This window comes from Sceloporus occidentalis, unplaced genomic scaffold (assembly GCF_023333645.1).
Source record: "Sceloporus occidentalis isolate IW3139 unplaced genomic scaffold, rSceOcc1.0.p SCAF_87, whole genome shotgun sequence".
Lineage (NCBI taxonomy): Eukaryota > Metazoa > Chordata > Lepidosauria > Squamata > Phrynosomatidae > Sceloporus > Sceloporus occidentalis.
This window is the reverse complement of record NW_028317067.1, coordinates 2,666,931-2,811,109: the sequence shown is the minus strand read 5'-3', so window position 1 is coordinate 2,811,109 and position 144,179 is coordinate 2,666,931. Positions and strand designations below refer to the sequence as shown.

Sequence of the window (144,179 nt, the reverse complement as noted above, 5' to 3'; positions counted from 1 at the left end):
TTTTGATAAACAATTTAACTTAATAAACACCTTATACCTCTCCTTTCACCACCCATCTGTATATCATAAATTGTGAGCTTAAGCTTGAAAGCTCAGGTATGCATGGCTGAGGTATGCAGTGATTTAACTATTTAGTTGCCACAGGAGCAGCAAAGAAAAGGAAGGGTTGAAGGACGGAGATAAATAATCGGGGCATATTCACTAGACCTTGAGACTGTAGATGAGTAACTGTAACTCGTCTCATTTTGCATTATAAAGGGCCAGCTGGGGAAAGGTTCTTCTGCATAATGTACTTTGAAGTCGGGGACTTCAATCAGAGTCCTAATCAACAGGCTAAAAATCTTGATGATGTTACTGTTGTGGTCATTTACAGTTTTAAGATGTATTGTTTGTGTAATAACACAATTGCTAGCAGTTAAGGGCTGGCTAATTTTATTCATGTGGCCCTAACACTCCTATCCAACACACATTCATTACACGTGCTTCACAGAAAAGCCAGCCAATGATCACAGGAGATATCGAATCAGGGCGGAATCACTGCCTTAAGACCTTGTGACTTTGGACACCCTACAGGTTATGTGTGGAATTGCAATTAAAATGCAGAAAAAAGAAATGAAAACTTGGCAGTGGCCCAAAAGTTTGGAAGCCAAGTAGCCCTGGGGTAATTACTACCCTATACTACTTGCCAGCCATCCTGACATGGCTATTCTACTTTAAAGGGAACTTATCATAAACATGATCCAATTTCACTATAACGTTTTTCATTTAACTCTTTCAGGGCCTTAGGCATAAGCACAGCTTAAATCAGTGTGGGGTACTGTAGGTGTCTGATTGATTAACATTTTGTGCTTTTACAGCTGTAGTCTTGGAATCAAGTTCTTTATTTGGCTAAGATTACAACTTATATTTCCCCGGCCAACTTCAACAAGTTTAGATTGAATTTCATTTGACTTTTTACTACAAAATACGGTATAAGTAGGTATGACGGCAGAAAAGAGTCAGAGAAAAGAGTGTTTTTTGGATTACTTTAGAGCAGTTAACAAGCGCAGAAATAGTTTGGCAATATGAGATTGCATACAGACAATCTCCAATGGATGTCACAATCCTTTTTAATAGAAAAAAATCAGTAGTCAGATTACCTATAACTATTCCAGCATTACTTTTGTAAATATAAACTTTATTGTGCTAATTTCATGATGGAGACACATAACGCTGTGGTAGGGATTCCAGATAAATTAACAAGCATGATGTTGAAACTTGCTGTAGGTCTGTTCTAGACAGCACCTACCTAAGCGGTACAGATATCCACAAGTATGGCTGGGACACTGGGATTCTGAGAGTCGTTTCATAAAGTATTTATGAACATAATTAATTATGGTGACATGTGACGTATTTTGTAATCGTGTAGTGCTCTACTGTTGTGCTACATACTTCTTGTTTGTGAAGTGTCGCTGAATCTTGCATTAGAACATCTAAGAAGTCTACCTACTGAGTTAATAGTTGAGATGAGTATAGCAGTCGATAGCAAGGTGGAGCAAGTGGCTGGTACTGTCAGGGTCCTACCTCACTCCCCCGTCGGCAGCACAGTTCTCCACCCGATGGTGGAGTCGCGGGACGCCCGGGACTTCGTCCGCGCACCACGATGGCGGAGAGGCGTGGCCGGCGTCTCCAATAATGAATTACTCCTGGTCAGGGGCGGGACGAGTAGTGATGGACAGTCACTACTCCATTGTACATACTGAGGAGGGGAGGGGTCTCTGTTATTGGTGGGGAGGAGCGGATTTCTAGAGGGCTATTTAAACCCACAGCTTCTAGGCCTCATTACTTGATTGTTCAAGTCTCTACCTACCCGTTTTGCTGATACCTGTGGTGAAACCTGTATGCTGTTACCTCTTTACTGGATTTACTGGACTTTTGACCTCGGCTTGTTTTTGGACTTTTATATACCTCTCCTACCCTTGATCTCGGCTTGCTTAATGGACTTTGCTACACTTCACCTACCCTTGACCTCAGGATTGCTACACGGTACAGTTTATGCCTTTTTCAATTCTGTGGAATAAACTTGCTGATATTCCTGATATTGCCTGTTTTGACTCTATCACATATCTGGTGTCTCACTGCGCTACGCTCCAAACCCTGCATACCCTACAGGTACTTTCTAATGGACATTCATAATAGGATGATGTCCCCAACCTAGGTATCTGCCTTCTGATCATGGTAAGAGTTTCTGGGTGAGAAGAACAACTACATTATTTGTAGAAAGAAAAATACATGACACTTTTCATGTGTCTTATATAATTTTTTTGCGTTCCGGAAACTCTTGTCGCAGTTATATATACATTTTTTTGCAGCTGTTTCAAAATCAACCTTTATAAATCAAAACTCAATACATGATTTTAGTATCAGACATATTACAATAAGGTATAGAAGTCACATCAGATTGTATGTTTGCAAAGCCCACCGTTTCTTTACATATACCATATAGATGAGGGGGGCTATTTCTTGTATAATGACTGTTTATGGGCACTAACTTTAGGGGATATAAAGATTGAGTTAATCCAAGCACAGTGTGAGGGTAAACGTTTTGGACAAAAGTATTGGGACACCTGGTCATTACACACACAGGGACTTTTATGACGTTACATTCTAAATACAAAGACATTAATATGTATTTGGTTCCCCCTTTGCAGCTATAACAGCTTCCTCTCTTCTGGGAAGGCTTTCCACAAGATTTTGGGGTGTTTTCTGTGGATATTTTTTTTGCATTCATCTAGTAGAGCGTTTGTGAGGTCAGGCACTCAGGCCGGAAGAGAAAGCCTGGCTCGCAATCTCCGTTCCAGTTCATCCCATAGGTGTTCGATGGTTTTGAGGTCAAGGCTCTGTGCCCTCAATATGGAGGACATTGAAAATTATCAATAACATTTACATCAACAGTTCATCATATGTTGAAAACAACTGGTACAACAGGAAGAGAGGCTGTGGACAGAGAGGGTTAATATAAGCATGCATAGGAGGCTGTGTACAAGGAGTTACTGTGACAATGAACTGGAGACAGTATATACAGAGGGTTAATATAAACAGGGACTGGAAGTTGTACCCAAAGGGTTAATATAAGCATGCACTAGACATTATAAACAAAGAGTTAATATAAGCATAGACTGGGGGTATACATAAAGAGGGTTAATACAAGTATGGACAGGAGGGAGTATACATAGGGTTAACATCGGCATAGCCAAGTAGAACAATTACATTTTATGATATTGTATCCAGCTCTAGAAACCTGTCTTGGCCCCTTATGCCTCATCCCCTTATCTTCCTAAAAATGACATATTTCCAGGAGGTTACATGAGACTAGAAAACACTGTACTATACAGATATGTCCCAGACTAAACAAAGCAGGACATGGAATGCATGTTTCATTGATAAAGCCAACATGCTCTATGGTGAAAACCATTGTACAGATCTCTAAAGTGACTGTTACATGAAAAGGATCTCATTTACTAATTCTCAGTGGACGGAATGAACAGATTCTATGTTTATGATTACTTGTTAAAGGGAATCCATCAATCTCTCAATTCCAGCAATAGTAATGTATACCTCCATACAGTCCCAGTTTTCAGTCCTGTCCTGGGTAGCTGTTCCACCGTCGCACTTTTTCAGGCTGCGGAGATCGTGGGTAAGTTGGGGAGATCCTCTCATCTCCCATGACTGGCCAAGGGAGCTGTAACATTTATGGAGGTCTCTGCTGATGCAGGACAGACCTTCTTTCCAGGACAGACTTCTTTCCAGCTCCCACATGGCCTTATTGCATCACTCTATAGCCACAAGGGGCTCCTCTGGGCCTACCACCCTCCCTCACCAGCCACATACCCCAACACAAATGTGGGGGGTATTCGCATGGTGTATTCTCGCCTAGGCTGACTAGGTCTAGGGTGGCCGTAGCACCTTTGCCGCATGCCCGCATGTGGATCATCCTATTGGAGATCAGGCTCCCTGGTGTATCACTTCTCTTTGGGCTGTTGGGGAGATCAGAGGTCTTGCTTGTAAGTGGCGCAAATACAGTACGAAGTGCTATGCGGCACAGCCTCCATAATGACCTTACTCTGTGACTCACATGTATCGTACATGGCCGTAGCAGCGGGAAAGCAAGAAGTAGAGGGCGGCTGGAGTGCTGCCTAACTTACTTAGATTTGGGATTTTATGTCATATTCAGGGGGTTAGCATGGTAGACGGCAGCCGTGGAGTTAAGTAGTATTGGGTGATTGGGGTGTACTGTATATATTTCTTATTGACCGCTAACATGTTTACTTACCGCTTTACCCTTTACGCTATACTAAAAGAGAGACAAAAACACACCTTTACAAGAAGCTGCAGCTCCAGAGCTCCGGCATACCTCATTCTCCAATTTTCACTGCTTAAAGCAGGCAATCTCTGGCATATGCTGCCATTGAAATAAATAGAAGAACTTTCTTTGTATGCATGCAAGGGATCTCGTTAGACTCCTTGAAACCCTTGACACAGTGCTGGAGCTGTCGCCGAGTATAATGCATGCACCAATTGACAAGCTGAAGATGTGTTTGGGTGAATGCACCTCCAGCAAGCCAAACAGCCGGAGGTGGGAAAGAGATCAAAATGTCTAATGAACAGGTGGAAAAACATCCATTTAACATGCAAACATGCATAGCTACTTAAATGTACATGATGGCTGGAGGGTAGCTCTAAATACGTAATATTGTGTGAAAGAACTGGAAAATATGCAGTATTTCTACAACAATTTTCTTTGCATAGTTGGCACCACGGCTATAGACATATCTCAAGAGTGTCTTGCTTCAGAAGAGACATTCCCTGCATCCCTCTTTGGTCTCCTGACATCCATCTTTTCTAGGAGCTCAGAATGTTTGCTGGGTATAAGGGTCTCACAGGGTTCTACAGCCCTAAAAGTCGCAATAAGTTGTACAGAAACAGCAGATAGCATGTTTATGAATTAAAACAAAAAGTTTCTAAATGCTCTGATCAATTACCCGATAACTACGCCTCCGACTTCTACAACAATTAGAAATGTTGGGTGGTAATAAAATGTGAGGATTACACATATAGATGTTTTAGCATTTGATCTTGATAACACCCAAGGCCTACATGTATAGATGCTGGATATATTTTCACCATCCAACATACCATGATCAATCAGGCCTGGGCTAGAAATGTAACATGGGGCCTTACATATAGGTCATTTGGTCCTCAAGTGCCAGCATTGCCTCGCTAATACGCCATGTATGCTGTTTCTCGCTTTCTATTAGTTTGGTATTTCCTGTGAACGCCAAATAAGATGTTTGTTTGACTGATGAATAACTATTTGCTATTCCCCCCTTAACAGGTTTATCACTTCTGTAGGCATTTTTATTACCAAGAGCTGTGGGAGGTTTTGCTATACTGCAAAAACATGAGCTACAAATTCCATTGAGCGAATGTACATTTTCCAAAGCACGTCGGGATGTGTTAAACTTAAAATATCAATAGTTGTATCACGTCCAACCAATCTGTCTGTCTCCATATGTCCTTTTAAGGCTTGTTATAAAACACGGAGCGTGACTTCTCTTAATTACCCAAACATGAAATATTTTTCTGAGAAGAAGAAAAAAAATCTGATCTATGTTTCTTTGTGGTTTTTCAAGATCTTTTCCAAACACAACACTGTGTGATATACATTATTCGTCTGAGCATGGCGGTCTGCAGTGTTTTCACTTGGGGCCCAGGATATGTCATTAGGAGAAGTCGGATCTCTGTATTGTTGGGTTTTAGACTTAAATGCGCTAGCAAAAAACAAATATGTTTTTACTCCTTTTTTATGACACTGAAAGCCATAAATGAGAAATGGAGGCAAAATATATTCTTATATCCAGAAGTGTGAGAAGTGAAAAGCTAAATTTGACACTGTACCTCCACTTCTTTGATGGCCAGACATTTACGTATTTAAGTATCAGGCTGGACTAGGTTTAGCGCCGTCTTTCACCTTACCCACTCTTATCCTCCACATCTCTACTCCTTATCCTTCACCTTAAACAGGGTGCAGCTCCAACAGAGCTCCATTTCCTAGCTGTATTGAACCCACTGCCAATCTTGGTGGAGTAGATATCTTTCTCCTGCTCCCCATGCATCGGATTATGACGATAAAGAATATCTATCTCCATGTACCAGTTGAGGTAAAAAAAACTTCTGTTGTTCTATCTGCAACAATTATTACATCGGAGCAGTTATAATGGGGGACACAATATTTTTCAGAGCATTGTAATCTTCCCATAGATTGCCCCTGTTCACCTTCCCCACCAACCCCCCCATCTATCACCCCTTTTCTAGGTCTTTGTTCTAGTGATCAGTTTGTGGAAGCTCAAGTATGGCGCCACCATAAATGCAGATTAAAAAGCTGCGTTGGGCCTACGGTGTCCCTTAGGAGAAAAATAGGACAGACCTGGAGGTGGTAAAAAGTTGCGACTATATCAATCAGAAAGTCAGAATGAAGCACTTTCTGTCCCGTGCAACATTCTGCCGAAACAATTGTGTTTTTGCCGCCATTTGCATTATGAGCAATGAAACATTTTCATCGCCCATTGTCCCCAAGCATCTGGATTCCTGCATCTTTTTGCCTACTAGAGATAGAGACAAAAGTAAGTTGACTATTGTGAAGTCTTTCCCATGACGTTGAGTTTATTTTTCGTTGGCCAACTCATCTTTGCCTCAACGTTTCAGTAAGAACTTAGGATATATTTTCCATTCTTTAAAGAAATTTACCAGCCAACACAGAAACAGACCTGTTTTGGAAGAGTTTGGCTTACGAATTAAGAGAAAACATGTTGTGGGAAATGTTTTATAATAAGCAAGACAGAACAGTCAAACACATACCAGATGTTGAGGCTTGTCTGGATAACTTTGGCTATGCTTTCAAGAAAGTAGATTGGAGCATAGTTGGTTAGAAACAATTTGGAATTCTGGAGATAATGGAAACATGCATTAGCAGAACCTCAGATATGGTTGTTCCTATGTAAAACTATGTATACCACAAAAAGTCACATTCATATCCTTTACATCCCATTTTCAACACTGTAAACCGTGTTTTCACAATAGTTTTGTTTCACAGAGCCTTGCCTGGTTATTTATGAATCTCTCTATTGTTGATATGCAGTTTCTTTAGGCTTTGGTTTGCATCTGACTGTATGAAAGAAGTATAAGCCTCTAATTCAATCCAGATTTTACCAGTTAGTATGTCCAGTCAGCCTGCCATTTTGCTCAACAGTTTGTAACGACACAATGTGGTGGTGGGGGGGGTGGAGTAAAGGAGATGCATCTGTAGTGGTGTAAATGTGTGCAGGGAGATCTTTGCCTTGGCATGTCAGATGAGTGAGATCAGTGTCAAACAAGATCCTCTAGACCTCCTTCTGAAACCCATATAGTTATAATAGTCACATACACAGCAATGTATTATGGTCTAAGCAGACGAGTTCAGCAAATCCAGGGGCTTAGCAATTCCCCAGCACATTTTCCCAAGGGCTAGACAGGTCTGCGTTTCTCCCTATTTTCAGTGATGGCCATTTACAATGATGGAAACAGACAGCTTGTGATAATTAAGTTCCACTATTTAAAGCCAACAGTCAGTAGGTAAAACAACCTTTTCAGACGCCATTGAAAATGTCTGGGTAGTGCTTCTCATGTGTATCACATTTTCCATGGGTTCAACTACAGACAGTAGAATTATTCCATAAGGAATTGTGCATGTGTTGCTAATGGGAATTTAGTTCCAATGCCTTTTAAGTTGTGGGCAAATCTAAGAAATGAGGAATGAAGAGAAGGGAAACAAAATAGGTAGTGAACTGGATGGCATGGACTGTGTAAGGGAAAAGTGAGGAAACGGAAAGACCTTTATCCTGTCTTTGTTTTACCTCTTTGGAAAAACATCTGCAAAGGCAAAGGAATGATGGTTTCATTCATAGGAAGTCATGGTCCAATGATGAAGCTATAGTGTTGGTTCCATTAACCCGAGACAGTTAATAGCCAAAAAAAAGGTGCGAGATGTTACTAACCCCTTAATATAAGATTTAGATTTTTTGGGGTCTTACTGTCTCTTTAACATAAGGATTAGTTAATGTAAGAAATACTGGCCTTTAGAACATAGTCATGATTCTGCTCACTATAAGACATGATTCATTTGCTATTTTTTGCCTGTAATTGTGAGGACAAGAGTTTGGATTAGGCTATAATTTTGTTGCTATTTTCGCTGGACATTCAGTTAAAGAATTGTCATTTAATGCAGGGGTCAGACCGCAGAATATTTCTCGATCTCCAAAGAACAATTTCGTAAGCTTTTATCCCTGGCTTTCCTTCTTACTCTTTATAACCCAATGATGTTATCCCTTAACTGTATAATTAATTCTGCTCACTTTCTATGCTAAGGAACAGCAAATGGTAACTGCGAGAAGGTTATATATAAATACAGTCTATGTAATCATGTACTACAAAGTACCATTTACCCTACTGGTCATGGTAAAAGACACGCTGTCGATAATTTGGGATACGTTCTTGGGCAGCAATGTAAGTTTTTTTACTGAATTTAATGAAGACGAATGTGCCCTTCCACAAAAAAACCTTAGTGTTTTCAATTTGTCAGAAAACCCAATTACCATACAAAAAAAGTTTCATGGTTTTTTTTTTCTGCTTCAGTGGCAACGCACTCATTGAACCAATCAGTGTCAATTGCCGGTGTCACATGACTCCAAGCTAGAATTAATCTAACACAACTTTTAAAAATGTAATATGGTTTCTAGACTGGGGTCAAGTACTCACTGGTCATAGGGGTAAGGGCCCTAGTGATACTTTATTGTTTTAATGTATATATTTAACAAAATTAGGTGGAACAGCAGTTCTAACCAAGAAATGTATATTATGGATGACCTGTATTTTTACATCACTGGAAGTTAAGTTACTGCCTGGACGTTTTTGAGATTTTTTATGTAAAAACAATTAAACAAAACTGCTACTACAATCAAGTCAACTTAATTTCAAGAAGTCACCCTCATCTGACCACATTAAGTATCCACTATGAAGGTTCTCTTGAGTTCTTAGATCCCTAGGAGTATCAACAGGGTTCTATCCAGAGGGACAGAGGTTATTAAATTGACTCCATAATGTAGTTAAAGCAAATACGTTCCAAGTATGGTTTGATGATGTGTACAAATACATGTCACTGGGATTGACGTTTCCAGAAGCTTTAGAATCCAGGGAACTAATGAAAGTTAGTATATCTATATTGTTATTTGTTTCTAAGACACACAAGCCCAGGCTTATCTATATATTTCTATTACAGATTTATTAACTCGTGTTCATTTCTTTTTAGGTTTCCTCTCCCATAATGAAGGGCTTGCTCCCCCTGTGCCTATGTGTGATCCTCTGTAATGCCCTGCCATTTGAGCAGAAGGGATTCTGGGACTTCTCCATGGACGATGGACTTAATATGATGCAAGATGAGGGTTCAGGGATTTTCCCTACACCTGCAGTAGATCCTCCAGATCATGACATGCCATCTATGGATTTATGCCCTTTTGGCTGTCACTGCCACTTGCGTGTGGTGCAGTGCTCTGATTTGGGTGAGTTAATTTTGGTGTGAAATTCCACAGATAGACCTGAAGTATAATATGCCTGAAGAACAGACCTAGATAGTCTCGAAAGCTTACAATCCATTATATGTTAGTTAGCCAAAAAAGGTATCATCGATAACAAGTAAACTTTAGAAACATAGAATTTGACACCAGATAAGAACCATTCGGTCAATCTAGTCTGCTTATTTTCCTGATGTAAAGACTTAGACCTTGATCAGTCGTTGGTCTTGTCTTAGATACAGAATAGCTACTATGTGCAAGTTCTCACAAGTACTGTCTTGAGATGATGAAGTCCCTTTAAATTGTTGGTCATCATTTCAGTTTGACAAAGATAAATTCTATTGCCATATGTCCATTATCAGAGCTTAACTACACTAAAATATTCCATGCGAGTCACGGAAGACAGCTGTCCAGATCCAACAACATAAAACATCTTTTGCCTGGATGTATTGATTTCCATCATTCAACTAAAACCTTTGGAAATCAGCGAGTATGCCTGGGGTCCCATTAGTGAAAGTATCTCGGCTCACTTGTAAATGGGAAACACACAATGATTTACGGCTCTGCAATGTTTATGATAGTTATGAGTGGCTGGTGAAAGGTTGGAATGTTAAAATGCTCTGGTTAAAAAAAATCCTTTCCTGTCTCACAATCCCCTTGGCAATCAGATAACAAAATGTTTGCGCCATCCGGAGCAGGAATTGCCTGCCGTATCTGCAATAGAAGCCGTCTTACGCATTAATATTCATGACAGTTCTAGATTCCTGACCAATAATTGGATGGATCGCAGACCTAGCTAGGAGAAGGGTTTTTGTTATGAGATACATTCTTTTTTCCCCCAAAGTCAAGCCATAACAACTTTGTAGATCGCTTTTCAGACAGGGAGCATCATGTTCCAAGTATTTTGAGGCCCATCACTTCTGCTTGCCCTCCCATGCCTGTGAGTTTGATGGGTTGCGAAGAGGAATTGCCTTGACCTGTGCCTCGGTCAGGGCATATCTCCCTTTTCTTGACCCCCGCATGTGGTAAAAGACTTTGGAGCCCAGTAATGATGCCATACCCCAGCACACAAAGTCATCAGCACCACTGGCAATAACGAGGGGGTCCTGGCACTTTATGGCTAGCGGCCGCCTGCTGATGTAAGTGTGACTGACAGATGGATATTGTGGCCGCGCGCTATGTTTTTTAGCATGTAAGTGCAGTTCGGGTGAGTGTGGGGTACCGATCGCCATTTGCCCAGTGTGCCAGGTGGCCAGTCTGGGTCTGACTAGCAGCGCTCTTACTAGCAGGGGACGAGAGAATAAAGCTCTGTGTCCAGCGAGGCCCAGCTCTCCACTGTATCCTGCTATACCAGCTCTGCTTATAAAGTGATTATACAGATTGCAGCACACTTTCCTAGTACTGTTACATGATCAAACCCTTCCCTGAAATAACCCTTTCATGTAATTGTCTGTCTAATTCATAATTTTGTTCCAGGAACAGTTGTCATGTGACACAAAAGAATACACTGATAGGCCATTACCTCTGAAACTGAAAAGGTTCTTTTTATGTAATTAATTTTTTATGATTATTTTATGGACAAAAATGCCGGATCCCAAATCAAATGATCTAAAACATGGAAAGAAAAATCAGACAAAATTTCTAGATGTCATTTATTTTGCATAGTTAAGTTTAATAGAACAGTTAGTCCGTCTGAACCGTTTGCAGCATCGATGATCTGTTTCAGGGAATAGCCCACTGCGAGACTGCAGAAAGTTTACGAGTCGTGAGATATGACTGTCTCTTTATGGTTACCACCAGTAAACTATGACGGCTCCACATGCAGAATAGGTTCTCTGTGGATCGCCATGCTGGCAGTCACTGACGAATCACTTCCTATGATCTGTTTATAAGATCAGAAAAGGGTCAGAGGACTTCCTCTGAGTGTGATTCTTCCTGTGGGATTTGCCAATACGCAGACCATCAACCATCTGCAGACTTGTCCAGGACACACACAAGCTGTCATAATATTAATTTTTTATGTAGTTCCACATCTGACCACAGGAGGCATCGTTTCGCCCACTAATGAATCCTTTTTATGCTCTCCATTCTCTGTGGACGTTGTCCAATTTACAGTGTATGTGTGGGTGTTGCACAAGGTTATTGAGTATGTCGGATGTCTACATACCAATAGACTTTTGGACCAAAGAATTACAAGGCCGTTTACCTTTTGCTCTCTCATGTCAGTCATCTATGGTTTTTTTACGGAGCCTTAGGTCAATAAGGAACAACCAAGTGTGGGTAATACTCCCTCTGGACAGATGGTAGAAGAACTGTTGTATCCTTGAAGGATAACAACCTGTTCCCATATTTCAATATAATAATATTCTCATATGGATATGGGGTTGGACTTGATCAATCCGCATCCTTCATTTGGGAAACAAAATGTTTCTAAGAACTTGATACTTGATCAGCCAAACAATATCAAATTTTTCTACTACAAATTTATCAACAAACCTATAGGTGTCGTGCTTTTAAATTGAACAAAATGTATTATTGTCATGTTGATTATGTGGAAGTTTTGTCATGACAGCAAAATTTGCAATGTTTCTTAATTACAGCGTTTGTGGGTGCTCCTCAGCCCAAAATGCACTTATTTTGGTTTAGTTTTTATGTTTTTAAAAATATTGTATTTTTTTCTGTTATAAAACAATTCTTGTTTTTATGTACATATTTACAATATAATACTTTTAGACAGCCGTGTCGGGTACGTGTCCCAGCTGTGAATTCTAACACCCTGACTAATCTAATACCCGTTTTATAAAATACAAAGTCGCGTTCAAACATCCAGAGGGATGAAAATCTATGGAGAAAAAAGCTTCATTATCATTACCATAAACTCTCAGCTCAGTGTGGTATCTCAGCAGGGTATATCACCCAAATACTACTACCTACAATGGTGACCTAAAGGAAAGTGATGCCAACTTCAACAACCAACTAGCCAGGCTGTGCATCATGTATCATGAAAGCAGGTGGAAGGTACGAGGAAGCCTGTGTGTTGAATCTCAGTGAATGTGTCTTGAGGATATGACCCGATATAACTTTTCCAACATGCACCTGATCATTAACAGGATTTTCCCTATGGTATTTCACACATATACTGATGCCTTGAAGCTGTTATTTATGTCAGAGTACCATCACCATGGAGGCTATTGCAAAAAATTGGCATTGCATCACTTACTTCTTCACATGGTCAGGCCATATGGATATATTTATTTATATATAACTATATATATATATATATATATATATATATATATATATATATATATATATATATATCCTTCTTTGTCATAAGAGATTGGCACAGCCCTGGCTATGATAACCTCATCTGGAGCCTCTGGACCCAGTGGATTAGTTCAGAACTTCTGAGTTTTGTTCTCCTTATTCTTGGACCTCTAACACTTTGAGGGTTGCAGCTGCTTTACTTTTTCCCAGAGACCCATGTATAATTTCCTCAGCCCTAAAAAAATAACTGGCTCATTAACTTACCTAACATTTGCACAACATTGATGATCCATATCTTCATGAATGTGAGTGTGTGGTTTCATGCAGGTTAGTTTCATCGACTGTGAAAATAATTTAGATTAATATAGATGATGCGAAGTTTAAGTCTGCAGTGCCACTTTAACGGCTACCGTGCCATGCTGTACAGTAACAGGTCAATCCTATGGTTCTGTACCCATAACTGGAGAATTGGTTAGAATCCAAGTGTATGATGTCAAACAAACTTGACTGTTATTTTTAAGTAAAATATTAACAGACTAATACGAGAAATTAGAAAGGTAGGTGAAAATATTAGTTACCAGATTCTGGTTTGATAGTTGGGGGGTTACAGTCCCATTTTGCAATTTCTTTAGTTGCCCCAGTTTTCCATGCCCCCCCATTGGAATAACAGAAGATGAATGTATAGTTGGCGTAGTTTCAAACAGTCTGTTTGCTGAAGTATCAGGTAAAGCATCAGCTATGTATCTATTACCAGTGAAACATGAAACTCTTATTCATAGCGTAGTTATATGAAGCTGTAAAGAGAAGGACGAGGTTGATTTAACAAATACAGATGTGGTATCAAGCTTGTATGAAATGCAGTTGCTTCCAATTCGGTTTGCCATGCAAAAAAATCTAAATTTATATTCCGTGATATGAAACTTATGGTTATATGGTAAAAAATGCCTTCACAAACACAGTTTGATAGAAGTTGAAGGCTTTCTTATTAGGCAGGTTACTTCCTTGCATATAACACCCTCTTTCGGAGGATCAGCAGGAGGCAGAAGAAGCCATGCTGACCTCTGTCCATTTTCTACCCATACCCCACTTATGACCACCCACAAAGCCAACTTAACATATTGGGCCACCTCTATGCCTGGCGTTATTAATGATCCAGTCCTTTATGCATTTAAAGACAAAACATTATGAAAAAAAAAGATTACCCACTCCAGGAGAGAACTGAGAAGAAACTGAAATTCTACAGATTAAAGCTAAAATAAGATGTAGGCAGGTGCCCAATCTAGAGTTTCCACCCATGATTGGCCCCCTTGAAGGTTATTATATAATTATTTATCTAAATTAAAACATGTTGTATCAAATCAGAGAAACCATAAAATCTGAGATACTCCTACTTTTTTGTTCAGCTGGCCCCTGAGAAACTGGCTTTATGTTTGTAGACGTGATATGTGACATCATATTTTTGTGAACCGTTGGTATATAACATACCAAGACGCTGCAGAAAGAAGCTAGTTGTTCTATAAGGTCGCGTCTTATTATTATATATTGTTTTATATAGCACCATCATATCCCGCAGTGCTGTGCAGCTTCTTACTGGTGGCTCCATCTCAACTTTTCCCATGATCCAGCAAACTCACCCACCATTAATCCTCACTGCAGATTTACCTACGATTAACGTATCAAAAAACAACCCCATTTACAATTCATCAAATATCACGTGAAAAAAAAAAGTTCTCACTAATGACCACAAGTTTTTATTGGCATACAGTTAAAATTTCCATCTAGATGGCAATTCTACCCACAAAACTGGCTGGATTGTTTTACGCCAGAAACATTTATAATCCATGTCAAAATAATGCTAGTTTAAGAGGACTGGGAGTGGATCCACATGGCAGAAAATGTTGTAACATTGAGGTGTCGACCAAACTATGTAAAAAACAGTTGTGCTATGTTGTAGTTTTTTTGAAAGTTAAATTTTAAGATATTTCTTGTAAATTAAAAATACTATTTTTTAGGACTTACAAGTGTGCCCAAAAACATTCCAAAAGACACAACCCTCCTGGATCTGCAGAACAACAAAATCACGGAAATAAAAAAAGATGATTTCAAGGGACTAACCAAATTATATGTAAGCATTGCTATCATTCTGTTTTTTTATATATATTATTTGTCCTGAGTAACATATTTATTCATTTATTTTTAGAGTGTCGTCATAGTAATTTTATCCATTTTCCTTTAAATATACACACAGCTGGTTTCGCATACAGGGTCATACCTGGCATAAATATCCAGCACCCCATCCCTTAAAAAAAGCAAACAATGCAATATGATGTTAGATTTTGATAGACAGTCATTGTTATAAATAAATATCCTTATGACACAGAAATTATGTGATTACATTGAAATACAATTTACTTCATCCTTCGTATGTAGGGTCTTATGGCTTACCCTCACAACATTTCAAATACACTACAAGGGACATTAATTTAAGTGTAGTTCATGTATTGCCAAGACACCGGGTCTTTATCAAAAAAATACACCGTATTTGCTGGATTATAAAACGACCCTGATTATAAGACGACCCCCCAAATCTGAATATCAATTTAGGAAAAAAAGAAAAAGCCTGAATATAAAACGACCCTATAGGAAAAAAGTTTTACCAGTAAATGTTAATTCATGTAAACTATTTTTTTTAATAAAAGCTATGATTGAGAAAAATATTTTGGTTTTATTTCCTTCTATTTTCCAACCTGCCCCCCCAGTTATGCACATCTGCCCCAGAAATGCCTTATACCCCATATATGCCACTGTGCCCCATGATATGACTTTTAACCCTCTAAATGCCACTGTGCCCCATGATATGCCTTTTAACCCTCTAAATGCCACTGTGCCCCATGATATGCCTTTTAACCCTATATGCCACTGTGCCCCATGATATGCCTTTTGACCCCCTATGTGCCACTCTGCCTCCAGAAATGCCTTATACCCCTATATGCCACTCTGGCATTAAGGGGGTTAAAAGGCATATTATGGGGCAGAGTGGCATATAGGGAGGTTTAAGGCATTTCAGGAGGCAGAGTGGCATATAGAGAGTTAAAAAGGCATTTCTGGAGGTAGAGTGGTGTATAGAGAGTTAAAAAGGCATTTCTGGAGGCAGAGTGGCATTAAGGGGGTTAAAAGGCATTTCATAGAACACTCTGCCTCCAGAAATGCCTTATGCCGCCATTTAACATTCCCTCCTCCTCCCTCCTCCAAACTTACCCGTGCCTCTGACTCCCCTGTCATGTAGCCGGGGCAGCGTGTAGAGCTCCACCTGATTCGCGTAGAGAACTTACGCTGCAGCCGGAAGGAGGCATGCGTCCATCGCGCAGACCTTCCCCGACTGTCAGAGAGAATTCCCTGCACCGGTGCCGGGAACTCTGATCTCTGACAGCCAGGGAAGGTCTGCGCGATGGACGCAGACAACCCCCGCTGCTAGCCACAACTCCCTCCGCTGCCCCGGCTGCACACCGGGGACTCAGAAGCACCGGTAAGTGGGGCGGGGGAGGGGGGGAGACACAGGAGGATCCAGATCCCCTGCAGCTGCGGGGGATCTGGATCTTAGTCGTCTCATAGTCAGACCTATTTGAGGTCTGATTATAAGGCGACCCCGATTATAAGACGAGGGGTATTTTTCAGAGCATTTGCTCTGAAAAAAACCTCGTCTTATAGTCGAGCAAATACGGTAATTTATGACCTTGTTTAACCAGGTCGAGTTGGTACAAAAGCCTTCTCTTGTAGAGCAGCGGCGCATTTTGTTCAAAATATGTGATGGATACCTTGTGTCCATAATTACTCAACAGCCAACAGAACACCCAGTTCTTACCATTCATCCAGATCATGTCCCATGTGTTTGAAACACCTCCATTTCTAAAATCATTATACTAATTGTGTAGTATGACCCACCATGTGCATACATTTACTTAGATGGCTCTCTGATCAAAGAAACAATAGTCCCTGACTAGGACCAGGTATTTAATTGTAGGCATGCCTAGGAAATTCCAAGGGCTGGACCCTGGGCGCTCTCCTTCTCCTTCTGATAAGTGGTCAAGATGACGAGCTAGGGCTAGCCATAGAAATTGGAGAAGCTAGCCCCGAATTGCCTGGAAAGGGATAGGTAGTGGGCATGATAAAACTCTGATATCTGGATCTTATCGTGTATAATTATAGGTGGTATTCGTTTGCAGATTATCTGGTGGTGACTTTATTTTAGAGAAATAGAACTAGAAAAGGTTTCTGCAATCAGTATATTATATTGCATATTTTTTGTCTTTTTAGGCCTTGGTTTTAGTAAACAACAAAATCTCCAAGATAAACGAGAAGGCCTTTGAACCACTGCAAAACCTGCACAAGTTGTATATCTCTAAAAACAACTTGGAGGAGATACCTAGGAACCTGCCAAACTCCCTGGTGGAGTTGCGCATTCACGAAAATAAGATCAAGAAGGTTCCTAAGGATGTCTTCAATGGACTCAAGAATATGAACTGCATTGGTAAGACCTTTTGAGAAACTTTTGAAACTGCGGAAATCTGGGGACATTACCAAGTATTAGACAAGGACCTCATTCCAGTGATGGTCAAATCATATGGACCTGGCATTTATTGGAATGGGATCAGTGCCAGGTTGGTAAAGATGGGAGCGCAATGCTACGGGAGAGGGACGAGCATAATTAGGCAGGCTTTTAGTCAAAGTGGACAGATTCTTATTTCAATCTAGTCATTGCATTGGCTGGGAAAAATTATTCCAGCAGATACTTTTTGCAGGGCATGTCTGTAGGTTTCTTCAGTATTTACAGCAGTAATAGCCATTACTAAATAACGTATAGATATACAGTATTCTATATGGTTGCCTATTGACTTACCAACCGCTGTCTAATGAATGATAAAAAGCTGTATTATTTTCAGAAAGTAAACAATACGACGTTGACCTTTATATTATTATTCATGAAATTGTCCACATCTTGCTGTTTATATTGTTTTGACAATCAATGTATTATTAAAACTACAATTACATTTTATAAATAACTAATTTTGGTAACAATATTTTGCTTTAATTTTATTAAGAAATGGGAGGTAATCCTTTGGAAAATGGAGGCATCGAGCCTGGAGCGTTTGATGGCTTGAAGCTAAATTACCTGCGTATCTCAGAGGCCAAGCTCTCCGGCATTCCTAAAGGTAACAGCACAGGATAAGGTGTTATTCTTATTTAATTCAGTGGACAATTCCAAGGACTAGGGGATTATCCTTTGAAAACAGGTCACTTTAGACACTAAGATGATCACACCAAGAAGACAACATGGCAATATGCTTGTTATTGCACACCAGTATGGTCCAGCGGGAGATTACATGTCGGATCCTCAGCATATAGTTGCCAGCATTGTGCCAAAAGAGCATTACTGTTTCCTATTTTTACAATATACATATAATAAGTTAATTATTAATATGAGATGCCCTGTTTTTCTAGTAGGCCAGATTTAAGCCAACATGACAGCAGCTGTAAGAGGCATTAGCATTCTATGTAGATAACAGGTATGTTATACAAGTATATAGGCTTTAGGCAATATTTAAATATAATATTTATTATTTATTTATCATATATTTTTTTAAGCAGCATGGTAGCTTTTAGTTCAGCTTGTTTTCTGCAATTAATTATCTGAGAAAAGTCACCAACAGGGGTTAGGCACCAACATTGCTCAGGAAGGACATTTTTAGGGGTCTGTGGTGGACAATTTGCTGATGTTCCATAGCTCTTCACAAGCCTTGCTACGGACACTGGTATCCTTGTACGGACACTTTGTGTATCCCTGGGCATCTATAGTTTTGTGTGTCTGAAATGACAAGTTTTGTAACTAAAGGAGTAATTTGGTAAAAGATTGTTCTGCTTTTGCCATGATTCACCAGAATTGCTCTGTAGGCATAACCCCTTCTCTTCTTATATGTGTTGTCTATTTTTTTTCTGTGCACAGATCTTCCAAACAGTCTTAATGAGCTTCACCTGGACAATAACAAAATCCAGGCCATTGAAATGGAGGATCTTATTCGATATTCCAATTTATACAGGTAAGTACTTGGCATATACCAACACTTTATAATACCTCCCAACAGGGCCACCTTTACTTATAGCTATCAGGATCCCTGGGAACTCTCCAAGTTTGACCCAGAGTCTAGAATCTCATCTTCACCCTCTCTCTAGGTCAGTTTCTTATTTCTCCAGGCTGGGCACCTTTCTGCTCCAATGGACCCATCCAGACCTATGTTAGGACCGGCCCTGTTACCAGTATGGATGCATATAAACTACACCTCTTAGTTGGGTTATGACACATATTTTAAACCCTTCATTATCTGTGGTTTAGGCAGCAGCTGTTTAGGAAGCAGACCGAGGACCAGGCAGCTGGCCATCCAAATCTGCTCTGGTCCCCATTATTGTAATGTATATCAGTAGAGTAGACAGGCCCCACAGGAATTTTACATGTCTCACCTTCCTTCCCAGTGAGTGATCTCTGAAACTAGAACCTACTGTCAAGGCTGACCTCTCAAACAAACTACATATTTATTGCGTGAAGGGAAAATATCTTATACTGTACATATCCCAAGTGTTTGCATGTATTTCATGGATTTTTTAATTCCACCCTCTTGTAAAAATAGAGAGGATGATATTTGTAATGCTGCATTTAGTTAGAGTAGGTGAAACAGCAACCTTAACCTTTTGAGATATTACATTTCATAAAAAAATCTCTGGTGTCCTTAGACTGAAAGTACCGCCGTTCCTCAATGAGCTTTAAATGCTTGGTGTGTCGTATATGTAAGAGTATCAATAACTCTTAAATTCATCAGAAAATTGTTATTCCCTATTTGCCATACATGCTCCCAACTACCTCCCCACTTAAAGACAAATTGTCCACATGAAATGTTAGGAGGTATGTAACCATTATATTTTATTTGTATTTTTGGGATGTTTTAGGCTGGGACTAGGACACAACAATATCCGAGTGATAGAAAATGGGAGTCTCACCTTCATGCCATCTCTAAGGGAACTACACTTGGACAATAACAAGCTCTCTAAGGTGCCTCCAGGCCTTCCAGACCTGAAGTTCTTGCAGGTAGGACCACCTCCTAAAGCTCCAGCTCATTTCAATATAAATTTGAGGAAAACATGCTTACATATTAATAGAAAACAGAAAACGGTTACAGTGATGATTGACCTTGGTAGCGGCTTGTGTATTGCTTCTAGAATTTGACGTGACAACTGAGACACCTGTTAATGTGGGGCCTTTGGCAATTCTTACCTTTCCTATTTGGTAAACCTGCTATGCTTAGTGGAGGGAGGTAAAAGTCCTAAAAGTCCTTCACCATCTGTGAGCTTTACATAGTTAAAAAAATATCTTCAGAGAAAGTTGGCCCCACTAGATACTAATTATGGTTCGTAAGGTTCATCTAAAAGTATCCGCATTCTTCAAGTGGTCATCAATTACTCAATTATTAAAAATCCTAAAATTTAGTTTTTACTCAAATGCAATGTAAAGCCAGCTGACAACAGATGAACACAAGGAGACCCCAAGCAAAGGGTTTGCTTAAGAATAAGCACACTTGTGTGCGAAACGCGTCAAGCATCTACCCTGGGGTTTGTGTTGACTGTCTGTCCCTCGTTGCATTATACTTGGTCTATAGACTGTAATAAAATGTGTTACTTTTTTAAATTGGACATCCCCTTGTGTTCATCAGGTGTCAGCTGGCACTACATCACATTTGAGTGAAGTCTTTGGGGCCTGCGACCGAGTCCTATTGGTGCTGCCGTATTGGATTTCATTCCTAAAAATTGGTTATTTACTTTTTCTTTTGTTCTTTTTCAGGTTGTATACTTACACTCCAACAATATTACCCAAGTAGGAGTCAACGACTTTTGCCCAATAGGCTTTGGGGTGAAACGCATCAACTACCATGGAATAAGCCTCTTTAACAACCCAGTTCCATACTGGGAGGTGCAGCCAGCCACCTTCCGCTGCGTTACCGACCGTTTGGCCATTCAATTCGGAAACTACAGGAAGTAAAATAGGAGGAGTATTCTTTCAGGAATCAAAGAAAGCCACAGATTGAATGAGAAAAAGACAGAGAACAGATGATCCAACCAAAACCACACACGATACAAAATAAATCAAATTATGCAACAAATCATGGGCTGTGTGTGTAAGACTTTACAAAAATGATTATAAAAACACAAATCCCACACTTTTATTATCAATGTCCCGCATATCGTCTGGCGCCTCTTTATACAGTAATAAGGATAGATTTCCTTAAAGGCAGTAGCTGCGCTAAGCCTATATTACAACACTCCATTAGATTGTAACCGGCTTGTGAATACTGTATCCCAGCTCTTTAAAGGGACATACAACTTTTTGTATTTCAGGTGTTCCATTAACCTTTGGCTGCCTGGGGGAAAAATGGTATCCACAGGGATGTAAGTTCTGTCTACATGCCTAAATGTAACAAGAACTCACAATAGTCATAGTGCAAGATGTGGCCTTTTCCAAGCCTTTAATTTAACATTTACTGCAGAGCATAGTAATATTAATAATCCATCCATACATTAAAGCCCTACTTGTAACTTTTTGAAGCTATGTATAGGTAAGCTTGGCAATGGTGCCGCCATCATTAGAAATATGTTTGCTGAGAATACATAATGGTGACTGTTTTCAAATAGAGTCCTTTTTAGATTGCTTATCTGCCCTAATCTACTCTTATTTTAAGAAACACACATATACACATGTATATTAGCTCATTCACATGCTTTATGTTGTCATTAAGCATCCCTCTTTATCCTATTGTAGTCTCTTATAACAAGCTCTCTATATGCATTTTTTATTTTAATTATCTGATTAAGAAAAAAAAAAATGTTAGAATCTCAAGCTTAAGTCATACTACCTGTCTTTTGTAATGTAACGTTCCAACAAACCAAAAACTTCCTACCATAGTCCTAAAAATCCAGTAAATGGCAGTGGACCCTTAAAAATGAAAGTTACTATTAGAAGCTGGATTTTCCTGTTGTACAAATGAAGGTGAAAGGTCTACCTTTGAATTGCTTACAGGCTCGGTTAGGCTCTCTGGCACACTGGGCAAATGTCCGATGGGCCTCTGGCTGACAGCGCCACACACTGCCACTCCAGCAGCAGATTGGGTGTTGCAGTGTGTGGCTACCAGCTGGATATGCCCGGCCACACCCTATGTGAGCATAAAAATGTACCGCATGGCTGCATATAGCCAGCCATCAGCTGCACTTATGTCATCAGGCGGCCACTGACCTTTAAGTGCCAGGGCCGCCTTGTCATCCCCAGTCTGGCTGTGATTGCTTATGTATGATATATGTATGCTTCCAGTTGTGCTATATTATGTCACGTTGCTTTCAAATATTTTTAGGAACTGGTTAATTTTAAATAATTTTTCTAGCTATTTACCCCTTAAGCTACCTGTTTTTTTTCTAGCTGGAAATGTATTAAGAGGCTTATAATAGTGGCACAGCACTTTATCCCAAATCTGCATTCACTATATGTAAAATGGCTCACAAGCAGCAACTATATTTGCTTTGCCCTGCCATGTGCTTTTAATAAACGGCTCTAGGGCGAATATGATAGGTCAACATTGCCACCTAGTGGAAACAAAGGGCATTGCTGGAAACATGTTTTCAAAAGCCAAATTGCATCTGTGGTAGGGACCAAGAATATTATGTTTTGTTTTCTATCTATGAAGCAGGATAATACGTGACTTAGTGGGGACCATCCATACATATATTTTTTGTATACGCTAAGAAAATTTGTTGAACAATGTAGACATTGTAGATGTGGAAATATATAAAAAAATAATATAAAAATATTAAAGATGGCAGTGTGAATTTGGACAAAAATAATTTTTCATTTAGAAACTGTACACAGATAATAAAATGTAAACAGATCATCACAGCTTATTAGTATTGATGCGTTCAATGGGTATATATAGTGATATATGTTTCATGTATTGTTAAAATAACCATTGCAGTGTCTGGAATGCAGTTTTTAAAGCAATAGTTGAGTATTTCTGAGAATCACATTTGAAAGCATTAAACAATTGTCTTGTTCTCTCTTTTTTACATTGTTTTTTTGCCAGAAATACATAATCATAGGCATAAAATGTATTTAAGTTTAATCCCCTGCCACTCATTAATGGGAAAAACATATATGGGAAGTTTACTTTCCAAGATGTATTCTGCTGGAGAAATGTAAGTTAATACTTTGAAGACTTTTGAGACCCCTCTCCTTTGGGGTTTCATGGGGCCGCTGCCCAACCTGCTGCATGGAAGGTAAGGCCCTGGAACTCAGAGTAAACTAGCTCTAGGACAAAGTCTCTAGTTTCAGATCTTTTAGAACCTAGCAGCAGCCCTGCTTTTAAGTTATTGTCATGAACATTTTCTACCATGTTTTTCTACCAACTGGTCACATTGACCACAATATATATGTCTGAAGTGGTTCTAACTAGACTTGTGCATTCGTCTTCGGGCGAACATGAAAACGAACACGAAGAGTGCGTTTTCGCGTTCGTTCCGAAGACACGCCGAAGAGAAGACAGCGGCGGTAAAACGTAGGCGAAGACGAAGACACACACCACGAAGATCTTCATGATCGTCTTCGTCTAACATTCTCCCCCCTTCTAACTTACCTTGGCATCGCGGCAGTTCACGGAAGTGGAAATCCGCAGGTTCGCCGTCAGGGGTTACAGGGCAGTGCGAATGAGCCTATTGGTCGCCTGCAGGGACCTCCTCTGGCATCAACCAATAGGTTCAATCGCACGGCCTTTGAAACCCCTGACAGCGAACCTATGGTTAAAGGGCACAGCCTTTGTAACCCCTGACAGCGAACCGTAGGTTAAAGGGCCATGCAAGCGACCAATAGGCTCACTCGCAGTGCACCAGGAGCCTAAAAGTCTTTTAAAACCCCAATGCTGCAACTTACCCTGCAGATCCCACTGGTCTCCCTGTTCTATCAGCTAAATGTCCATACGAGCGACTTTATTGGTCGTTCGTACGGACATTTAACTGATAGAACAGAGAGGCCAGTGGCATCTGCAGGGTAAGTTGCAGCATTGGGGTTTTAAAAGTCTGTACGAGCGACCAACAGAGAGCCCCTGGTGCCCATGTCTAGTTCTAACCCCTTGTACATCCACAGGCTAACATACTGTGATTGGAAGAAATACATCCGAACAAAATCTAATAAAACTGGTAATGCATCAAGTGAAAGCAGACATGACAAAATTATAGAAATGTTAATAAATGTGCTTTCCTGCTCTCATGAAAATGAAAAACAGGTAAACCAGATTTTATTCCCACACACAAACAAAAATCAGCTATATGTTTTGCTGATTTCTGTGCGTCAGGGGATGGCGGGCTCAGGAGGCAGTGGGGCATTTGCCCTCCACGCCAGTCCAAAATTCTTAAAAAATGGCGGGTCTGTCTTGAACTGGCCCTCTTGTGGAGGCAGAAACATTGTGGACTCACATTTCACAATGTAACAGCGATGCTGCTCACTCAGCGTTTCCGAAAAGCGAAAAAAAAGTGTGAGAGTGTGTATATGTGTTTCTCTAGTTAGGAATGTATTAAAAGGTCTTCAATAGTGGCACAGCTCATTATCCCAAGTTTATGCATTTAGTATATGTAAAATGGTCCCTAATCACAAGCAGCAAATCTGTGCATTGCCGTCTCTGCTTTTATTTACGTGCTCTGGGGCTAAAATTATAGGTCAATTTTGCCACCAAGTGGGAAAAAAGGGCATTACTGAAAACATGTTTTAAAAGCTACATTATATCTGTGGTGGGGACCAAGCTTATTATGTTTTTTTAAAAACTATGAAGCTTGATAATACATGACCTAGTGGAGACCATTCATACATATATATATATATCTTTTTTTGCATACATTAAGAAAATTTGTTGAGGAAGGAAGTATATTTGTACGCGAGTGTGTGTAAGTGTGTGCCCCTACTGAAACCTGGAAGCATTAGTATGTAGGCATCTTGCGCATGCTCAGTAGTCACTTCCATTGAGCCGTTGAAGCAGCAGCCAATCACATGTTTGCTATCAAAACATTTACTTTAATGGGAGCCAGGAGTTCTACTGAGCATGTGCAAATGTTCTTCTACTGAGCCAATTGTGGTATGATCCCTGCTTTCAGAAGATGTAGCTGGGGAGGAACTAAATGAGATTGAGGAACTACAATAACTAAAAAAGGCCTGCATGCCGTAAAATGCACTGGTATTCATGCAAAATCGACCCTAGCATGTATGCAAATAAGACTGTGTGTTCCTTTAAGATCTGGGGAGCTTTCTATAATTGGAAATAAAATGAAGGAATTGTTAAAAACTATACTTCAAAGTGAACTGTATCACTCTACATCAAGCGTTTTCTGGTTCGTTAGTACATTTTATTAAATCTATAAAAGCATTTTTTACTTTCATCTAGCGTATACTTATCAAGCCCAAATAAAAGCTCTCTGTCAGACATTATATATGTCGCTTGTGTATATGTGTCCTGATCCTACAGGTCAATTCAGTAATGTCTCATGTTATGCATTTACAAAATAAAAACATGATGTTTTACGTTTTAAACCATAACAGACGTTTAAAGTGGAGACCCTCAAGGGCTGCAGTCAGGTTCCACTTTGTTAATTGACCAGTGAAAAAAGCTATGTTTGGCTTTACTGACCTTAAGAGAAAATCTGGTTAAAACCCAGCCAGCAACTCCGATATCCCTTTGTGGTTTTCTATTCCAGCTCCTCATGGGAGGAAATACAGTGGTAAACAACGGTGGGGCTAGCCATGTCCTGCCCACCCCTAGCCTATCTACCTAATAGAAAATAAAGGGTCCAGGAGTGGGTGGAGATACAGCAGGAAGTCGGCAAATCCAAAAAGGATTCCGCTTACCAGAGATTAAAGGCAGCGACAGATGAGCAATGGAATGAAAATTTAGTACGGGAACCCATATTTTAAATCTGCAGGAGCCTCCAGCACCTATAATTTCCCACATTCAGAGTGTAGATGGGGTTGGGGGATGTCCGAGGGCCTTTGTTCCTGATGGTCTATTATGGAATAAAATTCTTTATGGTTATATTTGCGTAATTTCTCTTATGTCACTCCCTTTTGTTCAGTATGTTATTATTAACTTCAACCCACCCCTGAGAACAATCATCTTGCAAACCAATATAATGGGAAACATGATTGCATGCTTCTCTGCTTGTAAAGCATGTATTTTTTAAAGAACATAATAAATCAATCATAGAGCCATAATATTTCACCTTTATCGGCACATCATACAGCCTGCTGTAATGAAACTTACTCTTTTGTTGTAATTAGAAAGTATAACACAGCATTCCCATAGCACACAACACTATAGTCCAAGTGTTATTATTGTGAAATGTAGTTGAATTAAAATGACTATAGGTCTTAGCTAGCAGGACACTCTAAATATCCAAATAAATACATTTACATTTTCATAGTTTCCCCCCTTACAAAAGCAGTGATGGATTGTGAAGGTTATTGTAATGTTTATCGCTGCTTGCTACTTTTATCCAGTACACAAAACACATTAACAGGTGTTTATTTATTTATATAAGCAGAGAAACAATATAGCATGTTAACAAAATATCAATACCACTCTAACTGACTAAAACATTTCTAACTGTACTAAAACTAAGAAGTGCCTACACACCTACTATCAACTGATTGGCTAGAAGAACTGATTGGCTGACAGGTTTGGCAGAAGACATCTCGCTTATACTTAGCTCTTATCAGTTCCAATGCTGGTTGCAGAGAAAGCACTCAAATACTTATTAATGTATTCCCCAAGGGGCTTTCAGGGACAGTAAATGTCCTTCTATTAATGAGGCTATTCTTATACCTACCATCATTTCAAACAACCATGGTGGGACCCTTTTTCATCACAAAGCTGGCTTAGATGTGAGCATGGAATCGCTGACCAATTTTAATAGACATTTAAATCTAGCCATATTTATTTACAAATGCCAGATTATACTCAAACCAAGTTATTATATATTTTCAACTAAGCTTTAACATAAAAAATAATGATGGACCTGAATAAAACCTGTTTGGATGAATGAGTGAGTAAATGGGTGAATGAATGAATAAGTATTTGGGGGCAAAGATGGCACAGGCTGGCCGTTTAGGTGGAAGAGATTGGTCAAATGGTTGGCACTATATAAATCAAATATTATAATAATAATAATAATAATAATAACAATAATAATGTTAGACAGCTGCATGGATAGGAGCTGATTGACTGCCACCAGGTGGCGATCTCCTCCACTCACAATATAAGCTAAACTGTCAAGGAAAGCACATAGAGTCAGAAAGGTATCTCTACAGCATTCCTTAAACAGCAATTAACTCAATGGGTTATATAGCACTTCCCAATAACATTGTTTGTACATCGAAGGTTTGTTAGGTTTCTTTTACATTAACTGCTAACATTAGGTGTTAGATGGCTAGTGCTGGATTCTCTGATGAATGGACCAGTTGCCAGCAAGTTCTCTGATGAGTGGACGAGTTGCCAGCCAACATGTGCAGCATGTTGTTAATCTAACCACATATCTGTAGTGTCAGGCAGTATCACTAATGCTAGCTTGACACACCTTCCATAGGTTTCCAGCCACTGTTTCCATTTTGTTGCGCTAAATGCAGATTGCGTATTTTATAATGCAGATTATTGTTATTATGGTACTCATAGTGCAGATTAATTATAGTGCTTATAGTGGAGATTACTTATAGTATAGTAATATATAGTATCATAGACTGTATAAGCTTTTGCATTATACGTCCATCCATTAATAAAATGGAGGTCTGTACGTCAACTGAAACCAGGCACACCTAAGAAGGCTTACTGCTCCAACAACCCATTTATAGCATCGGGGTATGATATCCGTATATGAGATCTCAACTTTTATACCTATAGTTCTTAGTAGTGGTGAACTACTGCATGGAGTACACAGACCACAGAATTAGATGGAGAAGTCTGAGTGAGAAGCATATTTATTTTATCCATGGGCCACACAAACTGCCTCAATCCATGGCTACTATGTGTAAAGACCCAGGCACAGCATGCAGGCCCAGGAGCTAGCCTGGGTTGGTCATAGGATGCACAGGCCAAATGCCCAGTGGGCCACTAGATCTGGTCATATTTTTCTATGGCAAAATGTTATAATCACATAACACGCTGGCTGATGTTGTGCTTTAAATGACTGGTCTTGTTTTTGATCCCAGACCAGCTCAGCCCAGAGTCCCCATTGCCTTCCATATCAATGTCGGAAGAGGGCAATCAGGTGCCATACCTGGAGCCTCCAGAAAGATCCAGACAGGCCTCTGATACCTACACGCATACACATATGTGGTTGTGCGATTGATGTTGGCTTCATAAAATTTAGGAACCAGTATATTTACTGTTAATTGCATCGCAAAGCATTATAGGATCTGCAAGGCATGGGTAGTCTAAAGGGTTAAATCTGAAGGAACCAGCTCTCCATCACAAAGCTTTCAGGCCCAAAATGCATCTAAAAGCAGACTTCCCATCCTCTTGCTCCCACACAGCACTGCATGATTCCCTACTACACCCTTCAGCTCTGTTCTCTTTGGAAGCCCTCAAGGTGAGCAACAGCTTTTATGTTTCCTTGACAGCAAATGGCAGGCTGATGACATAATAATATTATGAGGGATGGGGAGGTGCGGGAGAGGGCTGCGTAGCTGTGTGCAGTGATGGAGTGTGTCAGGGTTATCGCCTCGCAGGTTACCATGGTGATACAGTAATGCTTACGTAACCTGGGAGACCAGTGAAAAACTCGTGCCAGCAATTGATGCAACATTCCAAAAACATCTCAGTGGAAATTGTGATGGGGAATTATCATTTTCAGCCCCTCATTTAATTATATGCAGTCACTTTCTTTTTCATTATTTTTTATTATATTTTTCCATTGCTTTGTCCTAATAGAGACATCATGCAGTTGTACCCTTGTGAGTTGCTTGAGTATAATACTCATACCCGGATGCATATATATATATATATATATATATATATATTGCGCATATTTAAAGTCCAAAGTAATCATAAATTTGATGGGTCTCGGGACTTCTGTAGGCTTTAGGAGTTTGGTACTTTTAAAAACTTGCCTGTGTAATTTAATTTTACTACAATTAAAGGAGAATTTGAACACACCACGCTACAAATGTTGTTGCTTTTGTAACACTGGATAAACATACAGTACCTACACATTCCCAAACACACACACACACATATATGAGGTGTCTATATTATCAGGACACAATGAGCATGTTTTCTATAATCATGTACTGTATACTTTTGTTTTATATTATTCTTCAGTGCCTTCGTTTTAAGTATTGTTCATGGGTGGGGCGTAGGCAGGATGGGGCGGGGCTTGGGTGGGGCTAATATGCCCCAACTAATCAGATGAGGCGTGGTATCATTAGAATGATATGGAGCGTTGCCAACATCATTGATCATCACAGTTGATGCGGTGGTACTCTCGCCTGTACAGTGCATGTCTATATATTGATTACGCCTGCCCAGGCTAGCCTTGTGTGGGAATCCAGCGCTGCTCCGCGTTGATCTCCTGGAGAGGGACGTGCGCAGTGATGTAGTGTGTGTGTGTGTGATGTCTAGGGGCACACTGTGGATCCTCACTGATATTCAGCCCAATGGTGAGATTTTTAAATGAAATTAGAGGCAGGAGAGCTTTGACTAGATTTATCCCTGCCATTGTGCAGGTTGTCTAGAACAATCCCTGGTTGGTAGAATAGGCAATTGATTTATTCAAAATGTCCCTGTCTTTTTTCAATCGATGGACAAAATTTAAGTCAGAAAAAGCTCGGTTCCCCCTTTTGCCCCCCCCCAAAGATACCCATGGTATCGTTAAACATGCGTGCAATATGCATATGGATATTCTAAATCTTGATTAAAGTTTTAGTTGTCACATCAGAAAAAAAGGGCAGACTTGATGGGTCAAATGGCTCTTATCTGCCATCAAATTGTATTTTAAGTAGCTTTCATAATTTACCTGTCTCTCTCTCTATTTACTTTTGTCAAAGCAAAGTTGAATTTATTCCAAGACAGAAAATACATATTATACAGTGTATATAAGGCATACTGGGACGCAACTGAAAACAAAGTATAATAATAAAAATAGTATACATAAAGAGCACTTGTATTATACTCAGCACCAACTATCAAGCAAATATTGACACACAAGACATATCTTGGAGAATCTTAACCAGTTAAATGGACGCAAAGAACTGGGGTTGTATCTGGAACGATACCTTGTGAGGAGAACAGAGGGGTAGATGGAAAAAGTGTTACGACCAAAGTCCAAGCTCTGAGGAGGCCATTGATGGGGCTGGTGATTAGTCCTCCTCAATACTATAAATTGCAGAATGTTCTTTAAGCAAGCTGAGGATTAGCCAGCAACAGGGATTCGCTCATTAAATAGAGAGTTGCAGGTACATTGAGATTCAAGTTTTCATCTGACCTATTTGTAGCGTGTATCCTGCATGATGTATAGCTAAAATGAACAAATGGAATCTCACCAGAATTCACTGTTTAGTAAAGAGATACCAAAGATTATTTAGACAGAGGACACGTGGGTCCCATAGCTGGCTATCCTCCCAGCACCAACAATGTCTTCTGGCATGCCCTACCAGTGCCCCAGTCATAGTGGTGGCAGAAACACATATTCAGAGCCCTCTACCTGGAAATCCAACACTGTACATGTTCCTCACAGATATAGTAGGTGGTAGGGGTTACCACCAACTTTTCGTTACAATGTTTTAATGCCCCAAACCAGGTAGCAATTTCGCTTCCGTGTCTATTTTTTGTGTTGTATGCTACAGCCCATATATTAAAGCCTTTTTAAGGACACCATGGAAACTGAGATAGATAAGAATACAAGCATTGTGTATTATGGCCACACTCTGTCCCGTGTCAGATGCTAGCAAAATCTCCAAGCAAAATATGTTGTATTCATTAACATAAAGATGCTTTGCCAATAGCCTGGTGGATCTAAGTTGTGAACCCCTGTCATACGCACCCCCCATCTCGGCAGCTCTTTCCTTTTGTTATGCTGAAATATAGTCTTTAGCTGCACATTACCGGTAACACTTTAAGAGTCATTTGCATGTCAAATTGCTAATGTCATTCAATGTTAAGCAAACCTGGTGACATCTCAATTGCTGGCATATTCATAGCCAAGGCATAAAAAGAAGACAGAGATCCTTCATATGGTTTTCCAATGGGGTAGTTTGTTTTAGGGCAGGGAAAGCTGCCATAGGAATAAAGAATTTAAGGTATATATAAAACACCATATTAAAAGATCAACGAGGAAAAGAGATTATCTCTCAAAGAACAAAATCCTGGGTTTACAGAAATTCTAAGTCTGTAAATTCAGTATTGTTATTTTAGGGTTTTTTTGAGAAATCTATCAGGTGAAATCTCAGACTGAAACAATTATTTGAGTTGAAAAATGTTTAAAATCTTAGCTTGGTCTCCATTTAAGCTGCAGACCAGGCTTAAAGTAAGAGGGGGTCAGTTTAGTGTAGGTTGGTAAAATGGCCTTAGTCTGTGTCCTCACAGCTGAGCCTGGCATCTAACTTATGACACGGTTGAATAAATACTATACCTGGGAACTCTCCAGGTTTGAGACAGAGTCTCAGATGAAGCACCGCTCCCTCGGTCACTTTCCTCTTTATCCGGTCAGGAGAACGGCATTTGATCATGTCTACTCTGACCCACTACTCAAGATCTCGGACATGACAAGCCCTGCTGCCTCAGATATCTACCTGCTCCCTTGCCAAGCCATTTCCCTAGTAGAGGGTAGCTCAGGGGGCCTTTAGTTTAGATGCATCCCAAAACATATGGGTTTCAAAACTTTTATTATTGAAAATACATCATTAGGGACCCTATTTACAAAAAGTGTGCCTTCACATATCCTAGAAAGGAAAAGAAAAAAACTACAACATAATGACAAGTTATTTGAGGAACATGACTAAAATGAGTTAAGTAAAGATTGGTTGAAGGTGCCACCATTAGCCTTCACCCCTGTTCCTCTAGTGGCTTCTTTGAGAAGGTAGCTGTATAGGGATAGGTGTTGTCTCTCCTAGTTGTGCCCAAGGATCACTTGGTTTTCCCCTGGTATTTCAGAACCTAACCCAGTAGCTACAATCTAGGACAAACTGTGTAGGAAGTCTTGCTGAACAGGAACAGATCATGAAAATCAGATTGAATGTTCCTTCTGTTTCTCGTGCTGTGAAATGGGATTGACATACGTAGCACTGCAAAATATCAAGGGTTAATGGAAGAACATTTTTGAGGAAAACCACATGCACATAACACAATATTTGAACATTAGTGAGAAGCAGATATGCTGATATTCTAAAGAAAGTAAACTAGAAGGTTCTGCGCCAGCTGCAGCCACAGATAATTGCCATTTCCAGAAAACCAGAGGCATTGTTTCTGTCATTTAGTGAAGACAGGTCGCCAAGAATGAAACAACTAAAGTCTGGTTAGCACAAGGATAACCAGACTACAAGCTTCCCAGAGGCTCATATAAAACTGTACTTAAGTAAAGTGTATTGTATTTTTATCTGTTGTACGCTGGTGCCAATATAGGCTTAATAGGCAAAGTTAACAGGCAAAACAAGTACAATTAGAGGAGGGGAACACTAGAAGAAGAGAGAGTGTTGGGCTGTATCACAGGGTTTATAATGTCCAAGAGAATGGATTACTAGGAAGGAGATCGGTATATGAGTAAAGGTATTAAATAGAGGGAATAGTTAAAAATGTTCTCTGTTCAGGCTGATGTCCTACACAGCCACCCACCTTCTCCTTATGACAGCAGAGATCCTGCAGAGAAGGATGAAAAGTAGAAATGGAATGCAGTACATGTAAAGTAGCAAAACAATTAGAGATGTGGATGTACAAGTAAGGAGTGGAGGTAGTTCAAGCAAGAATAGGAGAAGTATCAAATAAAGTACGCAATGGACAGGGAGGAGATTTGGAAGAGAAAGGAATACAAGTAGAGAGAGAATGCAAAACAATTTGAGTTAGTATTACAGGGAAAGGAGGACTTTTAAAAGTAAGCCTTTCCTTCTACAGCCTCAGAAGTAGGGACCAGATCAATAATTACAGAAGAAACCTCCAGATACTATAAGTAACATCTGCAAGAACCGACACGAAAAAAACGTAAGGAAATAGACAGTGAATGGACCATGGAGACTGAGCATGTCTTTACCCACATCTGGACTTAACCAGGAACTGAGCGGGATTAATTTAAAGTTCTAAATTATATTTGAAAGAGACAAACCAATAATTTGGTTACCAAGCTCCCTATTCATAGGCTTGCAAACTGTAATTACAAGCAACTTCCTCCGACTTGCATTGAGTCTTGTTTATTAGGCCGGACATGGTGCAGAAAGTCATATATACGTTTATGTATCAGAGTTCCTCAACCCTTTTTATAGCCAAGTTCCTAATTTCTCCGCATTTGAAGCACCCCTTGGATGTATTAGATGTACCCCAATGTGTGCATGTACCCTGGTTGGAAAACACTATTGTTCATAAGCTCCAGGTTGTTGCGTGTGGGAAGGCTGCCGGGTCTTCGAGACGAGAACATCTCTGTACGGCAAGGTCTATACTGAGTGCTTCGGTGCTGCACCGCAGGCAGATTAGTCACAAAGCACTTGTAAGATTAAAGAGCAGAGGGAAGTTCACAGTGCGGCCATACACTGATCATAACGTTCCTGAAAAAAAGTGTGGGACTAAGAACCGTGTTCTGTATCAGGACTAGAGGCACTTAACCCATTATAAATTGTTATAGTCATAAATACCAAAATGTGCCTCAAAACCCACGTAAAATAAAACCCTTTCAAAACACTCAATATATATATATATATATATATATATATATATATATATATATATATATATATTGCTCACTCACTTTATATATTTTTATTTAACCCATTAACCAGGCTAATTTATCGCTCTACCTTGGGTACTTTGACGTAGTAGCGGATTATGCAATATATGACCATTTGGTGTGACGGAATCCCCAATGTTTATGCCTTGGATAGGTGGGTTTTTTTTTATATTCGCTGGGTATGCACTGAATTCTGGCTTTGTTTTGTATATTTATTGGTCATTATTATTCTAGCAGAAACTCGGGAATCTGGATATGTAGCCCTTTCATGCTTTTTAGTTTGTGCCTTCCCCTTTCTGTATCATTTTTAGGTCTAGAAGCTTTTGGAGAACTACAACTGTAAAGGTACTGACAGTAATGAGCCTGTCATAGGCTAGCAGGGATAGGCAAAGTGTCCGTGGAAGGACACCAGAGTCCACAGCGTGGTTTTTGAAGGTGCAAAGAACATCATTAAATTGTCCACCACTGACCCCAATAAATGTCCATGGTGAACAATGGTGGTACCTAACCCTGAAGTATTATGGAACCTCTCTAGGGTGGTACGATTAAGCCCACGGTGCAATTGTGACATATTGCAGGGTTATAGTATCCCGAAACATATTTGGTGACAGCACACTCAATGAGCAGAACTCACAGAGTTCTGTCTAACACTCAATGACCGAAAAGCCCAGCGAAGGAGACCTAGCATACCTGGAACTTTCTAAATACAGCAACCTTCCTTTTTCCATACCCACATAGGGTCTTGGTCTGTCTCACACTCCAGCTCCCCGAGCTGGTCCGGGCTTTACAGATGTGCGGCAGCCAGTTCCAGGCCACTGATAGCCCTGCAGGTCAATGCCTAGGCAGTTGCAGCCATTATGCCTTGGTGTTTCCCCCAAATAACCAGATACTGTCTTCTGGGGAGACAATCGAGCTTCCATGCAGATGCATATTTTGTATTGCTATTTCTAGGCATATCACTTTGTCAAGTTAGACATCTCCACTAAAGACTGGATCTAATCACCAGCAAAATTGTGCATTCATAACTCTAATTTCACACTTGCATCACAGAGTGCCTCCTAATTGCTGACTGCACTGTTAAGGTTATACTTACATAGCTTTTAATAATTCATTTGCTTTGCTAAGGTTACATTATAGCGACAGAAGGCATGCTGCTGCTCACCCAAGGACACCCTGGACCTTCACGACCACCACTAAATATAGCCATTAACCATTTAAGTGCTGAAAGCTCACTCAATTTCTTTACCCAGCAAGAAAAAAAATAAAATATAAAAAAGAACCTGTGTGCGCTTTTATTTAAAATCTGCACCAATTATTGTCAAACCTGTTTTCACTATCGATAGTAACAACCCCGTCAGGGCTAAATCCCACCTTTTAGGGGCATTCCTCTGTCTTAGTGAGCCAGCAGACCCTGCTGATTCCACATACCCCCTAGTTACAATGACCAGGGGTGCTCCCACACGTTAAAAATCTTACATCTTTCAGGGGTACATAGGCATAAAAAGTAAATGAGGAGCAAATGGGCAGTGATTCGTCATAATGGGCAAAACTTGGATAAACAAATTATTAGGATCTTCACCTTCAACTTAAATGCCATTTAAAGGAATTAAATGTAAAATTGTCTTGTGATCATTCAAGGAGTTATCATTAACTATATTTTATATATTCATTTTTTTTACAATTGCATTTAGTTTGTATATTTCTGAATATCTTTGATTTTAATTACTAAATCATCTGTGTTTATAAAGGGGAGGACTTTGCGTATCTTTTTTATTCTCGGCATTTTATAACATCTTCTACATAGATTGATTGTTGTTCTTGAGATGTTTTGTGTGGGTTTTTTTTATTTAAAAAACCCTCTATGTCTTCTTTAAATACCATCAAATTATGAAATTGCATATCTACGTAAAGAATGTATGTGTTACACAGGGACATATTCTGTAAGGTAAAATTCCAGCAATTCTGCTGCGGAATGCGATAAACAGAATAATCCGCAGGATTAGTGTCCATGGGGGTTACCGCCAATTGTTACAAATTGAGCTGTTGCAGTTTTGCTTTGAAAGAACAAGGTTTGTATAGAATAAAAGAACAGTAAATTATATACGTATACAATTTACATATATATATATATATATATATATATATCTGGAAATTTTCACTGAACAAGTTCTAGCCAGTGGTTTAACTACTTCTAATTTTCATTATATTACATTGAGTGGATTAGTCTACTTTCCACACGTCTAATAAAGCTTAGGAAGATTTTGTTCAAGGCATATATGTTTGTACAAAACAGAAATGAAAGGAGGGTCTCTGTAATTGTGGTGGATAACAGTCCTAAAATTGTGGTCGGATCTCCCCAACTGACCCAAGGAAAATCGGTGTGCCGAAGAACCTTGTTATGCCGCAGAGAGGTTGCTGCCCTGCTGAAATTGCGGCCCTGGGTTTACTGTAGAACTCACCGCTGCCTACACCTCGTATCACAAATTTAAATTCTGAAAAAACATAGAACTAAAAAAATACGTTACATTAATACATGTCTGACCCCTGCACCCTTCCCCCCCCCAGTACACATTCTGCTTACGCTAACTCAATTCCCCTTACTAACTGGCTAAATGACACGAACGTGTATTTCTCACCTTTTCGTTAGCAGTTCAGAAACTTTAGTTTCCATAACAACACAGCTCAACTCTTTATTGTGGACTGCATTTGGCATAAAAAAAATTATAGTTTTAAATATAGAAACATTTTAAGACTTTTTTTTCAACGTTCTTTCAAGACACAAGAATAATGTCTTGTTCCGACAGATCGAAAAGTAAATAAACAGAGATGAAATAAAATGTGCAAGTTATACATTAAAATGATTTACACCGATTGCTAAATGACCCCTTTCATTGAGAAATATGTATTCATTTTTGTACAGCGCTATGGAATTCGATGGCGCTATGTAAAAAATAAATAATAATAAAAAATAAAATAAATAATAATAATAATATTAATAATATTTCCGGGTTTTTTTTGTTGATTCTATATATTTATATCCAAAACCTCCAATTTCTTATCAGTGCTGGACCTAGAACTACTGGTAGTCATTGGAATACTGAAATAATAAACCCTTTATCTCAAATAACGGACACATAACAGCACACATCTAAGGCATACATTTTGAGGAATTTGTTTGTGACTGCATCAAAGTACCCCAAGTTTGGTGCGTCCTATCTAATCCTAACTTTGGTTACCATGGAGCTGAATCAGTGGGACTGCACCGCCTTCCAACCCACCAAGACTTTCCCGCAATTTAAAGCCCTCTCAGATTTTTGGGCAAATGTCCATGATCTTGGGCCAGTTAGAGAGATGCTCTTATCTCACCCGGATGGCCCAAGAAGCCATACAATCAACGTGTTTGTTGCAGCACAGATCTCCATTCTAGATCCTGCTCGTCCACTTTGCAATGCAAGCATTACAAGGTAAGGAGGGTAGATGGCCCTGCCTCCGGCCCACCCATATCCTGATTGGAACCACAAATTTCTGGGGCTTGCTCTGCCCCTGCCCAGCTCTTTCTCCAACAATGGTGTCCTGATATGGATAACTAAAATATTGGGACGACCTCCTATCCAATTTTCCCAAACTGTGCAGTTTTCCATTAAACACTAAGCCCTATTCAATGGAAAATGGAGGATGTCACCCATGTACATAGTTTGCAGGATTGCCAAATATGTTTACCCAACACTGGCTTTGCAAACCGTATACTGGTATTCTAGTAGTCACTACAAGCATCCCAATTTACTAAGATGTTGTGATGCAAATTCACATAACAGCGTCTGTATATGAGACGTGCGCAATAAACGGGTCTATTCACTAATCGGAAGGTTTGCACAAGAGTTGAGTTTTCAACTCCTTCACTTCCGTATTCCTTATGAAAGGCCAACTCTGGCAGGTTGCTCTGGGGAGAAGGGCTCAGCTTACCCTGTATAAAGCATAATTCAATCAGTGAGGAGACATCTCACTGGTTTAACTATGCATTATACAGGGCTTATTTTGCTCCTCCTGCAGAAGAATAAAAAAAATATATATATATTAAGGTTAAGAAGCTGAAACCAAAACTTTCCAACCAACTCATCTTTTAGTGAACAAATCCCAATGTTGTCTAACCAAAGCCAGCCTTATTAGTATCATTATTTATTGTTTTATATAGCGCTGTGATCATATTCTGTAGCTCTGTAGAATGGGTAGATATAGACAGGGGATAATAAGTAGTAAATAACATAACTATTTGACTTACAGAAACAACAGGAGAGGAAGGCCCTGCTCAAACGAGCTTACAAGTATCTCCTGAAGATGGTGCCTTGCCCAATTACAGAGGTTGCTAATATTATTTTTTATACATATGCCAGTAAAAATAATAATGTTAAATAATGTTAAAATTATTTATATGCTTTCACAGTGAAATAGAAACAAAGTTCTATGAGAATAAACTATTTTCATGCTTAAGTACTCAATTTTGACAGATAGCTACTTGTGCAGAAAGCATTAATGTGATATAAAAAGTACCAAAACTGCAAACTATAAAGAACATCTAAACTGTTCCAAGTGGAATTGCTTTTCAAATATTTTTATTGAGATGAATTGAGTTGAGCTGATTTATTCCCTGCTATGGAATGGAATAACAAACTATAAGAACATCATTGAAAGTCAAGCTCTGGCAATCTAGAGGCCTTCTTCTCTTCCTCCCATGGTACTCAGCACATTGCTGCTCTTGTAGTTGAATGAGCATCTTAGAAGGTCTAATCTGCAGCAGACAGAAGGCCAGAAATCCCCCAATGAACCTTCCTTGGCGTTCGATGGAATAACAAAAGGTATACAACTTAGTTCCTTATAGGAGTGAGTTGGCACATGTACAAATTTGATGACCTCAGTGAATGGAGATTTTTGAGCTTCCATCAATATGGACGGATGTTGGTGACTTCACAAGGCATGTGATTCTCCATAAGGATAAATGACAACTCTCTTAAGCAAGGACATGTTATTTTACTGAGAGCAGTGGTGACTCTAGAAACAATATATAGGGGGGGCACACAAGATACCACAGTCAAACTGGGGGGCCATTAATAATTTCCACCATTAAATCATACCACTGAACAAAAAAAAATAATAAAAAAAAAATATATATATATATATTGCCAATACTTGATCATTCAACATGGGAAGCCTGAAAGCACAATTTAATACGACTAATTCTTGAAATCCTTTAAACAACACAATACCTTAACTTAACTCATCCACATATTAACTCATGCTCTCCCTCATTCAGACAATTCATCCATTTTAAGAAACTACACCCATTGGAGTTTCAAATGAGGGGCTACATGTATTTCTAGGACAAAAGTTGAGTGCGCGAATAATGATGGAATATGTCGGTTTGGCTTGAAAATATGTTTTTTCTAACCATAGCGACATGTTAATTTGTGTCTTGCGCACTCCAGGTTTGTACTAGAAACACATACAGGCCCTCATTTGATGCGCCAAGGGGTGTAGTTCTTGCAAATGTGTACTTTTTGTACCATAATTTAACTTCCTACGTGAGCAGTAGTGCCATGTCAAGGCTTCAACCATAATTACTGATCATTCACACGCCTTTCATATCTCCATTCACTCACAGAAGCACACACCATACTTTCCATACATTCACTCACAGAAGCACACACCATTCTTTCCCCTTACAATCCCAAAGAAATGATGGTAAAGGGAGAAAAAAAAAGTTTTGCAGTAAAAATGCAAGGCGCTCCAGGGATGAGATGGTTACTCACGTACCGCACAGGCTAAATGGCTGATTTTAATAATATTTGCAGTTCATCAGGATTTCAAAAATTGCCTCCCTCTACCGTTGGCTAAATTTAACCCCATGATCAAAGGGATCATGGGATTAAAAATGAGTATCGGCCATTTTTAAAAAGGGAATGGGACTTTTTATAGCTATATGATCGATGTGGTAACATTGGCTACCACAGTGATCATTTAGCTAGAATACTTAAACTACTTTATGTTTAAATAATTTTTTTTTACTTAATATTTTTATTCTTTTACAATCTATATAGCGTTGGAAAGGTGAAGTAATTACCTTTCCAACAGTATATGTTGGGGGTCTGTAGCTGCTTAGATGCCTGAGATACAGGCATCTAAGCAGCATGCCCCCCATACCTCTTTAACTGACAATTGTCAGTTGTTAATAAAGTTGCGCGGTGACGTCATCGCGTCATTGCGCGAAACGTCACCGGTATCGTCGGGGTAGATGGTGATGGAGGTCCACAGACCTCCATCAAGGTAGGGTAGTGCTCGTGACGGCATGGTGCCGTCGTTAGCACCTGACTGGGACTGCTAGCGACGGCACCATGCCGTCGTTAGCAGTCAAGGGGTTAAAGTCCCATTGCGGGACTGTCCTGGGTGACTCCAAATTCGGCGGGGGGGAAACAGGGGGGGCAAGGAATATCCTAGGGGGGGCAATTGCCCCCCCTTGCCCCCCTGTAGCGACGCCACTGACTGAGAGGAATACATATCTATATCAGGAAAAACAGACAGACTAGATGGGCTTCATAGTTGTTCCGTCCATGTGCCGTCCAATTCTGGGTCAGTAGTAAACCGAGTGTCCAGTTTGTGCCATCATTCCAGAATCCTTCTAGAACGGGGTGGCGATGAAAGAAAAATGGATGAACTGTGAAATAACATGAAATAAAACAATAATTATATTCATGCTGAAACCCATCTATCATGTGGATTATTATTTATATTAAATTATCTGCTTTAGGTTACTCACATTGATATTTTCCAGCGCTAACATCCACCAGGTGTCCTGCTTATGCCTCTGGTGGATGTCAGAGATCGAGATCCTTTAATGATGGTGATAGAGGAATCTTACCGCCAGCCTTTATTTCTTTGTAGCCTTTACCATCCATTTAACTTTTACCCACCAAAGTATTTTATCTTTGGAATATAACTACAAGGTACATACTCTGTTTTGGGATCTTTCCCAAAAAAATCCCATTTGTGAGAACCTCTTGATGATTTGCATTTAGAAGCCTTTTGTTTTTTTGGCACATGTTATCTTCTCTCAAAGAGTAAATCAATGTTTGCAGAGATATAGGCCATTAACTGTACGTTTAGATGGTTGCTTTACAATGTCTAGGACATCTAGACTCCTCCATATACACCTTTATTTGCTCTGGGGATTTTCTAAGTGCAGGAAACTCATATTACCAGACTACCGGGGTGTATTTTTTTGCTTATAATCTGTACTATGCTGTCTTTCTGTTTTTAGTATGATAATACTTCAATGTTGTTACATTGTAGCATAATACATCTTTAAATTTAATCCAGTCCTTGGTGTATCGGGTACAGATCATTTGGAACTGAATCCTTTGCAGTCAAGGGCTATCCTCGCGGTCATTAATCATTGAGCATAAATTGTGCCTCAGTTTGTGCTTTAATATGCAGTCTTCAAAATATAGTTAAAAAAATAAAGCCCTTACCTGAGGTAGAATCTGCAGCCCTGCAACCGTCCTACTCTGCTGTGATCGGATGATTCTTGCTCCTGATTGGCAGCTTGAAGCAGCCAATCAGTGGCAGGAAAGTGATCCCATTAAAATCTGAACAGACCCCCACAGCTTTCGGAGTGCCTCTTGCAGGCTAAATCTTTTATTAAAATATAACTTTAAAATGTCCTAACAAAATATCCCCCAAATGTCCTGATCTAGGCTAGTTTTTCTGATGTCCCTCTCTTCTAGGAGCTTAGAAAGTTTGCTGGGTATGAGTTTATCACGGTGTACTACAGCCCTATAAGTGACAGTAATGTGTATAGAATTACTCAAAACAAATATTTAAAAATTAAATTGTGTAGATAAAAAAAAACATTATTATGCTAAAAGCCTTCTTCTGTCGCATAACAGGGAGCCCTTTTAATGAGTGTAAAACAAACGCTATAGAAGACCGTGCCAAGTCACCACAAACTCCATATATTACTTCCGCACATCTTTAAAAGGCAGAGCAAGAGTATACGATGTCATATAACCCGCCGCGCAGAATTTAGCACCGCAGAGTGGAGGGGCGGTGGTACCACGGTATCATCGAACATTAAAATGCCACTAAATAAGGTATACTGCAAATTTTTTATCCTGATCCTTGATTGTTTAGATAGGGTATCATGAGGCACTTAATGATTCTTACCTTTTAAACACTTTAAAAGGGTACTTTTATTATTGACAACTACCACTTCGGATTTTTCTCCCGAGGAAGAATATGCCACCCTAACAGTTGACTGGGATGCAGGGTATTTTAAGCAGCCCTGGAAGTGATTTTAAGTTCCTTGGCAATCATTTGGGATCAATTACAGTTACACATTACAGGTTCTAAGCAGACATTGCCAACATTTAAATATCTGATTGATATTCTGGTCTCTTTGTCTGCTTGATGTTTATTACTCACCGTGTGATGCCCGCCATAACCTCAGATAGCCTTTAGCACACACTCTGCCAGCCAAAAACTTTCGATGGGCTTTCAGTCTGACTCACAGCCTGTCTGTATGTCACTTGCTAGTCACCCTGACTTTAGTTGCCTTTTATTTTAGGGCTTATCTCTACCTAGCACTATGTAATGCACTACCATGCACTCAACAGAATTCCTCCCCGGCACCTCTCCCCCAAGTGCTGCACAGAACCCCCCCGACCAGCATAACGTAGCAGGTCATCTCCTCCACAGCTCTCCCACCGCTTCACGCAATCAGAATTCCACCCATGTCATTCCCACTAAATGCAGCAGTTTGAGTATAATTGGGCTATATTGAGTATAATAATGCCATCATGTAAATGTAATAGAGCCTTCAGTAGTAAGATTGTCATAACGCCTCTCCTTTACTTTAAAGCGCCCACATCTTTCTCTTTCCTCCTTCTAGCTTTACCAATAACACCTCAAACTTTCTGCAGGCACCATCTTACCACAAGCTCTCATCCATTCCTCCCGCAACCAATTACTGCTAAATACTGATTCAGATTGCTACTACTATGCCTGGCCTGGCCCTGTGGGCCAATGCCCAACATCCCTCCTTACACACCGAAGAAATATAATAAGACCAGAACTATACTAAAGTCAAGCAAGAATTTAGAATTGTTTTTGGATATAGGATATACTTTCTATAAACCAGCTGTCATGGTCTATAATTGGGGTTGTGTTTGTTGTAGGATATTTTCTGAATATGGAATTTGAGATTAAATGAGCTATGTCCATTCTTGGTAGTCCATTCTTGGTAGTGTTCTTGATATGGTATAATTGAATGCACCCCTACTCAGTATACTTTTAGAACTTTAAGAGGGGTCAGTTGGCTTAGCTGGGTCCTACACTTAGTTATAAAGGTGTCTTATATGGTTTGCTTTCTTCTCCATCAGTAGAAGATATGTCATTGAACACTCCAGGAGGAAGATATCAGGAGGAGACAGACTTGCTCAACCATTGTAGTAACCATTGTGTTCATCTATCGTATTACGACAAGTCCCCTGTAACCAACATACCTGAGTGTGGATTTTGTTTTAGAACAATGCCTTTAATATAGTGGGCTTTTTACCCACAAAAATGTGGATGATAATTTGTCTTTTTCCTTACACTACGAATATCAATGACAGCTGAAATTTTTCATCTAGAATTTTTTTTCTATACATTTGCAAGAAATGTGGCTGGCATAATGTCAGTGTGACATTTTTATAAATCACGGCAAGTACTGAGCTCCAGGTATAAGGACCAGTGGTGTATTCTGGATTGGGCCAAGGGTGTATCAAGGCAGTCCCTCTGCTGGATAACCAGGGCAGATTGCCCTACTAAAGGTGAGGCTCCCTGTACATCACTACTCCATATGTCAGCTGTGGAGGTACCTTGGGACTGGCCCATATACACTAGGGACTCCTGAGATAGTCAGCACAGCCTCCATAGTGAACTCACTCCAAGCCACACGCCTTTAAAGCACAGCGGGCCAACTTATGATGTCATATCTTGGTGATCAGTATAGATCATAGAGGCCATGAAATAAAGTGGTGGGGGGCAGATGTGGCGCTGACTTGTGTCAGGCTTGGGGTAGCAACAGGTAAGGATATGTCACTGATAAGGAGTGCTGTTAACCTCTGCACTTCTGACTGTTTGCCCACTCATCCTCACAGCACCCTCGCCCAGCTCTGTCGACGAAGGGGAGAGCTTTAGGGAAACAATCTTGAAAGGTTCTCAGGTATGACTTGATTTGACTGCTGATCTCAAAGGGAACACTGGCTGTTATGTTAAGATGAAATGAATCCCTCAATACTATATATATATATATAGTATATATACTAATATTTATCATCCGGTGAGAATACCTATATGAATTATTCAATTGATTGTTTACAAAACCCATTAAGCAGCGTCTTTAATTCTGTTAGGGAAGTCAGTGTGCCACTGGTCATAGACAAATAATGTATAAATCTCAAGATAAAATATTTAATGACACTTCTCATCTTGTAATGGAGTCATCAGCAGCAACATTTAGAGTGCTCCTTTATGTTAACTTATTGACAAAGTATTGGATTGCCTGTAATGCAAGCAGTTAAATAGTTTGGCTATTTTCGACAATGCAATCAAAACAATATTGTGGTTATTTATTTAGAATACATTCTGGATGCAGAGAATATGGTTATGTATATATATATATATATATATATATATATATATATATATATATATACAATTAAACAATAATGTATAGAATAAATCACTGGTATATCAGCGTAAAGTAGCATAACATATATATATATACGCTATATATGTGTATACATTACATTAGTAGAATTCTAATTTTAGCATTAGAGATTCAGTCAATGGGATTGTGACATCATATATAGATGTTATTGAAAGATGTGATCTTCTGGTTCATACACATTTTTTTATTTCCCCAGGCCTGGTTTAGTAGTACTTGTGTATTGTGCTCCAATCGTGTTTGTTTCTTTATGAATGAAACGGTTGTGCATGTCTACTATAGCCGGATTTTGAAGGACACATCCAAGGACAGTGCTTTGCAACACATTACTATTAACGACCGAGGACACGCAATGCATGTGTAGGAGTGACAAATACATCAGTAAAGCTATTAATATATTTTTCTTTCCTTTTTTTAATAAGATGGGTCTTTTTCTGTTTTTTTTTTTAATACTGCAGAGATCTGTATTTAATCAGGCATGCATGTAGCTAACACAGACAAGAATGACCTGCCCAAGGTTATTCTAACGTGTATCTTTTGCAGAATCACATACATGTACACCCTTTGCATGCGAATAAAATCAATTACAATTATTTTATTCTGATCACGATTGCTTTTCTGCATGGAAGCCCATAGATCCCCCTTCTTCTCTATTCATGCCATGATACTGGCAGTGCACAGGTTAATTTGTCCTTCCAATCACCTTTTTTTTATCCTGTTTATCTGTTCCAATACATCTTCATTTTTTTTTCCCATCTGCATTCACAGAATAGACACATCACAGTATTTGAGATCATCACTTGGTTTAGTAGTCATTTTGTCCCTTGATTTTTTTTTTTTAATGGTAGTTTAAGAGGGGATTAAAGGGGTCTTCTTGAGGGGAAAGTAGTGTAGGGGATGCTAATGCTATCAGCCCAAGCTTAGCAGAACAGAGAAAGCAATTGCAGGTAAAATCAGAAGCAGATACTGTGTCATATCAGATGAAGTAGGCTTGGGCTGTACCATTGCTATTAATAGTGGAGATCAAAAATAATCCAAGGTCTCTCTTTTTCCTTTTAAAACCAAATAACCCAATTACTGCTGTGCCTGTTGTATTCTGTGCTCACACAGTGATATTATTACATTTTTCAACATATTTAAACCACGTAAAAGAATCTTAAATAGGATGTCCAATCGCGATCCTCCCCCAGAACCCTCTGGTGTTCTGCAGTCCTGGGATGCTGAAGTCTGCAGATGGAATACAGCACAGAGTCCTGACTCCATCCATGAGGCATGTAGTTCACCAATGTGAGCTGCTGGGACCAATTTTACATCATTTTCCAGCTTTTTCATTTTTCTTCCTTTGATTCTAACAGAAGAATAACAATTCAAACACCCAGTGGATTCCTATCTCCTCTTCCTCCTCCTATCATGGCCTGGTAAGTTATTTTTTTCATTTGAATGTCTGTGGGTATTCCATTTAGGGTTAAAAAAGGGTTAGAAAAGTGTTGCTTGTACAATTAATTAAAATCATCTGTAATGCAAACCCAGTGATACATTTGCTTATTGACTGCACTGCTTGATTTCAGTGGGGTCCAAGTATCCACCATGATACATTGTAACAAGCAAAACGCTACATTGTAACAAGCAAAATGATACATAGAGATGGAGCTGTGTGTTGTGTGTGAGATGGGATGTTGTATGCATTGTGTATGTTGTAATGGTATATAATGCCATATATGGTTTGTATAAAGTGCTCAGAATGGGTAGTATATATGTATATATATATATATATATATATATATATATATATATAATTGTTGCATGTGCATTATGTGATGCTGTGTTGCATGTGTGTGTGGCTAGAACACTAAGTACTTTATTATCTAGAGAAATTGATACAATCCTATTTATAAACCCCATGAAAGAGGACATAAGCTCAGTACCTTGGTTACAATATGAACCACAACATCTGCATTGGGGATAACCTTGTTTTAATATGCATTACTACAATCTTGCACCAAAGCAGGGTATCATGATCCATCTTGGATTAATATCAGTAGCCTTGAGTGACTTTGAAGAAGTAGGAGAGAGACTTGGGCTTTCCACCCTCTTCAATCTGATGTAGGAAGTGAGACTAATTCTGGATCTGAAGATGTCTCCCTCCATCACCAGCACCTTACTTTGGTTAACCCTCAGTGGTAAAGGTGGGGGTGGCAGATGCAAGGCATTGATAAGGGTTAATCTTTGCTAGCAGCGCTATCAACAGCCTCTCTGTCATGTATAGGGATAAGGGTGGAGAGGAGGTCACAAAATGCCTGCCTTATGCAGGGATCTGGGTATGACCCTCATCCCTCTGTCACTTTGCGTCATTACTAATACATCATACAGGCTGCTAATACAATGCATTTGAATCTAGATCCCACTGTTTGGCTAAGAAAGCGACTCAGGGAAGCGGTGTTATGGAAAATACATTTTCTGGTATTGGAAAGCCCTAGAGCTTGTTACGGAGTAGCACGGAGATTGAGAGCCTCGCAGAATCACCCTGACACTCTCCTTAGCACACCTGCTTGATGCTTCTGTGTAACTGATTTATTGGTGCATTGCAATGTCATTATCCTTTTTCCCCCCTTCTCCTTTTTATTCAACTGCAGGGTAGGGGGAGGGATTCTGTTCTAACACTGAAGGCAGCCTGTCCCCTACTCCTGATTGGATGGATTTGGAGAGTGACAGAGGGGGTATCTCAGCAGCACTCAGTTAGTAGGATGGAAGGGGGTGTTAAGGGGAGAGGGGTCTTGTTGCACTAATCTTGGCCTGTTTAATGGGCATGACAAGATGTTTTATTCTTTAGTAATGACATCATAGAGAGGCAATTGAAAATGCCTAGCAGATGTCTTTAAAAGAGGGAGACCACACTTTACCAGGGAAGCGTAAGAAAAATGTATAATGCAAGGTTTATGTATGTGTCCCAAGATAAAGTAGCCATCTAGTCTCCATACTTTAACATATAATACCACTGACTTTATATTACACCCCCCCCCCCCACACACACACATGGCTAATATATACAGCTCATCATCGAGGAATGCTAAAAAAACACACAGAATAAAAAATCTGGTCCAAAAATGAACTAGTTCATCTATATCGATTATTAAGTAAGAATGACCTTCCCTGTGTAATTCACTTATGTATCGGTTTGTCTTAGTCTGTCAATTCTTGTTTTGTCAGACCGATTGAATATATGTATTGTATTACGTGCCATGTAAATTGTTTTTATTAGTAAATTAAATAAATGAATCTGTTAGAAACTAAATCTCATATTGTAGTCAGTGGTAAGGGACATATTCCAAAACCTTCAGGAATGGAATAAGCCAGTTCATATAGATAGATAGATAGATAGATAGATAGATAGATAGATAGATAAATAGATAGATAGATAGATAGATAGATAGATAGATATCTCAAATATACTGAACAAAAATATATATAAGTGAAGACTGTATACAGAGAATGAAGAGCAGAAACTATGCGTGAAGGTCTCTGATGACCAATGGAGTTTACAACCTAAACTACTTTTTGTTTTATTTTTGGTATGTAAAGTGAAATCCATGTAAACTTTTACATGAAGTGTGGACTTCAAACTAGCCAATCACCAGTATTCAGTACAATGACCATTAAAACATGCTAGAAGATAACGATTATGTCAAAATCCCCAGTGTACAAGCAGGGAGTTCAGACAAAACTAGTTATCAAGTCTGTTTGATTCACTGTCCTGGAGAAGTGGCATATGCATGTTGGCGGGACTAGAACCATACATTGTGAATGTAGAACCAGGCAAACCTGGGTGGTATAGTGTGTAGGTATTTGCCAGCCTGTTCATGTAGAGAGCCGAGCACCATTGAGAATATCCTAGTTAGGGGGCTACAAACTAAGAAATCAATAGGATGAGAACCAAACCCATGAGAGCCACTGCTGCCAGCTGGACGTCTGGAAAACACATCCACAATAGTCCTATACGGGCTTATACCCAACAAACATGGCAATTTATCTTCCTGGTGAGGTTCTATAAGGGTTGAGCTGTTATCCCAAAAATCTCTGTCTGGTGTAGTGTATACTATACTCATTTATATAATAATGACGGGACATCGGCATGCTTAATAGCATTTTACATTCCCGGGAACACTTTTTTCCAAAAAAACACACAAGGTTAACCAAGCGTCAATATACAGTGCTATGAAAATATTAGTTATAACATTGTGTTTGAAAGGAAACATCTGAAATTAACAAAATGTGCGGATTAGCCTTATAGTCACAGAGTTTAGCAGAAGTTTGTCAGGGGCAGTGTCTACAGAAGGAGATCTAAGTTCTTGTGATCTACTGTGCCTCCTCTAGAGTTTTCACCTTGACTTCTTCACATGAAATGGAAGTACTGCCCATTGGGCTTGTGGGAGAATCATTGATGCCCATGAAGCATTTTACTGAAATGTCAAGAAAAAAAAAGATTGTTGCTGCCTACCCCTGTTGATGGTGTTTGAACTGGGGCCCTTCACATTTTTTGCCAGGAGCAACCCATTCTATCCACCAAGAAGAAGGAAAGACTAGAGGTCATCTATCCATATTTGTTACCATATATGGGCATGGGTTACATAAAATGTAGATTTTTATTTAATTTAGGTTTATTTTTTTAGTTTACTTAAAGCACTGTAGAATAAATGTGGACTTTTTTTTTTTTTTTTAAATAGCATAGAATGCAAATATATAATATGATCTCCACACCCCTGTTATTTGTATATCTTTTACATATTTAAAGTTTCTTCTTTGTATTTAACAATTATGCAGTGATTAAAATGATTCTGTTTGAAAATATTGGGGAAATTGAATTATATCATATTAAGGACTAATTATTAAAAATTATGATCTGTTTAAATATCTTCAAAAAACACTAATCAAGCCTATCATAGATTTCTCTGAATTAAAATCCAGGAAGAAAAAAATATTTAGCCAGTATTCTTTAGATATAACTTTTATAGCCTGTATTAAAAGTATTCCCTCAATATAAAATGTTTTTTATCTTTGTTATTGATGTGAAACATTTAAGGTTTTTGTATATGTACTTAAAGTACATATCATAATATATAAGTAGAATCGACCTGTTTATATTAAGCACTGTATTTTTTCCTTTTCCAAGAAATTATCGAAAAAAAAAATCTAAAATGCTAAATTAAAAACTGTTAAGGAATGGGCAAAAGCCAAAAAAAAAAAAAATAAAGCATCCTAGTAATACTCTGATACAAGAGAAAGTGAATGGTTAGGGTACAGTATTGTCAGTAGGTAAAGGCGCCCCTCCATGATAACTAAGCATCATGGGAGATGTAGTTGAGCAACAGCTGGGAATACTATATATTGACCACCAATAGCCCACAATTGGCCCAGTATTAAGCGAGAAGATGAAAGCAAAACAATAAAGTCCCAGTAGACCATCGCTTAAAGGAAATGGAGTCTCGGGAGAGAAATGGTTTAATTCTTATGAAACGGAGCTCATATGGCTTGAATTATACTTTGTATGTAGTCTCTACTTCCTTTTTAGTGGCAGTCTGTTGGGATGTTATTTAATCAATGTCTGTGTGACTGTGTTATAAGATGATTTCATTATGGAGAAGAACAGTTCAGTGACTTGGACCTGACACTGAGTGTCTAGGCAGCCATGTCACAGAAAGGTTCATCAGAGCGGTGATGTAAAGCAAGCAAGTCTGACTTTAGATGTAATGTAAGGAAGTTTTACTTTACTGAAAGGGCAGTAGATAAGTGGAACAGCCCCCCAGCTGTGTCAATATAGCAAGGGAATTTGAACATGCCTGGAATAGGCATATAGGAATCCTAAATTTAAGATAAGAATAAACACTGATAAAGGTGTTTACATCAGGAAAATGAGCCAATTTAATTGTTCTTACCTGCCGTAAAATGCCACCAAATGGGAAACAGAGGTTCAATCAGGGGATATTCCACCCTACACATAATATTTATTAATCTCAATGAGTAGATAGTTATAGTCAAGGTTTTTTTGCAGATGTTGTGCCGTCGCAACCCATATCGATCGTGGGACAAGGGGATTTGGGGCCAAAGGAGTGACTGATCCTCTTAAAGAGGGACACTTGGGAGGTATGTAAATGATATGTAATATAATCGTTGCAGTGGAATTGCGTTTGTTCTTTTGACTCTGCATGGACGGGATGTTTGTGTTGCAAAGCCGTATAAGACGTTTAAGTCATCATAGTTGTTGCACAATAATTATTATAATTGGCTGGAACTCCCACTTTATATGTAAAATTACGAAATTGTGGTGGGTAAGCCATTAGTAAGTTAGTAATGTACTACAGTCATTATAAAGTGATTTAAATGTTTCGACCATATCCCCCCTGTCACGTCTTTCTTCCAAGCTATACATGTTTAGATTCCTGCAATCCATGAAGCATTTTAGTGGCCCTTCTGTGAGCTCTCTCGAAAATATCTATATCCTTCTGGAGATCCAGTCTCCAGTACTGTACACAATACTCCAAGTGAGGTCTCACCAGCGCTCTGTAGAACTGCATGAAACTTCCCTCTTTCTACTGCTAATACCTCTTGCTATACAACCAAGCATTCTGCTAGCATCTCCTGCCTATATACCTTGATGTCCCCTGAAATAATTACCCCTAAATCCCTTCCCTCACATGTTGAGGACAGTATCAACTATTCTACGCTGTCCTTGGGTTTTTATGCCCCAGGTGCATTATTTTGCACTTATCCATATTAAATATCAGTTGCCACAGCTCTGACCATTTGTCATTTGCCTTCTCCCTCCAAGAACATCAATCCTGGAGCAAATCTTTGTGTCATCTATACCTGGGAGCTCTCAGAAGTGGTGCTTCTCTGGTTCTCTGAGTCGACACCTAAAACCTCAGAGTCACAAGAGGGTGGTCCTTACACCCCCCCACCAACCGCCCATTTCCCCATTAAACGGGGGTGTTTCCCGCAACGTAGGTAGAACTGCCCACCGACGTCAGTGGGCACTCCTGACCATGTCCCGCAATGGTAGACTCGGGTAGCTGGAGCCCACAAGTTCCCAGATATGTTTGTCAGCAAAAGAGACAGTAAAAATATCACGATTAAAAATATTAAAGAAGATCCCTGGGGTACCCCACGTGCAACAAGACCTTTCTCCAAATGCCTTACAGTAAAATTAATTAGTATTAGTAATTAGAATTAGAGCAGAACGTGGTTTATGATTTATCATTATGAATTACTTATTTACTAGTGAGTAATATCTAACACTGAAGCAAGATTTAGTTTTTGAAATTGCATAATATAAATGCAAGTCATCATTGATTTAGGAGAATACTTGCATGTCTTGTTTATATTTTAATAGATATTGTTATCTAGAGTGAAATAGATAATGCAAGTAAAGTAGCTTCTCCATCTTCTTAAGGTGTGAAAAGTATCTAATTTCGTAAGAAACACTTTACCAAGCTCACTCGCCCATAGTACGTTAAATAATACACCTGAGCGTATTCAGATCACAGCGCCTCACTAGGGTTGATGTCATCCAGTGTCATAACTCATGGTGTCACCCCATGGACCTCCTCTTGTACCAGTGCACCAACGTCATTGTGTTGTGTTGGCTCTGATTGGTCCCACCGCTGTCTCTTTCTCACCCCCGCGAGAGGTTAATGATTCCGGGACACGGTCATTCATTAAAAATGGACAAAACAGCCAGTGGCTCGGGCCGAGTCAGAGCACAGACAGGTTCACTCAAGCCAGGCTCACCTAACAAGTACCAAAAGTCCGGACACAAGCAAGGATGCAAAGGATGCAAATAAAATAATGTTCTAGTTTAGGAGATGTTAATCTGCAAATCAGAAATCTGGGAATAGGAAGACCGTACTCTAAATTCCGGGATGTAGAACCCTACCACATTTCTAATGTTCAAAGATCGACATGTGAGTGGCATGCTGCCAGGTGTAGGTTGGGCAAGAAGAGGTTTTAGCGTTCTATATTTGGAGTGAAGTCATCCTAATTACCTTATTATTAAATAACATTACATTTTAATGAGACCCGCAGATTCCATAGAGCTATTTCAATGCTGAGCGTGACTATGAATAGTAACGTTACAATTAACAACAACATTAACATGTTAGGACATACAGGTAGAGAAGAAGAAAAGGACCTGCTCTTGTGAGCTTACAATCTACTACCACACTTTAGTTGCTACACTAAATTTCTATAACCCCCGGGAATTAGTCCTAATTAGTCCTAGGAATCCAACCTGTGTAATGTTACAGACAAGACCCTAATAATTACCCCATCAGCTGCCTGACGTTATACTGACCTCTCATTACTGCGGGCTCAGGATAAAGCGTTCTGACAGCTCAGGTGGAACGACTGGAAATTGTGCGTCATTTACTTCAGTTCTGTTGCTATGTCAAAGATTGCTTTTCGTCTTCCCACCCACTAAATTGATTTCAGCGCTTTAACTTACATGTACATTAAAGGAAATTTATGGTTTTGTCCTAGTTTTAAGAGGTACGCTTTGACATTCACCATTGTTTCATCATGTATGAAACATGAAGAGGTGTAGTCGGTGATTAACCGTTTGACAAGGGGGGTGGTTGCATATAAAATAGTCCTGAAATATAGCAAGACAGAAAAAAAAAATTTGTAATATATACTATACCATTAATCCCAATCACCAGGTTCTGTCCAAAACACAGTGCCTGTAAAACATTGTGTAAAGGTCCGATGCAGGTACCTGTTGTTACTGTTCCTCTTAGACAAAATATTAACCCCTTAAGGACAATGTTCGGTCCCTAAAGCCTTTGAAAACAATGCATTTTGAGCCTGTACATGTATGGGCTTTGTCATTAAGGGGTTAATTGCAGCCTTATTTATATATATAAAAAAAAGATCTGTCTTTTTATTCTTTCCCGTAAAGGTTTAATCACATAAAAACACAGAAACATCTAAGAAGCTTTTTTTTCAGTTTCTATGGCAACAGCCTCCATGGTTTCTTTTGTGTCACATGACATATAAGTGCTCCAAGTAAGAAAAAAAATGAGGCCTAATTTTGCTTGATTGAATAATTATCTGTGAGAACTATGTGGATATTCAAGAGCACTGGTATTAATGTATCTAATACTGCATTTAGTTGCAAAAGTGTTACATTTGGCAAGTAGGCGGAACAGCGCCTTTAATGGCACAGATTGCGGAACTGGTCAACGCCAGCGGTATTTAACACAAAAGATCTAAGAACCAACTTTGTGAACTGAAACTATTTTGGAAATGACAGTGATAAACTGAGATGTTCTGAAGGGTGCCTTAAGCAGAAACTTGATGTCAGACCAGATTGTGGTATTTCTGGTTCATCAGGAAAGCGTGAACTGTGGGGTCAAGCCTCAAGGTGAACACTCCTAAGAAGGAAGGGGTAATAAAGGAGGATTCCAAGGGTTAGATATAATTAGCGTATGGTACCGTGTTAGCCATGGAAATAAGGAAACAAGTAGAGTCAAGATGAAACCTTTTTTTTATGAGTTAAATTGCAGTGCAAGTTTTCATGACAACGTAGATCTCTTCTTCAGGCAAAGATAATCTAGGTATTAAATGGGGAGGGATAGCTGTTGGTGGAGTGAATGCGTTGTGGAGGGGAGAAATTTGGAAAGATGGAGAAACCATTTGTTGGATGAGGTTGTGGTGGGTCCCATATTGTTTTGCCCAAAGAAGTCATATTGGTAACATTCCGGTAAAAATGATGTTCTCACCAGAAAATACAGATTGGATACATTTTATTAAAGAATTATTGAAATAAAACAAACTACAAAATAATTTTTGAAAAGTTCCGGTGGTGGGCAGCAGAGCTGGTAGAAAGTCTACACAGTCGGCTCCCAGTTGGGCCACAACTGAGTAGGCTGGTAATAGAGACTTTACAACCAATAGACTGCAGAGGCCTTTGCTTCGGCCTCTCCACCCAGAGACCCCCAGGTATAGCTTCCCCGTGGAAGGTCTACACAACTTCCTGGCCAAAGTAGGACTTGCCGAATAATCAGTAGACCAGCAAAATCTTTACTTAGTATCAATTTCATCCCGATGTTTGCAGTGTGTTTATTTTCAGGAAGGGTGGCAACCCTAGACAGGATTAAAAAAAACAGCCCGTTGTCAAAATCTGGTCATGTAATAGCAGCGTGTCAGCCTTGAGAAAACAGAACCGTTATCTAGTAGGTTATCAAACGTCTCTCTGCTTTACTATGCTATTACTTCAGGAGACTGAAAAAGAATAGGAGGAGTGTCTTGAAGCAGAGTGTGTTTAATTCATTGTCTCTACTGCTGAACACATCATATTTTTAGAATCAGTTAGGAGTTTAATAAAACCATTAGAATACTCATTTGGATTTCATGTACTATCACAACAGTTCCCTAACTTCATATTCAGCAGTAACGGAAGAAGACAACAACACAGGTTTTATACAAAGTTAGCACGGCTTGTGAGGCACCCATCTTTAGCTAGGTGGTTCCACACTGCATTAAAAGGCGTGCTGTCCCTTTAAGACATGATGTCATATACCGGTACTCTGCATCTTAAAGGCGCGTAGTGCATTCTAATACAGTCCTTCGTGTAAATGAACTGGTTGGGCCTGTAACTGGCTCATTGAGGAGCAGGACACCAGGGGGATGCAATCTGCCCCCCCCCCCGTTTTGCAGCAGGGGGACCGGTCTGCCAAAAAGAGTGAGAATTGGGCTAGGAAGCTGGGAAGGCGGGATCTGGGCTCTAAAGAGGGATTTTTGGGTCGTATAGTATAATAAAAAGCTGACATAGCAATGGGTTTTGGTCTAGCTCTTACATAGTCAAACTAAACTGTTTTATTTTCTAATTATGGTTGCCCGATACAATTAGATAAATTGCTCTTGTCACTTGTATCCGCTGTGTCAGCAGTGTATTCCCTATGTTCAAATGGTCGTAAGTAGTTATATTTTAAGCAGTTTTCAGGCTATTTCCACTTTTCCGTTAACAATGAATAATAGTTATGAGAGCAAAACATCTTTTTTCTCGTTACAAATCTATTTTGGATATTTATATATGAAGCCACTAGCTAAGAACAGAGAAAATTCTTGAAGCTGCTTCATTCCCTAAATGAAAATAAATGAAAAGGTACTTTAGAGATAAAACATTTCTACATCCATTCCAATAACAAGGAAAAGCAGTGATGTTTTAGCCTATAGGGCCAGCATACACATAGAGAATTCAAGTGAAAAGTTGACAAGTGGTCTTATTGCCATGGCAACCATTGGGATTATCCTGCTGATTCTTGCTTTGGTTGGTTGCCATAGTGACACAACCCTCAATTCAGACTGACACTCACAAAACAAGGGCTATAACTTTATATATATTTTTTAAACTATTCAGCTTTGAAAGGTTTTGCTCTCAGTTGTTTTATATTCGTATTTACTATATATATATATATATATATATATATATATGTATATATATATAATATATATTTTGGGTCTCCTTATACGCACATTGTTATGGCCTTTAGGGCTATAGAACACCTTATATAGACACCGGTTTTGGGGGTGCGGTTAGAGGCTGGAGGGGCAGGGCCATGCTGGAAGTAGGCAGGACAAGAGGTGTGGCCACCCACCCATATTACTTAAAGAGCGACCTCGCGGAGCTTAACTTCAGAGTGTCGCAAGGAGGCCGCGTGGGGGTCACAACAAAGGTACTGCTACAGTACAGAACTTTATTGAATTTTCACAGCTCCCCGGCCCACTGATCAGAAGATCTCCCCAACCGTCCTATGGACGGGACAGTGGGGCAGGTACCTAGGGCAGAGGGACAGAGCCCCAAATCAGGACTGTTGGGAGGTATCAGAGCACTGTAATACATACTTCGGGTTGAAACATCGCCACTCGTGTGGAAATCAAACTACACTAATGTATTCACATTGCTGAGCATCTGGTGATTCTTTGCTAGCACTGTAATACACTCTTACCCCAAAACTTCTTGATCCGTAGAAGTAATTTTCTTTCATTTAGAACATCGACGTATACTTTTCCGACTTTTCCAGTTTGCTTCCACCTTGTTCAAAGTGTGGTTTGGTATACTGGTTATTCTATATATAATTTGGTTATAAGCAGTGAAACAGAACCATTACACGATGTTAATCCTTGATGATTTGCAAGGACACAGATCTATGTGCTTTAAAGTGCATTATCGTATCGTAGTGCACAGTCAGCTCTTTATGGAGAGTTTAATAGTATTATTGATATATTTTCGACCTTTGCTAAACTGCCCATTAACCTGTCCATGGTGTGGTCTTCTCCTATTTGTAGTATCCTCAGTTGTACTCATAAGTACTCATCCATGGGGTAAAGATCACACTGTCAACATGTGAACATACTTAAAAAGTCCAAAACAAAATGTGAAAAAATAAAAATCAGTCCAACGCATTTCTCTCTCTAAGAGAAGAAAAAAAAATAGGCTCAAAATTTTACATTTTTTGTTTCCTGTTGTGTGTCAGAATTCCAAAGGGCAATTTATCGCTTTAGAAAAAAAAATCCCAATGTAATTAAAGCCAGAAAAAAAATGACTTGCGATATCAATGATTTGCATTTGAGTTGTTATAGTTTGAAAAAAATATATAACATGCATGTGTAATATATACATTGTTTTTTTGGTTTTTTTTTATAAATCGGTGTCTCGTTTTTATATTGAAGATCCTGTCGAATGATGTAAGAAGCTGCACCTTCTACGTATAATGCCTGAGTCAGTGCATGAGCTGTTTGAGTTGATGTGTTAGAGGTTAATCCATTACCGGAATGATCAAGAAAAAAAAAAGCTTGTTATGCAATTCTTCAGCTTTTGAGTGTTATCATTTATTTATAAAGTTAATCTACAATATGCCCATATTGTCTTTTTACTATGAATTAATTAAAAGCTTGAGTATTCCTAACATTAAAAATACTTTCCTGCATGCTTGAAATGATATGATGTAGGAACTGGTAAGTTAACCCTCTCTTGTCTCCCTCTGTTTATGTCTCTACTGCCCTGCTATATATATTGCTATTCTTACTTCTATATACAGTAGATTGATATAAATATATTTTTTATTTTTGTTTAGATTTTATCTTAACTTTTATATTAACTTCAACAAACAACATGTCCCCTAGTGCCATGGTTGCCTCCCAAACAGCTTGTCAGTACCACCTTTGCCACAAACAGCTTATCAGTGCTCCTAAACAGCCTGCCTGTGCCATCTTTGCTCCAGCTTGTCAGTGCCCCCAAACAGCTTGTATGTGCCATCATTGCCCCTTGCCCCCTCCAATATACACGATGGCACACATATGTAAACTAACACAAATTTGCACATGCTAATAAACACATTTACTCATACTCACTTAACACACACACCACTCATGCTAACACACACTCCATCTCACACCACTTACACATACATGCTCACACACACACACACACACACACATCTATGCCCAAACACACTTACACTTATACATCCACATCCATGCTCACACACACACACGTATACATCCACATTCATGATCACATACACTTATACATAGACGTGCATGCTCGCATACAAACATACATACAACCCTCCAAGCCACCCATACCTCATTACTTCTGCAGATTTTGGTCCGATACTAATTGTGCAAGCAGCCTCGGTTTCACCGCGGGGTCACATGACATAACGCGACCCTGCTGCGTGCCTGTCTCTCTCTGTGCCTATTCAAAATTGTTTAGAAAGGGCCTTTCTGAACAATTTTGAAGTGGTACGGAGAGAGAGGAACAAGTGGTTGCAGGGGTCGCTCGGGCATTGCGTGGAAGAAAAGTAAAGAAAGAAAAGTCATTTAAAAAGCTTGCCAAGAAGAAGAAAAAAAGATTTAGGTTTCTAGGTTTTTATTTTATTACAACTGGAATATGTCAATGCTTTTTTTTATATGACAAAATAGAAAGATTGCAGAATTATTTAAAGCTATTGGATATAACATGTGCTATATTGTATATAATACCTGATGCTTTCCAAGCAAAGTAAAAACAGTTTTTTCTTCTAAAACGTCAAAATAATTCTGCACTTTTTGTATAATATATTTATGGAAAGAGATTTTTTAAATATACTTTATGGAAACAATGAACAAAATGTGATCTTCATCTTGGTCAGATGCGTAGAGTAGTCTTCTGTACAATTCCTGGTGGTTTTACAGGATTGGCACAAGGGAAATTCATTTTTCTAGCAATTGGCTTTGATGACTATTTTATGTTCCCTTTTTAGAGAGATCTACTGTATGTACACATATTCATACACATTAGTTGCAAATGAAACAGAGTTTTGGTCAATAAATTGATTTTTTTTTACGTCAAGAGCAACAATCAGCGCATCTGTTCTTCGGGCTTGTTTTTGTATTTTTTACCCCAGTGCAGCGCTTGGCTCCATTATAGACCCCTTTGTGGTTCCGAAACGGTGTAGATGCCTCGTGTGGTGTTTGGAAGGTTCTAAGCTGCGTTACAATTTGTTCTCAGAAGCTCTGCTGGGCCAAGAGGAGCTCCTATCCCCTTTCATCAATAGAAGTCCTAGGGGGTTTTCCTGCGAAGCCTGTACAGGGTAATGCAGTAAATCCCGTGCTTACTGACCTTGATGTAAAAACTAATGGCCGTTGCTGGCCGGTTCAAGTTGCTTAGATCTTATCGTGGAGACTTGTTTAACCCTACTGCTGCTATTTGCGACAGAGGGTGCAGACCTTTTAGCACAGTGATGAGAATTCAGCCGATATGTTCAATCATTTATTTAAAACAGATTATGTCGTAGTGATAAAAGATAAATCTTACAAAGGTCTCTGTTCACAATCTTATGGAAGTCCCATAGGGTGCCATTGACGCTTGCTTATTCTGCATATTTGGTGGCATTACTTCCTCTGCAGGTGACATAGTAAGTCATTTTTAGATAAAAATTTTCTGTTAAGCTACACACAATGATAGCCACAGCATGCAATGGGTCATGTTGTTTCTGACTGTGGGTCTTCGCAAACATTTACCCCATTCAAAGTTCCCCATGTGTTCAAAGCCATCAATTTTCCTTTATTTTAATAACATAGGATACCATGCATAGGATTCCTGCTGCCTACAGTTGCCTACAGTTAGCAGTCGAAGGGTTAAAACAGAAACATCAGTACCTAGTGATCTAGAGTGATCTAGAGTGATCTAGAGGAGGTCAGGAACATCTTTGAAGCTGTCATGGTGACCATTTGCAGCGACCCACAGTATCAGCTGTACATTTGGCCGCCATGTTTCTCGCGGACCCTTACATTTGTATTTCATGCTTTTTTAGAATATCTAAAAAAAGGCACGCAATATGTTGAATCATTCATGTCTGTGTCTTACAGTAATTCAGATGAATTTTTTTTCACAATCCTGTAATTCATCTAAAGAACAGAATGTTATTCATGTATGATCTTCTGTATTTTATCAAGTTACATATTTCTCAGGTCAGTATACAAAGTACCGTATTTGCTCGATTATAAGACGACCCTGATTATAAGACGACCCCCCAAAATCTGAATATTAATTTATGAAAAAAAAGAAAAAGCCTGAATATAAGACGACCCTATAGGAAAAAAGTTTTACAAGTAAATGTTAATTCATGTAAACTATGTGAACAATTGTTTGTTAATAAAAGCTATGATTGAGAACAATATTTTGTTTTTATTTCCTTTTTTTCAACCTGCCCCCCCCAGTTATGCACATCTGCCCCCAGGCTTGCCACTCTGCCCCAGAAATGCCTTTTAACCCTCTAAATGCCACTGTGCCCCATGATATGCCTTTTGACCCCCTATGTGCCACTCTGCCTCCAGAAATGCCTTATACCCCTATATGCCACTCTGGCATTTAGGGGGTTAAAAGGCATATTATGGGGCAGAGTGGCATATAGGGAGGTAAAGGGCATTTCAGGAGGCAGAGTGGCATTAAGGGGGTTAAAAGGCATTTCACAGAGCACTCTGTCTCCAGAAATGCCTTATACCCCCATTTAACACCCCCTCCCCCTCCCCCTCCCTCCTCCAAACTTACCGGTGCTTCTGAGTCCCCCGGTGCTTAGTCCGGCCAGCGTGTAGAGCTCTACGCAGACAACAGGGGATCTGGATCTTAGTCTCATAGTCAGACCTATTTGAGGTCTGATTATAAGACGACCCCGATTATAAGACGAGGGGTATTTTTCAGAGAATTTGCTCTGGAAAAAACCTCGTTTTATAATCTAGCAAATACGGTACTCAATAACTTGTCTGTGACTCTTTATCTGGTTAAATATTTTGTAGCTGGGAACCTAATTCTTAGACTATTGCAAATACAGTATGAACCCATTACAAAAGTTTTAGAGGTTCTTCACATGTGAGTCTTGCCAAGTCACCTGTGTTGAAGCAGAGGCTTCCTTTAGATTAGTACAGTAATATAATCAGTAACCGGAAGGATTTTTAGACTACCGGATTAGTTTAACCATGTAGAAAGAGCTCCTAATGGACAGCTTGGTAGTTCACACTGAGACCCTGAGATACTTGGCAAAAACCCTAAGACTCAAGGTCACAACCTGAATGTTCTTGGATTGGATCCTTTTCCGATCATTGATATATAGCTATGGTTACATTTTATATGCAAACATTGCAGATATTATGTTTGGTACAATAATGGTACAATAATTATGAATACATTGGTAAAGAATGCCCCTCTTCTGATGATCCTTGGTTGCTCTCTATATCTTGGTCCACAGCCTTTAGAATGCTATAGGGTGATTTTTTCTTGTCACTATGAAACATATATTTAGATTATTTTATCTGATTTTCATTATTTAAAGAAGTTTATTTAAATAATTATACTCATATAGTGTGAGCAAGCCCATGATGACCACACAAAAGGCATCCATCATTGTTGTCAATTGAGCAATTAAAGACGGCAACCAAAGGTTTAAAATTATTAAAATGCATTTTAAAAAAGCCTGTATATTTCCATAATGTCCTGGAAGGCTAGGCACTTTGGAAAAGTATCAGCCCCCAACGCATTGAATCTGAGTTTACACACACTCTCTCTCACTTGTACATACACACACATCCCAATTACAACTTACCTTGGTGGCACAGTGGTGGAGTCCAGTGTTAGGGGTCATGCAGGGCTCTTCGGGTTCCAGCTTTTGCAAGGAGCGTTTACGTTGAAGGTTTTTCAGAAGAGCATAAAAGAGATAGAGACCCAAAACTTATGAGAGAAGAGACAGGCATTTGATAAATAGTCTTAGTTTTATTTTCAAAATATTGGAGGTTTTTAACATTGTAATCAACATTAAATTGTCAGATTGTGAGGTTTGTCATAGTTATACAAGAACTATTCCAAAATAACTTAAAATATAGAAATTGATACCAAAATTTTTACCTTCACCGTCTGTTTAAGATGAGTATTAATGACACACGAATGAACAACTGAACACCCATAAACGCATTTTCAAGATATCCCAGATATCTGCACTGGTCCAGATGAAGACAAGCAACCCACTAATGGTTCATGCAAAGATAAAAATAACTTAAGGCTCTAAAGGCAGTCAAAAAATCCATAAATCAACCAGTCTTGAGTTGAAATGTACCCATGAACACCCCTGGTGCCCAAAGGGAACCCCATTTATTCTTAGATGTCCTATGGTGACCACTTTGATGAGAAGTGCATTCCATAGCTTTACAGCCCTCACTGTGAAGAATCCCCTTTCTACAGAGAAGATGCATAGCATGAGGGACATACATTGTATAATGTAATTTCCGTTAAATAACCAGATATGGCTGTAGCTTTAGTAACATCTGCCATTAACATTGATGGATTTCAGGCTTTTTTCGTTTCGGGAGCAAACAACCGGGAAAGCTCTGGTTTATATATGATTTCATACGCCAAAAAGCAGAACCAATATTAACTAGAATTATATTTTCATGGCATTAAATGACTTAAAGATACTATGAAATAGATTTACATTATCCATATAGTAATCTCACATCCGTTAAGACATAAATTATAATCTCATACTCCTTTTCTGTGGAATTAGAGTGTAGTAAATTTATAGGATATTAAAAAAAACAATCAAATAATCCCAATATATTAGTAAATTACATTTTTTTTTTATATAATTAGTGTTATGAGGTTTATTATTTCTCGTTTCATAGAACTTAATGAATCTGTTGTTGCGCAGCTTATTTCCACAGAGCCTATTCTTCAACGTTTTTTCTTTTTAGGGCAACTATTGGGTTCAAAGCTTTTATCATAACGTAAATGAATTTATTAAAACGACACGCAGCGTGGGCTTTCTATCTGTCAATATAATTCTTTTGAAGATACTTGGTTTAAAAATAAAGGATTATTTGAATTTACAGAGGCTGTACGACAAGGTAGCAAAGACTAGCGTAGAGTTAAAGGGACGGTCCTGCCATCACATCCACTTTAATGCGTATGATGTCTGCGTGTTGTCCGTTGTGCAAGTGCTTGGGGGGGGGGGATTATGCAGAAACCTTATATTAATTTGCCCCCCTTCCCCACCCCCAGCTAAATGCTGTCGGCCCACCTTATCTCCCTGCACGTGATATACTTACCACCAGTCAGCTCTAGCGATAGCCAAGGGAACACTACCGGTAGAGGTCTGTGTTGACCCCCCACCATGGACATGTGTGGAATTGTGAGAGGTGGGTGGCAGGAATAGTTGAACCATAAAGAAGGAGGGCAGCAGACTCTTCTATGTCAGGTAAGAGCTTCTTTTTATTTATTTATTACTTTAATATGCAATCTTACCTGGACAGTGTGTCAGGGACAAATCAGCTTCTACCAGAGGAAGCAGCGAGTTATCATAAAAAGGATAAATATTCCAGTGGGGAGGAATAATCATGCAAATGCTAAGAACAAGTTAAATCGCCGCTCCTTGAAGCTTTTCTTTTTCTATAAACGCACAAGTTGAAAAACCTTTAGAATCTGAACACCAGGTTCAAAGGTGCTGTTCGATATTATTATAAGGCACAGGCATTTAGCTGCTTTTTTATTTTTGGTAGGGAAGCTGTTCACATCTTATTCCTCAGTCAGCTACAATTTGGGGATTGAAGGATCTGCATGTCAGACATACAGTAAGATTTCGTGGTTCGTGGCTTCTCCGAGTCAGGATAACCTCAAGAGACAGAATAGATGATAACGTCTAACTAGCTAACATTCACGATCACTAATTATTTTCTCTATATGGTGCTGATAACAGCTCATATACTACATCTATAAGGACTGATTAACCCTATAATCCTGCAATGCAGTTACTATGTATGGAGCTGATCAAATATTCATATCCCGATAAGTCAAAGAATTTGAATTAGCATTTCCAACAATTACATTTATCTAATCAACATCGGTTTGCAATAACAGAGGTATCTCGAAATCTTAAAATAATAATAAGATAGTTTTAATATCTGGTAGCCGTTACACTAAATCAGAAGCAACTAAAATCATTTGTTCGGCTCTGAATTAATACTACAGGACCAGCCTCGCTGGCTTAGACTATATCATTGTTAATTCCAACTGTCGTATATTTTTGTAGTAATTTTTTTCAATTTTTTTCATTGTTTCTATTCTTCGTTTATATATATTTTGGGGAAAATAATAATAAAAAAAACCATTATCAAGCATTATTTTGATTGTTAAAAATGGTCTTTATAGGATTGACTATGAGAAAGAGAAATATGGATTTGTTTTCATTATTATTTGTTATCAATATTTGGAACAACCTCTTTTAATAATCACATATTTATTGGGACTCATTATGCTGAACACCAGCATAATGCTCATTATGCTGAACGCAGAGGCAATGATATGAAATGTAGCCGTATATAACATAAAGTGGAGAATTGTTTATATTTGCTACTGGAAATCCAACCATTTACTATTTTTTTACCCTTTGGAGTACCTTGACGTGTCATTGCTTTCCTCTTCTTGATTTAGGTTCCCTATTAAGAGTTACGTGGGTGAGGCATATGAAGCCTGTCTGGCTCTTTTATTACAGATATTCACAAGGCCTGGGAGTCCAATAAATGGATTTTAGCAGGCAACAATGCGTTGCCTTGACACGGCAGGTGAGCTTGTGTGCTCGCCATGATAAGCTCACATTATAAAGTCAGAATCTTTTGTGTGCTATCACTTGATTGATCACACAGTCAAGTGCAAGCTCCATAGAAAGGGATGGCTGAGCCAGGACCATAAAGAAATAGAGATCGGACTCCAGACATGTTCCTCCTGACAGTCCACAGAGTGGAGGAGAGAATATACAAATAAGAGGCAGGGTGTTTGGACAAAACAAAACAGGAGATATGGAAGATGATCTGATGAGTTAACTAATCTTAACTTAACTGAAATACTGCCATGAGCTTGGAAATCTGAAATTCAAAATGGCTACTTAAGAACGGATTTATAAACATCACCTCCTTCTGTCATCAGAAACGAAACAACTATGTCATATTTTTACCCATTCCATGTTACTTGAAGGCCGAGGCACACATTGTTTACAAGTTAAAATCATGTTACTGAAAGATGGGACATTGATACAACCTTTCAATAGTAAACGTTAGTCTTGGTCAACACTCCATTGGGGCTTTGCCAGGTCATGATGGAGCTAAAATGTGAAAGTTCTTCCCAATGAAGTTGAAAAACAGGCTATTCTTTGGATTAGTGTTACATCCACGGCTGGTTTTTAGTACCATATGTTGCAGGCAACTACTTTGGAAGCCTGAACCATGGGATCGACAGGTGAGAATAACACCTGGGAGAGCCTAAGGATAAAGAGTTTGACTAATTCCCCAGGGTTTCCCGGAGGTGGGTGCCAAGTACAGATTATGTGATGTTATGTGAACCCAAACTACTATCTGGCTACCTCCACAGTGTGCAAGGAGGTCTCAAGCCAGACATATCTGACAGATAAGAGGGGGCTCCAGGAAGAATTCTCACCTGGTATTCCATCTGAACCAGGATCGACCATGTTTGCCTCGCAAACACAGTCTCATGGTGAGGAAGAACCGTGTAAAATTCACATTAGCGCTATTAGAGCCACTGTTGCTTTAAGCAATAAGGCTTTGGAAATTATGGGCTTGGTGCTGGTGATGATTTACATTTAAAGCAGCTATTATCATCAATTTGTATAATCATACTTACACATAGAAAAACAAAATGTCTTGTCTTGTGTCATCTTCTATTTTACGGGGAGACACCAGCTTTGAATTCCATACAATTCTCTGAATTTGGAAGGGGGGATATGCAAATGGGGGTTCTGCACAACCCCCCCCATGCATTTGCAAGGGGGGCATCACAAAAGTGTAAAGGGACCATACAGCTCTCATGTGCATTAAAGTGCATATGATGTCTGGAGCGTCCCTTTAATGCCCACTTTGATATTTTTATAAGTTTGGTAAGGTTTGGTAAGGGCCCTTTTAGACTCGAACTGGTGTGACCACATCTGCCATTTTTTCCAGGGAACATATACATTTCACATGTTGCTGATCGACACGTGTACCGCTCTGCCCTGCAGTATGTGGGATATATAACTTAGTAACATATACTCTTCTGTAAAAGTATATATCCCACATGCTGCAGGGCAGCACTTTACATGTGATACGTCCATGTAGCCTGGAAACTAGCGGCCGATCTGGTCATCCTACCATAGCAAGGCTGAATTTATGTCATGTTCGTTGCGTCATTGTTAATTTTTGCCACTGCTTACTAACTACTACAAGGAATATTGTATCTCATTATAGTTATTATTGATACAGAATCCACAAATAACAGAAATCCGCTTTGTATAATGGGTAACCATCGCCTAGAAAAAAATGTCTAATACCTAATGTAACAATTCTGCCCTCATGTCCCTTTATCTCATGTTTAAATGCAACGACTGGGGAAAAAAAAACACATTTCTTTCTCTGTATACAAGAAAAACGGCAGATAGTCACTGCAGTGGAACCACTTCCCGTTGTCATAGCAACTGAAATCCTAGCATTCTGCTGCCTCCCCTCCACTCTCTGCTCTCCGCTCCCCCCTCTCTATGGACATGATTCAGTTAGTGTGACAACTCATGACTAACACATGCTCTGGACGTTTTCTCTAAGCGTGTTTTAGGATGGCAGTTGTCTTCCGCATGCTGGAGGATCAGACGGGAGAATCCATAGCAGTTAAGGTTCCATCCAGTCTTTTGAGGAAACACAATCTGTGGCTTTGTATCTCTGGCTCTATACACAGTGACTGTATACTATGATCCTTAAAGGGACCTTACTCTCTCTGACCACTCTACTAAAGATAAATGGATATAAAGGTACTTTAATAGCCCTTTTATATGCATTAAAACATGAGTGGAAGCTGCAGCTACCCACCTCCTCCGTGGTCAGAATAGTCTTTTTGGCCACTATAGTAGGCGAAGTCTTCATGTTCGTCTTCGAGCAGCAGCTTTGGCACCAGGATTTAAAGGTCCGTAAGAGCGACACTTTTAGTAGCTGAAAGTTGGCTCCTCTGGCATCCACCAATGAAGGGGAGCTGCTTTTCATTGCTTGATGCCAGATGAGCCCGATGTCGGCGACCAATAGAATTGCTTTTACTGACCTTTAAATCCCAGCGCCAAAGCCATTGGCCTCCCCAGGCCAAAGGGCTCAAAGGTGTACCTTGCCCTGCCCTTTGCCAGGGGAACAAAAATCCCCGCTCCTCCCAGCCCAAGTTGCTCACAGCAGTTGTCTCAGACTCAGACCAATAAAGTCGCTCCTATGGACCTTTACTTGCCCACTATGCATACCAAATGCCTCTTTGGGACACGAGAGAACTGGACCTCCAGGGTTGACAGTTACCAGCCCCCCTAAACACAGTCTTAAACATTATTATTATTTATTTTAGTTTGTTATCTTTTATTTATATAGTGCCAACCGTTATATGTAGTATTCTTACAATAAATATATTCAAGGGATTTGCCAAAACTAGAATTGACAGATTAAACACATATATACGATGTATCTAGTTTTATGAATTTTGATGTAGTAACAATACTGGTTTTGGGAACCAGATGTTTTCTAGAGGTCATGAAGGTATACATCCATTGGAATCAAAATATGGCAATCAAAAAACCAAAAACTATATAATATCTTCTGAGCTTCTCTAAAGGATATGGCAAATAACAGCACTAGTAACATTTTAGATAACTGGAAACATATTTTAGTTTTGCTAATGCCAGCTCCTAGTTCAACATGTGTATGTGAACGAGAAAGCTGAAGATACATTACAAAAGAACAGAATACAGTTTATTCACAGGGCTTGTTTCCAGAACCAGGAGGCAAGGAGCAGAGATCTGTGACATCGGATACAGAAAATCGTGGAGAGATTAAGGGCTTGGGATCTATGTTAGGAGCGCTGACCAGTTTGATGAATCTTCAGGCTCTGCACATGTGTCCGTGGAGATGGAAGTGCACATCTGCCCTGCATCGCTGTAATTCTAACCAAAGGGCAAGAGTCCATCTTGCTATTTCTGAACGTGCCTTGACTGTATTGTTGTATCAATCCATGTTCATTAATGAAAAAGAATGACTTCTCATTCTCTTGGGCAACAGAATTCTGTGGCTTATGCTGCGTCGTATGTTTTAGTAATGAGGTCAGGTTTACAGAACAAAGGATTAATAGGGAGTCATATTGCTATATGATGTTGTCGGTGACTTTTTATTGATCTGTCTTTATATATATTCTTACCCTGAAAAGCACACACATGTGTATTAAATGGATAGAAAGGCCAGCCTTCTATATTGTAACAATGGAGTAATCACAGAGTGGAATGTTGTTGATGGTTGATGAAGGCTAACTATGCTGTCATAGTTAGGGCTCAGTCTGATTGTTTTTTCTGTTTTCATCACATAATAATAGTGCCTCTAATAAATAAGTATGATAGTTCTTGTGCTGTAGGAAGCCCTGAAACTGCGGGCCAATAATTGGGCACTAGCATAAATTCCAGCTGTCCCTCTTTAGAAGAATGTCTATTTTGACCATTTCTAGTTATGCAGAAGATCACTAGATTTAAAAAAAAATAATTAAAATTTGTTTTGTGTTTGTTTAGGAAAATGATTAAAAAAAAGAAAATGATGAGAAAAGTTTGATTCATCGAAACTCAGAAAATTGAACATATTTCCATAAATATCGTTTTAGGGTGGAATCGCAGATCAAGTGTTTCTTTTTTTTGTCGCTGTCAGATTGCCTCAAGTAGGAAGAGATCGGACAGCTCTAGCTTCCCGGAGCTTCTAATCTCTTTCTTTAGGGGATGCTGAGCTGGGAATAAGCAAAACACTTTGGTGACAGCACTAAGCATAAACAGTCAGGCCTCAAAAGCGTGGAAGCTGCAGCACTAGTGCCACTGAAATATTAATGAGCTCTTTGCCGTTGCAATGACTCCCCTTGTGCATCAAATGTCCTTGGTCGCTTATACTCAGTTGATGGACGCTGTCTTGGCCAATGCACATTGCAAAGGGAAACCTTGCTACAAGAGAGCTAATGGCAGGAAGTTATTATTCATTGATATTGTTTATAATGGGAATATCAAAGACAGCTGTTCACCCTCTTGTTACCTTCAGTTTTTTTATTGAAGACGCTGCAGAGATGATATTTTCTTATCTTCCCCTGATCTGAAAGTTCTTTAGCTTCTAGGCATGATTAAGGTTAAAAATGTCTATGCATGTGTTGTTCATGAAGTTTTTTTGTCTTGAGGTCAACAGAAGGACATCATTACTTACTAAGGTTCATTAATGAACCTGATCTCTCCCTTCTATCCGATTGCTCCTCATGCATGCTAAGCATTACAAAGAACAGCCACCCACGTACATATATATTTTTTTAAAATAGAAGGCCCCCATCCCCTTGTCCCCTGCATAGCAATTCATTAAGTGTGCATTGGCCGCATAAAATTAATTCCAAGTCTGACAATTGTTCAAACCCAGTTGCAAGGGACAAATGCTCCAGGATTGTGCACCCAATATGCCTGTAGACCAGAATGCAGTATTAGGTATATGGAGACACCCAACTCTCCAGACTGATTGGGTTCTGCAAGTTAAACTGAGATTTTGGAAGCGTGCTGGGATGTGGTGTGGCAGGCTAAAAACAGGAATGAACAGGAGCGAGCCCAACTCATGGATGCTGATGCTTGAATCAAGTCCTTCCCACAGTCAAGTGTAGGCAACTTTCAGCCCAGTAAGCAAGCCCAGGTAATTTGGCCCAATGGCCCAATGGCCAAAACACAATTGAGATAGAGCCAAAACATATGAATCCCACCAAAAATGCTAGAACCCTATAAGTAGAGCACAGATAGGATACAATCAGGGTATAAATGCTGCCTGAATTTACTTAAGACATCCTAAGTGGGTGCTCATGGCGCTCATGATAACCTGTCTCTAAGCCAACCCATGGACCAACAACACTCACCCAATAAGCAAGATGGAAACATTTCACGCATAAAGGCAGGAACTAAATGGGCAGATTATATGGGCCAAAGGGTTCTTATCAACCATTGTACTCTGTTTCTAAGCCAAGGACAAAGATAGAAACATAATTTGCTTGACTGGCCATTTAAATTAATGTGATTACCTGAATCCTTACCTAGTTCTGCTCATTTAGAAAGAAAGGCATTAACCCTTTTCAGCAAACAGGTTGAAATTCTGCATGTGCCTCAGAGAATGGCTTGAATTTGCATATGAACATGTTTTTTTCAATGGATTAGTTAAATACATTGCTGAGAAACTAAAATGTATATATATATATGTATATATATATATATATATGTATATATATATATATATATATTTATACTTAGTTTAAGTTCAGCCATGAATCATAGCGGTTTACAAGAATAAGCAAGTGCAAATTAATTTCAAATTTGTGTAGGAACTGGATTTCGTAGCATGTAAAACTCAGGCCTCTTCAAAGAAAGCAATTTTCTTTTCTTTCAAGTGTCAGGTACTAAACTAAGGAGGGGGTAGAAGATGGTGTGGGATCATGCCATAATTGGAACAACTTATCTATATTTGCTGTTGCTTGGTCCTCTGTTCTCAGAAGCCTGAGTTGTTCCATGTTCTTACAAGAGTGTTGATGGTCTTCAGGTGGATTCACCCAGAACAACTCATCATGGACACTTCAACATTCCAGGGTTCTGCATTTAAGCTCAAGTGGATCCCTTGGCAGCTTAAAGATAACCTAAAATTAAAATATTTTTTGTGAGTTATATGGTGAAATCCTTCTACCTTGGCCTTGGTGAATTTAAGTCAAAACCTCATTCTTCATTTGAATAAAACCTCTGCAGGGTATTTGTGTTGCTTAGAGACAAGTCAATTTTAAAATAAGCTGCATAGCTAGAACTATATGGTTATGTGTCACATCCCCAGAAACACATTTGAAATCAATATGTGTGCTTACCGTGCATGTGGTTCACCTTAGTACCAGCGACATAGGGTGGCAGGTCCAGGGTGCCAGCGTCAGCACAGCCTCCATGTAAAGTTAAGTATCGGAACCTTCCAAGAAGCAAAAAAAAGGAGAAAGGTCAACACTCTAATAAAAATCTAATAAAAAAACATTTACTTGGAAGACAACTTTTTGCAAAAAAATGTATTGTGACATTGTGAGACTTACAGATCAATAGAAATCCTTTAAGATCAGAACTAGTAATGGACAATAGATCAATTATTATTAAAGCATTAAGACTATCCAAGTTAAATGTAGTGCGATAACTACTATTTTAGAATTGTGAAAGGGATACTAAAAACATATAATTCTATACAAATTATAAGATTACTAGAATTCTTAAAGTTTATAGGGTAGCACATATACATATATATATATATATATATATGACTTGAGTATTTGGATTTGTATGAATTGCAAATGTACAGAATTTTGGTAAATTTGATGATTCTTACCAAGCCCCTAAACGAGGCCAGACCCCTCAAGAATCAGACAAAAACAAAGCAAAAAGCTCAGAATTTTCATCCAAAAATCATGGATCTTCATTCACTCACACATACACTCTCTCTCTTCTCACTTCCGCTTCTTCTCCCGCCTCTTATTTATCATCAATCCTTAATCTGCTATCCTCTTTCTTCGTCTGCATCTCCACAGACATAACCTGGCGTGAACTTCCACCAAAATGGCAAAGCTGTGGTGACATCTTCTCCGATCCTCTAATCCCGAGTTAAAAATGCCGCCAAACAGAATGGGCAGGGAACGAAATTCATTGCCCCAAAATGTATGGGCCCAACACGAACCCAAAAAATCTCTCTATATATATATTGTGATAAGGTGGAGGGCGTTGTTTCTGCCCTGTAAGCTTGCCCATGTGGGACACAGCCAGGACTGCCCACTGGAGAGTTCCCAAGTATGCTGATGGTGTGTACATCCCCTTTAGGTTTTGTAGAGAGGGGTATGATATCTCGCCCCATAGGGAGTATGTGTTGTGTGCAACATAAATAACAATATGACTAAATATGGGCCCCTGGGATGGAGCATACAGAGAGTTGGGGCGGACCGGTGCTCCACCCCGTAGTGTACACAGAACTGGAGTGAAATAGAATCCAGGCCAGGAGTTTAGGCTGACTCCAGCTCAGCTGCAAGTAGTTAGCTGTGACTGCAATAAATCCTTGGCTGATAGACAGAAGCAGGGAGGCTTTCTGAGGGCAGGAAGCAGCAAGGATGGCAGTGCAGCAAATTGACAGTCTAAAAGGTTGGTGAAGCCTCAGTGTTTTTTTTTAGTTTAAACTCTGATAGTAAGGGATATCTTGTTGAGCATAGATATACACTAACCAGCCATAGCATTATGACTACCTGCCTAATATTGTGTAGGTCCCCTTTTTGCCGCCAAAACAGCCCTGAACTGTCAAGGCTTGGGCTCCACTAGACCTCTGAAGGTGTTCTGTGGTATTTGGCACCAAGACATTAGCAGGGGATCCTTTAAGTCCAGTAAGTTGTGAGGTGGGGCCTCCATGGCTCGGACTTGTTTGTCCAGCACATCCCACAGATGCTCGATTGGATTGACATCTGGGAAATTTGAAGGGCAAGTCAACACCGTAAACTCATTGTTGTGTTCCTCAAACCATTCCTGAACCATTTTCGCTTTGTGGCCGGGCGCATTATCCTGCTAAAATCGGGGCATACTGTATATACATGGTTTGCAACAATGCTAAGGTAGGTGGTAGGTGTCAAAGTAACATCCACGTGAATGGCAGGACCCAAGGTTTCCCAGCAGAACATTGCCCAACGCATCACAGTGCCTCCACTAGCTTAGCTTCTTCCCATAGTGCATCTTGGTGCCATGTGTTCTCCAGGTAAGCGAGGCACATTCAGCCAGCCTTTCACATGATGTAAAAGAAATCGTGATTCATCAGACCAGGCCAACTGTTTCCATTGCTCCTTCCAGTTCTTATGCTCACGTGCCCATTGCAGGCTCTTTCGGTGGTGGACAGGGGTTAGCATGGGCACCCTGACTGGTCTGCGGCTATACAGCCCCATATGCAACAAACTGCGATGCACTGTGTGTTCTGACAATTTTCTATCAGAACCAGCATTAACTTTTTCATTTAAGCTACAGTAGCTTATCTGTTGGATTTGACCACACGGGCCAGCCTTCGCCCTCCACATGCATCAATGAGCCTTGGCTGCCCATGATCCGTTTTTCCTTCCTTTGACCACTTTTGTACGGTACTGACCACTGCAGACCAGGAACACCCCAAAAGAGCTGCAGTTTTGGAGATGTTCTGACCCAATCGTTTCCTGCTTCTAACACATCAACTTTGAGGATGAAATGTTCCCTTGCTGTCTAATATATCCGAACCACTGACAGGTGCCATGATAACAAGATTATCAGTGTCATTCACTTCACCTGTCAGCGGTCATAATGTTATGGCTGATTTGTGTACATTTACTCTATATATAATCATTGAATAAAAAAAAATCTGAAAATAAAAAACAAACAGTCCTTAGGGGTCCAGGGCGTCCACTGATCTCTGACCTAGTTTTAGGAAGAAAAAAAAAAAAGATCCACACACAGAGGTTCCCTGGTGGCGTCATCTCTTTCACCCACACATACACACACACATAGATTAAACAATGGTTCCACAGACCGTATAATCGCAGTAGAAAACAATACATAAAGAATGCAGCACAGATCATTTATCCTGGCTGAGATCATAGCTTCAGATAAGACCCCAAAACGTTCCTTGTCTTACCCTTTTCTGTGCCATAGGGTGATCACTGAAAGGTTAACACAAGGTCATTTCTTCTAAATTAAATTTGAAGCTTATTGATTGCACATTATGTTGATACGTAGTTGACTTTGCTTTTCATACCATTATTTGATCGTTGTTTTGTTTTTATTTTACTGTTTAATTTAATATTTGATAGTGACTGGGTGTGTGTGAAGAGTATGCATGCCAGGGAACATCAGTGGGGACTACAGAAGTTGATACTGAAACTAAGTCCTAAAATGGCCAAATGAACTTGAGGCTTATCTTCAGGTGATGTATCTCAAAGCAACGTATATTTGGAATGGCAATTATATCTTTGCCCAGATCATTTGGGAGTCAGTAATAACTAATAAATAACTCCCTCCATCAGCGTACTCAATAAATCGCGAGTTGCAAGTAATCCGAACTCTTTAGAGCCCTGACCTCAGTATGACTTATAAAAGGAAAACCCCGGGGAGCTTCTCCTGAAAAGTGTTGACCTTGCATAATGCAGCTAATGCTAATAATAGGGAAAAGAGGGTTTCCTGCAGAGTGTTTCATAAAGTATGGAGACAACCTTTAAGGAAGGAGGAGAGTGTTAGATTAAAAAAAGAATAGTTCTGTAATTTAAAAAAATTGGCATTTCTTATTCTTAAGAAATCAATTAAGCAAGCTGCACTTGGTGTACTTATTGTCTTTGGGGCATCTAGAATATTTTTCTATCCCTGAGTGCTTTGATGCAGTCTATGGAGGCTGTGCTGAACTGGTACAGCCTACATAGTGTAAGTCAGTTGGGGAGATTAAAGATCTCCACACCTGGGAACGTTCTAGCTACGGCTACAGGGAGCTCTCTTGTGGGATGCGGGTAGAAGGTCCGACTGACGTGGGTGATCTGCTCCCCGGTTTTGTAACAGGAAGATTGCCCCCCAATGGACTTCCAATGCTAGGAAACATCCTGGCTTACTGTAATAACAGTAAGGTGTGCAGAATCATTCCCTTTCAAGAGTAAGAGGAATTCCCTCCTTTACTTCTTGCTTGGCAGAGCGGGTAAGAGACCATAGAGGACCCAACTGTGTCCCTACTGCTCAGTCGCATTTTGGTCTTCAACCAGCTTAACAGTTGGAAGAGGAGAGGAGGAAAAAGTGAGGGAAATAATGAGAACTATCTCTTACTCAGTTAAGGGAACAGTTCATTTTTTTAATAACAGTGGGAGAAATGATAATATATATAATACACAATAACTATGGTGATAACAGAATGTTGACATATATGGTCTTTCTTTGCTCTGACGTGGTGTTCTACTTGCAGGTTTTCTCAGTGCAGTGGAGACACGAGGTGTGCTTGCCCCTGACTGGGTCAGAACAGCAGTTTGCAACTGAAACTGAAAAAAACAACGTCCATGGATTGGCCTCCTCAGACAGCTCCAACTTACGGTGGTACCTGTGATTGTTAAGTGTGGCTGCATTTATGAATGAAATTCCCAGTGAGCACCGTGTTATGACACCAACACCCAAATCCTAAACAGGTACGCTTGGTGGATTGAAAAAAATTGCAAAGAGTCTAGAAACTGTTGAGGGACAACAAATAATGCCTTGGGTTTTTTTCCCATATGATTTTGTGGCTCATTAAGAATATTGGCTTTTCCAGTTAGAGAGTTATTGTCATGTTTTTGGCAGTTGTGGACTTCTGGTTCAGTATGTTTTGCTATGTAAAAATATTTACCGACCATTCACATGTTGTATTTATTCTGTAGGCCTATTATATTTCTGACTCGCCCACTGATATCAAGTCTCAAGACTGTGGCCGCCAGTTTTGGAAAATAAAACAAAAACGCACATTCATACCAATTTCCGACGAGCCTTCGACAGCCAATTTGAGATAACATCATCTAGCCAAGATGGGAGATTTAAACAGCTCAGTGGATTTTTACCCAAAAAACCAACAAAGGGAACAGAACCATGCCGGAGGGTTCGGCTGTACGTTGCAGGAGTTACGCTCTCTCATGGAGTTGCGAGGAGCTGAGGCCATTCAAAAAATACAAGATAGTTACGGAGAAGTCAGTGGCCTATGTAGAAGACTGAAAACTTCACCCACTGAAGGTAATTTTCTCAATCTAAGACATGCTAATAAATTATGACGTTAAAGGAATCCAAACAGGCATATTGGTCTGACATGATGACACCTGTATGAATATCCGTTGAACCCTATTTCCATATTTTTTTATAGCAGCTACAGTGTTCTCTTTAAATATTGAGAGATTCCAGTATCCAAGCCTTCTAGGGGAATCAAATGCATTCCTAGCAAACCCTGGCTATACCGCCATAAACAAATAACTTGCTGAAAGAATAAAGACATTCTCATCTCTAGGGACAGCCATTACCAAATATAAGCTGTCTGGGTATTAAATAAGATACAGAAAGGGAAGTCACAGCCATATAAATGAAGATGGAGAAACCTATAATGTCAACAGGTCCCTCAGGTGTCATCCAAGTCAGTGCTATGGCGGAGTGGTCCTCTGTAAAATCTTTATGAGTTTCAGAGACAAGCAGCAGGTAATTTATGAGCTGTTTTATATCACGGTATTTATCGGTGTGGTTTAGACATATTGGGAAAACTGGAAATGTATTTGCTTTCTAGCACCAGAAATGGAACGTTCTCAGCAGGAAGCAATTGTGGTTTGATTACATGGCCCACAACCTGTTAAGTAGATACATCATAATATGAACTGGAAAGACATCAGTCATGACACTGTTTACTTAATGGCACATCTCTTTCAGTCAACTAGCAAAACAAATAGACGTTAAAGGAGGTAAATATTTGGAAAAAAACACTTTTTTTCAAATATTTACCTCCAGAACAAGGGAAGCCATGTTAGGATGATGTAAGTAATATACAGTTTTTAAAGTGCCAGCAGTGTACGGGGTGTATCTATCATCCACTGAGGTTGGTAGGGCATTAATTAGCAGCTGAGATAATCCTTTTATTACTTATGGCATGTTGTGTGCCAGACTTTTGGTCCTTACGTTATGATGGTATGCTGGGTACGGTCACCATGTATTGAAAACTATGTTCTACCAACTAAACTCTAAGCCCGGGATTAATTCAGATTATTAATCAGCTAATGACAATTTGGGAATTATGAAGATTCTTGTTTGCAGATTTTTTCCCCCTCTTTTTTTTTATGCCTCTGGAACAAAGTTGCATTAAAGTCTCATTATTTTTTTTTTTTGATTCGACTGTCTTTTTTTTTTTTTCTTGATTAGAAGACGACACTGATTATAAAACGACCCCCCTAAAATTATTTAAAAATAGACATATTTGTCTGTCTGTATTCCTTGGCGGCGTTTATCTGACAATGATGTTGTTAAAATATTAAAAATGTCAGAAAGCCTTTTGTCCGCTAATATTTTTCTGCATTCCAGTCAAATGTATGTCACTTTTTATACAGAATACTGCCTTTTGCTTTCTCAGCCCCTGCCTGGCATTGGGCACTATCATGCAACATTTTGTATGCAAACATTGTTTAATAGTATATATTTTGTATTGAAGGTTTTCTAGGTTGGGTAAAAGTCCTCCTGTATATGAACTAAAACCTTATTCTGTATTCATTGTCAGTGTCTATATAAAGATGGGTTATTTGCTTGCACATTTGTTGTCCAGGTGCAATACTACCCCTTTCCTAGTCTACACACTAATTCGATAGACTTTTAAATGTTCGTTTTTGCCAGCTAACAGTGTGACTTGAGAAAGTAACATTCAGACCTTACGGTTTCTTTATTTTTAATGTAAAAGAACAGCATGATACGTCTAACAAGAATTTCATGTTGCGTGATAGCAATGGTTTGGCTGAATGTGCAGAAGCTAACATAAAAGAATCTTTACATTTTCTGTTATTCAAAATAACTTCCTACAAACCTTTACTTTGTATACCCCAGCTGGTGTATTTGAAAGGTACTTAAGAGGCATAAAAAAGTGGAACCTGAAGCAGAGATTATATAGCAATGGGCCAGATTCCCTCATGTATGTGTTATTTTTTATGGAGACAGATAATCTGCTTCTGTAGCTGGATAAGGATCATGGAAGGTGTAGTTCAAAAGGTTGTTGCCTAGTAATGCGCTTATTATAATGCCAGAGTTTGGGGGTCTTATATATTTTTCACAAGAGGTGTAGAAATATTTAACAATGTTAAATATGATAATGTGAGCAAATAAGCTACATTTCATGACATCATTTTAAGCTCCTTTGAGCAGGGCCCTCCTCACCTGTTGTTTCTGTACGTCATATCGTTATGTTACATACTACTTGTTATGTCCTGTCTACCCATTGTACAGCATTATATAAAACAATAAATAATAATCATGGATACAACCACCAGACAGGCATAGGTTAAATAAAGGGTTAAAAAGTCAGCTGTTGGGACAGGAAGCAGAAGGCCAATGTGTGGCCAAAGTGTGGCTCTTCAGATATGAGAATATGAATATTTCAATGCAGAAGAAATCTAAGGAGGAATGCCTTGAGATATTTGATTGCATCCAACTCAATATTTACACCTGTGATTCAGATTCAAGGCAACATGTAAAGGTCAAGGCAGGAGGTAGACATTTGTGTAGTAGTTAACTTTTTCAGCAATTTGAGCTACAATAGCTCATCTGTTGGATTTGACCATGCTGGCCAGCCTTCGCGCCCTTGTGCATCAATGAACCTTGACCACCCATGACCCTGTCGCCGGTTCTTTGCTTTTCCTTCCTTGGACCACTTTTGATAGGTACTGACTCTTGCAGAAACATCCCACAAGAGCTGCAGTTTTGAAGATGCTCTGATCCAATCACCTAGCCATCAATATTTGAAAAGTTACTCAGGTCCTTACGCTTGCCCATTTTTCTTGCTTCTAACACATCAACTTTGGGGACACAATGTTCACTTTCTGCCTAATATACCACCCCAATGCAGTAGTGGTAACAAAAAAGTAGCTGAAGGTAGATAACCCTAAGCTTTCCCCTGATGATTTTGCAAATGGTGACCTTTATCAATTGGTATAGGTGTTATTCATCTCATTGGAACCTACAACTCTTCCATTAAGCTAGGTGAAATAGTCATTCAAATTCCCCTAGAAAAATAGGACAGAATGATTTGAAGGAATGAGTTACGTGTTTTTTGTTTGTTTGTTTATTTTAATTAGACATTACGGTATGTTTCCCAATAGAAAAATGAATAATTTTTTATATAGATAAAACATCCTTTCCTTTTCTTACTCAGTAAAGCTAAGTTCTATGCAGAGATAATACAGACAGCAGCTATCAGCAGTTAATAAATATATACGGAGTGTTAGAAGCAGCAAGGGAAGAGTGGAATTCTAGCCTGCTGCAGTCTCAAGGACAAAACAAGGAGAAACTATCGAAGAGAAAGAGGCAACGAGATGGAGCATTAGAACAAGAACATGGATGCTTAAGGATCTAGTGAAGAAATGTCATGTATTAGAGTCTTGTATTTTAATAGTTGACCTTTCAGAGTAAAAAAAACCACACAAAATGCAAGGACCTTAAAAAAATCTTATCTCAGTGTTATTTATTTCATTGATTCATGTCATACTCAAGATGTTTTGCCGATGCAATCCTCACAACAGAAATTACAATGGCTATTTCATTAGCATGTACAATCTGTGATTAGACCTCTTCTATGAATGGGTATTTATGGTACATATATATAGGGCGACATTAAGATTAAGGTTACTTGTACCACGAAAGGTACATTTGTTGTAACTGCCCTCAGTTTCATGGGTCCAGCTCAGAAGATCATGAGCTAGACCCATGAAAACTTCTATTTGGTATAATGTTCACTGCATGTTTGTTGTCTATGGCTATTTGGTTCGGTTGTACAAAACTTGGAGATAATAATAATAATAATAATCAGAGAAAACATATCGTATAGTGTATTTTGAAAAATGACATTTATGACTTTTTAATAAAATGTGCTGTGTAAGCTCACAAACAAGATGCCCTGGAAACAACGACTAATGGAGCATGAAAAAATATGATCATTTTGTTGAAAGTTGTGCAATTTTATTGACGTTTGGCAAAAATTGGCATTGTTACCATTAAGACTCTCCCCTTTGACCTCATACTGTACCTCTAAAGCACTTGTCTTATTCAGCTGTACCTGGATGTAATCAATGTATAGAAACCGGAGAGGTTATTCACTAATTCAGTTTGCTCTAAAGGGCAATTACTGGTAGGTTGCTCCAGCTAGAAGAACTGAACGGGCTTTGTATAATGCATAATTAAATGGAGAAATCTCACTATTTTAACTATTTATTATACAAGGCCAGACAAGCCAGACACGCTCTTGGTGCAGCAGAAGCTCCCTGGAGCTAGACCTTCAAAATGTATGGTGAAGTCAAGATGCTGCAACACAACTTGAAGAACCCTTGTAAATGGCATACCTGTGCTGTTTATACCTATTGCCAGAATCTACATAACACTTAATGCCTTCAATTTTGGAGCCCATTGTCTTGCTTCTTCAGTAGAATTCTTGCAACAAGAGGCATAAGGAAAGCGTTGGCTGCCGCTTACAGCAACACCAGGCTTTACGATGCATATTTGACATATGCAACATAGACTCCACAGACCTCGTTACAGACAATGATGTCCATTTACAGACACTTTGCCTGCCTAAAGTTACACTTCGAATGTCCATGGAATTGGAAACATTCTAAAATGTGTCCTTAAATGGAATCACTCACTGACAACAGAATGAATATAACTCACAGATCTGAGTGTCCAGGGATTTGTATAAAAAATGCTTTACTTGGGCACACTTGCTCTGCAGCAGTCACAAAGTGTAATCAAATCTGTTGGCGTTAATCCCGGCAATTATCAGATAAGGAGTGTTACGTGCAGTGCTGTAACTCTTTAAGTCATGGTGCAGAAAGGGTAGTGCTCTTAGGAGTTACAAATACAAGAAAACATTGTAAGTTTAGCAGAATGGGACAGGGCACAGGGCAGAAGCTTATTGAAGATTCTCTGGCATTTTTTTTTTTAAGTGTCTCTCTTTAGGAGGGACAAACTTTCTTTGGGATCGATATTTTTCTGTCCTCTTAAAACACAGATTTATTATTTTCCATGTCAGGTGGTAATCTGAGCTGTTTCAATGATGCATATTTAAAATTATTCTCAAATTTAGTATTACTATTATTATAATGATTATTACTGTTTATATATAGCACAAGCAGATTCTGTACCAAGACTACAAGGGATAATATACACCGATCAGCCATAACATTATGACCACTGGGTGGGATATATTAGGCAGCAAGTGACAGAAGCAATGATGGTGGTTTAAGTGAAGAAGAAGGGGTCCAATGTTGGCATCATCATGAGGAACGATGTTATCCCTGACGCTCACAAACTTGGTTTTAAAATAGTTAGCAAGGCCTTAGGGACAGAGGATAGAGGTGATGATGGATACAGTAGGGAGTTGGATGTAGAAAATAGAAATTTTTAGAGGTTCAAGAGATGGAAGAAATTATAGACACAAGTATACATACATTTAGATGAGTTTTAATGTTTCAGACAATTTCTGCACTGCAACTGACACTTACTGGAGCTTCTGGACCTATAATAATGAGGTCAATGGTTCCACAATATTAACCCCTTAATGACAAAGCCCGTACATGTACGGGCTCAAAATGCATTGTTTTCAATGGGGTTTGGGACCGCCCATTATCCTTAAGGGATTAATTCACTCCCACGTATCTTCTAAAGGGTGGACATGAAGAAGCTGGGTGTACTTACAAACTGTTTAGGAGAATCTGCCTAGAGCAACATTTCTTTCACTGCTTGCGGCCAAAAGGGGCACTCGAGCCATCGTATGCTCTTTGATGAAAATGATAACTCAGTGTACCTCTTAAGATAATGTTCATAGCCCTTGTATATGCCTGGTGAGTTTCAGCCGAACCTCTTGCCCAGTGCATTCTCCTCTCTCCCTGAGCTCCTTGGCAGGTGGGGAGACAAAAAAAACCAACCCAAATAAGACCAAGGCATCATTGTTAAAGAAATGGTGGGAAACGTTTTTTTTTATTTTTTACTGCGAGAAGGTGTGCACCATCTGAATGATATTCACAGTATCTTTTTCTAAAGCTGTGAAGTTAGAAAAGAAAAAGCTGGGTGGGCAGCACAAGGGTGAGACACAGTGGGCTAGATAATGATAAATTATATAATATTTTTAGATAATAATAAGTAATTGAATAGGTGTCCTCGGTCCTCTAGGTAATGATATTTGCTTTTATCTCTTTTGTCTGTGAAAATCTGCAAGAAGATTGTTATTCATTGTGATAGCTACCTCTGGCATTGAATCCAGCCCAATGTCACTACAAGCTGATTCTGATTGATCCCGTGAGATGTTGTCCTGGAAAAGCAACACACATTATCTAGCCATGCATTAGAATATAGGTAGTGAGGAGATCAATGATCATATGTTTCTATGGGTGCTTGGGTTACCCTACTTTGACCCTGAGAATGTATTTCATTGTATTTAAAGGGAAAGGAACCCAGACAGAAACAATCAGTAGGATTATAAACAAATGCAATTTAGGTTCTATTCAAACTATTTAACCAGGGCCCACTTCAACAGGGCAAGAGCTGCAGCTACCCCAGATATCCCTTTGTCTCCTTGTGCTCCCCTCTGCTTCTGGTAGCAGATGTGACATCTGTATGGAGAGTGATTTCTGACCTGGTCCCAGCCACCTAGATCCATAATGTTCACTAGATTTTAGGTTCACCCAAATCAACTTTAATGTGCAAACGGAGCACAGAATATAATATATACCTTGATGTAGCAGAACGGCACTGCAAACATATACAGTACAATAGATGAGTGGTCCCTTTTTAAATTGTCCATCAGGGGTTGGCTGGCCTGGGGGCCGGTCCAAAATTCTCCAAATTAGGTGGTCCTTGTTGCCCACTCGCAGAGGCAGGAACCCCGCAGGATCATGACCCTGCAGTAAAAGAGCAACTATAAAAAGGCTCCAGCAAGGTTAGGCTATGGAGATGTGGGGTGTGATAGTGTGGAGGTATGAGGTGTCATATAGTGAGGATGTTTTAGTGTGTATACAGTGTGTGTGTGTATTAGAGTGATTGTGTAAATGTGTATGATATGTCAGGCAGGGGGCACAAGGGGCTGTGGGATCACTTAGCTGTACCTGCTCACCAGGCCAGAATATGCCAGCTCTCCCTGAGTTCCAGAGAGTCTGGTGAGATTCCCAACAAATACAACACTACAACAGGACCGAGGGACCTTAAGTTAAGTACTTTGTTTTGCATTATTTACCCTGCACGAGAAAAAAAAGACTTTAATATACATTGTCCATTGGTGGGGCTTCATGGGACACTAGATGTCCCATTACATTGCCTTGCAATGTTAACCCCCCCCTGGCATTTTTCCTCTTTTGTTGCATTAAAACCTGGAATTAAAATGGATTTGTTGGGGGTTTGTATCATTTTATTTACACAGCATGCCTACCGTTTTGAACAAACAAGAAATAAGACAAACCCCCCCAGAAAACTTGTGGGTGCATAACTATTCAGCTCCCCAAAGTCAATACTTTGTAGACCCACAATTTGCAGCAATTACAGCTGCAAGTCTCTTGGGGTACGTCTCTAGAAGCTTGGCACATCTAGCCACTGGGATTTTTGCCCATTCTTCAAGGCCAAACTGCTCCAGCTTCTTCAAATTGGATGGATTCTGCCGGTGTACAGAAATCTTGAAGTCATATCACAGATTCTCAATTGGATTGAGGTCTGGGCTTTGAAACTAGGCCATTCCAAGATATTTAAAGGATGCTTAGGATCATTATCCTGCTGGAAGGTGAGCCTCCGTCCCAGTCTCAAATCTCTGGAAGACTGAAACAGGATTACCTCAAGAATTTCCCTATATTTAGCACCATCCATCATTCTTTCAATCCTGACCAGTTTCCCAGTCCCTGCTGATGAAGAACACCCTCACAGCATGATGGTGTTCTATGGGTGATGAGAGGTGTTGGGTTTGCCCCAGATATATCATTTTCCTAGATGGCCAAAAAGCTAAATTTTAGTCTCATCTGACCAGAGTGCCTTATTCCATATGTTTGGAGAGTCTCTCACATGCTTTAGGTGAACAACAAACGTGTTTGTTCTGTGGAGTATAGGGCTTAAAGTGGTCCTACGGATGGATACTCCAATCTCCGCTGTGGAGCTTTGCAGCTCCTTCTGAGTTATTTTTGGTCTCTGTGTTGCCTCTCTGATTAATGCCCTCCTTGTGAAGAGTTCATAGCAGGTAATTTTTCCTACTTTCCAAAAAAGCATATATTTTATGCATATTAATCTTCTCTGACAGTCCTTGCTGCTGTGGCTTTGCAGATTTGGGACTCTTGTGTGCTGCTGCTTCCTGTATCATAGGGAGCTGGAGGACTTTGTAAGCTTGGGAGGATAAGCAATCCCCTAAGGAGAATGATCGTAGCAGATCAGAATGCTTTATAATGCATGTGGTTCTGCCAGGGTCAGTACCACCCCAAGTGTACCATGATGCAGGAAAAGATAGTGCAAAATATGTTTTATTTAGTATCAAAAACTTCTTGAGAAGGTAAGCACACATAAAAAATTTACTTGTATTGATATATAGGATAAAGTGTTGCTTCCCCAAGGGTGCAGAATAGTGATATTGCAGCAGGAATAGCACTAGAGGACAGTGGCGTAACTACAGGGGTCGCAGCAGTTGCAACTAGGGGGCAACTGGGCAACCACTTGTTCCTGTCTCCTCGTGCCTGTTTCTCCGTACAAAATTGTTCTGAAAGGGCCATTCCGACTTGGACCACGTATGTATAAGTATATGTGATTTTGGATTTGGATGTGATTATGAATGTGTATGTATGTGTATATGATCATGCATGTCTATGTATAAGTGTATGTGATCATGCATGTGGATGTGTGTGTGTTATAATGAGTGTGTACACATGTGTTAGTGAGTATAAGTACATTTGTGTTAGTGTGTTTACATATAGGTGCCATAGTATATGTTGGGGGGCAAGCTGTTTGGGTGGCCTGACAAGCTGAAGCAAAAATGGCACAGACAGGCTGTTTGGGGACACTGATAAGCTGCTTGGGGCAAAGGCGGCACTCACAAGCTGTTTGGGGGCACAGGAGGTACTCGCAAGCTGTTTGGGTGCAAATGTGACATTGTTGGACATGTTTCTTGGGGATCTGCAGTTTCTAGTTACGCCCCTGCTTGAGGATCCTCGAGACTGTAAGCTTGCAGGCAAGGCTCTCGCCACCTAATGTATTGGGTGTAGTCTGTCAATACTAGTATTGTCATACCCCTTGATTATATGTATTGTAAGAAGCGCTGTGTAAATTGTTGGCGCTATAAAAATAAAATAGATGAATCCTCTTCCTCAAGACTGTCAACAATGGAGTAGTCTTTGAACAAACTGAGGATCAGCCTGCGACAATCCCCGGACAGTGACCTGATGTGTTAGCCTCCTTAACAATTCACAATATACGTCTAGCTTCTTCAATGGCACCTTCCGTGCCAGTTCCTGGAAAGAGTCCATAGAAAACCAAGTGCTTTGAGTTTGTTTTCCAGCTTGTGCAGAAGGACACTGCTAGAACAAACATAGTGAAGTCTCTTCTACCACAATGTACTGTGGGAAACCCAGCTAACACTCAGGAGGTTAACTTAACATCTTAATTTGACTGGCTCTGTTTATCTGCTGAAACCAAACATCCTAACTAAACTACATTTAACAATAAGGCTGGTTCCCTTATCTGGAAATGATTTCATTAGAAACAAAAGACACCTTACGTGTTCCTACGGATCAGTTTATTTGGAGATGTTATGCGTTGCTCTCATCATGTCTTTTTGGAATAATTGAAAGGATGGAATAATTGTAGACTTTATGTATAATTAAATCTGCTGGCACCTCCTTTCAACCACCCAACCAAAAACCCCCAATCAGAACCACCAACAGTGGTAAATATACAATCTGGAAGCCTTAAGTGGTTTATAATTAGAGAGTTGTGAATGACAAATTATTCTATTACAGTAACCTTCCAAGACAAACACTGGATTACCCATACAGCCTTAACGAACACCCCAGTCGATTTACTGTGACAAACTTATTCCACATAGGTATTAATTACATGTTTTATTTTATTGTTTTGGGGTTTTGTTGGTTTTTTTTTTTACTGATAAACAAGTGAGGTTTTTTTCCGTGCTTTGGAGATTGCTTTTTCTATTGCCCATTCAATTATTGTTTTTCTTTCTGATTTGATTTAATATATTTATTTACATTGAGAAGATATATGAGCAATAGGTATCTTGATAACATAACCAGGAATTTCCATATCTGGAATGATGCTGATCTGTTTTTGTGGAACCTATAGACTGTTGGGGGGGGGGCTCGGCAGACGCGGACTGGCCATTTGATACACTGGGCAAATGCCCTGTCGGCCACTGTCACAGCTCTCTCACCGCAGCAGCCCTCACGTCTCTCCATCAGTTGCCGTGGCTTCTTCCAGGAGGCGTGGCTGTACGTAATGATCTTGTCAAAGGCCACTTGATCCTTGGGGTCCAACCCCTAGGTGGTATTAGTTGATCCTGTATATTCACAATTTAGCCTCTGCCAGTGACCCCTGTTGTCCATGTGCTCTGCGCCCACTGATAAGAAAGTGGGTGGAATCCCTGCTGTCATCATATTTCCTAACATTTAAAATAACTAAAGAGGGGAAGAAAAGAGGGACAGTGGGATTTGTGTCCAATAGGGACTGTTCCGCCTAAAGACACTTGTGAGGTAGGATTGTGTCTTTGTGTAGCTACTATGTCTAGTAACCAATCTTGGTTATCTTACATACATATTTATTCAAAGCAATGAATTGTGAGCCTTTACAATGTAGATTCCAGTCTCCATGTTACTGTTGTCAAAATGTTGCTGTGTTTTGCTTCAAAGCAATACAAAGACAGCATGTTAATGGTGAGCCATCATATCCCAGGTTATCCTAGATCCTTTTTGTTAAACCTTCTGGTATATTGGGAATGGGAAATGGAGTGTTTAAGACCCATCATTTTCCATCACTGGAGTCCATACAGTATATTCCATTGAAAGGTTGTCCATTTGACAGCAGATAAGAAGAACCATCTATCCTATCTAGGTTGCCCACTTTAAAGAGTCAAACCTGATTCAATCCTTGGTCTTGTTTTAATAGTGGGATTAATGGGACATTTGCTGATTCTGCTCCTACCTCAAATTAATCTAAAGCCTAATTCATGGCATCAGTGCATTCAGTTTTGTGCTTTCATTCAATATTGTGTAGGGCTTTGGTTGTCACATTGCTCACCATATGATTCAATGTCTGTTGTATGCGGATGAACATGTTAATGTTCAGCTGGGTTGTAGGACAATTATAAATGGGGTTCAAATGCAATACTGCAGAGCACTGATGTCAACCTAGCTTGATGTAGCTGAAAAACCACAATTTAGGTTATGTTTTTTTGCCCCTTTCCTGCCCTGTTAGTGCCTTGAGGACTGGGTATGAGACTATGTTGAGCCATTTGTGAAGTTAAGACACAAGAACATATAATAAGATTGCTAAGAGCCTAGCATAAGATATCATTTTTCTGTAAATTAGCTCATGGAGTCTCTCAATCTATTGCTATTGAATTGTCCACTTTACCTTCAGTTTGTTCGGTTTGATAACGTTTATTTTCTCCATGTTGCTTTTTTTTTACAGGTTTATCTGAGAATGCAGCAGATTTTGAGAAGAGAAGGCAGATATATGGTATGAACTTCATACCTCCCAAAAAACCCAAAACTTTCCTGCAGTTAGTCTGGGAAGCACTACAGGACGTGACTCTTATCATTTTGGAAATTGCTGCCATTGTCTCCCTGGGGCTTTCATTCTATGCACCATCAGGGGAAGAGAGCGAAAGTGAGTATAAACATTTAAACTGCCTCTCTGCTTTTTATGTGCTGTTTTTGGATTTTTGGATTACCTAAAGGTAAAGGGGGCCATAATAATTAATGGAACTCTATACATTTGCCCAACTTTGTAGATAATAATAATAATAATAATTATTATTATTATTATTATTAATATTATTATTATTATAAAGTAAGGAATTTAGAATAATAATAATAATAATAATAATTATTATTATCTATCAAAAGGTTACAATCTACAATTCTCAGTAAAGCCATTCCACACAGCATAATAAAAAAGTGTCCCTCTTTCCATTTGAAATGTTAGGAGGTAGCTCGTTTCCCACCCCATTTACCATCTCATTAAATTGCTTGATGACAAAATAATGTTCCTCCTTCCCCACCAGCAATACATTTTTCCCAATCCAACCATGGATGACGTTGCTGTTTTCACTTCCCCTGTTGAACACAAGTTGACAATTTTCAAGGATGAAGACGAGAGTAAATCAATGCATTCTGCCCTGGTTCATGTACCGATTTCACAGCGTATTGACTGCTATAGACATCTGCGTAATGAGCATTGAAAACAGTCTCACGGTTACCACAGAAGTTAATTACATTCTTAATATCTTAACCTTCTCATAGACAAATAGTGAAAACCTTCAGTGCAGCCATTCGGGTTCGATAGTAACATTGCCAAAAATAATCTAATTCGGGGACTGGAAAACTTAATTTATCTGGTTGCTGTGAATGCCATTGCTATGTACTCGCTCACAGAACAATGGAATCCGTTTACCATGACCTACAGGTCCTGTTTGGGATTTTCTGTAATTAAAAATATCTTCATGCTTATTCCAAATCCTAGACATCCAAAGTGACATTTATATTTAAGTTTTTTTGTTGTGCTCTGTAGGCTTTTGTCCCACCATAAGTACATAAAACCTTGGCTAGAATCAGGGATAGACAGGGCGTAACAAGACAGCCTTGGCACTTTAAGGCCATAGGCCGCCTAATGATGTAATGATGAATGACGGCTGAACATGACAGGCCACACATTATGGTTTTATGCTCATGTACGGCTGGGCATGTGCAGCCGCACACTACAGCGCCTGATCTGCCACTGGAGCAGATTAGTTGAATATGAGTGTTTTTAACTAGAGGCCCACCGGGAAGATGGCCAGTCCAGGCCTGGCTAGAATATCTTTTTGCTAGTCAGATAAATTGAGGAATTATTTTTATCTGGAACATTGCCAGCATGCCCTGTGGTGTTCAGACCATTGGCTTAATATCCACCATTTATGCATTAATAAGCATTTCAGTTGGTCATTGGCTAACATTTAGCCTTAAACGTGGTCAGAGACCTCTACGTTCCCGACCACCCATCTTGAATTTGATAATGGTTATTCGAAATTCAACCCTTGGAGAGCAAAAGGGTGGCCCATCCTGGGAAGTATGTTAATAATGGCCATTGTTGAAATTTTACTGCTAGGGTAAAATGTGCCAGTAGACTAAGAACAACAACAAAAAACATATATTTCCATATAGTTACATTTGTTAAAACACACACATTAAATTCCCTCAATGTATTAGCCTCTACTAACTCTGCTAAGGAGCTGTTCCAGTTATCTACCACCCTCTCCTTAAAGTAGAAACACCTTATATTGCACCTAAGAAAAGCATTATAATATATTTTTAAAACGACACAGAACAATTTAGTACAGATTATTAAACTTGTCTTGTTTCTGTATTTAGACTGTGGAAACGTGGCGACTGGCGGTCACGACGACAATGAATCAGAAGCCGGGTGGATCGAAGGAGCCGCCATATTGCTGTCTGTCATTTGCGTGGTGTGGGTAACAGCCTTCAATGACTGGAGTAAGGAGAAGCAATTCCGGGGACTGCAGAGTCGCATCGAGCAAGAACAGAGATTCTCCGTCATCAGAAATGCACAAGTCATACAGATTCCTGTGGCTGAGCTCATTGTGGGAGACATCGCCCAAATTAAATATGGTGAGAAGGGATGACTTAAAAGAATCAAAGAGCGTAAAAACATCCTATATGTTTTGATGATGGAAATTCATTCTTATAACGTATGTAGCGCACATCTCTTTGGGTTTCCTTATTTCTAGAAGACTTTTATGTCTTTGAGTCCTGCAGGAGTTAATTACAGAGCAGGGCAGATTTAAAAATGAATAACAAGCTGTACTATAAAAATAGCAGACACTTTTCAATCAGAAACACAAGTTCTTTCACAATTTCGAGGTGCGGTCAACCTGATTTAATTTTGTGACTTTAAACCGGGCTAAAAAAATTTAAAGTAGTAATCTGAAGCATAACTAAAACACACGGTCTTTACATGGAAAATATTTATGGATTTGTGTATATTTCTACCTTTTCCAAAAATGTAAAATATTAGAAATAAAATTTAAACAAACTGAAAAGTTTAAAAAACAAAACAGATCACTGACGTCCCTATAAACTATGTATTTGAAGATGAACTATAATGCTATTGTGACATAAGCATTAAGGGTTAATACAATTTATGCCAAAACACACTAGCGCCACCTCATGCCAAATATATGAATAAAAGCCTGATAGTTTTTGTCATCTATTCCTATTGTGCCTTAATTTGGAATTATCACATTTTAAAACGGTACATTTAACAAAATGAAAACCTTACATTATTCTATAAGGTCTATTCCTCATGTAGAAAATTAGGCTTTTTAGGGCAAGGACTGGCTATAAATCAGACTTGTTGTCTTCCTACTTGCATAAATATTTCTCAACATTTGTATATTTCATTATTTTTAGTGAAAGCTGTCTAAAAAAAACCTCATAAAATGGGCTGAGAAGTATTGGGTGGGCAGGGAAGGTATTTTGTCAAAACTATCTAGGTTTTGCAACAGAAGGCACAACAAGTCATAAGGTGGATAGATAAATAGCTAATGGTTACTTATATATGTCATGCTATGCTATACTGGTAAACTTTGCCAATACATTAAGCATTATCAGGAAATACTAAATTATTTGAATTGGTTTAACTTAGAGAAGAGAGGGTATATGATAGAAAGGGATTCAACTTTAATTACATTACATTTATTTACATAGTGCCAGCAGATTCTGTAGACCTATTATATTAGGGGGAGAATGAAAATTAACAATAATATTGAAAATATAGAAATTCAGAGATCCCAAATTTGGAAAATGGTCTGGTAGGGGGACTGGGTGCTGTGCCCCTAGAAGCCAAGAAGACTTCATAAATGTAATGCTGTCAAAAATCACTGAAGACACAGTTGTGCTAAAATGTACATATTTTTTTAGTCCAAATTAGCATTCAGCTTTGTACAGATTTTCATTTTAACAAAATCTGCCAAAGAGGAAGAACCCCTAACAAAACAAATGAAAACAAAGCAGAGAGCTCCAAATTTTTGTTTTACATTTATTCACTCTTACTCACACTAACTCAATCACAGACTCTCTCACACGCTCTCACTTACTCACTCTCTCTCACCGTCTCAATGTCCTCCTACCTTCTCAGCTGACTGCTTTCGTGTCCACATCTTCTTTTCCATAGCTCCGTTTCTTCTCTTGCCTCATCTTGTTCTTCTGTCCTCTTGTTCTTCTTTCTTCGTCCGTGTCTCCCAGGTATCAGCTCCATTAACCAGGTATCAAGCTCCTCAAAAGGGTGGCGCCTCCGCGCACACCCTCTCCCCTGAGTAGAGGAACGAGGAAGAGGCTGTCCCCGTGGGGCACGCCGTGGCACTGCCATTTTGCGGAAGCACTCCAAGAGGCCAGAATATTGTAGACGGATTTGCAGAGTAAGAGAAGAGTTTCTTTCTCCGCGAATCCATCTGCATTATTTGGAGGCTCTGCCCTTTCGTGGAAGCACTCCAGGAGGCCTGGTTTACAGAACTGACTATTGATTCCTTGTTTCAAGTCTATGATTTTACAGTGATCGGCCATGCATCAGGGATATTCTTGCCTGATTCAAGGAAGTGAAACAACGGAAATCCCAGAAGACTTAGGACCTCTGCAAACTATGCATTAACATACATTGGGACAGAAGAAAAGATGGTCCTGCTTTTGCGATCTTACAATCTATTAGGAGGTTGAGTGCTTATGAGAGAAAGATTAGAGATTGCTTTGGTGAGAATGATTAGATTGTAGCGAGGGTGATGTGGAGAAGACAGTGACATGGAGATCTGAAATGAACGGTGGACAAATGGTTTCTTCAGGATGCAGGGTATAGGCATTACGAAGATATATTGTATGCTTTCTGAATATGTGGGTTTTAAGTGAGCGTTTAACCCCTTACTGACAAAGCCCGTACATGTACGGGCGCAAAATGCATTGTTTTCAATGGGTTTAGGAACCGCCCATTGTCCTTAAGGGGTTAAAGTTACAATAAGTAGGAGAAAGAGAGTCTGACATGTTAGAAGTAAGTCAAATTTGAAGGTCTTATTCTAGGAAAGAGGCGATCATCTCAAACTAGAGCATCTGATGATTAGATGGAATGTGACAAAGTATTATTTCTCTATGAAGGTGGCAGATACATAGAATAGACTCCCTAGTAAATTCTAGAAGGAAATATAAACACATAAAAAATATAAATGTAGAATTTAACAGCAGATTAAAACTCATTCGGTCCATATTTGCTGTCTTTTTTTTCTGCTGTAAAAACCTCTTAGATTCAGATAGTTGTATACCTATCCCATGGATGTTTAAACTCCATTGGAATATTAACCGCTACAACTTCTGCTGGAAGAATGTTCTACTTATCTACCACACTCTCAGTGACAACATGTAAGGTCATCATGGACATTAGACAAGACCAAGAACCAAGTTCTGCTTCAGATTTATGGCCTGTAAGAATGTGAGATGTTATCTGGGCTTCCCTGAGTTCATTTGTCTCTGTGTACATCAGTAAATATGGCTAGATGAAAGCTAACCTGGTCCATTTTCTGACTGTTCTGTGATTCCCAGGCGACCTGCTGCCCGCAGATGGTGTTCTGATCCAGGGAAATGATCTAAAAATTGACGAAAGCTCATTGACAGGAGAGTCTGACCATGTGCGCAAATCTGTAGAAAAGGACCCAATGCTTCTCTCCGGTAAGAGTTACACATGGAACTTCATGTGACACCTCAAGTAATTAGAATTATGTTTTGGAGTACTTATAGTTACCATACACAATCACGTATAATCAAAGGTCATATGTGTGCTTGGCAGGTACCCATGTCATGGAGGGATCTGGCAGAATGGTGGTCACAGCAGTTGGTGTAAATTCACAAACCGGGATTATTTTCACCTTACTTGGAGCTGGTGGAGAAGAAGAAGAAAAGAAGGATAAGAAAGGTAATCTATACTCTCTGCTGGGCCATATGTACGCCTGCCATTTGATTGGCTGCGCTTTACCAATTTAAACTGAAAGACTAGTTTTGGTATCACCATGCTTCTGATTAAACCTGCTTCTGGCTGTGAATGCATAGCAGGGGCTGGTTGGTTAATCATTGTTTTAACTTATAAATTAAGTAGCCAAAACTTGGTGCAACTCATGCAAACCACATTTCTCAGATATCAATTATTTAAACTAATTTTTGAATAACTAAATTTAAAAAGTGGGTTCCAATACTAGACAATATAATCATACAATATGCATTTCTACCAAAACAATAAAGCATGATATTGCCATATGTGTGGCAGTAGTATTGATTTATCTGTAGTAGAGACCAGTCTTTTAGCTTAGGCAGCACATGTATCTGATGGCGTATGAAGCTGCATCTCAACTGATAAAAAAAACACCAATAAATATCAGTTACTCACAGCATAACTAGCTTTCCTTCTAGAAAATGTATTACATAAACAAAAAAATCAAAATGAAAAAATATATGTATATGTGTGTATGTGTAAGGTGTTAGAGTGGTTGTGTACCCATGTTTAAGTGTTTGTGTGTGTATGTATACGTAAGTCAATGGTGGTAAGAGTATGTCAATGCATGTACGAGTAGGGGTAGGTATATGTATGTATGTGTAAGTGTATGGTGTTAGAGTGGCTGTGTGTGTATGTATGTGTAAGAAGTTAGTGTGAGTGTATGTGTATGTATGTGTAAGTGTAGAGCTTCCCCTGACCACCATCATACCCTTAACATCATACTTCATTCCTATCCCTTGCCATTAATTATCCTCCTCCAACTTCATGTCCCCTAACATATAATCTATACGCATCCACCATTAATTCCCCATGATCTTCATACCCTTGCCATAGCATGACTCACTTCATATTCATGCAAACATACTCCTACCTATCCTCGGGCTCTGAGCCTGGCCGTCTGCGCTGTTGTCTCGGTCTAAGTGTGAGCAAGGCCGCCAGCCGCAAGAGCAAAAGATATTTGTGCCGTTTGATGCACAGATCTCCTCTTCAAACTCCGACTTCATGTCTGCCAGTCAGCATCTCAGCGATATGATGTTATATTCTACGCATTGCTGACTTGCAGACGTGCAGTGGGAGTTTGAATAGGAGATCTGTGCATCAAACCACACAAATATCTTTTGCCTACCTGTTAATTTCCCCATATCCCGGTAGGGTCCTTTCCATAGGAAAGTTCCAACTTTGCAACTAGGACCTTCTCAGGCTCAGATGCAACTTCCCAAAGCAGAAGGGCTCACGTTCCTTATCTATCTTTGTTAAGTTGCAATTACTCTCATGTTGATTTGGAGGTCCAAGTGGTCATCGGAACTCAGAAGTCCTGAGTTTAATCCAATGATTAGTGAATTAGTACTGAGTGTTCATAGGTTAGTTGCAGCAGAGGTAAATCGAGCTTTAACTACCAAGTATATCTAAATGATCATATCAGCTGCCTGCTGGGTTCAAATGAAATTGTTTGTCTCTCCAAATCTGAGCCAGCTGCCTTCTTGGCGATTTTACTAAGGCCGACAGGCCAATACATATTCCAGCCCTTTCTGTATATTCATTTGGCATGGTGAACAAATAACGTTTAAACATTAGATTTGCATGTCCTCTCCTAAAAAAACTGATTTGTGATTCTTATCTTATTCTGAAATTATAAATTCCTATTCTGATGAAATAAAAACATGTAATTTTTTTTTAAAACTTTTTAAAAATATACTTCAAACATGTACTTATATACATAGATACATATATATGTATATACATGTATGTATACAATTTTATGTGTATTTACGTGACTAGTCATTTCAATTTTTTTATGTATCGTTATGTCACTACCTGTTTGTAAATTGTAATATGAGAGAACATGCTCCTTGTTGTGTTTTACTTTCATTATAAATTGTTTAAGAAATTATTAGAATTTTTAGTCAGATGCTGATAGGCTATCGCTGTTGTCCCGTAGCCAGCCATAGTTAAAATGTGACATGTGCATGTGATATGTGCTTCACCACTAGTATGTGTGCGCAAGTCTTCTAATATATGTGTTTTTGGTTAATTCCATATCTTTTCTTTCTGCATTAGCGGGACCAACTTCATAAAAATGTTTACATCAATAGACAGAACATTGAAAAATTGCCTACATGTTTTGTTAACATGCTTAAATTTTTTTACAAATAAAGGTTGTTATGCTAGCCTATATGGTTTCTATTTTACGTACCCCCCCATTGAGTACTCCCCCAATTATAATAGGTTAAAAAAAATGATTACATACAAGCAAAGATAATTGCAATATTAAAAATCATACTCAAAATATCCCAAAACAACTCCATGTATTACATGTTAACAAAACATCCGGGTGGTTTTTTTTATGCTCTGTCCATTAATGTAAAGCAGTTTTTAGGCTGCGGTCCACTTTTAGTATTTTGACTGCCTTTTCTTGGGGGGGGGGGTGCCTTGAAGACAAAAAGCAGCAGTACGGCCCGGGAACTTTCCCTTTTCTAGATGTTTTATACCATAACTTTGAATACTATGGAAATGTATTTTATCCACAGAGTTATTTTTCAAAATGTATTTTCATTGCAATATGAAAATGGTGATTTGAAAAAATGACTAATGTATTCAGTTGACTCCCTTCCATAATTAATTGGCACTTGCATGATAATTGTAAGAGTGAATGAGTGAGTTAATTTAAAGTGCTCTGATATTTTCTTTTTTTGGTGGGGGGGGGGTTGGTACGGCTGCTTTTCATTCTCGTAGATAACTGATGTTTAGAATCCATTTCATTGTTTATTTTTTATTCCTTTTTGTTTCTCTTACCTTCCCTTCTTCTTCCCCTTGCTCGTGGACATTCCTAACCCTGATCGAACCCTCGTGCCTCATCCCCCACTTCTTCAACAACTATGCAACCTGCTTCCTTTGTCTAAAATGTCTTTCCTAGCCACCAAATCTGCTGTCAGTCCTCACCACATCACCGCTGCTAACGCTTTTCTAAACTCAAGCTACATAAACGGTACGTGTTACATAGGGTCAATCCAGAAGGATACAATTTAAAGGGATAGCTAAGTGTGAAGACCATTGCTTGAAAACGGAGGCCTTACCTGTTGTATCTCTGAAACAGATTCTTCAGGGTGCCGGTGTTCCAAATATCTGTAACAGATTAACTGCTATTTTACCTAATTTCCTACAATTAAAGGTACAATATATTGCGATGCAAGATATATGAATGGAATATGAACAAGTTTGGACCTCGCAGGTACCCTGAAAATTAGAGACTACCCTCCCTGCAGCCTTGAGAGATAATAATCTCAATTTCTAGCAATTTACATTAAACTTTACTATCCCTTTAAAAGAATAGTAGGTTGTAGAACAAGGCTGGGCTCTCGGTAGACAACTCTTCTAGATGGGATTTTTTAGATGTGTATTTACCACTTCCTTAAACTTATTTTTCTAATGCAAAAATAATTTCATTGAAAAAACAAAAGCATAATACAAAAGCCCAACCTGGATACCTTGAAACTGTCCTTACGATGTTGTGTTTTTATTAATTCATATATTCTTCTAAGGGACATGTAGCTTCATCTGCTCTGACCCTTCTCTTTAGGAGTAGGAGTCAGAGCAGATGAAGCCACACAGGTTAGAAAGCAGCTTTTTTACTTGCTTCATGGAGTGCTGATGTCCCTGATACCCACAACCCTTCAACACCCTGAACACTATGTTTATTATACGTTTTTTGATCATTATTGTAAATTAGTTGGGATCACCATTGGCCATTCGCCAATTCGTCTTAAGGCATGTCAATTCAGCCTTGGAGGCCACAGATGATCAAAGACACCTCCTGAAGTTACCAATATGTCACACGTGTGGTAAATACTTTGAAGTGGTAGATAAACACAAAACCGTACACCCTTGTTCTTTACTATGGATCCAGCCTCTTTTTATGTTGTGCATTCCTTGTGAGCTTTGAGGAATTGACCTCAATGACATGTGTTTGCACTAATATTGAATAACCCAGAAAAATATCATGTATATAAAAAATGAAGTGGTGGAAGGAACTCCCAGGGTGAACAGTGAGACAGAACACTCGTCATATACTTTTCTCATGACCAATCAAAGGAGAAGAGCAGGACGGGATCAAGAAAGAGACGTCCAAAAACCAAGTAGCATAGTATATTTTCGCTTCTATTTCCCGTTATGGAACTGATTATCAGATTCTGTTTGGCTGGTGCAAAAATAAGGATAACTATTATTCAAATATTTTTCAAACTACCGAATGTTTTTTAAAGTTTGAAAAATGAATACAACATGTAGACATTTTTTGGCGACACATTCACTTTTACTACTTTAGCTGGTAAATGGCAATGTTTATCACCCCTTCATGTAAACCAACCTCTCCTCCGTGCATTCATGTGCATTGCTTTGGCTGTCTGGCACATCCCTCGCTTTCCGTTGTTTACTTGTTTGTCTCCGTCGTGAGCATTCTGTCTTGTCTGTTTTCATGTGTTGTGTTTGTCATCCCTCTTTCGTTGTAGGAAAGCAGCAGGATGGGGCAGTGGAGAATAATCAGAACAAAGGTAACGTGATAAAACAAGCAGAGAGAAAGTGAAAAGAGGCTTCTCTGTATTAGGCGAGGGCATGAGTACGCCTCGGAAATAAAGAGCCCTGTGTTCAGGACAGGCTTTTTTAACTACTAAGGCCATTATGTTGATACCATGTGTAGTTCTAAAATACATATAGTTATCAACTCTATTGATATTAATATTATTAAATATTAATTAACACAGATTATTTGCTCAATAGTTCATTATCAGACTTCATATAAATTTCACAGATGCAAGAATTAAAAGAAAAGAAACTCACAGATTACATTGTAGAATTCCAGCGTTTCAGTGCTACAATCTACAGATGCACGTTCTAAAAGAAAGCTTGCTTTTGTTGCGTGGTTGTCATCACTTTTATGACAATGCTGGCGTATTATTATAAAAAAACTTTTTATTGGGTACATATATTTGTATGTTAGCTTCTGTGCTGTTACTTGGTAACCGCTACACAAAAGATCCGTGGGAATGATGGAGGATTTAGTATTTTGCTCATAATCCTTCATTTCAGTCCTAGCAAGTTGCCCACGGAATCTTAGGATAATGGCTATACATGTTTCCGTAAAATATTAAAAAGGACTCTAAGGACGTTGCAGTATAGACATCATTTTTATTATTAGAAACATAAACCATAAATTTCATGTGGGTGGGTGTACGCGATATCAACAAGACTTAATATATGGATTAAATAAGCTTCTCTACACATTTTGTTTTAGAAATCATAAGAATCCCTAATAATGCATGAGTCCAAATTCCTCTTTATTTCTCTGATTCATCTCCCTATTATTTACACCAAATAGAAAAAGAAACAAAAACAAATCTTTTTCTTAGTAAACATATGCAATATACGTTTATACATACATGCAAATTGCATGTGCAGACCGTGTAGGCCAAAGCACATTAAATATCACTGAGCAGGCATACAAGAGTTAAATTCCATAATCAAGTGAATAAAACAAAGTCTAGGTAGAAAAGAAATGTGTCCACAAGTATGGCACCCTTTTTACATCCCTGGTGCACCCACTTTTGAGGGCTAAAACTCCCATCATTCTCAGCAGCATTCTGCCTGTGCGTTGCAGTCCACAAAAGCACATCAGCTTATTTTGCTAAATTAAAAACGTTACGTAAACTTTAGAGTCCTTGTTTTTCATTTTATTTATTTTTTTAATTGGGGAGGGGGTTCATATTTGGAGAGCATCTTACTCCCTGATCCCTGCATGCCAGCCAGCAGGGATCAGGATTTTCTACCAGCATGCTCGCCAGCTGATCTCACAGTACATCAGCCGGCAGCACGCTGTCTCTTTAACTTTTGTGTGGGCAGCATTAATTACCGTGGTAACTGTTAATTTTCATTTTTTTATTACATTTTTGCGCTAACAGAGAAGCTGCCAATTAGTCACAGACAGATCACTATACTTCTTTCCAGGCAGATGCAAGGCATCTTTTTATATGGAAGTCTTGCTTGTACTCTTCAACAAGCAAAACAGTTGAGGAAGGGAAGCCAACAGGCAGCCCCGGTACACTACACGTCGCTATTTCAAGCAGCGAAAGTGCGGCTTCATAGGAAATATATAGAGGGCCAACTGAGCCCCCTTTGCCTCCTATGTATCTCCTACGTAGCTGGCACTCCAGGGGTTAAATATTTGTATGTTATAAAGAAACACACCATGTCACACAAAGTACTTTCAGATCACACTCCAGACAGGAAGTGTCCATGGAACACACCACTTCAAGTGAGAGGGGGAGCTTTGCCCTAAAGCTCTCTGCCCCTATACGCCGGGTCATAGAGGGCCAACTGAGCCCCCTTTGCCTCCCATGTATCTCCTACATAGTTGGCACTCAAGGGGTTAAATATTTGTATGTTATAAAGAAACACACCATGTCACACAAAGTACTTTCTGATCACATGCCAGACAGGAAGTGTCCATGGAACAAACCACTTCAAGTGAAAGGGGAAGCTTTGCCCTAAAGCTCTCTGCCTCTATATGCCGAGTCATAGAGGGCCAACTGAGCCCCCTTTGCCTCCCATGTATCTCCTACATAGTTGGCACTCAAGGGGTTAAATATTTGTATGTTATAAAGAAACACACCATGTCACACAAAGTACTTTCTGATCACATGCCAGACAGGAAGTGTCCATGGAACAAACCACGTCAAGTGAGAGGGGGAGCTTTGCCATGAATCTCTCTGCCTCTGTATGCCGGGTCATTGAAAGGCAATCGAGGGGAAAGGTATTGCACTGGAAGGGCCCCTGTGGATGTCTGAACTCTGCACTTTAGCAATACTTTCTTTAGTCAACAACATCATCCTAAGAATCATAATTCTAGAATATTATGTGTAGAACAAACACAGTTAAATCCTTCCAAAGCATGAGGTAAAAAATAACTTCATACAGGTACTATGATATATCAATAGATATGTTCTTATCTGTATGCTGTGCAAAAGTTTTAGGCAGGTAAGAAAAAACGGTTTAAAAAATAGACATGTTAGTAGTTTATTTTTGTGCATCAATTCTTCTAGGTACATCTGCACAAAGTCAGGGATTTTGTAGGCATATACTGTAGTTAAAAAGACAAAATAGCGTTCAACGTGTGCAGTGTGAGAAAGGTGAATTGCATTCACTTAACTTGAAGCTAACATTGTTTTTGTTCCAGAAATTGACATGTAGTTACATGTAACAAAACAGAAACATAAAGTGTACACCGATAAATTGTATCAATTGTTAAAAGTATATATTGCACTCACAAGCACACTGAATTTTCAGGCTCGACAATATTATTTCTCCCAAAAGGTAAATGGCTGCTTTAGGACTTGACCTCAGGAACCAGGAAAAAAAGGAGAAATTTCCAAGGCTTTGTAAATTTTACATACGTTTTTTGCAGCCCTTTACCTTGGAGGAGAAATTATATAGTTGAGTCTGAAAATACAGTGTGCTTGTGAGTGCAATATATACAGTACTTTTAAAAATTGATACAATTTATTGGTAAACACTATGAATATGTTTCTGTTTTGTTACATGTAACTACTTGTCAATTTCTGGAACAAAAACAATGTTAGCTTCAAGTTAAGTTGTTTCAATTCTTCACTTTTCTCACACTGAGCGCACGATGAACACTATTTTGTCTTTTTTGTCACTTTTATTTTGTGTGTATTTTGGGGAATAACACATTTCTTTCATTGTGCTGCTAGTGTAATGAAGTTGGTGCTGGTTCACCGTACTTTTTGGTTTGTCTATGAACTGTAGTTAGGTGTATGATTAAACTATTATGCCAAACAGGTGCTAATGATCATCAATTTAATAGGTAGGTTGAAACACAATCATTAAATAAAACAGAAACAGTTGGAGGAAAAAACTGGGTGAGGAACAGCCAACGTCACTAATAAGCTGAGGTTGCTGAAGACAGTTTAATGTAAAAAGTCATACGCTGTGGCAACACTAAGCACGGCAACAAGACACAAGGTAGTCATACTGCATCAGCAAGGTCTCCCCCAGACTACATTTTCAAAGCCGACAGGAGTTTCCAGATGTTTTGAAGGACAAACAAACAGGCAATGTTGGGGACTGTAGATGCAGTGGTTGGCCAAGGAAACTTAGTGCAGCAGATGGAAGACACACCATGCTTACTTCTGATGTCCAGCAGTGCCATCAGCTCAACATTGGCAGAAAACAGTGGGAACCTGGCACACCTATCTACTGTCTAAAGAAGTCTGGTCAGAAGTGACCTTAATAGGAGACTTGCGACCAAAAAGCCATACCTCCGACATGGAAACAAGGCCAAGAGACTTAACTAGTTACAAAAACACAGGTACTGGGGTGCAGAAAAATGGCAGAAGGCGGTCTGGACTGATATGTCAAAAATTGAGATATTTGGCTGTAGTAGAAGGCAGTTTCTTTACCAAAGGGCAGGAGAGCGGTACAAGGATAAGTGTTTGCAGGCAACAGAGGAGCTTGGTGGAGGTTCCTTTGAAGTTTGGGGGTACATTTCTCCAATGGAGTTGGGGATTTGGTCAGACTTAATGGTCTCCTCAATGCTGAGAAGTACAGGCAGATACTTCTTATCCATCATGCAATACCATCAGGGAGGCATCTGATTGGACCCAAATTTATTCTGCAGCGTGACAACAACCCTAAACATACTCATTAAGAACTATCTTCAGTGTAAAGAAGAACAAGGAGTCCTGGAAGTAACGGTATGGCTCCCACAGAGCTCTGATCCGAACATCATTAAGTCTGTATTGGGTCACATGAAGAGAGACAAGCAACTGAGGTGTCTAAATCCACAAAAGAACTGTGGTTAGTTCCCTGAGATGTTTGGAGCAACCTACCTGCCGAGTTCCTTAAAAAACTGTGTGCAAGTGAACCTAGAAGAATTGATGCTGTTTTGAAGACAAAGGGTGGTCATCCCAAATACCGATTTGATTTAGATTTTTTTTCTGTTCACTCACTTTGCATTTTGTTAAATGATAAAAAGAAACTATTGGCATCTCTATTGTTGAAAGCTTTCTTACTTTACAGCATTTTTCCACAACTGCCTAAAACATTTGCACAGTACTGCAATATATATTATATATATATTATAGGATTGATCGTTCAGGACTAAAAAAAATGGAACCAAGTCTCTTTTTCAATTTCCTAAATGTTTATTTTGCGAACAATGGAATCCTCGCAGCATGGAGGCTCTCAACCAATCAGGCTGCTCATTCTTCCCTGCCCACCTTACAAATGAGCAACGAGGCTCAACAGGGTGTGTACTGTTACAGTAATAAGGCATGACAGGGCTTCTATTGTGGAGGTGCATTTATACACCTCAGGTGTGTTGTTTTGGTAGAGGCCTGATGGTCGAATGGCTGCCACCACCTGGGAAGTATAATTGTATGACAACAATACAGACTCTGTAGGGCAGAGCTGCTACTATAAAATGGATATGAGCAGTTGAAAATATTCATGCTTCTTGTCAGAACTCTGGCAATTACAGAAAAAATATATATTTGCAGAATATTAGAACAAGAGACCAGTTCTTGGTGACGTCAAACCATGCTGTTTGACTAGAAGGCCATTGTATAGGGGGAGATCGGCACTATTTTTTTTATTTGTTCTTCCACATATTTGTTAATAGTGGGCTTTACTGATACTGCAATTTGCTGGTACAGTCATTAAAGTCATTTCAGTCCACTGTATGGTGGCATAAATAAGATTATTGTGGTCAGCAATTTTTGCGCATGCACACGGGGAGGAGAAGGAGTCTCTTTTGAACTTCTGGAACATTTATGCAAGCTAGAGAAGGAGCTGGATGGCAGTGAGCATGTCTTGTGTGCTCAGTGGCAATCAAAGGCAAACCAAGGAGCTCAGAATGAAAGGAAACACAATGGGGGATTCTGTGAATCTATAAATTTGCAAGGGGGAACAAAATGAAAATTCAAGGGGTACACTTAGCTAACATTTGATGGCTAGAGTGCGCTAATGTTAAGTGATGGGGACTAATCATAACTAGAAATGAGGTTATCTCAGTGCTCAATTGTAAACAGCACCCAATATTTCAGTATTGGTACTTTCTTCCACATATATAAGGTGGAATTCATAACATTCTATCAAATGTGTCACATTCCATCACATACCTTTTCATACACAAACACACGTCATATTCCCCACACAGAGGTTTATTTAGTTTAAAGAAGCCCATCATAAATCATTGGGTCCCTAATGAATGAGTGAGATGTATATCTCACATTTGATAAGAAACATTCATTCACATACACATTTCACAGTCCACCATATACAACAATTTATTCTGCCACATGAACAAGTGCACATTTTATAACATGTTCCAGTCCCACTCCATTGTCTAAACAAAGAGCGTTCCAAGACACACGAACCATCACATTCTATCGCACATACATTGGCCTCATTCACATCAAATTCTATCACACATATACATCATATTCTATTACACATACACCCACCACATTCCATGACATTCACATTGCATGCAGTAACACATACACCCACCACATCACATACACATCCTATTTTATCACACATACACCCACCACATTCCATCATATACACATCATATATTATCACACATACACCCACAACATTCCATACATTTACACCAATCACATTATGCATGTACAGTTCTGGAGTTAGTACACCGTATTTGCCCATGGTGCTGACATTGGTTACAAGACCCTTGAGACCCTGACATATAGAAATAATTGATCTACTGATGCACATGTTGCAAGGGGGAGGGGCTTAATAATAGCCCTACCCACTCCCGCCTCTGTTCCACCTATTTTCAAGCACCCCTGTATATCAAGAGGACACAGGTGGACTGGGTGTATTAGAAGACACATATAATTTACATATGAAAAACCTCTCCTATTACAACCTCTCCTATTACAAGGGATTCTGACCACAAGAGTTGGTTATATCTGTACTTGTATAAACAGTTACTTTAGTGTAGTGTGTTTATAGCCATAGGGATGTGTGTGTTCTGTAAAGCTTGCTTTCATTAATAATAACAAAAACTGTGTTGTATGTCAGTCTGTCCATTTTTTCCTCTCCAGCATCCAAAAAATATATAGATAGTAGTAGTAGCACTTAAGGTTTCATGGCCAGAATAGGTAAAAAAAAAAAAAGAATCCTGGGAATTCAATTCCACCACTTCCGTCATTGATCGTCATTGCTGATCACTTTCATGATATTTCATTGTGATTCTTCTTTAGCTAAAAAGCAGGATGGAGCAGTTGCCATGGAAATGCAGCCACTGAAGAGCGCAGAAGGAGGTGAAATGGAGGAACGAGAAAAGAAGAAAACAAGCATCCCTAAAAAGGAGAAATCAGTATTACAAGGGAAGCTCACTAAACTGGCTGTGCAAATCGGAAAAGCAGGTACTTGGTTAGAAAAACATGAGAGGTTAGGTGTATCTAAGATTCATGAAGCTGGTCCTCAATTAAAAGAAATATTTAGACATATTGAGGCTTTATTTATGTAGTGGATGCAGGAACTCAACTACCATATTTGTCCTGGTGATTCTTCAGGATGGATTTTGGAGACAGGTCAGTTTTCCTCCATTGTACAATGACCAGCCGTGCATTGACTGATGAGTCTAAAGGCAGTATACACTGCGTCTTCTCTCCGTAGCTCTAATCACCTTGTTAGCCATGTCACCCAATTACTAATTCTTCGATTATTTTTGGAAGAAATAGTAAATAAAAAAACCTCATAGATAGCCCCATTACACATTAAAAAGGTGGACAGTTGTGGTCTAGAGCATAATCATTTTGCTCCATGATTGATGGACCTCGTATGGCTGAGAAGAGCCCATGCTGGCAGTAGGAAGAGAGTCTATTCTCAAACGTCTTCTGATTTTCCTTCCCTGTGCACTTTTAACTCACAATTAATATTTTCATACTAACAATTGAATAAATTTTGCTGTTGCAAAGAAAAGATTGCAATATATTTTGTCATTATTGATGTCTACTCACTAAATTTCCACTATTATTTACTGAGTTAGATATTTAAAATTTAGACCAGTTTAGCTAGTCACCTGCTTGTTGCGCTTCCTGGAGCCCTTTGGCTCCCATTAGAACTCAGCTGACTCAGTAGATGATCCAAACGAAGTTCTGCTGAACGTAGAAGCTCATTGTAGACTTAACACTTAATACAAAAGGGCCCAGTCTCCTAAGGGATCCTTACAAGTTCAACTGATATTTATATTATATACCTGAAAGTCAGAGTAATGAAGCCAACATGGCTGTATTAATAAAGAAGAGTTATTGGGTAAAATGTGGGTCAATAACTGGGAATATTCCACATGTAGTGAGGCTCATTTTGGCCGTACAGCTTTACTGGTTCTTCCTTCAACCTAAATCACCCTCACTTTTTTTTAGCACTAGGGCCACTTTTTCCCAGTGTTTGCAGGACACGATCCAGGTGGATTCAGGCTTTCTTACATTTTTAGTGCCGGAGGGGTGAGAAGCACATTCCATGGTATTGCTTTGCTTGTCTCATACCTCTGGCACAGACCAAGTTGACCCACAGTTTAGGGCTTGGACTTCTATCTACATTGAAATAGTTAGGTATAGAGGAGCCTGTTAACCCAAAGCTTGCAACAGAAATCAGTGCACTGTCGTATTCTGTCTCTCTTTCCCTCATTAACCTGACTTGTCCTTTCTGACTTATTCCACACCCATTCTTCCCTTCTTCTCCTGTCCTTTTTTCCCACCCTCTTAACGCACCTACCCCTACCCTTCACCAGGTCTGGTGATGTCGGCCATCACAGTAATCATCTTGGTGCTCTACTTTGTGATTGAAACCTTTGTGGTCGAGGGCAAAGTGTGGCTAGCGGAATGTACCCCTGTCTACGTTCAATACTTTGTCAAATTCTTCATCATTGGCGTCACTGTCCTAGTGGTAGCGGTGCCAGAGGGCCTTCCCCTAGCTGTTACCATCTCTCTAGCCTATTCTGTCAAGGTAAGCCATAGAAACTTTGGAAACTTCAATTTTAAACTCAAATGACTCCATGTGTTTCAAAAATAAATACAAAAACAATGAACACGAAAAAAAAATATTAGACCCAAACCTTAAATTGAAATATTGGATAATTCTCCTGGATGATCAAAATGTAATCAAGATGGGTTTTGGTACAAGTAGCCGAAATGTTGTTTTTTTTGCTCCTGGAAAGTGTGGAGAGTTCATGTTTATCACGCTAGTCTTTAAAGCTATTCTGAATCTAAGACAAGAACAAGAACTAAGTAAAGTTTGAGCAGCAGGAAAAAATGGGCAGACTAGATATGCCAAATGGTTGTTTTGTGCTGCCTAATTCTGCTTTCTACAAACGAGCAGTAGATAGAGCTGTTTTTGCGTTAAGAGGATGTATTCTAGAAGTGAAGTAATATTCTCCATTATTCTAACAAAAAAATGAAACAAAAAATATGTTTTTCAAAACTTTTTACACTCTGAATCACTTTTATACGTGGTAGAATCTATAATCTGATCTAAAAAAAATACTTTCATTACACTAAAAATGCCAATTACATATCTGATTGTATGCTGTTTTTTGTTTTACTTTATGAAAGTTTTGAGGCAACAAATTAAATAGGTAATTCTTGTTTCCTAGCAGCAACACTACACTATATAACCAGAAATATGTGGACACCCAACCACCCACCAGTATGAGCTAGTTGGACATCCCATTCCTAAACCATTCTCTTTCCATAATATTTGGAGTGTTTTTTCTGTGGGAACTTTTGTCATCCAGTAGAGTGTTTGTGAGGTCAGGCACTGATGTTGGACGAGACGCCCGGCTCGCATTCTCTGTTCCAGTTCATCCCAAAGGTGTTCGATGGGGTTGAGGTCAGGGCGCTGTGCGGCCGGTCAAGTTCTTCCGCACCAAAGTCATCTAACCATGTCTTTATGGGCCTTGTTTTGTGCACTGTGCTGGAATAGAAAAGAACCTTCCCCAAACTGGTCCCACAACGTTAAAAGCATAGCATTGTCCAAAATGTCTTTGTATACTGTAGCATTAACATAAACACTACCCTTCCAGATAGGGAAGCGTGATTCATCACTCCACATACCTTTGGTCATATAGTGTATCAGGAAGTGAAATGACCAGAATTAGAGGCATAGCTTGGGAAATAACAAAATTTTAAAATAAAAAAAAATGTAACTATATGTTTTATATTGTTTGCACAAAGCCTGGGGGCAAGTAGATTTTCTGGGCACTTTTACTTACCACACAAGGCCCTGTTAGCCATAACTAATGATAACGTGCTAAAGAAAAGTTATCTGTGTTGTTTTGTGGCGAATGGTCCTTTTGCGCTTGGCTAGGAATATGTTGCTAGTAACTTGTAAGATGAAGCTAGAGGTGGTCAGTTGCAATTTTGTTTGTTGGGAGAACAATCTGTGGAGTTTGGGGTTCTGGATTCTCTAGAGAATTTGGTTTGGAGAAAAACATGGTAAGGACAAGTATGTTTGTTGATTGCTTACCTTTCTAGCACTTAGGTCAAATCTGAAGACTAAAATTTTAAAGGTTTTTGAGGATTGTAGAATTTTTTAAATTAACTTTTACTTATGTTCGAATTGTACTGTTTAGGCCACCGCATGTAAACAATGCCTGTGTTGTGTATGTGCATTTTGAACAGGACTGGCTGCTACATAGGCAGAACATGGCATAAAGTCACAACACTGTGTAATATTTTGGAATATGATGTCATAACTGAACCAAGTAACATCATTTCCTTATTCTTCACAGAATCTGTCAGTTTCTTAGCTCTCTCCAAAACTCTTATTTTTATTGTCACCACCATGTTTTACCGCGTTGGGGTATGATTGAATCAAATAATTTAAATACCAAACTATATACAGCTGTGTCAACTGCTTCTGGTTTTTATTTACTGGTAGTTTGTAATGAAAAAAGCCCAACACTAAACTCACATTGATTATCCTTAATGCACTGATGATGCACTAGCAATTTCACTTCTCTCGGGTACTCAAAGGATTCAGGGACATTAAAGACAAATTGAGTGGCACCAATACTTTCCTAAGTAGACTGTGATACGAGTCCGCTTCTATCGTCTTCTAAACTTCTACACTTTCAGCTCTAGCAAACTTTCATTTGTAGAGTAACTTGAGCTAACAAAGTCTTTATATAAAATATAAATAAACACCCAACAAATACCTGGCTAAAAGACAAGCGATACAGTTTGGACGAGTGATGTGAGACATGAGCAATGCTTTTGCATTATTGTAAGATCATATTTATGTTCTTATATTTCTTGTTCAACAGAAAATGATGAAGGACAACAATCTAGTTCGACATTTGGATGCTTGTGAGACGATGGGCAACGCCACCGCCATCTGCTCAGACAAGACGGGGACTCTCACTACTAACCGGATGACAGTTGTCCAGTCGTACATTGGGGATGTTCATTATAAAGCTAGGCCTGACCCCAGCAGCCTCAATCCCAAAGCCTTGGACCTGCTTGTCAATGCTATTGCCATTAACTGTGCCTACACCACTAAGATACTAGTGAGTTTAGCCCACAATTGATCATATTTAGTGTTTACACGATAGCCACTGGTTCTATAGAACGCAGGAGAAATACATGTCTAATACTTCTGTTGTTTACTCTGCCTACTTGTATCCCCCTCTCTCTCGATCTTACGGCTTTTTTTGTATCCCATTCTTTCCTCAACTAAGCAGCACTCTACATTTATCCTCACCTTTAGCTTTCCATCTTGCCCCAAACTCTCCCCCGTTCCCTGACATTTACTCTTCTTTCCATCTTGACTTTCTCTCCACTATTCTCCTATGATATCTTGTATTGAGTCTATTGTTTCCTTTTTCCTCTTTGGACCCAACACGCCATCGTATTCATCCTTCGCTCCAAATGTCCTTTTCACCTCAATCCTGCCTTTTGACGTACTTTTCTTTCACAAGATGCCTGCAAAATGATCAAGCTGGACAGGACTAGACAGTATACACTCGGCCAATTTGCTTGTCTTGCTACCCCCTTCTAGGGCTGAACCTTGCCAGCCCTCAATGTAATTGCACCCATGAAAATGTTTATGAATTTGAATTCTAATCTGTGACATTGTGTTTCTTGATCCATTAAGCCTCCAGAGAAAGACGGAGCTCTTCCCCAACAAGTAGGCAATAAAACTGAGTGCGCCCTGCTTGGCTTTGTTCTGGATATGCAACGGGACTACCAGCTGGTGCGAGACCAGATTCCAGAGGAGACGCTCTACAAAGTATACACCTTCAATTCTGTTCGTAAGTCCATGAGCACCATAGTTTGCCTACCCAATGGAGGATATAGACTGTACAGCAAAGGAGCTTCAGAAATCATACTAAAAAAGTAAGTGTGTATAAAACAGGAAAAAATATATTTTTATGCAGGCAAAATATAAAACAAGGTTTTCCTGATTACAGAAAAACTGAAAATAAGAGTTTTCTGAACTTGTAGTATAAGAATCTTCTTTTAGGAAAATGCGTTTATTTAGCAGATTATATATTATATTAACGTAAATACATTAACGTCTGAGCTCTGGTCTTTATCAGAGGGGAAGCATATTCAGGTCACTTGGTTTGTTAGCAGATTAATCTAAAGAAGGGTATAATTTAAGAAAATTTTGTACATTTTTTTATTATATTGACGTTTTAAGTAATGCCTTATTTTAACAACATGGGCAGAGCATAACGACATTATAAAATGCAAATGCAATCCATTCATACTGTCCATTTGGTCACCACAGGGTGAAAGGCTAATCCAGCCTGCCCTGTCACAAAAGGAGATTACTTTCGGAAGAGTCACTGCAAGCTTGGCCAGTTCAACCTTCCTGTTCATGGAAGGATATTTAACGTTCTCTAACATTACCTGTGTGGGAATTTCATCCAACGTTATACAGCCTAAGCTTTCACATAAGAATGTGTTCTCAAGACGTTCCAAATGTCCTTGTAAAAGTTTGTTTTTACACGAGTGTGTTTGAATGGCCATCAATGTAGCAGAAGCTATTGCTTAATGTAATGTTAAAGAACATTCCTCTTGTTAAAGAGCTATATATTAATCTTAGATCTTCAGATCCTAATCTTTATAAACTAGCACATGTGTCCATCATTAAAACATAACATACAAAAGAAACTATATTGTCATCATCGACTTTTCCTCTATTCCCCATTTGCTATCTCCTCTTAATTCATCTCAAATTTAAATCTACACTGTTGTCCTTCTCCTTCCTATCCTATCTCACCATACATTCACTCTGCTACCTTCCTCCTACCTATTTATCTCATGTCACATGCATGCGGCTTTCCTCTTCTCTTACCCACCCATCTAATTTCAAATCCACATTGTTATCCCCTGTCTCCCATCCACTTTGTTATCTCATCCACACAGGGGTTCTCCTATTTCGCAACAAACATAACAAAACATAAAAGTGATCCCAGGCTAGTCTTCAGAGAACACCAACATTCCCAAATTTATGATTAAGTTAATGGTAATTCTTAAATTTAAAAAAAAAGATGTTGGTCCTATGGTATCTTAATCCAAATCATGATCGCTTTTTTAAAATTGAGTTTATTGATTACATAGCAATAAGGAATTATTGGTCTTCCTATAATCATGATGTTGTTGCACATCATTTTTAATCTGTATTAATTAATGTGAATACTGGTTTTACCCATCAGTAAAGAGGGTCTGGAAAACAAGCGTTGTTTATGCTCTGGAATTTCTAGTGCTTAGTAAGTCTCTCCCTTGTTTTTCTAAGGAGATTTTTAAGAATCTTCTGCATGTGCTATCTGGCAGTTAAAGTAAGAACGCTGTTTCAGCTTCACAGATTGGACAGCGGGGAATCACAAACCTGCCAAAGGATTAGCACAGTATCTGTCACATACCATATGTTACAAGCATCCGCTTTTTGAAAAACAAAGTTATTTTTTTTTTGTACAGTGCTCTAATTTTACTTGATTCTTTTTTGCTTATTTAAAGGGACACAAATGTAAAATGAGTTGCAACTGCCTACTGTCTTATTGCGTATGTCATTCTTTAACCCCTTAACGTCCATTGAAGGATCAGGCACGTCACGCAAAATCGGTCAGGTGACGACCTATGACGTGCCTAGCACGTCATTAAATTAAACAAGCTTAGAAAGTGATCTACGATCACTTTCTTCGCTTAAACGGTGTTGCTGTAATGCCTCAATATTTTATAAATTTTTTATAGGTAATTAGATAATATGATCAAACAAAATGGTATCTGAAGAAAGCCCTTCTTGTCCTGAAAAAAAACAACATACAACTTGTGTAGGTACCCTAAATGAGTGAGGAGAAAATTACATCTAAACACGAGCACCGCAAAAGTGTTAAAACAGCCTCAGTCCCAAAGGGTACAAAAAGTAAAAAACAGCCTGGTCCTTAAGGGGTTAAGGCCATTTATGCTTATGCTTTTAGCCTGTGAACTTCCTTTTAAATTCACATGAATTTTATATGTACATTATTCATGTACAAGCGCTGCCTAATTTGTTGGCACTTAATAATTCAGTAAGAGGCAATAATGTAGTAGATTAGTAAATCATAGCTTTTTACACCAACAACCATTTGTAGATGATTTGAAGAAAATAAAATGGATGTCTAGTTTTATTTATAATATATTTACTACAACATAAGTTACTATTAAACAAATGCCTTGCTCTGAGATATTAGAACAATAATTCCTTAAGTATTGAATTAACAGTTGGGTCTTTCTTTATCTTTTGTCAGATGTTCAAACATCTTAAATGAAAACGGTGATCTCCGGACTTTTCGACCACGTGATAGAGAAGAAATGGTCAAAAAGGTCATTGAGCCCATGGCCTGTGACGGGCTACGTACCATCTGTATTGCCTATCGGGATTTTCCTGGCGGCCCAGAGCCAGAATGGGACAATGAAAATGTGATAGTATCCGACCTGACTTGTATCACTGTTGTAGGAATTGAGGATCCCGTAAGGCCCGAGGTGTGTGTATTTTCTATTTTTGTATTTGCCGGGGAGGATATGAGGTCTGAGCTGAGCATTTAAATGAAAAATCCAGAACACTTGCATGGCCTACTGATAGATCAGACATATACGGGGCCATTGCAAACCCGGACCTAGGAAAACTCGGCCTGACCCAAGGCAGTGTTCTGGTTGTCTGTCACCATTTACCAAGTGGCTGGCACTTTCTCTCCTGAGCATCAAAATATCACATCATATCATGATTCTCTGCTTCAGTGCGGCATATTCCAGAATACACAACATGCTAAATGCATTGGTGCTTCTTCTTCTTCCTAGAAACAGCAGCTCAACATAGGGGAGATCAATGTGTGGTCAACTAGGGGGATGTCAGAGTTGCTCAGTGAAACAGTGAAATTCATTGTTTATTCTAGATTAATTATTTAATCCTACAGCAATTCTCAATTTTTGAGTGAATGATCTAATGAAATATGGTTTTCACCAGATGTCATCTACAATACAATGTCTCTAAATCCATATCTTGTATCATGTATGGAGAGCTGGAATTCTTGCTGTCCATCATAGAGATGAGCTGTCATGTTCAATGAGGTATAGGGCACTCTTTCTAAGGACTTTAAGACCTCCAGCTCTACATTATGGAAGAAGCAGAAAATATTTACCACTAAAGTAAAGCACCAAGAACCAGTTGCACGTTTAGAGTGGGCAAGGGGGTTTGGTCCACCACGGGTGGCAATCATCAGAGGGGGTTCCACACTGGCAGACAGGGTCTGTCCAAAATTGTTCACAATGGGCCCGTGTGAGCAGCAAAACAAGGGTGTGGGTGAAGTAAGGGGATGAGTCAGGGAATGAGAGAGAGAATAAGGGATAGAGAATGCACGATTGTGGGTGAGCATGTGATGTGTATGTGTGTGTGAATATGAATGTGAATGTTTAATTGTGTGTGAGCATGGATGTATATGTGTGTGAGCATGGATGTGTACATGTAAATGTATGTGAGCAAGAGTGTGTGAGAGGGAGTATGTGTTAACATGAGTGTGTGTATTAGTGAGTATGTCGTGTGCATGCATGTTGGCCTGATTGTGTAAGTCTGTGCAAGTGTTAGCGTGTGTGCACAGCTGTCTGTTTCTTTCAAAAAGAAACAAAACTGTATATAAAACTTCATATATTTTACATTCCTTCTCCTGATTTTTCTTGTTTATTTTATTTTTATTTTATTAATTTTTTACCTCATTTATGGCCCTAGTTGTACCCCCGGATCCATATCACTACCCTCTGAATACTGAATGTTTGAAAGGGAAGATGACATGGAATATACACAACAAAAAAACACTATAAAATCTAAAATAAGTGTTTCTGCTTAGCAAGTAACATGCTAGTATTTAAAACGGGCTTTTTGCATAGGTCCCCGAAGCTATCCGTAAATGTCAGCGCGCAGGAATAACAGTACGAATGGTGACTGGAGATAACATCAACACAGCACGTGCCATAGCAGCCAAGTGCGGCATTATCCAGCCTGGGGAGGACTTCTTGTGCTTGGAAGGAAAAGAGTTCAACCGGCGCATAAGGAATGAAAAGGGAGAGGTTTGTTCAACAAGTGGAAGCTCTGCAAATATCTTTTGTTATTAGAACAATGGAGAAGCGAGTGAACCCATACAGTAAACATTTTAAGAGACAAAGAAGAAACTATGTAGTATACTTTGAGCAGTCATCTTGTTTATAACCATTCCTTGAGTACCGATATTGCAAGCTGGAAACCAAAAATATATACTTTTTTTGCAATAATTGTATCTAGTTATTTATAAACAGAGATCTTAGTGATCGGCCAGTGTTTAAATAAGTTTATGAAATATGGGCAAAATCCTCCAAAAAAATAAGGCTCCACCCTTTTATCTTGTATTCTTAAATACTGGAAAGCTTTACAGGGCAGGTATAAGATCCCTGTGTTTTAGAGAATTGAGCAGATGGATTTGGGTCGAGAATTGGTCAGAACGCTCTTGTGTACTGTATTTGGATATGTTGTTTGCTTTCCTTAGATAGAACAGGAACGTCTGGATAAAATCTGGCCAAAACTAAGGGTCCTGGCTCGATCATCACCTACTGATAAACACACGCTAGTAAAAGGTAAATATAGTAAAACTTTAAAGTCACTGCAGCCTGCAACTGAATTTATGGGACATAATGAAATATCCCTCATACAAACGATATCTCTCAGTAATGTATTCATTTTGTTTCATGCCATCAGTGTCACCGCTGAGTGTATTTCTTATACTTGTTTCTAGGAATAATTGACAGCACAATTGGAGAACAGCGCCAGGTCGTGGCAGTGACAGGCGATGGCACCAACGATGGTCCTGCTCTTAAAAAAGCAGATGTTGGTTTTGCGATGGTAATTGATTAGACATTCTGAGTTCCTATAAGGGAGTCACATCAGGGACGAAAGAGGGGCCGAGGGATTTTGGGTCCCAAAGAGGGACTGCTCTAACTTAACAAGCGTGTGTGGCAAGTATGGACTGCATGTCTCACTATTTTCTACCTGCCATTTAGGGTTTGGCAGGAACTGACGTAGCCAAGGAAGCCTCTGATATCATCTTAACAGACGATAACTTCTCCAGCATAGTGAAGGCCGTTATGTGGGGGCGCAACGTATACGACAGCATTTCCAAGTTCCTCCAGTTCCAGCTAACAGTTAATGTGGTTGCAGTGATTGTGGCATTTACCGGAGCCTGTATTACTCAGGTCAGTGTTTTTGGTGATTGTCATGCGTATCTGACAAGCGGCTGGTACACAGGTACCAATACAGACCTCATCTGCAATACTTCAGCCTTGTGTTTAGCCCTGATCCTTTTTACGGTACCTGGGGCTAGCGACTCTCCCTGGCACGACTACCCTTGCCTCCCCAACCTAGATCTCCATCCAGGGAAGCAGCATCATGTAATTGCTGTAAGAGTGGTACTCTAGGGGCTTTGTTGGTGATACTGCTCTGTAATTACTGCTCTGTAATCTCTCCTCCATCGATTTCTAAAACCCCCCAAAAAATGATTTTCTTCCATAACTGATAACAGGTAGGAGTTCTTTAAAATAAATATGATTTATTATATTTGAAAATTATTTGTGAAATGTACTTTAGGTGTTTACATGTAATCTGCTGTTTGTCCATCCATTGGTAGGTATCATTAAAAAAAAATAGCATTTTTAGAAAATACTTGAGGTCAAGAGATAACCCAAATTTTGTTCAGGTTTTACCGTTCACTTAGGTCTTCTTATGGTACTTTTGGTAAAGCCATCAGGCTCCCTTTAGGTTCACCAACACTAACAAGCAGGGCCGGACTGGCCCACTGGGATACTGGGAAATTTCCCGGTGGGCCGGCCGGTCCGTGGGCCGCTCCACCCGGTCGGCCAACATTCAAAGCGGCCGTAAGTGTTGTAAATACACAACACATGCGGCTGCAACGTAAGACAGCCGCTGAGCGGCTGCGAGCAAGCTTCAAAGCGGCCACAAAAGGGGTGGGACGAAGGCCATTGGGCGGTGCGTTGCGTGCACAGCAACCGCTTTAATTTCATCAGTGGCCGGTGGAGGCGGGCTGACGGTGCAGCAGCTCTTCGTCCCACCTCGCAACTCATTCAACACAGCCGCTGTGCGGCTTCGAGGAAAGTTCAAAGCGGCCATTGCGCAGCCGGCAGTGTGCCTCCACCGGCCACTAATGAAATTAAAGCGGCTGGTGTGCACACAACGCGACGCCCAATTGGGCGGCGCATTGCGTGACGGCCGCGCAGTGGCCGCTTCGAATTTTGCTCGCAGCCGCTCAGTGGCTGTCTTACGCTGCAGCCACATGGCGGCTGTGTGGAACATGTTGTGGGGTGGGACGAAGAGCTGCGGCACGGCCATTGGGCGGCGCGGTGACACTCAAGGAGGCGGGCTCAGCCTCACAGAAGTGTTCCTTGTGACAGGGAAAGGATTGTCAAGTCGTCGAGGAGAACAGGACAAAATAAACTAAAACACAAAAATGTAAGTACTGGTATTTGTATTACCAAAATATAGTAATGGGGTTAAAGGGGAAAGCAGACCCATATTCAAGGGAGAGGGGTTTGCCTTCATTAAATTTTAAAATTAAATAATACAAAAGGAGGGGGTGGCTGGGGGTAATACACATGGCAGTGGGGGGGCATCAATAATAGACAACTGTTCTTCACAAAAGTGTTAGGGGCATCAAGGGAGTGGGTTAGCTGGGGTATCACATAAATCAATGCTGGGGGGGCAATACCCAAGGGTGTGGGGGAATAAATGCACAAAGGGGGCAATACCCAAGGTTGTGTTTTTAGGGGAAGACAGTTATCAATACTAAAGGGGGACCTGGCTGGGGCATCAATACACAAGGGGATTATTGACAGGGGGAGTTAATGACAAAGCAGTGTAGAACATAGTGTTTTATGCTTCAATATGGCAGAGGCTGTCCTGGTGTGTGTGTGTCTGGGTGTCGGTTTCCACTGTACTTACTGTACTAATAAATTGATTTATTTAATGTTTACTTATCCAGAGATAAAACGCACTCCTGAGTTTGTAGTCACTTCAGAGGACAAAACTTTCTAGGCCCAGAAATCAGTGAGAGGAAAAGTAAAGGCATTGTGTTATTTACTCTTATTTTAATCTGCATATTTTATCACAAAGGATTAATCGCAGAAATTTGAATGGTGGTTGGGATCTTCAGAGTGAAACCCATTTTAGTTTGTTATTCCCTTTGGTTTCACAGTCCTTCCCTCTTAAGAGAGGACCTTTTACTTAAATATACTATCAGACCACTTTGCACCATGAACTGTGTGCATTTAAAAAAAAAAAAATGAATAATGTATCTGGGATGAGGTATTCATTGGATGATGCAGCGCTAGAACAGTTGTGGCAGTATTAATAGCCAAAAGTTTCTTACAAGAATATCATGAAAATATATTATTCAGTGGAACAAAACAAATATCGTGTTTTGTTTCACTTAATAAGATGGGACTTTTTCATCAGTAGCAAATGTTTTGATTTCATTATGTCTAATGTATTTAATTTATTAGGGCCTTTTAACACTTTTGCTTTCTGGCATTTTAATACTAATAATGTGATAAAAATAATGTTTTAAAGCTATTTGTATGGCAAATAGTGTGACTCGGGTATGTATAAGGGGTGCGTGTGGGTATGAGAGCTCGACCGCAAGATAAACGTTATGGGGCTGGTATCCAAATGCTTTCCAGTCCCAGTCCGGCCCTGCTAACAAGTGCAGATAACAGGGACAACATGATGTCCTTTTGGTGGTATCTGGCCAAGCGGAAGTCCCCCCTGTTAAATGTGTCACAGCCCCACCTACTGGTAATATCAGATTCTACATCCATGAATAAAATGCAAAATAAAAATATCATGCAAGGTAACATTTTCATACCAGTGTATGTAAAAAAAGATATACCTGTACCGGTCCTGTTTACATTACACTATTTTTGCAACTTTTTTATTTCCAGTTTGAGATAAGGGTTCTCAAGCTACCCTGTTAAAAAGAAAACCTCTTTATTAGTACAGCAGAGGACCGCCAAGATTATTATCATGTGATATCACCTTTTCTAGCTAATTGATCCTTCTCTATTTTTTGGGATTTTTTTTAACAGTTCCAATTTCTATTATTTTCTAGGACTCTCCGTTAAAAGCGGTCCAGATGCTTTGGGTAAATCTTATTATGGACACATTTGCTTCACTGGCTCTGGCAACGGAACCCCCAACAGAATCCCTGCTTTTGCGTAAACCGTACGGGAGGAATAAGCCTCTCATATCTCGTACCATGATGAAGAATATATTAGGCCACGCTGTCTACCAACTCATCATTATTTTTACTCTGCTTTTTGTTGGTACGTATCAGTGATTTTTAATTTTTTATTATTTTTTTCCAGTTAGCACATTTTGTTTTTACTTTAAATATTAAAAATGTCTTCTCTTGGTTTCCAGGTGAAATCATTTTTGACATTGACAGTGGCAGAAACGCCCCACTTCACTCTCCTCCTTCTGAGCATTACACCATCATTTTCAACACCTTTGTCATGATGCAATTATTCAATGAAATAAATGCCCGTAAAATCCACGGAGAAAGAAATGTTTTTGATGGTATTTTCTCAAATCCAATTTTCTGTAGCATTGTGCTGGGGACTTTTGCAGTCCAGGTAAGGTTGATTTCCAGCAGGTCTTTCTAATTTCAGTACTACCAAAGACAAACATATACAACTGAAACTGTAAATGTAAGAACCAGCTGGATTTGAAGGCAGCAATGGTAACATGTGTTACATTTAGTTATATTGATGGAGGGCCACTGATTTTCAGGGTACCCAAGAGGTCCAAACTCCATTCAATGTAAAAGAGGATACTCATAGGGTATGCAGGACATATTAAATTGTGATATAGAGCTCAAATAAACTAAGACAGGGGCCAAAGCAAAGTTCCCAAGGGCCACACCCAACATCTTTTGTTTATCCTAAATATTGTATGTTATCCAGCACAACTTTCCACTAGGGACACTAAATCACAGCTGAGAGTATCCATATTTTAAGTGGCGCCACAAGTGGACAGGACTAATATACAGAATTCATATAAGAGGAATGTTGCAAGTTTTTCATTTGTTAACATTCATCTTTGACAGTTGATCAAAAATTGTATATGAGTTAAATCGACCTCCATAAAATGATTATTAGAAGATTTTTTATTAATTGTACTCATTTATATAATCCCCCCAAATACTGTTTTTGGAAAATGCGTACCTCTTAATGTTTTTCAGCAGCTGCATTTTCTTTTTTACAGGTCTTGATCGTCCAGTTCGGAGGGAAGCCCTTCAGCTGCTCTCCTTTAAACACCCAACAGTGGCTTTGGTGTCTCTTTGTAGGAGTGGGTGAACTTGTTTGGGGACAGGTGAAACTTTTATGCTGTATAATTTCATTATTTCTGTTTGCCGTCATAGTTTGTTATGTAGCTGGTATCTGCTCCAACCTGTTTAATGCATATGCTTCCTGGTGAGCGTTTACTTTGTTGGAAGAAATGCCCAAGTTTATGGGCTCCATTTTTCCTCTTTCACACATGTGGTGATAATTATTGTGCTAAATCCTAGAATTAGCACTAAATTAATTATGCATCCAGTTTGCCTCTCAAGCCTGTCAGGACTACTCTAGAACACTCCCAAACAACAAAATATTTACAGTTTCATCGAGTAGCTCAGCAAACCTCAGGAGATCATCTCTGGAGACGCTCGCCAAAGTTGACCACCTGAAGAGGTCCTTATATGATGTCAAATTCTAAATCGCAGAAACTTTCTTCCTGTAGGAGTATTTGCAAATACTGCATGACCTTTATACTTTTTGCTCACCTATAGTTACAAATAGTAGTAGAAGCTTCAATATTTGATGTTTTTTCCCCCATGTAGGTTATAGCCACCATTCCAACAAGCCAACTGAAATGTCTGAAGGAGGCAGGGCATGGGCCAGGAAAAGACGAGATTACCGATGAAGAAATGGCCGAGGATGAGGAAGAAATTGATCATGCTGAAAGAGAACTTAGACGTGGTCAGATCCTTTGGTTCCGTGGTCTAAACAGAATACAAACTCAGGTACACAATATCTAAAACCTTTTTCTAGATTTTCTGAATGCTAGCTAAGTGGAACAGTTTATTCAGATTAAACATACTAATGTTCTTAACCAAATACAAATGAACATATGTTTGCATGCTTTATTAATCAAAATGTTTTGTTCTAATAACTTTTTCTACCAGATGGATCAACACAAGGAGAAATGATCAGACACAAATACTCCCTTTCCTTTCTACCCTGTTTAGAGGGAATCTATCATGTGTTTTTTTTCTTTATTTAAATGTTCTAATGATACTGAAGGTTTGTTTTAGTCTTATTAATAATAATTATTAATAATAATAATTATTATTAATAATTAATAATTGTCTCCTGTTGGAAAATATCTTAGTTGTGTCAACGGTCATTACCTTAACAGCAAAGTGTAAGGGCAGGTTAAGATAGGTGCTTAATTAAGAAAAGCAATATCCAGAAAAGCGGGTATCTATTACCAAGAATAGTGGAATTAAAAACAGAACTTTACCCTACTCTGAAAATGTTGATAACAACTATACTGTATTGTAAAGATATTTTATTTTAGTGTGCCTGCGTTTATCAAGGGATCGGCAAAGTGCCCACGGCGGGTCTTGCCATGGATGTCATTGATGCCTATTTGGACATTTCCTAAAACTGCCAACCACAAAGCCTGATCGTATGACGTTTGATGATAGATTCCCTTTTTTTACCAAAGAGACTCGCCAAAAAAAAAGAAAAGAAAAAACAAAGTAAACGTATTGTATCAGTATAAGTGAAAGTTGGTACTGGATGTTAACCCATTAACTTCCATTGGTGTTCAGTACATTATCCCAAGAAGCCCCTATTGGGCACTGACCAACTGGCCATTTGCTTAGTGTGCCTGATGGCTAGTCCGGGCCCAGCATCTACCCAGGACCCGGAATGGTCTTTGGAAAAACTCCCAGAGGGCTAGTGCCAGATACCCCCCTCCCCCGATGTGTAAGAGCCTAGTTCTATTCTAGTGCAGATTCTTGCTCATTGTACTCATCCAGTGGACATCGAACTGCAATTTTCCATCTGTTTTACTTTAGTAGTAGTTATGTAAACCATATCAAGTTAGGTTCCAGCAAGATATTTAATGTAAAGGTCTGAGTCTCTGAATGATACCCAGGCTTTCCTCGGGTCCTCATAGGTTAGCAAACACCTACACAAATATGTAGTTGATTGTAACAACCCACCTTAAGAAGACACATGACTACCTTATGACATTCGAAGCCCAGGGTCCCATGAGCTGTATAAAAAGGCTGTAACAGTAAAACAAATGTCCCCTATGGGCGAGGTCTTGCCAAGATAGACACCCTTATGGCCCAAACACAAAAACAGATACTCTCTTAAACAAAAACACCATGGTTTACTTGGGAAAAGGGTATTCACCAGTCCTAAGAAAGGCAGATGCTGTTTTTTTGTACATCACTACACCTTTTTGGGCAACACAAATAAATCTGTGTGCTACCCATTCGCAAAGTACACCCTTTCATAATACAGTCTCAACCCAAAGTAGTCTAAATATATTCTGCTAGTAGAGAGGAGCATCACAGCCTGGCAGCCATCGTAGAGGAAGATCTTACTCAATGCCAAGTAATTCTGGCCTGGATGCAGAGAATGGGAATGGTAACAGGAAATTAACAGAAGAAAACATGGAATGAGAGATATAAAAACATGATACATCAGCTATAAAACATTATAGGCGTTTATTGAGAATGGACCTTAATAAGACAATATAAATGGATAGTTGGACTGGGGTGGGTAGGTAGGTAAAGCCACAGTAAAGAAAATGATGGATCCAGAAAAAAAAACAGAGACACAAACAGGTGGGAGCATGCTCAGAACAAGGGTGGGCAGCTGCCAATTCTGGATCCATGTGGCCATTTGTAATGCATGGCAAAATGGGCAGCTTCCCCTTGCCTGGGTTTACTTAAGTGGCCCGCAGCTGTCCCATGGACCCCTCAATATAAGCGCCACGCAATTACTTTCTTAACCTGTGCACAAGAAGGAAGGAATCAGTGTGGGTCATGGGATGCAGCAGGGACCCACTGTGGCAGTTTACGCAGGGCCACATAATTATTAAAGATAGCTGTGTCTGGCTCACTTTCCTTAGGTTTTAGCTATTATAAACTAGCAAAGCCTCAAAGAAGAGAGAGGTATGCAGAAGGTTAGAGGGATAAGATGCGAGGGACATTAAACCAGGAAGCAGAGACTGAGCTAAAAGAGTGATGGAGAGACTTGGTAAGCATAACAAAAGTAAACAAAATGTAGAAGTACATGTTCCTGTCACCTTAAGTATCTAACTGTGTTCAGAGACATCATCAGTGATTCACACCACCTCTATCCATAAACTGGTGAGCATCAGTCATTTGTAGCCTTCCAGCTTTCAAAATGTTGGCATGGAATTTAGGGTTAATGGTGTTTTCTTGAACTTTTATTTCCCAACCACCTGCTCCTAGAGAAGAATTTTTCCAATGAAAGAAAAAAAAAACATGATCTCATTTTTTCTCCCACAGATGGAGGTAGTGAGTACCTTCAAGAGAAGCGGTTCATTTCAGGGTGCCGTGCGTCGGCGTTCCTCGGTCCTCAGCCAACTCCATGATGTAACAAACATTTCTACTCCCACTCACGTAATTCTCTCAGCTGCCAATGCCACCAGCTCTGCTGGGAGTGAGTCCGATTTCCTTACTGCTCATCAGTAGTTACATTTTTAAACACCCCTTTTTTAAGAGTTATTTTGTCTTTTTTGTTTTGTTTTTATTTATCCGCTCACCGTGACTTATTATTTCTTTGATTTATTGCTTTGTCTGGTCTTTTTTCAGTCAATATGGTATATATTTTTTTTTCCAAAGCCATATTCTCCTTGTTATGAATAATTTTGGTGTGCATATAGTGCTGTGCTGCAATTTGGCTTTTTTAAACAACTTGCTTTGTCCGCCAAAATGGCTGCTGCTACCGTGGCATATTTATTTATCATTTTAATTGCTCATGTTAGAGAATCACTTCAATGGGATTGTTATTTTGAAGCATCCTTTAGATTTTATTTAGTTCACTCAGCATCAGCTTAAAACCTGTAGTAGACATTATATACATCCATGCAACAGCAACCTAATGGAAAAGAGCAGTCGAGTAAAATCTAGAAGATTTACCTAAAATATTGTAGATTCATTTGGAATGGAAGAAGTCAGGAGTGCTGTTTGCTGTCTCTTTATGACGGGAGCCGACTGGTGATGTTGAGGTGGCCCTGCCACTTTAAGGATAGCAGCCGCCTGACGACATCGGTGGAGCTAGCTAGACAAGTAACAATCGATCTGCTGCTAGAGTGTCTTTAGTGGCTTTATGGTCATCTAGTCCAAGACAGAAAACAGCCTGCTACTTGAAAGTTACAGGCTGTTTTCCAAAAATTAAAAAGGGTAAAAAAATATTTTCTTCTAAGAAATAAGGGTGTGTTGTCATTCACCTTTAGAGGATATTTAAGGTTGCAGTACCAGATACTGATTTTCATTCTATTTTGACGGTTTATTTAGAAGCCGTAGAGGAAACAAAGGCTGATAAAGTGCTGCGTAGATTCGGACACACATCAGAAGAAGACTGATTTCCACTAGTTGAAAAAAATCTTCCCAGACAGGATCCCTTTAAAAAAAAATATATATATAAATATATCAAAATACCCATTAGGAAAATATTAATCATGCTGCCAGCACCATCAGCAGCCAGCACTTTAGATGAACGTTATCGTTGTGGTCACCACATCAGCGGCCAAAGTATCTCTTTGATGTGTTCCTTCAACCAGTTAACATGTTAAAAAGACGATGATACATACTTGCACGGAGGCTTAGCTTGGGGCTTAAGGCTTATATTTAAAAAAAAGTATCAATTAGAATTTGTTTTAAAGTAGGTTATTTATGGATCTTTTACTGCTTCCTTAGAATCCTGTTTTTATAAGTAATATAGGAAAACTATTCTGAGATATTAAGTAAATATGAGATTCCAAAAACATTATATGACAGAGATGCAGATGTGTGAGCCAACTTCTCAGAAACAAAAAAAAAACATAATTGAAAATGATTCTTTTTATCATGCGCACGCTATCTGCACCCATATTCTTTTACATAACGATAATAATGTTGTTCTGCAAAGGATAAATTAATTACTTAGTTTTATTTGTGAAAATATTACTGTAATTTAAAACAAAATGCAGTCGAGAATATGGCAACAATCTTTTTTGGTGATTAAAAAAACCCCAAACAATTAAAAAAAAAAAAAAAACATAGAAAAAGTAAACCTTCGAGTATGGGCCCAATGTAAAATCTGATATATATATATAAGCATCTACTTAATTATCTTTTAATTTCTAGCTTGGAATCCATTTCTCCTGCAGCGATCACCAGAGAGATTCTCATTGACAACATTTTTTTCCCATCAGGATTCTTTAAGAAGCTATTTTATACTTGGAGTGCTCGTGGTTGATGTATCATTTCAGGCTTTTTGTAACAACTACTTATTAACGTAAGGTTGACACAACATGGGCTAGACCTTGTAGATAGGGCTTGTCACATAGGGCTTCCAGGCATCCAAGTATACTCTCCAACATAAACATTTGTAACGTGCTTTAAAAAAAATAGAAGTAACTAATATTAACCCGCAATATATGAGAATCAAGACTTCCTACAGAAAATATTATTCTAGTTCTATAAAGAATACAGGTTTAATATACGCACATGATGGTTTGAGGGAGATCACATAGGGACCAACAGTTTAGTAGGAACATTCATGGAAATTGGGATTTATTCAGTAAAAGGAAAGCTGGTAGGAGATCTTGCAGGAGGAGTTTGGTCTCAAGGCCTTCACTCCATAATGCATTATGAAGGCCAATCCCAATAAGCTGCAAGGAAAGCTTTGTTGGCCCTGTACAATGTACAGCTGAATCAGGGAGATTTCTCAAAAGTCTCCTTGCTTGTTAAAGCATGCATTTGCAGGGTGAGTTCATCCTTTGTAATCGGAGCAACCTGTGCGTGTTGGGTCTTCATAATGAAAAGTGAAGAGTGTCAACTCTTTAGTGAATAGACCCCTAGTTTACATCTAAATGGAACGTTTGCAATGCTTTTAAATGCCTTCATTTCACTATACATTATGAACAGCCAATCCCAGTGTGCCTCGGCTGCAGGAAGATTTCAGGAGGCCCTTTCTTATGCTTAGTTCATTCAGTGGGTGTTTTTTCCCAGTCTTCCCAGCCACTTCGTCCAGCCATAATCGTTCATTTTGCCAACTCAGCCCTTCTTGCTGTACAAGTGTACCAGGGTTGGCCCTTCACAATGATAAGTGAAGCTAGTGAGTTGAAACCAAAGCTCTTCTGACAAACTTTCCCTTTAGTAAATTAGACGCCTTTATTGTGTTCTTTAACGTTTTCATTGAGAGCCGCATCATAAGCCACAAAAATAGCGTGCCTAACAATGGGAACAATACAGATAAATACTAGCTTAGAAAAAAAGAGCTTTTACTCCACTAAAGTGGCACACAAACAGCAAGATAGAGGCGAAACCGTTCTTAACCTTTAACAACACTTTAAAGAACGCACGGGAGAAATCCTTATTCTCAAAAATGATATATATGTATTCTGCGCCTAGACCTTTCCTGTTTCTTAGGATCCGAAACAAACAGCTCAATGATAGAAGTGCGATTTCATATCCTGTAAATATGATTCATAAAAAGTTGAGCAAAAAGATCACACAAAAAAAAGCCTGAAATGAAATCTTGACAAAGAGCTCCCCGGAACCTCTGTACATTTCATCTTCAATTTTTACTGCACAAAACAAGCTTTTCCTCCTTCAGAATTTCAGTGGTCCTAAGGATGAAAATCGCTGATGAGACTCAACTCTACATTAGATGGAGTTTAATCTACAAGAAATGTTTTTTTTTCTTCTATAACTTTATACATATATATATATATATATATTTGTTTTGTGCCACTCTATTTTCATCATTGTGTTCATTTTATTCTTTATACATATTTGCCCTTTTGCTGTCATCAAGACATTTGACATTCTTTTTTTCAAACCATAGACGGTATCAACCCTAAATACTTTTAAAAAATAATAATAAAAAAAAATGCCTCCATATATCGTTACTTAGGTCTATAAAAATGAAAGGCTAGAACAAGCTCTTGGAGTACTTACATTATACATATAGTATGGGCCCAAGCAACCTTCCAGTGCCTCCGCATCCAAAAAATGAAACTAAAAATTTCAGAAATAGGTTAAATAAATAGCGGACGGATGGCAAAAATGGCCAGTAGCTCATGTGCCTTCTGTGGAATTTGGTCCTGCCAGTGATTAATACAGAGCATCACTAAAGAGGTCGAGAATAGCGCGACTATATTTCTTATCAAATGCCCATGTCGTTTACTTTTCATCAATACGCTTGATGTTGTAAAGTCAATGGAACTATTTCATAAAGAATATTTCAGAAGAGGGGAAACACTGGAAATTATACGTAGGCTGAAAGTTCTTTCCCACCAAGAAAGTTAAAACATTATGAAGAAAGAGAATAAAATCAAAATATTCCCTCTGGATTTAAAGACATACATTCACAAAACAAAAGCTATGCCTGTAGCTCTCCTTGTTCACCCCGTTTTTGGCAGATATAGGTGTGTGTCATTATGCGTTTCATTGCCTTTCTTCCCTGACCCCTTGACCTTGTCTCATCCATTTCTTCCCACCCTGAGGCATGGAGGAACACATTCATCCCAGCATGCTACGATGCTTTTATTTTTCACAAGAGGCCGATGAAACAAAGCTAGTCCCTTTAATACAGCAATGATGGGCTTTAATACTCGAATGTTTACTGTGGCAATAATGCATGGTTACAAACTTGAGCTCCGCGTCCAGGCAGTAAAGGCTGTGTCACCGTGTGGGCCGAATCTCCTCCTCTCGTTGCGTTTTTTCAAATCACGCTAAACACAGTCATGATGGGATAGCTTGATTTTTTGTTTTTTTCCCCTTTTATTCTTCCTATTTCTTTTGGGTCTCAAGTACAGCATGTCTGCATTTCCATCATACCGAAAAAGCTTGATTTTTGTAAAGTTATTTTATTATTTTGAGTTATCCATTAGCTTTTCGTGTTGTATACGGTGTTTGTAGAGATTTTTTTTTTTCTATAGCATGTTTAATGTTTGATGCGGTGATACCCACGCCTGCTTTTCTCAAAATCAACAGTGCCTTTCCAAATACAATGGACTCTTTTCTCCATTGCTAAATAAATTCCAACGCAGCAAACATCTTCGAACCCTGCTGACGGATGTCATTCTAAAAACGATAAAAATAAAACTATTAGAATTTGCTAGAACCTGGCCCACAAAATTAACGCTCAATGTGAGTGATGGGTTTGCTGTGTAGAAGGACTTTACAATGGAAAAAGGGTGCAAAAAGTACAATATTGCACATTTATAAGAGAAAAACAACTTTTGGTTTTATAAGAAATATGAAAAAAGCACAAAAAAATTTTTTTGGGGAAAAAAAAGGACAAATAATTATTTTAACTGTGATTCTTAATATTAGCACAGGTTTAAGTACCTAATCTCATAAAAAAAATTAATCTTAATAAACAACAGATATGAGCTGAAGTTAATAAGGTAACATATTCAGTTACAAACTTTATTCTAATAGACATGCAATCTTGTTTTAACAATCTTATTAATAAGCAAAAATATTGAAATATATATACTAAGTTGTGCTTTTTTCATTTTTCTACTAAGGATTGACATTTCACAGCTTCTCCATTCTTGTCCACTGTCACATGTAGTGAATGTATGTTTTCTGAAGCAGTTTCATGGGAAAGCATTGCTCTCCCGTTCTAGCATTATGTGTGTGTCACATCGATCTTCTATTTCTTTCGTACATATCTAATTATACATTTCTACATATGTGTCTAGAGCTGTGTGTGTCTTAAATTTAACACCCACCCTTTATTTATTTTATTTTTGTACTAAAACCATTTTAACTCATTATTTATGTTTCTTTGTCAGATCACAATAATGTATGTAATGCTCATCCCAAAACAATCAGAAATAAATAATAAAAAAGCATATTTTAAAATACAATAACTTTTAGGACACACAAACACATGTCTATACGTTAAACATATTTTTATTAAAATACTTTATTATAGAATTAAAGGCGAAAATATTACACTATAAAGACGAACAATTTAGATTAAAAAGGGGTTATGAAGAATATTTAGATATTATATATACATGAACATAAAAAGGTCTTGGTACAAATAAGTGAAAAAATACAAAATGAATTGCCAGTGAAACTCTATTTAATTTTTTTAAGTGAATATTAAATATTTAATGTTTTAAAGTATTTAAAATTAAAATTTTCATTTCATTTTTTAACGTAAATGTTAACACAGCAGATTGTGAAACTTTTTCATTGATATAAAGTGCTTTTTTAGCAAATAAAATTTAGCAATAAAGTAAATTATTATTTTAAAACATTTGTTTTATTTTTAACTACTAAATTCAAGTTTAAATTTATTTATAATTTAATAATAGTTTTACCATTGTGCACTAAAATGACTAAAAAATATACCCAATATAATGATAGATGATTTATATATAATTTTATGGAACCCAAAACTGTAAATGTAAATGTTTTTTAACCATTATTTATTTGTGCTTTTGGGTGAACAAGTACATACAATTTATGTGAACTGAAGAAAATGTGAATTTTAGACTGGAAAAATAATATTTCTAATGCTTCTTTCTTTGTTTCACTTCCCATCAAATCCTTCTGTCATTGACTTCTTCTCTATCCCTCCATCTCACCAATGCATGTTTTTTTCCATCGGGTGCCCCCCCTTTCATCTATTTTACCCAAACTTTTTTAGATCCGGGTGGTGAAAGCATTCCGTAGTTCCCTCTACGAAGGCCTAGAGAAACCAGATTCAAAGAACTCCATTCACAATTTCATGACAACCCCTGAGTTTCTGATCAACGATTACATCCATAACATCCCCCTTATTGATGACACCGATGTGGAAGATAGTGAGGAGCCTCCAGGCAAGGTTCTGTGGTCCATTCCACCCCCCTCTCCTAATAAGAACAACAACGCAATTGATAGCGGTATTTACTTGACCACAGACACCAGCAAGTCGGCCACCTCTTCCAACCCTGGAAGCCCGTTGCACAGCGTGGAGACGTCTCTCTAACAGAAAACAAAATCCATCTTCAATAACCACAAGAAATAGGATTCTTCTTTACTTGTTGCTGATGAGTCTGCAAAGCCAAAATACAATAAAACAGAAATAACCCAGTCTACCCTGCCAAGCAACACAAAACATTAATGGTAACTAACACCGAAATGTGTTAAGATTCCGTTCAAATCATTGTTACTTCCAAAATGATCTCTCTCTCTCTTTTCTCTCCCTCTGTTGGGGACCATCGTCCAAACCAACAACAAGAAGCTAGTAGATGATTAGAAACCTGGTGTTCAAACTATATTGCAACCGTCTAAAGCCCCAGTCCCGTGTCATCAGTATAGCTTTTGTGTGCTACGTGCTAGTTGGTACATGCTGTAACAGATACACGTGAAGGTGTTGCCAAACATGCAGTACTTCAGGCTGAGACGGGACTTGGGCTTCCAGCTATAGCTCGGACGCACGCAAAGGAAACATTCAAAATGTTTTTAAAAAAGGTTAATTCAGTCGTGTCACAAATGCTGCCATTTTTCATTTCCATCATGATGTATTTTCTCATTTCTTTCTGAACTAAGATATTACATTACCTATATTACGTTGGTAAAAGCCAAATAAATAACGAAACAAATGAAAGGGTAAAATATCTTTACACACACAAAGGAAAACTTTCTTCAACTGTTTTCCTCCCCCCCCCCCCAATCTGTCAAGTAGGATGTTTAGCTAAATCTTAAGGAAAAAAATGAAGCATTTAGAAGAAATAGCCACTTTGACTACCCTGATTGAATGAAAATCTTAACGTTTCACAAACACTATTAAGCACTAAAATAGTATATGACATTATGTTAGGGTTTGTGTTGCGCCCAAACATGTAGTTCTTAAGTTATTTTTGACAGGACCATTTTTAATGCTGGACAAAAAGGGCAGCTGCCCTGGGCCTAGGCTTACATAAAGGGCATATGGCAGTGGACTATAATAGACCAGTGGAGGCCCCTGCACCAGCAAGCACAGACCTCTCTAACCATACCTGGCTCCGACAACCTGGCAGCTACCCTTGTGTGATGAGGCCAGGGCTGCCCACTGACGTTAATGAGTGGTCCTGGCATCGTTCCTGCTGCCACCAGTTGGCGTTCCCACCGACATCAGTGGGCATTCCTGCTGACATCACAGGAAACACTCCCATTTAAAAGGGAAATGGGCAGGGAGAGGGGGATGTCAAGACCTCTCTCCCGCGAACCGGAGTATTCAGGTATTGGCCCGTAAAAGCGTTGCTTCTCCTTGAGTTCTCCAGGTCAAAAGTGGAGAGTTCCCAGGAATGCTCCTAACGCTCCCTTATGCGTTGCGCAACCCAGCTGTTGCAGATTAGGGGAAATGACATCATAACCCAGCGCCCAGCAGCGATGTATTTATCTTTTGCGCTATCCATACCTAGGGCTGGACCCACAGTCGGCGTCTTCACTACATTACAAGGCGCTCCACGACTTAATGGTGCACAGCGCCTTCTAATGCAGTCTATGGAGGCTGTGCTGAGCTGGCAACAAAAACAGCTACAAATGGACTGGGGGGGAAGCTCACAAGGAGCCTTTTATTTTTAAACATGGTCATGGTTCTTGTGCTTAATTTTCCATGATGCTTAGCTATTACAAGAGGATCATGGGAACTAGATTTCAACCACCTTTGTTTAACTCTTGTCTAGACAATGTAGTTGCTATCTAAAAAATCAATAACCTCAACTGGCAAGCAACTAATTAAGTTTACAGAACCCTTAATACACATTATAAAGCTAACTCCAAACTCAAAGAAAACACCTTTTTCTAGTAGGAGTAGACGGAAAATATTTAGTCTTCTCAGCGCTGTGCGGAGCAGAAGAAGAAGCCTTCAGTAACTGTTGAAAGCACAGCACAAATTCTTACAACTACTCGAATACATTTTTACAAATGAAAGGGAAAATCCATTTTAGCTGAACTCTTTAATAGTAGTAAATTCTGTTAACATTCTTTTTACATCTTGTGCCTGTGTGACCCTTCATTCTTGCATGAGAGCTGTATGTTAAAGGTGATTTGTCCTAATTTCGGGAGGGAACACAGTATTATTACAACTCAAATGTATCTAAATATAAGTGTATGGCAGAGAGAGATCAGTTCTGGAGAGCCACTCCGTGCCCTATGCACTTCATTCACATAAATACACACTGTTATTTGTCACAAATAAACAGAACATCGGAGGTTCGTCGAGGCAAAACCCGATTAAACGGTTACTATTAATGAAGATATGGAAGTGAATGACTATGGTGTAGACCTCTGGTTTTTTTTTGTTTGTGTTTTGGAGCCTGCCATATAGCCGAATGAATGGGATATGCCTGTAGAGAAGGCATATTAACTGAGACAAACAATACGGAGACAGAATTAAATGACTTGCAAAGCATCCTGTCCAACACTTAATAGAATTTCAAAGACACTCTTGTTATTCTTCTTACACGAACGACTGTCATGAATGGTGGGCTACTGTTAAGTGCTTTGAAATTAATGACGGAGCCTTGTACTAGTGAGCTAGCCAAATTAAGGCGATGCCTTTCATTCCAGTGTTTCTAGGATGCCGCTTAGGACTTTACTTAAAAGTATCACAATTTCATAAAATTATAAGCCATGGGAAACCCTGCATTATGTATTTGAAATACCATTTTTCTTCATGTTACAGGGTTATATTGTGAACACGTGGAATTGAATTCACAGTTGCAATAACGGAAGCAAGGTGAATAATTAATCTGTTTCAATAGCCCTGTAACAAGCGTCTTAAACAGCAATTTAATGTGAATTAAAAAAACACACAAACAAAAATCCATTAAAGGTTTTAAGTTATTTTTCCAGAAGCTATCATTTTTAAAAAGAAAACATTTGTCAGTGCCCGTGGTAACCACTCAAACTACCAGCTCTAGATTACTTAAGCCATTTATTTATGTTTTAAAACTGCATTCAAGTAGTTGCTGCTCAATAATTATATTGGGGGGGGGGGATAAAAAAAAAAATGCAAGTTTGTTCCTTTCAGCATATGAGTGTATCAAGATATTAAAAAAAATATGAAAAAATTCTTGGTGTTTAATTTAACAATGATAATGTGTAATATTACAGTTAATTTGCAGGCTTCTTTTCATTCAATATTGTAGATATATTGATAGATCAAATGATACAAAGAATTATATATTTAAAAAACCAAAAAAAGAAAAAAAAAAAAAAGAAAAAGCCACTATTGCTGTATAAATCGGCCAAAATGTAAGCGTGCTTTGCTTATTTATTTTATTGGGGGGGGGGGGGTAGATGGGTTTGGGGGCAGTGCAATATGTTCATGTTGGGGTATTTTTTCTTTTTTTTAATAAAGAGAAATGCTTGTACATTTTTCAGGGTTGCGCATAACAACTCACATTGGGAGGCCTCTCTGAAATATATACTGTAATCGAATGGCTGATTTTGTTCATATTGCTACATATGTTAAAACTTTACCTGCCTGTAATAAAACAAAAAAACAAACTTATATATGAAAAACCAACACCCTGTATAGTATAAAAAAGTCTGTATCTGAATTTCAAAATTTAAATAGACAAAAAAAAATGTCTGTATAAAAAAACAAAATATGAAACTATTCTATAAGCCCAGTATTGATAATGTGTGTGGGTTTTTTCTTTGGCGTTTTTTTTTTTTTTTTTAAAAGAAAAATAAGCCTCTACATCATAAATATGTTAACTCAATAACACTAATTATATATATTTTTGTAATTCAATTATACATGACTTAAAGAATGCAGGTTGTCACGGATAAGTTTCCGATAACGAACAAAACAGAGAGAATATAGCAGAATATGGACCATTAGATACTTTAATAAATCACTATATGATGTCCAATATTGCATATTCCTTAGGACATTATATTTCTGGAAGTAAAAGGACAATCTGGGATTGGAATTTACAATTTGCTTTTGCTTTATAGACAAAGCTTCAACTCATTCATGTTCATCACTGAGCTTCTTGTCTAGCCTATCCCAGTGACATCACACTATCTTCACTAGTAAAATTCCTAAAAATCTGCCCATACTGATCTTTACATCGGAAATAGACCATTGTCAACAACCAAACTGGTCTTTTTATGAATGCATAAAATGTTGCATTTACGTAAGATAAACAGAAAAGGATGATAAACGCAACGTTTAATACGTTCATAAAAAGACCTAGTAACTACTCTAAGGAATATGCAATATTGAAGATCACAGTGATTTATTATATTAACCTGCCCCTTGAAATGGTAAAAATTGCATGGTGGGTTTCCTCGTTGGACTTGCAGAAGGCCCATAGTAACAGAATTGGACAGCAGATAAGAACCATTCGGCCCATCTGGTCTGACCATTTATTCCTCATGTAAAGACTCAGACTTTAATCCTATCTTGGTCTCATCTTAGTTCCCTCCTAGACAAAGAAGAAGTAGCAGGATCTATGCATTCTTCATCATATGCTACAAGACACCCCCTGTTGATGGGATTTAGTCTTTGTTCCTACTACAACTGAAGTCTCTCCTCCAAGTCCAACGGCATCGCACAGACCCTTATCTGGCTACCGGTGGCCCCAATCAATCACAATTACATAGAGCTGAAGAAAACCTGGATTGCATAACAACCCATGAACATGGCGTATCGGCCTCCACCCTATATCTAAAACAAACACTCCATTATCCATATTTTTCCACTATTGAAGGCAGATAGAGAAGAATTTGGTCCTAAATGTGCACCACCTAAGATCACACGTTGCACTCCAATCAGTGTATGTAGATCTGGAGTCAGTTACATAAACATGTAGGGTGTTAGCGGCTTTCTTTTCCATTAACAAATGAACCGCACAAAGATATTTTACAAAATGTTTTATTTTACTATTTACATAAAAGATTGCCTCCTGGAGCATGCTGCTCAAGGCGTAGAGATTAAAGGCATCATAATGTCTTCAATTTAATTAGGGTGCACCTCATCACACATTAGTGATAGTTAGTTGATGAGAATGTTAACAAATAAAACATACAATCATCCATTTGATCATACGTCCGTTACACGCAGCTTCATCATTTGATGTAACAGAAAGTCCAGTCTCTTATACACCGCCTTCCATCTTCATTTCTTATTTGGCATCCAGTATATATCCAAACGAAGTCCATAAGCCATGTTACTGCAACTCTCCACACATCCAGGCAAGGAAACCAGTCCTACACATTCACTACGGAGTTGGGTTATGCTATCTCTGTGTCCAATGTATAAACGTGGATGAGATCAGATATAATATTGTTGATGATTAGTTTTGTGATATCTTCACTAAAAACCTGGAAAAGGGTAGATTAAAAAAATTATATATAGATAAATGTGTGTAAAGATGAAAGATCTTATAAAACGTACAGAAAAGTGTAACTGGAGAGACATAAATGTGTGACGGCTCTGATGATTTCATCTCAACTTCACTAAAATGTGCCATTCATGGAGACTCTACTAATCTAAGCACAGCTGGATGCAAGAACAATGTGAAAGATTATTATACCTGTGAATTGAAGCCTATTTTATCCAGTTTCAGTTATCTCAAAGGTGAAAATAAGAGATGGTGTTTAGAGCAGGAGCTCTCTGTAGAACACAATGGCAGATAAGACACATTCTCATTGTCCTTGTCTTAGATTCAGAACATTTTGATGCATGTTTAAATGCCCTTACTGTATTATCTTCCATGTCATTTCTACAGGGAGGCTGTTACACTTATCTACCACCCTCTCAGTAAAGTAAAACTTTCTTAAATGTATGCCTCCATCCCTTGGAGTCTCCAGAACCGTACACAATACTCTAGGTGAAGTCTGACCAGGGATCTTTAAAGTAGAAGAACCTCCTCCCTCTTCCGGCTATTAATGCCTCTCGCTATACAACCCGGCACCCTGCTTGTTCTTTCTGGTGCTTTGTTGCATTTCCTGCTCACCTTTGAAATCTCCAAAATAATAAATACCAGGTCACTCTCTTCTGTTGTCAATGACAGAATACACCCCAATGCAATATTTTGTCTTTGGATGTGAGCACCTTAAGATGCATTTTTCAAAAACACATCTCTTGAAATAGCTGTGGTTGGGGAAGGGGCAAATTAATACAGGGGGATGCTGCAGACCCCTTGTGCCTTGTGGAAAAGAGACACCACTAACATTTAAAGAGACCTCTCAGCTTTAAAGTGCATATAATGGTTGGAGTGTTCATTGAAAGCATTAGCCATTTGGCCTATTCCACCAGGAATGTCCACCCTGCCTGCAAAAAGAGATACATCACCTTTGTGAGACTTTGTAATGTCTGTTCTTTGCCTTGAAGTACCCACAACGGTGGATGTAATGTTTACCCTTACATAATAACAGGTGACTCCTGAATTAACACCAGGCAGAAAGGCTGACACTTGTGCTCAGTTTTTTGGAAAAAAGTCCTTACCTGCCACCACTCAGTCTCGGCATTCTCATTACACGGCACCTCTACTCCATAGCATTGCAAGGCAAAATACAGCACGGCCACTGCAATATGTTGGGGCTTATAGCGAAGGCATATATCGCCGTGGTAGCTGTCCCGCAGAAGGGCCCATGAGGCTGTGGCAATAGGTGTACGGTCCCAAGTGTGCCGGTTCATCCAGCTTTTTAAAGACATCAGGTAATGAAGGAGGTACTGGAAGGAAAAGCAAGAACATAAATTTGAAAACAACATGTCCCTATATGCAAACTATTCCTTAGTCTGTCCACATTCAAGCCTAAGGTAAGAGTCAAAGCTCAAATGACTCAAATCCCCCGTTGGGGGGTTATGCATAGTAATGGAGGGGCAAGTACCTGAAGCGGGTAAGAAGGAAGCATCCTAGCGATGCTAGAGTTGCAAGGAGGTTATGAGGGAGCCACAAATACAGCGGATCCAAAAGAATAAGTTTAGGATTAAATGGTTACCTTGTGTGGGTGTTCAAAAGAAACTCGAAAATTCAAAAGCCTAAGCATCAATAATTCGCAATGCACGATGCTGTCCCTCAGCTCCCAAAACTTGATGTCAACCTCCAGTGGCTCACTTCCTGGATTCAGACACCTGCACATTGAACAAGTCTTACTCGAACTTCCATAATAAAAGATTAGTTATACATATACAGCTGATAATGATTTCACCGACACATCCAGACAAAGTTAGATGACCTGGCATCATTCACAAGTCCCAGAATGAATCAAAGCCAGGAAAAAAATACTAATCATGTACTCAAGGTCCATGTGAAGGATGAACTTGTTCAGGATGCATTTGGTTCCAAAGCCTTTAGGTAGCAATTGTACATCTGTGGAGAGCTTCAGATTTACAGCTCTACATACAAAGCACACAGCAAAAAATAGACAAGTAGAAAGAGCAGTCAAACTGGAATAACTAAACAAAATGCCAACCTTGTAATATGATGATAACGATCACCATAGACATATTTATTGGCTTCTCATGCCATTTACCCAATGGTTTCTCAGTGGACTACTTAGCCAGACTACTGTATATGTCAACAAATGTTTTATTCTTCACACATTGTTCATATTATTTAAGAGGGTCCCAGACAGACTTACACGAGTACTTTGTAAGTACTTTATCATCCTTTCATTAACCCTAAAAGAAAATTGCTTGAGGGGGACGGGAAAATGCATACGAGGGGATTCTACAGAATCCCATCTTGCGTTTGCAAGGAAGACATCATCAAGTGCATACGACGCCTGGAGCGCGTATGGATTTTTTACCTGTGGCAGACATTTATAATGTCTCTGGTTCTCAAGTGCTGCTCTTCTACTTTCCCGGCAAGGTAAATTGCAGACATGGCCACCAGGTAAGGGTCATAGTTATCCACATTGGTCTCTTTGAAGAATCTGTGGTATACGGTACAAGCTGTGGCAAGCGGGATGGACTGCATTCCCAGCTTAACACCTGTCCATGGAAAAAAGTTTTAAGATTAAGAAAATCTAAATGTTCTAGTTTTTCTGGAAAATTGTCAAGTTGTGTTACAGGTATGCATTTTGGGCTTATATACATGTATGAACAGGCCTGATTTTAACACATATGCTGCATTTAATACATTCTCACTACATGTATCAATCCATCACACATTAGACATTGTAGTATGACCACCACCACGGTAACGATAGGGTCAACATTTTTTGCATGCTATTATTACACATAATATTTGTATAGATAACCTGCAGTATATATACAAAACACAAAACAACACTCTCCTTTTAATAAATAAATAAAAAACCTCTTCTAGGCATCCCTCAATTACCAATTGTAGAAACAAAACAATAGACAAGAGTTCTACTTGTTCAGCAGCTGAAAGGAATTATGGGTAGGAATACCTGTCTCAAACAGAGACTCGGATGCATATGGGAGAAGCAATGATAGAAAAAAAAATATCTTGCACTGAGAACCTGCTTAAGTGCTAATAAACCTGAATTCAATCAATCAGGTTTACCAGTAACTGTTTTCTCCCTGGATGCTGATGTGAAACCCACACAATCCGTTTTGATTTGGAAAGAAAGACTCCAAAAGGATGTATGAGAGAGAAAGGGTTAACAGGCCCACACCCTATGTGTTTCATTCCATATGGAACTTGACCAGCATTATAACGGGTGTAAATATAACACACACAATCACTTCATATGCTCGGTACGCTTCCCATCGTCCAATTCCCTTGTAGTCCATATTCTCCAATAGCACATCTGTATCCGATATCTTCTCTTAACCATTTCTTGTCATTTCGTAAAGACTAGGCATCTCCTTCATGTTTTACATCTTAGCAATCCCTGATCATGTAAGATATTCGATTTATTGTTTTCAAGGCCCGTTAACCCTTTCTCTTCCATACATCTTTTGGGAGTCTCTTTCCTCCAAAATATCGGGGATTGTGTGGGGATAAAACGGCTACCGCTAACCCTGATCGATTTAATTGAGTTTTATTGCCGCTCGTGCGGGTTCTCAGGGCATTGATATTATGGGAGTCTATTTAAATAAAACGTCACTTTTTAATTTTATAACAAACCGTGTTGCACTACAAAACAGCAAAGACCTCACCAGTTTCCATAATAAACCTGATCACTTTAAAGGGGTTTTTAACAGGTCTGTCTGTCTCAGAGCTCACAGCAGCACTTGAATTTGTGTCCATTATTAGTTTCCTGACAAGAGAAAGAAAAGAAAAAAATAGGTGTTATTCCCAAGCAAATATATGACTAACAGAGGAATTTTATGTATCGCAAATGCCTTCGACCCCAGATCATCGCGCTTCGTGGCCCAAACGGCCTACTGTCTAAAAGTTAGGGCTGGCCAATGGGGTCCTAGAATTTCTTATAATGGGAATTTTAGGTGCATCTATTTTAGGAGCTACGTGCATTACTAAGCAATGCGCTCGATCCTCAGAGAGGTGTTTGCTCGGAAAGGATTCGGACAGCTTCACTGTGATGGACTGACAGCACGAACATTATAATTATCTTTTATTTATATAGCGCCAACAATTTACACAGCGCTTCTTACAGTACATATATTTAAGGGGAATGATAAGACTAGAAAAGAAAGACTAAGACATTATATGTCACTAAGTAATATATTCACAAGCCACAGTGCTTGGTTAAAATCCATACTACATTTAGCTGCTCCCATTTATTTTTAGTAATGTAAAATATATCCGGTTAATATTTACAAGGATTTATAAGAAAGAAAGAAAGAAATAGAAAAAAATCATTTAATGTCTTGCGTCTGGACCCCACATCATGAGACACCCCCGGATACCTGAATAAGCCTGAGAATTCTTAAAGAACATGTCAAAGTGATTTTAGTGTAATTGTAGAGTTCGGCAATACGCAAACAAACCAATAAATGACAAACACGAATGTCGTTTATTTGCAGCGAGCGTTCCCCGATCGTATTATAAATGTAGGCAACAGGAAAGTCACGGGGCCAACTTAACTACATCTGCGGAGAGGCTTAAAGCGCTCAGGAATCCTGGGTCGAACGATAAAATAGGAATGATTCAGATATAACCAAATAACGCTTTTTCTGTATGGAATGAGCGGGTCACATGGCTTTTACTGGCCACCAAGAGCCATAGGACTGCTATTCCTCCTCTGTACTGAGTAAACAAAAGGTCACCAGCTTCAAACACACCTCCATATTACATAAAGGTATTTAAGGTACCTGATTTCTATTTTACTGATCGTTACCCGGTCTGTGCAATCCATGGAACCAGAAAAATATCCCTTCCTCAAAACTTCATACAATTAAAGAGTTAACTCTGCGACTCAACCCTGGGTAACGTCATCGCAGGTTAATGAAATAAATATTCTGTCACTAATGCCTCTCGAGAAGACTAGCGCACATTTTCCAGCACTACTTCCGGGGTCCTCAAGCACAGTTAGGTAGCAGTTCAAGTGCCCGACAAACTTACAGGCTTCCTGGGTCCTTCTATATACTAAGGTGTCCGAAACGTGCCTGTGCTTAAAAAAAACTAAACAGTCCCCCCGGCTTTGGGAATGTTGCATGTTTTTGCCACAATTGTATTTAGTAAACACTGATTAACTAGAAATTGTTGATACACCCATGCCTCCCAAGTGTCCCTGTAAAGAAAGGACAGTCCCTGTTTATGCACTGTTTATGAGTGCATCACAGTGTTCTATCGCACGAAAACCCACGATGGTGTGCATAAAAAAAATGAAGAAATTGTGTTTCTAAATACAGTTGTCTAAAATACAATATTATTTTTCTTTTAATTGTCTTATAAAGTCCCACTCCATGGGCCGAAAGGTTCTTATCTGCCGAGAAATAAGATAAACAAATAAAATGTACATCATTGGCATAAAAAATGTATGAGAGGTCGCGGAAGGGATCACAAGCCATACTGCACTAATAAAGAAATTTGGCCTTGGCCCTGCCACTATAACTAAACAAAACCATCACTACCCGCAAACCCCTTAAGCCAATATTAATAAAAATATAAAATAATAAAAATATGTAATATAGGGTAATATGTAAAGGATGGATGTGGTCCTCTTGAACATTAAAATATATTGACCGCAATCAGATGTTGTCGAACATAAATTGTGTCATTGTTCAGCTGTAGCACCTACAGTATCGAAGAAATCACTAATAATTATTATGCTTTATGTATTTCTATATTTTTAAAAGACAGCCCTGCCTCAATATATAATTTATCAAATATTGCAAATGGGAATTATGGTAAAAATGACAAAAAAACACATCTCTGGTCTGGTCACAAGAGATTTATAGAAGGAGGTCCATCATCTACAACCTTATGGATCTGTTGTCCCCCAATGTCTTTCCTCTTAATGTTCCAAATGGCAGCAGATGACATGGTAGAGACAGGGCTTTCACGAAGGCTTTAATTGACAGCTATTTATATAATTGAGTGATTAAAGTAATTAAAAGGGGGGATAATGTATTTTATTTACACTATTTAATTTATAAACACACTTTTATTGTTTACAGATGCATCATTATGATGTTTTGGGGCTGTAGAACACTGTGATTGTCTCATACATCAGGGGAAGAAAGAGGGACATCAGGAGATGAAAGAGGAACGTTAGGGGAAGAAAGATGGACGGGGATTTGGGTCCTATATAAGCAGAACTTTTTTTGTTGCATATACAGAGTTTTGCATACACTTCTTTGAGCTGTGGCTCCAGAGCTGTTCTACAGGCGGGAATACATTTTGGGAACATCTTTCAGACTTAATCGCTTACCCCTCTAAGATGCCACGTGTTCAAATTATAACCTGTGTTGGGGGTGTCTAGGGCAGGACCACATACCCACCGTGCCAGAAGAGACACTTTGCATCTCTAAGTGGAAGGTGGAACAGAGGTCTGTAATTTTATAGCTCCCTGGACTGGTCAGAGGATCTTCCCAACTGGCCCATGATGCCTACAAAAGCAGGACAGTGTCCTGAAAATCAAGACTGTCTTGCAAAAAACAGAACTGTTGGGAGGTATGCTGATGAAGTCTCAGCACACAAATATCACTGCCATAAGTATTATTATTATTTCTTAATTTATATAGTGCCATCATATTCCACAGCACATTATATGGTTCATAGGCAATAAAGCTGCACACACTTAGTAAATAACATTATTCATGAGGCTGTGTTGCAAATTGGCTTTTTATTTTTTTTATTAAAAAGCTACTAAAATGTCTAAATTAATAATGCTGATTTTTTAACATAGGCATATCATTTATTTTTATTAAATATTACCTTATAACGTTACAATGTAACTGAGATACATGCTTATCAAGATGGCTTCAATTTTCAATTTAATGACGGCTGCGACTGTCTTGGTTTGATCACAACTGACAGCTGTGACTGTCTCTCATGTATTACTATTGGTGTTATTTGTACTTCTTATTTCTTTGAAAATTAATAAAAAACTATTGAAAGTAAATATGACAATATCAGAAACTACCACTAGGTGGAAGTGTTGTACCCTTTATTCTGCACAAATCTACAGGGCTTCTACTGCCTGCAGCAGTGACAAGCAATAGAATTATCATTTCTGGGTACTTTGCACAAAAGGCTTTTTGCAACTTTATCATTCTTGCCTGTCATATAATGAGATCTAGATGATTTAACCAGTCTGCATCAATCTATGTGCCTGTTTTTTCGCTATATCCACTCAGTAGAGCAGCATTAACAATCTGCTCTAGGTAAGAACATTTCCCTAAATATTCCTGTCTTTCCCCCGTTGCCATGGCTCTGCAGATGCTGCATGGTTACAGTGTGAAGAATTGCTCATCCAGTCTTGTCTGTTTGCTTGGCTGTGTATTGTAAGGTTTTTTTTTTCTCGGTAAGGCCTGCTGGGTGATTCTATACTTAGCTCAGAATGTCACTGCCAGAAAGGTGGGCAGAAGAACAGTCCCATCTGCCCACAGCCTGGAGGAAGCATGGTTAAATTAGTGATAAGAAAATCCAAAGTGTGGGTTTCACAAGGTTACGACTTACTTGCATGTCATATTTAATCTTCTAACTGGTTCTGCATGAGAAATCGGTGCATGATATATATCTTAAATTTAAGAATAAAGAAAGATACATTGTTTATTGAGCTGCTAGCGTAACAATTATGGATAATCTGGTTTGGCTGAGTATCTTTAGGGAGAAAGGTATGCATGCATAAAAAGCAGGTTAATAAATAAATGAAAAATACCTTCCAGTAGAAGCCGCAGCTTCATACCTGGCCCGACAAATGGCGCAAGTGATTGGCTTCTTGATGCAGCCAATCAGTGGTAGGAGAGTGCTCCCCTTGAAATCAATGGGAGCGCTTACTGCACATGCACATGGGGTCTTGTTAAAACCATTCTCAGCACTCGAGCCAGCACCAGAGCTTACTGGTAAGTATATGAATAGGGCTGGATTAACTGCAGAACACACAGAGCAAGTGCATCAGATCCCTAACGTTCTGATGGGTCCATACCTCTCGCCTGTCCCACCTGCGGCAATCATCCTCCCTCACTGTGGCTTGTTGCCCCGGAATGATGCGCGGTGTCAGTAAGGGAAGATAAATGCTGCACATTGCAGGACCTGATTATCTTGTATGTGTTCATACATATAACACGTGTGCTATTATACATGCAGTATTCCAATGCACCAGATGGCCAGTCTGTGCCGAGAGAGGTGGTTGCCTTTATTTTTGGATACAGTAAAATACATATTTTGAATCGGCATCTTTCGTAAGCATTAAAGTAATGTTAATTGGCTCTAATTAGAAAGAGAACTTGCAATTTTAGCAGATTACTGCAGATTGGTTGAAAATAGAATGTAATCAGTAGCTGCAGCGAAAATGTTTTATTTGGGTTTTGTCGAATGGCGTATTAACAGAGAAATCATGAACAATTATTTGAATACAGTTTCACAGACAGAAAAATTAAGTCTCCGTATGAGACACTGAACACAGCTGTCACGGATAACACATAATAGATATTAAATAAAATTATTGTGACTTGAATATAATCAGCTGAGGCTGTCTCTGGAAATTAAGACGAATGGAAGGCAACCACCATCCATCTATTGACAATCTTCATGGATACTATTTGGCTTTGAAACGTTCTTTGAGGTCACATTTCAAAATAGCTTTGTACAGGCCTAGCCTGACTTTAGTAACAGCCAGAAAACAGAGAGACAGGAGACTCAGATACAGTAGCTATTAAAGTTTAGCAAGATGTGCTTGTGAAACAGAAAGATACCAGGTATTCCGTCAGACTTCAAACATTTTAGGGGCTTAGTATGTTTCAGTTATATTATAGACCTACAATACGGTGCCTCGACTACTAGCTACTGCCAAATATCGTACTTTATAAGACAGGTAACTAATAGTTTTTCAGACTTGGGCAGGGCAGCTGGTGGTACCGTATAAGCCAGACCTCAAGGCTGGGCTTGGTGGGGCATGTTCAGGTCAAGGTGGACATGCTAGATACAAGAAGAAAGTCAATGTGAGCGTTTTAAGGACCACAAACCTAACAAGACGAAGGTCTGGCTCGTCCTTTTCTTTTCACCACTTGGAGCCAAGCCAGGTATTAAGACCCAGCTCAACCCAATGTCGGCTCACGCAGCCTTGGCAACATTTGAGAGGCTGGCCTCTCATACACACAAAACCCGAGGGGTCTTGTTTGACCTGTATCGAGAACCTTTTCATAACCCCGTCTTTGTATAAATATAATTTAGGAGTTGAACCTAAGAAAATAATTTGAGCCAAATTGATGGAACATTATTATAACCCAACACCTTCACAATCACCACGTTCATAGCTATTAAGGAAAACGCTTTAAAGTATTATGTAGAATTACTAATAGATATATTTTCACATAATCAACAATGTAGAAGGAACAAAATACA

The 144,179-nt window shown here is 39.1% G+C and overlaps 3 protein-coding genes across 17 annotated transcripts; 2 read left to right on the top strand and 1 right to left on the bottom strand.

Moving 5' to 3' along the window:
* Nucleotides 1-9,397: 9,397 nt before the first annotated feature.
* Nucleotides 9,398-20,994, top strand: LOC149284921 (biglycan). Its single transcript, XM_089496090.1, has 7 exons — nt 9,398-9,632; nt 14,924-15,036; nt 17,226-17,439; nt 18,011-18,121; nt 18,913-19,006; nt 19,908-20,046; nt 20,797-20,994. Exons 1-7 carry the CDS (start codon nt 9,398-9,400, stop codon nt 20,992-20,994), a joined length of 1,104 nt encoding a protein of 367 aa, XP_089352216.1.
* Nucleotides 20,995-75,889: 54,895 nt separating this feature from the next.
* On the top strand, nt 75,890-129,271 carry LOC149284920 (plasma membrane calcium-transporting ATPase 3-like). Of its 15 annotated transcripts, none has more exons than XM_089496146.1 (21): nt 75,890-76,091; nt 87,750-87,947; nt 89,690-89,947; nt 92,921-93,046; nt 93,165-93,290; nt 97,871-97,912; nt 104,663-104,827; nt 106,198-106,412; nt 108,730-108,972; nt 109,560-109,801; nt 112,201-112,435; nt 113,834-114,013; nt 114,466-114,553; nt 114,712-114,818; nt 114,977-115,168; nt 118,093-118,306; nt 118,404-118,615; nt 119,247-119,354; nt 119,863-120,045; nt 122,578-122,664; nt 128,951-129,271. In XM_089496146.1, exons 1-21 carry the CDS (start codon nt 75,890-75,892, stop codon nt 129,269-129,271), a joined length of 3,744 nt encoding a protein of 1,247 aa, XP_089352272.1. The 15 variants fall into 15 exon arrangements, with proteins under 15 accessions (XP_089352272.1, XP_089352271.1, XP_089352278.1 ...); XM_089496145.1 differs by having other exon boundaries at nt 122,578-122,691; XM_089496152.1 differs by having other exon boundaries at nt 122,578-122,731; nt 128,951-128,976.
* Nucleotides 129,272-134,517: 5,246 nt separating this feature from the next.
* LOC149284919 (cyclin-Q) lies at nt 134,518-138,413 on the bottom strand. Its single transcript, XM_089496168.1, has 5 exons — nt 138,365-138,413; nt 137,041-137,224; nt 136,231-136,363; nt 135,734-135,961; nt 134,518-134,607 (listed from the first exon to the last, which is right to left on the bottom strand). The coding sequence occupies exons 1-5, from the start codon at nt 138,372-138,374 to the stop codon at nt 134,518-134,520; spliced, it is 645 nt and encodes a 214-aa protein (XP_089352294.1). The 5' UTR covers nt 138,375-138,413.
* Nucleotides 138,414-144,179: the final 5,766 nt, after the last annotated feature.

Coding starts and splice junctions, on each gene's coding strand:
- LOC149284921 (XM_089496090.1), top strand. CDS start 9,398: ATGAAGGGCTTGCTCCCCCTGTGCCTATGTGTGATCCTCTGTAATGCC. Junction 17,440..18,010: donor CAAGAATATGAACTGCATTG/GTAAGACCTTTT, acceptor AATTTTATTAAG/AAATGGGAGGTAATCCTTTG. Junction 20,047..20,796: donor CAGACCTGAAGTTCTTGCAG/GTAGGACCACCT, acceptor GTTCTTTTTCAG/GTTGTATACTTACACTCCAA.
- LOC149284920 (XM_089496145.1), top strand. CDS start 75,890: ATGGGAGATTTAAACAGCTCAGTGGATTTTTACCCAAAAAACCAACAA. Junction 109,802..112,200: donor TCAGAAATCATACTAAAAAA/GTAAGTGTGTAT, acceptor ATCTTTTGTCAG/ATGTTCAAACATCTTAAATG. Junction 118,616..119,246: donor TGGGGACTTTTGCAGTCCAG/GTAAGGTTGATT, acceptor TCTTTTTTACAG/GTCTTGATCGTCCAGTTCGG.
- LOC149284919 (XM_089496168.1), bottom strand. Junction 135,962..136,230: donor CTTTTGAACACCCACACAAG/GTAACCATTTAA, acceptor TTTTCCTTCCAG/TACCTCCTTCATTACCTGAT. Junction 134,608..135,733: donor CCGAGACTGAGTGGTGGCAG/GTAAGGACTTTT, acceptor ACCCTTTTCCAG/GTTTTTAGTGAAGATATCAC.